The sequence below is a fragment of the Echeneis naucrates genome, chromosome 15, assembly GCF_900963305.1.
Source record: "Echeneis naucrates chromosome 15, fEcheNa1.1, whole genome shotgun sequence".
Taxonomy (NCBI): Eukaryota; Metazoa; Chordata; class Actinopteri; order Carangiformes; family Echeneidae; genus Echeneis; species Echeneis naucrates.
Window position 1 is genome coordinate 11,497,402 of NC_042525.1, and position 121,896 is coordinate 11,619,297.

A 121,896-nucleotide genomic window follows, 5' to 3' on the forward strand; every position below is an offset into this window, starting at 1 on the left:
TTTAAAAAGGGGGACCAGAGGACGTGTGCCAATTACCGGTTGGTTGTTGTTGTTATTGTGACTGTGTGCAGAGTAAACACAATAAAATCCAGAATGTATCCCTGGCATTTAAATACATGTAAAGTTTGATGACTTTGCACAGTAGATAATACTCTTTAAAACATAAGCTCACATCTATGGATACATTAAATCAGCCATGATGGGTTTGATGCAGTCACACACACAAACATTGCAATTGCCTCCTCCCACCGATATTGTGAGCCCACAGTTTTATCCTCTCATTGTCAGCATGCTTTACTGCCACTGCCAGCAATCTCTCAAACCATTTAACCCCTGAAAGCTGCAAGAGAAACCAGCGGGAAGGAGAGAGGAGCAGGAGCCATGAAAGCTGCGGTGCTCAAATTAATTTCAAGACCACTTACTAAGTCATCAGGCGCGGGGGGCACAAAGGGACAGTAAATTCACTTTCCAAGCAGAGAAGTGGATAAATTGGTAAGAGGGACTTGAAATCAGCACAGAATCTGTACAATGCAATTCTTCAAAGGAGGAATGGAGGAACCCATTGCAGTACTTTTGTTTGGAGCTGAGGTTCATCTTCCTGTTTTGTCCACTCTTTCAGTCACAAATCTCTCATCCTGCCATCCCTCACTTTTTTCTATTTTCTCTTCACTGTCTGGCACGATTTGTTTTCTTCAATCTCCCACATCCACATTGTCTGCAGGCAAAAGAATAGAGTCCAACTGGCAGCTGTACTGATGGGCAGAGAAGCACTCAGAGGGATGCTTTCTCTCTCTGCGCTCCGTCGAGTGTTAATTGCATTACAGTGTGATTACAGTGGCATGTGGCAGATATAACAAGATGACGAGTGAATACGTAATAATATCTGTGTATATGAAATTGCATTGAAATACAAAATACATATTCAGGTGAACAAAACAAATTTTCATATGTTTTAATGCCACTATGGACACCAACATTTTGTAAATGTTCAGGGAAAACAAGATTATTCAGTTTTAAAGCATGAGTAGCTTTCTTCCATTTTCTTAGTAGCTCTCTCTTAGGTACCGCAGAGCCTTTGGTTTTGCCATCAGATGTAGCAAGTTTGGAAAAATGCCTTATTTTTACTGGATTCAAGTACAAATACACTTTCTGTGCAGTTTGCATGTTCTCCTGGTGCCTGTGTGGGTTTCCTCCGGGTACTCCAGTTTCAAAGACATCATGTTTGGGTCAGATGGTGGCGCTAAGTTGTCTATAAGTCTCAGTGTGAGAGGTTGTTCGTCTCTGTGATAGACTGGCGACCTGTCCAGGGTGACCCTGCCCTCACCAAGTGTAAACTGGGATTGGCTCCACCACTCACCCATGACACGGAAACAGATAAGTGGTTGAAGATAAATGAATGAATGAATGAATGTACTTGATTCAAGATAATGCAACTATGTGCAGTTACTGTGGATTCAGGCAAGCTAATACAGCTAAGGTAATGGAATAAATGTTGCACCATCCAAGAGTCAAACATAAGCATAAGTGAGTCCAACAGTCCTGGTCCAAAGGAAATGTTGCCCTATTTCAGTGTTTCATTGTTCAATTGGACTGATTCAGTTGGAAGTAAATTTCCCTCAACACACATGTGTTTCCTTATAACCAGTCAATCTCAGAAGCTGGTATAATATTAGGTATACCTTTCATTTTGACAATGCTTTTGAGATTTAGAGCTTGACCTTTGCAGAATGTGCAGGAGCTTCGAAGTGGAGTAAAGTTTATGGGTTTTTTTCTGACAAAGCCGTTAAAAATCTCCTGGTGTGTGGGACTATGCTCTAATAACTATAATGAACCAAGTTTATCAGAGGACTTAATCATGTTGTATTTGTACATCATTACCTAAACATTATCAACATTGGATTGTTTCATAATTCAAGTGATCGATATCAATAATGTAACCATTACTGCAGTAACTGTGTAATGTGAACTCTGACATGGAGTAAGATCAAGCAACTGACCTTTCACCTATCCCCAGCCACGTTATTTCTTGGTGCTACACCTGTCAAAATGCTGTTCTCACATTGTACAGCACACAAAAACTGGTGTTAACACTGCATGTTCCAGGCACAAAATACACATGCTCACCAGCTGATGATCAATGTAGAACAAATGCTGCTCCTGTGGTTCTTGTATTGTGTGGGAATCCAGTTTTTTTATGAAGGGAAATTAAATTAATGCTGACATAACTAGATTTTGCTTCCTATCTTATATAGCAAACTTTTACACAAGAAAATAGGCTCTTAGGAGATCTAATTAATGTGCTGGAAAACCTAGTGTTATCCCAGGTAAAGGTGACTGCAGTTGCAAATCAAACAGGAGCATCTCTAGTGTTGTATATTATATATTGCATGAATAATATATACTTTTTAAATACTTTTTCTAAAATAATGTACTACTCCAGGCGAAGTCTCAATTAAATATTAAAAGGGTGTTGCATTATTGAAAAACCAATCATTAAGTTCTGATTATTTTCTTGTAAGGCTTTTAAATTGTTATTCTGCGTTTAGTATCTCACTGTATGAGATGAGAAAGCTCTAGCGTTAAAAAAAAAATGCAGCTGATTTATCAGACAGTAGGAATCTCTTCCTACTTGTCATACAGGACAAGTACGGAATCCCTCCTGCTGCCGGTCAGGCATCTAACATATGGGACCTGTCAGCAGAGAAAGGAAACAAAGACTAAACGTCTTGGATAAAGAACGCAGTCATTTTTGTAATTGTGGTTATGTGTCCATGTAATTGAAGTTTTCCACATTTCACCACACAAGGATGTACACACAGCAAAGGAGGCAGGAAATGGATGCACACACAGACGCACAACCCCAACGATTCCACATCCCTTTTTCGACATCTGCTTTCTGCAGCTCTTCACACAGACACAGCCAATCCTGGGCCATTAGTCTAACCTACTGGATGGGTCTCAGGGGGTGTGGCAGGTCCATCTGTATCTGCCTGTATAATAACAGAAGTGATGCTGGGACATCCCCTCTGAACTATACCCGTATTTCAACAGAACTGTCAGGCAGAGCAGACCTCAGGGCACTCTGCACGCACTCACTCACCATCGTCGCCATATTATACTTGGCCTTGCAGCTGCTTTAATGGCAGGAGGGTCCAGAATTGTTACTGATGAAAGCCTAAACGGTTTAATTTTGTGTTCAGTCTGATGCTTGACCGTGACCTGCAAGGTCAACAGCTCACCAGCCAATATTTTTTCAGTTCGTGGCATTGTGGTTTCTCAGTCTGCTTTTAATGAGTCAGTAACACATTGTTTATCACAGCTAAAGTGACTGATGAACGGTGAGAACGGTGGTTCAGTCATCATTCAAACAACCTCTGCATAATTAAACTGCAGATTTTAAGATGATATGATTTCTAAATTTGATGAATAAAATGAATACCTAGGGCTCTTAAATCAAAGTAACTTCCTGATAATTCAGGATGAGAACAACCCACATGCAGTTAGCACATTTTTGTTTGCATGCATCAGCAGCTGTCTCTCACGTTTCATCCACAATACTCCATGTTTTCTAATAACAATGAAAATGTAATTACTAAAATTGGAACCACAAGATTCAGTCACCAAATGAATGAAGAGTCAGAATGCAGGAACATAAGGCAGAACAGTAAAAGATGATGATCTGGAGCAAAATGTCTCTGCTGTTTAGATCTTTGACTGGCTTACACACAGGCAGTTAGGCAGACATTAGAGCAGCAGTCTGCTGATAGAGCTTAGACCTGGAGCATCAGGCCAGAGTGTCCAGAACTACCATATATTTTTAAATTTACCAACACTGATCAGTGGGGCTGGTGGCTTACAGAGGCAAGTGTACATACAGCACATATGTATGAAGCTGCTGGTGTTAACCTCTGAATGTCAGTGTGGAATGTTATTATTTACCTGCAACACCAAGGACAGTCGGGCTGTTCTCCAATGGCCCAGTGCTGCCTCAGTTCTGACAGTGGGGTTAGGGTTTGTAAGATTAAGAGGTTTCTGGGGTTCATTTTTAAAACGCATTTATTCATTTTAAGTCAACTCTTCACGCTTCTTAAATGGGATGCGATACGATTTGTGAACTAAACTCTGTGTAAGATGCCGCGTAGATATTATGTTACAGCAAAGTCTGCACTCTTCAGTGCCGCATTAAAATGTAAGGTTTCAGCCATCCATTTTCAATGCCTAAATCAGTCACAGCAGCAGCAGGCCAGGCAAGGTAGTCCAGACAATCCGTTCACAGCCCCTCCACTGGGATCCCTGTGGATTCCCAGGCCAGAGAAATATAATCCATCCAGAGTGTTGTGGCTCAGCCCTGAGGTCACCCACCATTGGATCAGCCCAAAAGACCTCCTCCACGAGGCACCATCTGATCCTAATCAGATGCTCCAACCACCTTAACTAGCTTCTCTCAACATGACACAGCAGGGGTTCTGCCCATAGCTCCTTGAATAGCTCAGTATAAAGCAAGCTGTCTGCTAATTGGTAGAAGCTTGATTCCAGAAGTTAAAAGTGGTAAAATTGGACAATGAGTGCTAAAAGTGCTGTCCATTTCAAGGCTGACCAAGCTACACGTCCTTGATTCACACCTCACTGCAAACGCAATACATCCAAGTGGGCTCGGTTTAGTTTATTTGCCAGTGTTGACAGGGAAAGACAGCCAACCTTTATGCAACAAATGCAGAGTTTATGTCCTGAACCAAACATTCACTGGTGCCCAAAAAACATCTTCTATAAAGAAAAACTCCAAAAATAAACAGATTATTATGTTTAAAGTAATTCTTTGTTGTTGAAGGGGCCAAGTTCTTTATGCATGCAGAAACCAGAAAAGCTCAAAATTATACATGAATGATGTCTAAAAGAAAAGCATACTCAGAGATGTTTTTAAGGCTGTATGGGTGCAAGACAAGGGACCAAATGTATAAATCATGTTAATAACACACAAATTGGAACTGTATGTACGCATGCCTTTATAAAATTTTCATCAGAATCATGTGTCTTTCTGGTTTTGTGCATGTACATGTGTCTAGTCATAAATTTTATTTATTTTATTCAGGGTTTTTTGCATCTTGCCCCTGGACCGTAACAAATGCCTCTGGACAGATCCTATAACGGCTGATAAGTGCATATTTAATAGTTGCCCTTGAATAAAGTCTGCCGTGCTAAAAGTATATGATTAATGCATCCAGAAGTCATGGTATACCATTGATTTTAATCCACTGTGTGAAAATGTTTCTTTTTCTGCGTGCTTCAAAAGTACTCCATCGGATGGCTGCTGGCTGTGATAAAGTAAACATCACACCAGAGTTTTGGCTGACTTTCAAAAAATGTACATAGCCTCTGTGGCGTGAACACAATATAGTGCTGAATTACAGTGAAGAAATTATTAGAGCAAAATATCTCTTCATGGCCTTGAAAGAAAATGTAATGAAAACACATTCAGGTTTATCTTTAATCTCACCTTGAGGGTGAATTTGATTGATAGAATTTGATTTGCCTACATTTGGAAATATTCTACACCTTCTTATTACATTGCACTCAGTGTTTTGAGCCTGATAAAATGTGAAGTCATCATTCCAAATTTACTGACACCGTTTTACATGAGAATCCACTACGACATCAACAGGTTTCGCTTTATTAGGTCTTAATGTGAGCAACTTCATGTTTAAGATTGGGGGTCCATTTTGGCTTTAAAACAAAATAAAATAGGTCAGAACAAGATTAAGAAGATTTGAGATCAAGGATGAAAGACGAATGTTACACGACTAATACAGCAGACGCTCAGTGCCTGCAGGTATCTTTTAATGATCAAGTTGAACCTTAGTTTGTCTTTAAAGAAACAACAGCCCTTAGCTGTTGGACAAATACTCTCACTGTTTTACTGACTCACTGACTCACTGTTTTGCCTACCAGCATCGCTCCCTGGGAGCCAGTTCTGACTACTTTGACATCAGCCCCCTGGAGAGGCACTGGACCAGAGAGTGTCCTGTGTCTCCAAACGGTCAAGCTCGCAAAGCTGCCAAACAGGTGACATTAATCACCACTAACAGCCAGTGAATGGGATCAACTAAAATCGCCCCAGAAGATTCAGGAGGTGTTGTGCATTGTTCAGTAAATATTGTAATAGAAATCCCATTTTCATAAGCAAACAACCAGCAGAATGAAGTCTATAATAGAAAATAAAGACAGCTGTACATACTAAATAATATAAATGTGTTTTCATTTGTAATTGGATCAGTTTCAGATGAGAATGCAGAACATGATTCTCATCTGAGAATTACTAACCTCAAATTCATGCATGGAAGGCGTGCAAGCTGATTCTTGCGCCTCATGCAGTCCAAAAGGACTCACATGAATTTATTCATACATTCATCGCTGACAGCAGGCTGTAAATAATCATTTGGCTTATACAAGTGGGGAAAGCATATTGTCTGAGGGCTTGATTGCTGTCTGAGTTTCCTCAGCTGCCTTGCTGTTTTAATTCCAAGTCAAATGAGACGTATGCAAGCTTTGACAGATTGTCTGTCATTCAGCATGTGATAGCTTTTAGTGCGTGTGCCTGTGTGTGCTTGTCGGAGCGTCCTCTTGTAAGTGTCTGTTTTGGTTTTTTTTTTTTGCTGGGTATTCAGGGAGAATGGTGTCACTTCACAATAAAATACTGGACGGGTTTTCCCTCAAAAACAAATCTGCAGTGTTTGAAAAATGTCAAGCAACAAATTGACCACTAGCATCCAGAAATATCACCTTCAATATGGCATAAATCCATTTAAACATGACAAGGAACATCAGTTATTCATCCTCATGGATTGTTATTCTGACAGAGCACAAAATAAATGTTTCATGGAAATGTTTTCCTCACGGTGTGCAAATGTGTGTATAGATTGTGTGAGTCAACAGTCCTGTCACAGCAGTGCCTCCTCGCTTCTTTTTACATATTGACTTTTGTCATTACTTTGCATGAGTGATGCCAAATGGAAACAAATGGTGCAGTGAAATGTATAAGAATGATGGGCTCCCTCAGGCCATGAACAACTCAGGGACCTTCACAGCCTGTGACTCCATCTACACTTCGCCCATGTCATGAAAAATCTGTGGAAGGTGTGTTAATAGTAGGTGTGTGTCTGAGAGATTTTTTTTTACGACTGTTTGGTCGTCCAACTTTTGCAAATTGATTTCCATGGATTTGGACCCAGACTCCTGCCCCAGCTCTTGTCCCTCACCAATTATCTGCCACCATGTTGGCTGCCACTCTCTGACATGTGGGCTGCAGATGGCCGTCCCAGTGCTGCCAGGGAAAGCGCAACTGTTGTCGTGATTGGCCACATGACACTTATTATTGTCGTCGTAGTGAATTTCATTCATAAAAGTGCTTGTCCTCCAAGGGAGTGCATGTATGTACAACTACATCTTTAGAAGGGTTTAAAGGGTTTAAGTGATAATGATTAGTGGATTCCCACCACAGCCACAATAAAAAAAAAATGTAGAAAAAAGTTTTTATATTCTCAAAGTGATAAAGGGGCGAGAGCCACAGCAGTTACCATGATGCTAGTCTGAACAGTGACATTTCAACCTCGAGAATCTCACTCAGGTCAAGCATCAATATTTTTGTTGCATGAATGTGGATGCTGTCAGTCTTAAAACACGAGTCAAAAGCTGGCCATGGTTTTGGATTGGGAGGAAAAGTTATCGGAGTATTATCTCTTTCTGACTGACCCTCACAGTTAGGATATGAAGGCGCTATGTAGGAATGAAGTCAAGAAATAAATCCTTTTGTTAAACAATTTTTCGTTTCATGTCAAATTAGGCTTCACAAAAGTCTTTTTTTTTTCATTCTTGAATTCAGTCTGACAAAGGAATAACTTAAGAATCCAGTTGTAACTTTATTTCACCATTACAGTACCCATTGCAATAAATAATAAAGTCTAATGTTATTTCTAAAGTGCCCAAGTTGTGATGAATAGGATGTGTACGGTAACCTCTGTGATCACCATAATTACACCAGGATAATGTACTGTATAATAAGATGGATTCACTGGCTTGATGGTTTATTTAGAGGTTCATCAGTCAAATCAGTTTCCAGTAGATTACATCTTCTCAGTGGGAGGAAGGTCTTATTAAGGCTGACAAACTGATTATGTGCTCTCCTGCCTCTCTTATACCTTCAGTGCAATTACTTCTGCCACTGAGATTATGTTTTCTGTTCCATTTGTTTGTCATTTCAGTGGTTCTCAGGGTACCAGAAATGTTGATGAAATGAGCCCCCCCCGGAGGCCCCAAGTGCAGCCTGGCTGGGTTTAAGAACTCTTTTGTTCCTTTTTCAATCAAAGCTTTAAACAGCATGACAGATGAGGGCTCATTTTATTCATTTCACATTCATCTTACACTTTTTAAGAAGTCATCATTTTGTACATCAAAGTCAAGTCAAATCGAAATGTCAACTTCTTTACCATATTTACTTCTCTATCCTGAACTGCCCTGGATCATTTACTCTGTATGAAATGATGTGGGAACAGTTACAATAGTTTAACAAACTGAAAGTGGCTTGTTTTCATGTGTGTATTCATTCATGGCAATTGAGCATGTCGTCTGCATGGTACTATTTCATTGTATTTCTTTTCTATGCAATGTATGACCAGGACAGTTATATTTTTTTCTAGGTTAATTGATTCCTTCATAATCCAAAACACATTCCTTTTTTCATCATGAACTTCCTGCACATTTTAGTTTATTGCAGCAATAAATATAAAAGAGTGGTTGCACTGCAAACCACTTATCCACCACTTTACAGTATTGAGATGATTTTGTAGGAGCTTCTGGCCCATCATGGACAGATGAGCACATATGAGAACAACGCTGTGTTTACAACTGTTCCTCTACCTGTTCACAGTTTGTTGGAGGGACACATGAGGAGGCTGTCTGTGTGTGACACCAACAGTGTTACTGCTATTGAGCAGGCAAGATAGCAGTAGCAAATCAGAGAACTGCAAGGGCTGAGTGTGTGTGTGTGTGTAGAGCTCTCCTCCCCACATCATCCTGCAGACATGACTGTCGCAGGTGAAGAGTGCAACAAGCAGCCACCGCAGAACCAATTCAAACACACTTATATGGCCTGTGATTAGAGTGGGCCTGACAGCCAGCGCTGTCAGACAATCATGTCACGCTTGTTATCAGTGTTAACAACAGCCGCTCCACCTAAGTGTGAATGTGAGGTGGTGTGCTATGTCTAATCTGCTCTGTTGAAGCAATTACTGTAGTTAATGAGCTGTTTGAATTTGATTGAAATATCAGATTCAATTAAAAACGGGGAGAAAAAAAACATTGTGTGGTTAAAAAAATCATTTTAATCAATATGGCGTCTGGAATATAACAGTATTGATTCTGGCTTTTTTTTATTATTGCATCAAAGCTCAGGAGGAATCAGATCACTACTGGCTTCTCTGAAGTTTAAAAGCTCACAAATGCATTTTTTAAACTGTCAAGTGTATTTTCCTTCATGTGTTTCCTTCCGTAAGAGTTCATAAGTTCATCTCTGCCAGAGTTGTCAGGTCGGTAACATCGACTGTACCTCCCTTACTGCCTGTCAGTCAAAGAAAAGAAATTCCTCCATGCTCTGCTCTGCACTCTGCCTGATGTTTTGATGCAGATGGAGAGCAAAGGAATGACATTTACACCAGGGCACACCAACACTAGGTTTATATCAAAGATGGAAAATAGCAGCAATGGATAAAACCTTCCTTATCTTCCTGATAGCAGTCATCTAAGTATTAATCTTGTAAATCATTCTCACATGTATTAGTTCTTTTGCAGCCAGCAATTGTGCCAGATTTCATTCCAACAGTGCTTCCACGCTTTGCATGATTTGGTTAAATCCTTGTTTTTAAAAAGTACTCAATTTCTGCAAACCCACATTATTAAATGAAAATAAGGACAGCTAAATGATTTGTGAAGCTCTACCAAAGCTGTTTCCAGTGAATGTTATTTGATATGTTTCTGTTTTCAGTCAGTTTAACAATGATGTGTACAATCTAAGCTGCCTGTAATTACAATGGGATGCAAATTATACTGCTTTTAAAGGTTTTGTAGCCAGCGGCATATGACACTTATCAAAACACATAGTTTTTCTTTAGATTCACAGTTATGCTCCAAAAAAGCCATAATTTTATGAAGTAGATCAACACATTACGACCACTTTAAGGTCTTTAAGGTGAGGCTCATTAAAAAATGCGACACACGCTGGCAGAGAGCAGCAGTTAAGGAAGTAAAAAAATTGAAAAGCTGCATAGATTTTAGTACACTGCAATTTCGAATCCAAAATTCACACCGAGAGACAGCACTTTCACAGGGGATTTAACGTAAACTGGACATTTTGAGCTGATGGAACAAGAGCTTCTGGATTAAGTCTGGCAGATGGATGAAGTCGTGACTGATGATACAGAGCAGGTAAGTTGAACAGGTACGTTGAAGCTGAGCAGGCGATGATGCTCGCGGCAAAATGGCACAGGCAGTGAAATGGTGATCCAAATGAGGAAGCAAGGACAGAGCTGCGGATGGCAGGTAATTGAAGCAGACAGGAGCACTCAACCTGAGGTAGAGGCAAACACAGAGGACGGATTTCACTGATAAACACAAGGAAATAAACTTGGCCGTAGCATTTGTACCATGTAGGTGACTGAACGGTCTGGTGGAAACTGTGGGGACGATTTAAATACCGCTGAAGCTTTTAGAGGTGATAAGATGCAGGTGTGGGTGCAGAGTGAATTGACAGAGCCATGCCCAGCCAGGCACAAACACACATGTATACACAGAGAGAGAAAAGCAAACCACCACAAACGTAATTTGGAATGGAAGCAAACAAAGCTTCAAACACAGCCGATGAATATGTGAATTAGTTTGGTCTGTACAATGTTGCCACACTTTATTTTACCAGTTGCTTACTGTAAAGCAAAGAAACGTTGTTGAAACACTTGAAGTTGAAGTTAAACTGTTGAAGTTATTATGAAGTCAGTTATACCTGAAAGAAATTGCTCCTCTCTGTTTCTCGTGTTTTAAAAAATGACTCCCAAATTGTACTCATGGCCCATTTAGGTCAGTGTCTTAAACTTATGCTTTGTCTTTCATTTCTAAGAAGCTGTGTATAAGTTTTCCTTTTGTTATTTAGCCAGTGGAAGCATTGCAAATTCAACATGAAACTTAATTCCCAAGCTGACTAAGCACTGTCCATCAGTGGAAAGCAGCTCCAGTTTCTGCTGATCAGATGTCCCTGATTTTTAGGGACAGCCTCGGTTCTTGTTGGTCTGTCCACAGGCTAGAGTTGGATCTGGAAATATTCTTGTTTTTAACTGTGATTTAAACACAGTCCAGAGACAAAGACAAGCAGAGATATGGTGTTCAGCTTGTTTTGGCTGACAGAGGGGACTTTATATACAACATCATTTGCATGTTGCTATCTTGATTTGCATAGTTTTAAACTGGTCGTCAGTCACCGGCGAGATTTGAGAAGTTCAAACCTCCTTCTGTGCTTTGGCCACCTTTTTTTTATCGAGTTACCTTGGCCAGTCCAGCCTGGTTCCTCTCTTTTTTTTATCACAGCCCATCACGTCACTTTCCCATACTGAGTCACTGTAGCTTCATACCTTCACCGAAGAACTCACTGTTCAGAGATAACGTAACTGTTTATCCATTAATGTTAATGTTTGTTACTTAAAAAGACTGTTAGATTTCACCAGTAATGTTTCAAAACAAATCCTGATCATGTAAACCCCAAGAATTTCATTTAATCCCGTCACATCTCAGGGCACCAAGATGGTGAATGAATTGTTGTTTAAAAAAGATGATTATTGATCCATTATTTTGTCATGCCTTCAGCCATACTACTGCAGCGATGCACTGAACGGTCTATCAATGGAGAGTTAGTAATAGTGACGGGACTCACAGGGTCAGCAGAAAGGAAAACATTATCTTGGGTAAATGAGTGTTGACCACTGTCATGGACATGCACTATGTGCACAAATACGCACACATACACTTCCTAAAATGTTGACAAATGGTAGGAGAGGGAGCAGGACAGAAACTGCAAACACTCAGTTGTTCCAATCAATATTTTGGGAGAGGGAGACATAGAGCCAAACAGTGTTGATTTTAAGAAGGCAACTGTTTCTCCATAAGGTCCCCAACTGTCACTCATCATCTGCTGCTGAAAATAATAAATCCACACACAGATGGCTGTTTAAAAGGCAATAGAGAATCATCTCAGGCTTTGTCATTTCAATACCCAATCCAGGCATACATGATGCTTCTCTGTTTTAAACTTGATAAAAAAAAAAACATCTGAACAGGTATACTAGATCAAAGGTGAACAAAAATCTAGTATCATGAAAAATATCATCAAAATAACAGTGTGCTTTCTAGTTTCAGATTTTTTTATAATGCTGAAAATGCTCAGCACCTTCTTGTCCTTAAATTACCTTTTACAGTCTGAATTCCAACATCATAGTACTGCAGAATTCCCTTGTTCCAATTTTAACTGCCAACCAATTGCATACTGACCGTAGTAATATCCCATTTCCAATGCATAGTCCTGCAATGGTAACCAGAACACGTGTATGTTGTTGACAATCTGTCACCGTGTATTTACGACCAAAGTAAGAGCAGGCCTATACAGTTGAATTTATGTTTTCTCTCTTGCTAGCAAATGGTGCAATGTAGCCTATTAATTAACATTCAGCTGTCACATTATTAAATTACCATTGCATCCAACTAAATACTCACATTTTGTGTGTGCCTGTCAAAGTTCAAAGTTCAGTAATCAGATTGAACCCCATTTTCTGGAAACTAGTAAAAGTTCGACCGAGATTTGAGACACGCAACCATAGAAGATCATAAACACCATAAAGAAATGAAGGGTTTGTATCTAAAAATGTTGTCCCCAGAGGTCTTTGGGAAAGCAGCAGAACACTATCTCCAGTTCTCAGGTCAATGCACTGGCTATGTGAGCGTCGATGGATTGATTTTAAAAATGTATTACTTGTTTACAGAGCACTCAGTGGTTTGGAATTGCATCTCTGATGAATGCTCCAGTCCTCTGATCACAGAGGACCTGCTACTGCCAGGGGAATAAAACCAGACGTAAAGCAAAAAGCATTTTTTTTTTTTTTTAATTGGTTCAAAAATCAATGGCTGTGAGAATCTTGGGGTTAACTGAACAAAAGCTGCTTCTCTAAAGTGGTACTGAAACATCAAAGTACGAAATCTTGCAAATATAGCACACTTAATGTAAGAATAATGCAAAGGCTTCCTCCATACAGCTGTCTTTGGACATAAGAGTGCGAACACCCAAGCTTCCTGATTCATTAAATGGATCTTATCTTGTGTGACACTGGTCACATATAAAAATCTGAGGGAACTAAATGAACTGAATTATCTCTTTCTTTCCCTGCAGTACAGTATATCTGATCGTATGCCTGCAACAGATCTTTTTCCAAGCCTGCAGTTGAAAAGAAAAGGATGCCAGTTCAAAGGCCCTTCTCTAATCATTAACGAAAAATCTTCTAATGTGGTTCAGAGCAGTTATAGATTCATATCTATAGTGCTAGGCCTTTTTTTCACATAATTCTAACACCTTTGGCACCTTAATTTGATGCAACTACTGAAGAGTTTCAACAAAGCTAATGCCTGCTGTTGCAAATTGACTGCCGTTTCCAAAGGAAACTGGGTTTGACTAAAACTTAAAGGGTGCAATTACTATGTCTTTCTTCTGTTAACAATTCAGCTTTCACATTTAGTTTTCTGCTTATCCAATTTGTCTTTCCGCTGTAAGCCAGAGGCAAAATAATATTCAACAAAAATATACAGCACATATTCCATACAGGCTATTCTTCATGTTCTCTTCATCGTGTATGAAACTGTCATTCAGGTAAACAGTGGACATGAGAGGAAATGGAGGTGGCAAAACAAATTATCTTGTTCAGTTGCTATTTTTGATGCCATTTTTGACTGTTGGGAGTTGATGTTTTAACTCTCAAAGCCTTTGGTTTTGTTTGTCAGAATTTTTTGTTGAAATTTTTAACCAACTATTTAGTTGCTTCCAGAAATTAGTTAACACAATTTAACGTCAATTAATGGGTCATTTTTCAGACATCAACTAAACAGATTTTATGTGATTAAAAAATTGGAGTTATAGAGCCAAAACATTTAATATATTCTTCATAAACACTGTCAGGGCAGCAGGCACTTACTCACATTGTGTTGATCAGAGCCTTCCATATGACACATAGTCATGTTACTCCATACCAATCTGCGGCTTCTCTATTTATTTTCGCTGTTGTCCCATAATTGCAAAATCAGGGAAACTATTGTGAAATCAAGTTTCAGCTCCAGCAATCAACCCTGAAGTGTCATTGAGATGCAGAAACGGCAGACTTGCTTATCCCATCTGTTGGTTTTGTTTTATTCAAAACTCTAGGAAGGATTCCCCTCCATGCACATTTTAACATGTGCAAAAAGACAGTGCTATATATAAATATTTTGTTTAGCTACAAGACAAAACTTTTTCAAAGCAAAAAGAAAAAAAAATGGAGCAGGAAGCATGTACTCTGACATCCTCTTTGACACACCTGGATCAGGCCTGAGGCCCTGCCTTCCAAAGATGGTGGCCACCAAAAGCTGTGTCCCAATTCATGGGCTGGATTTTGGAGGACATGAAGGCTATGAAGGCGAGGTTCTTGGTAGACACTGTAGAATCTAAAGGTCAATTTGAAATGAAATGATCTGGTGTACAAATGATTGTAACACTCCACCACTAGCTTTTCCATTCTTCCTGTTGTGTCAGTAAGGACAGCAACCAAATCTAATATTGTGCAGGTACTAAAAAGGTTTGTGAAAACTCTTTGTTGTTATTGTAAATTACATTAACATTGAGTTTTGTTATTTTTGTCCATGTACATCACCTGAACATGAGGGCATGCTTTAAGTGGGAAACAAAACTATAGCTTTTTTTCCAGCTACATGAAAAGATCAGAGGAACAAAAGTAGGCCACATCCCAGCTATCACAGACCAACCCTCTGTGATTGGACAAGTTTCTTTCATCTTATTATCCAGATCTGCATTATTGAAATTCTTCTAAGCAAAGTAGACTGGTGTGGAAAACACTATGTAACAGTACAGGAGGGAGCTTTAATACAGTTGAAGCATTGTGCTTCTGATGAACATATTAGCTGCAGAGCACACTGTTAATTGCAAAAAAAAAACACCTTGAAGCATGAAACATGGGAAATCAAATGAAAAGTGACATTGCTGGAAGAAGTGGGGTGAACATATGGCACAGTAATGGGACCTTTAATAGGATCAGCCTGGAATAGGCTCCCCTACACATATTTTCGGGCATGCTGAAAAAACCCTATTTCACACTGTTTCTGTGGTATATTTTCAGAGCTCTCAAACCAGAATATTTGAGTAGAACAGGAAATGTCTGTGTTTATTTCTAGGGGGTTTGTAGAATGTGTCCATCCGTAGCAAAATATCAGACAGGAATAATAAAAGGTTTGAACGTTGGAAGTGGAAGAGGCACAAGGATAGCCAGCTCGATGCAGCGATGCTGAACACACTTGTAACAACTGTCATAGTGTTTCCTCCAAAGAATAAACGGATTATGTTCATATTCATCAGCTACTGTAAGGTGATCAACCTTCCAGTTCTATTATTCTCCTAACTGGAGTTAACATGTGAACAAAAACCATTTAACCATTTCACAGATTTAATATATAATGTTAGGATTCATTGTTCATCCTTTGTATGAAGAGGAAAGCATCAACATGCTTGAGGTTCTAAAAACAATTGCATAATTGAAGAAAACTTGTTATTCTGGATAAATGATAAAATATAAAATATTCTGCTAACCCTAACCCTAACCCTATATTTACAACCACTTAATAGTGTAGCAGCGTATCACTCAGATTAATAGCTGCAGGTATAAGTCATGGATCTTCACTGTGCTCGATTCAGCATTCATATTAGCATAACCAGTCGGTCATGAGTGGTGACGAGAGTGAAATATAACTCAATGGTATTAATGTTTTAGGCCAGTAACCCAGTCATTTGTCATTGACAAAGATTAAACCTGCTGCACTCCGCTGTGATCTCTAATGTAAGCTTACTTTGGCTGGGTCTCATGAAGAAAGAATAGAAGGGATAATAAGTTGAATATTCAGCATTTTTAGAGCTGTGCCGCATCTAGACATTTATTTATAGTTTTTTTCTTTTGTCTACATCTAGGTCTGCATATTCTGATATAAGATGTATCTGGATTTTGGGAAAATGTCTTCAGAAAGTAATATATATATACCCTGCAGGGGCTGTGGTGTGTGTCTGGCTCCATTAATAACTTGTGCAGTGGAGACCTATAATGCAAGTCCTGAAACCTGAGAGCCAGTCACCTGTTCTGCTACCTGAGCTCAGGCCTTGGGGACAGAGGAAGGGAGAAGAGGGTTTGACAGCCCCGCTGAGCTGTCTGGCCAGGGCTGATCTGTTCATACGGACAAGGTTTGGGTCATACTGGAAACTCCAGAGCTCCCTGGTGAGTTAGATTTATTTAATTACTTATTAAATCATCTAGCATAACTAAACCAGAGTTGTGTGTAGAGAAGAATTTTGTTTTGAAATGAGAAATATCAAGATCCAGTGAAGTGTGTCAGCCAGCGTGCCGAAGTTAAAGGGCACCAACTTGCCCTCTGTTTCATTGTATGTGTATGTCAGTCTTTGCAAACTCAGCAAAGCTCACTCATTTGCATAAACATATTGACTGAGCTGTTGCGCTTTGATAGCCTGCCAGCTGAGAGGAGCTTCCCCTGGGGCTTAAGAAAAGATCCCAGAGTGCTCTCAGCTACGTGGAGACAGCGCAGACCCAGGCTGGGAGCAGGAGAGTTCACTCTCTGTTGGAAACTCTAAAGACAGGAGGAATAGTTGGTGTCTTGGGCTGGAAAACTTACTATGTTAGGTAAGAAGACTCCAAATATGAACAATAAAGATTGGATGGTAGCTGTCAGGATTATGCTCGGGCAAAAACTATATAGTTTTTACTATGATGTACAAAAATCCCAACAATTCAAGATTTAATGTTAAAATTATCCTCACAGTATTTATAAAAGAATTTTTGCAAATCTCTTCAATGTTCGGAGATTGTTCCCATAGTTTGGAATGGAAAAATATGTTGAATAACTATAAATGACTCTGAGACTGTTGATATGTTTTCGTACTATGAATTCATACATATTATGCCGCATGTGACCACATTCCAGTGCGCTGCAGTCCAGACCATTAGAGCATGCTTGAATCGGTCTGGTGGACGGCTCTAATACAGAGAGTAGTATAGATTTACTGAAGCTCATTACAAGCAGTAGGCTCTATGCAGCACGTACATCATCCTAATAATAATGAGCAACGACATATGTGCTTTCAGAAAGTAATTTAACCTTCATCAAGAGCACACAATGCAAATGAAAAAAAAAAGTTAATGCAAAGTCAAAAGGTGGCTTTTTCTTTTCACTGAAAAATAGTTGAATCGGGGAGAGGGGCAGTCAGCCCTGTGTGTACATAAATGACAGGCATTGTGTGCATAAAAGGCCAAAATAATAAGACCATTCCATGACAAAAATAACCTCTGCAAGCACCAGCATCTATATGGCTCCTCTGAATACCAGCATTTTGTCTGAGAGCTCCCACGGTGAGCCTCATTTCAAGACGAGCAGTGGTGATGGGTTTATCTCCTGTATACTTACATCTCTGCACCGCCTGTCTGCTTTCTGGCCATCTGTAGGCCCATGGCCCACTGATGGCTGTGTGCCCATGCCCTGGCACTATCAGGACTACAAAGGTTTGCTCACTCACTCGTTTCTATGCATGAAACAATAAGCATACAGTCACATATGCCAAGTACAAACCCTGTTCCCATGAGCTGTCACTCCGTGTGTCCCTCTCAGACAAACACTGTTTCTTTTTACACACTGCGTGCCTATTTTTTTCTCTATATCAGACCCGTTGGCTTGCAATTCCTGTGTTTTTAGTTTTTAAGGACAGGGCCGCACTACTTACAATATGACAGTTTTTAACCGCTTAGCCAGTCAGAGCCACAAGCACAATTGTTCCCACTTTAAATCTTTAAACAAACATCTACAAATCCACAAATTCATTTGAAAAAAGTTCCAAAAACACCTGGGCATAATATTTTTTGGCAAATGTGATGGTTGTAAATCAAATACTTCCCATGGACTGTTTTCATCAATGTGCACTGTATTTGCAGGTGTGCAAGCAGGCTAGCAGGTCTTTACAGCTGCAGAAAGATGCATGTGGGATCAGCAGTAGAAAATTCACCCAGTGCCCATTTAATGAGCATACAGGCACTCAAGTGAGTCTTTGGTTAAAGGCCTCTTGTCACCTTCTATTTTGGTGCTCATTCAAGTTCATTTATGTGTAGTTCCCAATTTTCAATCATGTATCCTTTGGGGTCTCCAGCTGCATTCCCCTTCTATCAGACAAACAAACTGTTTTATATAGTGCAGCATAATAAAAATGCCTTTGTTCCTCCAATTATAATTGGTGCCTGAGAAAAAATAAATCAAAATTAAAATGGGGTGAAACTGTGAATTTGTACATTTCTGTTTCAGTGTTGTGTCGGCCTGCATTCTTATCCCATGTGACTCACCTCAAAGTGGTACACACTGGGTAAGCATGATTACTTTCCTTGTATTATACGCACTGTACCGTTGAGGCAAACATCCTAACAGGCCAAAGGCATGATTTCAGGAACTCATTATGACATTGTGTAAAACACAGTGAATGTTCTGAATGCCTGACAAGTTTATTTAAATAGCAAATATACCATCATTTGTTATAATCTCAGTTTTATTGGCTGTAATAGCTACCAGGACCTTTAAAGCAGCTGAATGCATGACCCTACATTTGCTGAATCATGATTAGAATTGAATTGTACTGTGTGATGAGTAAAATAAATCGATAAGTCTGTTCCTCTGCCTTCTGAAACAGTAGGCAAGAACTTTTTTAAGCTATTGTTTGGTGTTAAGGAATTCAAGGAATCCAAAATGTGCTAAGAAAGCAACACCAATAACCACGTTAGAAGAGTCATCTGAGGAGCAGAAAGCGAGAAAGGAAGATTATTTATTTATTTATCTTTATGGGGGGATGGGGGCTAATAGGTAGGAACGAATATGGCTCTAAGCATGGAACAAATGATGGAATGATAAAGTGGAGTGAATAATGTGATAGCAAAGTGTGAGAAAGACTATTTTCACTGAAAAGATAGCTGTACTTTTGTGATGAGTAGGTAAGTTTGATAATTGTGTTTCAAGTTGAGGAGTGTGCCTTGAAAGTGGATTTTTCTTTTATGTAATTTATAGGGTATGTGCAGCAAAAAAGCAGAAGCTGCAGCGCTCTCTTCACATTTCATTTTTCAATGTGGATAGACGGATGAAAAAATAAAAGACAGCTGGTTAGCTTCACAGCCCTGTAGACAGGTAGCATTAAAGAAGTAAAAAGCTCTGGGCAGGCTTATCTGTTTACACTAAGTTGTATGACCTGGAAAGTTAGTTCTTGAACTGTGCTCAAAAATGTAAATGGTTTTGCCTGAGGGAGAAAGGTTATATAATGAAACAAAAACTGAATGTTTACTTTTATCACGCTCATTGAACAAAATACATTTTGAAATAATTGGTATGATGAGCCAGAAATATGTTTCTCTATCATCAGCAAAAAGAAAGATATATTTTGTAAAAATAACACTATGTCTGAATTTATAACTCATTATTGTTTTTTGCCATAATTATATGATATCAGCTCTGTGAACTAATTAGACAATATAGTGTCCTCAATAACATTTAAACAACAGACAACATTTCTCATTAAGATAAGTTACATTTGTGCACAACTCCCTCCCTATTAGGGCCACTGGAGCATAATGGAGAATTTGAGAATAATGTTTCATTGTTTACCTTTGAAACTGTGTACAAAAGCAGCTGAAAAGTAGATCTAATTCAGGTTTCTATTCTGTGTTCTCTATTTTGTTCTTTTTTTTTTTGTTAACTTCAGTTCCCACAGTACAGTAAGAGACAGTTTTTTGAAAAGATAAATCTGGATTGTTCATGTAAATGCCATGTATAATTTGTCACCAAGTGCTGCCCATCATGTTACGCATTGTCATGGCAATGCCCAAGGATGAAAAAAACAAGTGGAGCAAGAGAGCATCTACTACATTGATCCAGTCAGATCACAGTGGTTTATATCTGTGTATTTGTAATGGTTCTTGGTTTTATTTGAGCTACAGAGTCTTTCATTTAAATGAATCAGCAGCACTCTAATATGAAGACTTTTCTTTTCTCGCTTTCTGTTTTTTCCATAGGCTTCAAGTGAGCATATTTCTGCTTCACTGCACAGGAATGTCCTGCCATGGGCCAAGAGAAGGAGAATGTGTCTCTTAGTGCAATAACACAGTCCACCTACTCTCTGACTACAGATCCTGCAGTGCACTCAATTATTGCCGACTGTAAGCCTCTCAGATGTGGAAGGAAGTAGTCCAACGACTTTCTTGCGTCACCATTGCAGCCTGGAAGATTTTATCATCACTTTTCACACCCGAAGACACTGTGTATGTGTCAGCGCCACCTTGTAAACTTGATTGAAGCTACTAGAAGCTTTTGGCCTTACGAGCCACAAGCACAATGAGAGTCTCTCACGACCAACCGGATGTGTGTCCCACTATTTTGACATCAAACGAGTTCAGACAGGCTTCTTCACCAGCTGCTGCACTGGCAATGGGAGACTCAGGACAGAGCAAAGTGCAGCTTGTCCAATGCAGACTGAGCTGCACAGGGGGCAACAGAAAACGAGACGTGATCGGAGGCTCGTTAATGAACCTGTCCTCGCAACCTTCCTACCAGTCTTGTATCTACCGTGAGTTGCCTCTGAGGTCCATTACTTCTGTCGTGTTTTTGGACAAGTCACTTTCCATTTCCCTGATGGGACAAGAAGGAAGAACAGCAGGTCAACCCACTTTCTACAGGTCCACCTTGTCCATTCGTCTCAGAGTTGCATCCAGCTGCAGGTCCTACACAGATAACAAACCAGCCAAAACAAAAGAGGCTTACGGCAGACACAGAGCGACCACGTTGGGCAGAAAAATCCACGATTGGCAAGAGAGCGGTTTGGGTCACTGCAGAGGCTTACTATCAAAGCAGCAGGGCTGTGAGGTCGATCAAATAGCACCTGCTCGTGGTATTAACAACAAGGCAGATGATTTAGACTCGGCGCACTACGGCTCTACTTCAGCATTATTGTCACTAAGAGGGCCAGACCCCTTAAACACAAAGGCTGGCAGGCAGAAGGAGAATGCAGATGAGGCAGCCTTCTCTTTGGAGGGCAATTTCAGGCACAGGCAGCATTTCTTCAGTATTGGCCCAGGTATGAATTTCCTCACCTTGCTTCAGAAGTGAAAATCCAAACTAACCACACCGCACCATTGATGTGTATATTCCTTTCAGCAGCTCGTATTTTTTCAAGTTATTGAAGATAAGATCAGGTTCCCGAGGTCAGTTGAATGTGGTGCCATGGAGGTCTTAGTTGGTGACCTCTTTCTCACCTTTGGATTTATATTTTAGGGAAAGCTAAAAGACCCGGAGCCACCTAGCGCACTTCTACTGTACTTTCACAATGTGTAGACAAAATCCCTGGCACTTGCATGCACTCATTTTGGCTGAAAATTTAAATCGAGAACAAACATTTTCATTTGTCCTCTTCTGAACTTCAACACTTCTATATAAAATCTGAATTTAACAACAGCAGCTGAATATATTAACACTGGGTTGCGAATCTAAAGATAGACTGGATTTGCATGAATTTGAGGAATCTTTCTCAGGATCTCCTGATATGTAATATCAGAAATAGTATGTCTTTTTGTCAGAGGAGCAAAATTTTTTAATTGTTACTACTTCAGGGTCACAAATTGGGCCCAAAGCATTTGGCATTATTGCATGTTTCATCTTATAGAGGCAGCTACTGTATTCACTTGTGCCCTGCAGAGAGAATAGCTTTGCAATGTTTGCATTTATATCTTCTAGCTGTGTAGTAGATATCCTTACCACTTATGACTACCATAAATATCACTTAGCTTATCTTTGCTTATCTTAAAGACTGAAATACAGGAGAAGTGAGAATTGGGTGGAAAAAACTATCTGGGATTTTAAATAAATAAGAGTATCTGCCAATAATATCTGTACACCTCAGGTAATATTTCATTTCATTGTTGCTGCACACAGCCAGAAACTAGTCCAGCTTGACCTAATTCCCTCTTTTCTGGTTCTATGCTAACATTAACTAAGAGGAGTAAATGAGTATATCCCCCACATTTTGAGGTAACTTCTTTAGTTTTAAGGTTTGGTGGAAAGATGAATAAATGTATGTATATTATTGTGAGCCATACAACACCATAAATTATATACAGCATAGTTACTGTACTTAACATGCTGTGAGATTGCCTTTATAGTATTGTTGGAGCATGTCACAAAGCTCAAAAAATGTAATCTAAAATGTTTCAGCCTACAGCGAACTCAGTCTTACCTGCTTTCTTCACATGGCTCCCACAAGAAAACCGACACTTCAAATATGAAACTACTCTCTCCGCTTACGATTGCACTCTACTTGTTTCTTAAACTTCTTAATTGGTGAGTTCATTGACTCACCTTAAGGGTAACACATGCAGACCTGCAGTTGTATATTGCTATGTGTCTCTCATATCTGTGTGCCACATGGTCAAGGCATTGGCGTAGTTCATAAAAGGCAGAGGAATGGAGTCACAGGCGCAGCATGAGTGGACTGCCTATTACATTATTCATGGATGACGTTCATGTTCCATCTGTTTTTTTTTTTTTTTTCTATCTTTGAGTTGTGTGTTTGGGTAATGGTTAAATGTTGCTATCTTGTTATAGTACTATAAAAAAGAACAATAAGCACTCAAAAAACAACATAAATGTTTTCTTTGATAAATGTTGCTAGCTAAATTGAATTTCACACATTGATTTCTTTGTCTCTCTGTCTCTGAAGTGGACTCCAGAATATGGAGCAAGAAGACAGTGACTGACAACAACACACAAGAACAACAGGAATATGGCACAAAACCTCAAAAAGTCAATACTTTGGATAAGGCTTCTTACCATTATTGCCAAGTGAAGTTGGACTCTGGGGAAGACACATCCAATACTCTCAGTCTGAAGGTAGGACCAACTTTCCTGTCCCTTTTTTTTTTCTTTCAAAGATCTTTCTACATAATATGAACAAACACTAGCGTTCACTAAAACCATTCATGTAATCAGGTATTCTCTATGAAAATCCAAGCCACGGTGCACTTTTATTTTAGAGCTTTCATCATTGAAGAGAATGGGTTCATGGAAATGGTTGAGGTGTTATTGCGTGAAAAAATTGTAAAATTGGTTCACAAGGAAGGTTGTAAGTTTACCACATATTATCGTCATCATCATGACAGCTGTGCAAATTCCACACCGAGATGGACAGCAAAAGATTCAACTGAAACCTTTTGAATTATTATAAAAACATGATCATTTAACCATTTTATTTTACTATACAAAATCATACTAAGGAACTAAATGTTTAAAAAGCCACTGTTAATTTTTTTACGTTGATATCTTAATTTATATTTATTCTGCTACTTTTGATCAGTCAAAGTTTAGAAATACGAAAAAGATCAGTGCAGCTGCTGACAATGGTTACATAGAGGACAGAAGCAGGAATAATATCAGCCCACCACACAAGAAATATCAGGAGCAGCTGTTTGATACACAGTGCAACCACACATGGTCTAAGAGCTGGTGTGGGAAAGTGCAGCTTATGTGCCATATGGAACTTGAAAACCTTGGGGATGATAATTTTGATGATTTCAATTAAGATTTACTACATAGAGAAGTCTAATGCATTCACTGTTGATCACGACAGCAGTGTCATCGCAAGGATTTTTTTTCTCCCTTAGTTTGCATTTGACACCAACTCAAAAGAATTTAATAAAATCCTTAATAACTACAGCATTTCTCCCTTTTTTCTTTTTTCAAAGACTTCATCTCTCTTTTGCTCTTTGTCTTTTCGGGTAATTTAACTAAGTTTTGTATCAGTATCGTGAGGCGTAACGAACTAGTGAGTTTATCAGGGTTTTCAGAAGGATTCATATCCTCCTTGTGGGTAAAGATCTCTTACCTTTATCCTCACAAAAGCTGAGCATGGTATTACCATGTTGCCTACACCTCCCAGCTATTACAAGGATGTGAAAAGGATTCTCCAAGGTTATGGTTAATCTCTCACCCCTCCCCAGGAGGCGCTGGAGCTCTTCAAGCCAGACTTCATCAGCAGATCTCAGGGTCGGGTGAGGAGGCTGGAGCGGAGGGCGAGGAGAAGAAGAGCACTCCAGGATTCCAATCCAGACTGGGTGCAAGGCCTTGGGGAGGAACGTAGCAAACGAAAGGGGAATTGCACCACCCCAGACCCACTTAGTGGTAAGTTCAGCAACTCTGAAACCTGCAAAAATAGAAGAGATTACAGAATCTGTTACTGCTTTGCCAAAAAGTAAATGAATCAGAGGATATCAGTGTTGCTCTCAGACCACAATGATTATGGCAGCACAGCTCATGCTGTGTGTCATCAGCACTGGTAACAAGAGTACCCAAGTCACATTCTTGCATTTGAAGATGAAAAAGTCTCCCAGGCATCAATTCAAAGCAGGCCCTCATCTACCACATCAATCTTCGACCCGTCTGTCGTTACATCGACCCTGTAGAAAGCAGTGGGTGGAGCTGACTGCAGACAAATAGCCATCTACTAAATAAGAAACCTCTAAACTGTAAAATTCACCCTAGTGTCAGCAACCCCCACATGACTTGGTGGTTGGGGGTCGGGGGAGCGAGGGTGGGGGGGTGGTTGGATATTCCCTACAAAGCTTAATGGTTTTTATCCAACTTTGCTCTCTGCTGGTCATTATTGAGTACTACAAATCTGTCACAGCATGTTCATCTTTAATGCTCTTCATGGAGGGCCCTCTCTTTCTCTCTCTCTCTCTCACACACACACACACACAAGTTAAAATCAGCAAGTTAAGAACGTAATGAACTATCCTACTTTTCCCCTGCAAAGTGTGAAACATGCAACCAACAAACATTTATAAAGGATGTTGTAGCAGAAAAAAGAAAACAATAAATATGAATCCATTAGATTAGATAAGATCAAGCAAAAACCTAAGGCACACCAAAATGGAAAGAAGGTCCCAGAAATGATAGAGATGTTAGATCTAGCATACTGATCATGAAAAACATTTCATTTAAATGCTAAATGTCTCCTTTAAATGAGCATTTATCAAATGCTATAACCAGTAAGACGCAGAAATACCTTTAATTATCTGGTTTCCATTAAGAGGTAGTAATTGTATGCAACAGATTAACATAATAATACTCCACATTCTGGCTTATATCCTGGTGTATGAGACATTGTTATATTCAGTATTCAGAGTAGATTATGGTTGCTATGCAGGAGATGCTGCCAGATAATCTTTGTCTTACATTGAAGCTGTCAGTCTTACAACCACTGACAGTCTTGTTTAGCTGAAGGGAGAACACAGCATCCATCAATTCTCTCACCAGCTTTAATTCAAATGTTTGATTCTCTGTTGTGCACTTGAGGAAAAAATATAACATTTTGAAAAGTTGATATTCTCCATAGACAGGGTAACATGAAACTTCGTTCAATACATTCTGGTTATATGATGAGTTATTTTTTGTTTGTTTGTTTGTTTTTGTTTTTAGTGGTTTTTATTTTTATTTATTTATTTATTTATTGTTTTGTTTTTTTTATTCTTTCATCACAGCAGATAGTTTACAGCATTTTGTCCTCGCGGTCCAAGTCCAACTGGACTGGATACCCTACAGCCAAACTCTTGAGTGAAATATGAATAAAGAAGGGAGTAGTAATACATTGAGTAATCAGAGCTATAAGTAAACCTGAAAATCTCGCACTGATCTCTGTCCCAGGTCTGTCTGTCGTAACTGTCTGAAGAAGAGAGATCAGACCCAGGCCTCAGTGTTCATTTACATATTAATTCTTATTTGTTATTCCAATGTGTGCCTGTGTTTGTATGTGTGTGTGTGTGTGTCCTAGATAACCTTTTCAAGCCTAGAGAGAGGTCTATATCAGGCAGAGAGATGCAGCTAAGGTCCAGACGGTGAGTTCTACCACCCCAACCCACGTCAGATGATGTCACCGTCTCTCTCTCTCTTTTTTTTTTTTTTTTTTGGTTTTTGGTTATTCAACATATTCTGCTAAATCCATCATACTTGTCATATCTGCAATGAATGCATGCCTTGGGCACATGTATGACAGATATTCACATACAAACACATACTATATATACACAACAGATGTTTGATGACCAAATGTCTCAACAGGAGATTGGGGCTGCCTTTGGGATACCTTATCGTTTTTTTCCCCCTTTCCTTATCTGGAAAGGCACACCTGATCGGGCGATGGTTGCCCATTGTAATTTTTTTCAAAGCAACTCTATCTGACTTGGAGGATCTCTTAACAAATTGGCTGAAGTTGTGGGAGTGGAAAAGGAGCCTGTGTGAGACTTGTTTATCAGTGGATCCAGGTTTTTCAGGCTGCAGTCCCACCAGATAATTCCTTGTCTCGAGCATGGCAATCTGTTGCAATAGTCTGGCTACCCTCTGACTTCTGATACCATATCCCCCTGCCCCATATGAATTTGCCTTTTTGCTGTGTCTATAGGATTTACAACAAGCTGCCAGAGGTGACAAAGAAAAAAGAGGAGGAGAAAAGGAGAGCTGTATCACAAACCAACAGATTGCGAGTAGAGGTCTTCAAAAAGGTAGTTAGAATTTTCTTGCAATTCAAAACATTTTTTACTGAACATGAAAGTTGTCAACTTCAAATGTATTTCAGTGGAATATAGAATACAGACAAATGCACAGAACCCAAACCTAACTAAGCCTCAAAAGTTTCTTTATCCTAACTTTCCAATGTTGAAAAACAATATTACAGTTCAAATTTAAAAAATGTATAGACAGTAAGGCCAAATGCTGTTCAGTAAACTAGGCCGACTGGAGTCGTCTTATGTTCCCAATGGGTTTTTGCACAGTGTGCTTTATGGCAAAGCATTTGACCGTACTCATGAATATATATATATTTTATTTGAGGAACACTTATCTCCAGCATGGTCCCAAGAAGTTAAATGAGTATTATCCAGCAGAGGTCACTGTTATACTGCCAAAACTGCATCCGCTGTCATTTATAACCCTAGCCTGTCCCAACATTGCTGTGCTTTTGACATTTGGCTCTATTTACTTTTCATATATCCTACATGGAATGTTTTTGTTGAAAACCAGATCAAAAAAACGTAAACAAACCTTCTTATGATTCGTGCCAGATCTAAATCATCACTTCATCGCAACTGAGCCCATTTTTCTTGCCACAGTGTAATTTTGGCTTTCAGCACTTTAGAGACAAAATATCACATAGAAATAATGATGCACAGAACCTGTATAACAGGCATAATTCACATCCTCCAAAAATGAAAAATGAGTGATATATTAAGGGCATGCAGTGTCAGACAGATCCATTCAGCTTTGCTTGTGGGTGAGCCTTCAATCACTCTCCCATTATAACCAAACCACAACAATGAAATCGCTGTCAGTCAGTTGACATGTGACAAGCGTGGAGGGATAGTTCCAATCCCTGGCAGATAATTACACAATCCTGGGAGGTTCACTTGGTGCGCGTATGTGTGTGGTTTGTGGGTATGCATTTTTACCAAGACATTTTTCAAGATGTTCTAAATCTGACTGGCCTCTCTTTCAATTTCCAATGTTTAGGTAAACTGGGACATCATGATATATTTATTTCATATAAAATGCTTAGACTCTGTACATTAGAGCTGTGGGGTTTACTTACACAGCCAAACAAAGGGCTACGTATGATGTCAAATAGATTTGTAAGAGAATTTTTTCATTTCTTGGGAAAATGGGACAGGCAGTACTGTTGGGATGCCAGTATGACCTTGAGACCTCTCAAACGAAGCTATTAACCAAGCTTAACCACAGTGAGATTGGAAGAAAAGGAACATGTTGCTCCTAGATAAACACTGACTTGTGTGTGCCACAGTGGTCAGTATTTTTATTTTATTTTATTTTTTTTGTCAGAAACTATCCAGCATGCACACATCAGAGTAGCGGAGCCCAGAGCTGACTCAGTACAGTGTGATAGTGCAGCATTGAGGGTGATAGTTTTGAACGCTGGCTGAAATTAGATTCCAGCTGTTGGGCCTGTCAGAGAGAGGTGATAGGATAGTAGGGAGGGTGCGTGGTCAGATAACAGGTTAGAATAATTCTCCCTAGCTTGGCTTTGCCACATCAGGGATGAGGCTGGTGGAACTAAAAGCCAGTTTAGCAGCAGGAGTCACTACTCTGTGATGCCAATCTGCTCTTAAGAGACTGAAGGAAGGGAGGTTTGACTGCAGATAGATGTGTTTTCAATTAGACAAGTTAATGATACCATTGTTTCTCTTGTTTTTCAGAGACTTCTGGATCAGATCCTTCAAAGATAAATAAGAGCCACTAAAAGGACAATGGGTATCAGTCACTATTACTTCAACTATCCTTCCATCATTGACAGTACGACATATTAAAAGTGACATTTTACTTTATATGTAGTTATTGTCATTGTCTATGGAAATCTCTTCACTGAGTTTGTATATGCATTGGTTGAGGGAAAGAAAAACAAGATTAACCTGGACAAGCTTTTGAAAAGGACCATAAATTGCTACATTGTTAATAAGAATAAGAAATTACTGCTTTCTGATAAGTTACCTTCTATACTTATATAATATATATATATATATATATATATATATATTCGTTGTAATGGCTAAACTATGGATTTAATAACTTATTATATTTAAGATGCTGTTTAGCTTTAGTTTATCAGAAGAGTCCTCTAACCAACTGAAATTTTGGACCCATAGCCAATAATCTAACAAAATGTAACTGCAGACTTGTTACGGATTAAAATGACCAAAATTCATAACTGTATTATTAACAAGATGTTCTTTGCAAGCCATAAATCTAAACCTTGACTAATAAATAAGTCATCAGTACACAATTTGGTAACTACTAATAAAGCAATTAAATTCAAGTTATAAGTCCTTTAAAACTTATCTAATGAGTAATGAGAGCTTATAGAGCACCTTGACTCTATCATTGGTACAGTACTGTTAGAGAGAGAGGCAAGAAAACCATGTTTCGTCATTGGCCTCACATCCGCCTCGAGGTCTCTGGAACCTGCCATCCGTAGCTGTGGAATTCCAAGCTAATCGAACTCAGGAGACATGCAGCGCCTGTGAAAGGGGCCTTTGTCACAGAGCTCCAAACCAAAGAAGACATTGTAATAAGAGAGGAGACTTCTGAGCACAGCTTGGGACCACAGTCCACATATAACCCATAAAGGTGACTGATGTCTCTGAGGCATTTAAGTGGAGCCCACTGAGATGAGGAGAGAACAGAGGAGCTGCATGCGCTGCAGCTCTCGGCCTCACTCTGTAAATGCTGTTGTTGCATACATATGATCAGTTTGAATCAGTTTGCACTGGTTTGAAAATTAAGTGTAACGCCCCAAACAAGATGAACAGATGATGATTTTTTCTGCTGATGAGTTTCAATTCTTTCATATGACAAAGATGTACTACAGTCACTGTAATGGTCTGCTGAAAGCAACATATCTACTGAAAAGAATTATTGATATACTGCATACTGACTTCAATGATGTCTTTGTTACCAGAAAAGCCATTAAAATGAGGAATCCACATGGGAGCACTTCTCCTGTCTCCTGTTATGTAGGCTGGTTCCAGACACTGAGCACAGACTGACAGGTGGTTGAATTCGGGGAAAGGAGCACCTGTCAGTCAGGCTCCATCCCTCTGAGGCATCATGTGTCTGTATGTCGCACTGCTATCACCGTATAATGTGGACTATGTGCTCTGAGGCCCTTTCTCTGGCTTCCCAATGGCCTTGACTAAGACATATCCCCTGAGGGTGAGGCTGATATTTCTGTTTCAGGAGAACAGTGGCTGAGCTTATAAGGTTGATTGTGTACATTTAAACAGAGACACCATATATATATGTGTGTGTTTTCTAGTATCGTGATTGTAACCAAGTAGTTTAATCCAGTTTAGCTCTAACACATTTTCTGTGTGCATAATGAAGAATTTTGAACAACAGGTATATACACAATGACCCCATTTCAGCAGTTGCGGAAAAAAGGTTTTTTGAGGTTTATATTTTAGTCAAACCATTTACCAGATAAATTTGTCCAAGACTAGATTTAACAGATAATTCAAAAGTATACTATGACTACTGGGATTTCAAGGACTTAACTCACTCAAAGTCAGTTCAGGAAAAGCAAAGCTTTTTTACTGTAATTTGAAGCCTCAGTGGAGATATGGAGTGATCTGACGCCTGCGCAAAGACATCTGTGACTTTTGCCTGAAGCGTACACACACTAAAAAAGATTAGACTAAACCAGACCAGCTACCCAGTGCAATATACAGATGGGGCCTGCGTGATAAGAGTTTGTTGATGTATAGTTTATTTGTGTATGTGTGTGCTTGTGTCTGGAAAGAAATAGTTGACAGTTCATTATTTCAAGTGCTGAATAACCTTTTAGAAAAACTGTGGTATAATTGAATAATACAATGCTTTATTTAAAAATTACTTAAAACAAATGCATGTTGTGTTGATTTCAAATCTTAACTCACGCAGAAACTTCAAACAGGTCAAATGCTTAGTATGTTAGCTTCATATATTCCTCCATACTGTATCACAATAACACCAATCTTTATGTATTTCACCTGGTTGCGTCGCTAGGACACCATACACAATAGAGACAGGTGGACTTCAGTGTCTATCTACTGTTGAATGGATTGGAAACAAAACTAAATTTTAGCAGCAGTTGAGAAATGTTGGAGTGTTTCTTGGACAAATAAATGCAGCATGCCCCATGGCCAGAATTGAAAACGTTTTCCCTCCCATACTAAATGTCTATAATTGTTGCCTCACTGTTCTAAAGCCATGCAGACAGCCCCCCTGGTTGAAAATGTTTTTACTATTATTATTTTATTTATTTATTTATTTTTTACTGTATTGAGATCCATGTAAATGAAGGGTTTCTCTTTGTTGGCTGCAGTTTTTATAACCTGCACACAGTGCTCGAAAGCGGAAATGATTGTTTGACCTCAGCCATCTTCCAGGTGTACTTTTCTTAACGGACAAACTGGGAGCCATTTTTCAGACATGACATCCCGCAATAATAAGAGTATATCCATGAAACATCACCTTTTAGGCTTGGAGCCTTGTTCAGGGACTCCGTTAGTACCCCATATGAAAACACGGTAACGAATTTAAATGTTTTTATTTTTTTTAATCTGGACTCTGACTAAACTTTACTTCCGTGGAGGACTGTCGCCATTTTGTCCCGAGAGCAGAACCAGATATCCGTCCATCTATTTAATACCAACTAACAACTACAGGTCTTACAGGTAAATGTAATAAAAAATGTCTTCATCTGTAAAACAATATCAAAACTTTTTGGAATGTCTTGATTTCATTAGCCAGATTTGGTATGACGACAAAAAGAGGGACGTTGTGGGAGCTTAAATCCAGCGGAGGCTGGCTGACAGACAGCTGATTGGACGTAGCGGACTGGATATGGCCTTAGATCCGGCGCTAGGACCCGGAGCCCTCCGGAGCGCACATGGCAGAGCGGGGCAGCTCCAGTACTAGTGGGGATGGTGAGCCCGCTTCACTGCTCGCCTACAGCCCCTGATGCTACCTGCTCTCCGGCTCCGGCTCCATCTCCCAGACCGCCATACTTCTCACACAAGCAGCACGCGCACACAGACGTCCAGCCAGCACGTGCATCACTCCGCCGTCTCGCTCCCACACAGTGCCCGGCCAAATGTCTGCTGCTGTACGGAAAAGTTTCTGACAGCTTCTTCCTGGGAGTGACAGCCTGCCGTGTCTCGTTGGTCAGACTTGTGGCGAAGCCCCCACCACCGTGAACCGTTCTGCTGTTTTGACCTCCCGTCGGCATCCGTGAGGCGGACTGACCGGAGCGTTTCGCCCAGCCTGAGCCCCATCATGAAGACCTGGAGGCAGCGGAGGAACTTTGTCTTTGTGATCTTCGCTCTCCGCTTCTGGTGTCTGTCCACGGCGACAGATGATGCTGAAAACACGGTTCACAACGCACAAGACGGTGAGTAGGAGAACTGTTGAACATTTATTTCAACAGCCACTTGGCTTAATTTCACGTAACACTGCAGATGTCAAGCCACAATTTGGTTTAAATTGTTCAGGAATTTTAGAGGGGTTGGGTTGGATTTCATCCATGTTCCATCAGGACAAATGCTGTGTGAGCACCTCTATTCATTGCATGTGTGCTACATTGCGCAATATACCTACCTATATGTAAATAATTGAAGGACTAATATCACAATTCTTCATAGAAGTGCACATTTGACATTTCTCTCTTCTTAACGGTCTTTTCATTGTCATCCTGTGAATTTTTTATGTGAGGCAGCCAGAGGACAAGTTGTTTGCTTATTTAGATCCAGCCTTCTGCTCAGATGGAACAATAAAGGGAAGTCTGGCTGTTGTCGGGATGGACAGATGAGTTTAACATCCAACAGGATACAGCTTTATCTTTAGGTTGTTAACATGAAACCAAACAGGATGTTATTTTTGCTTGGTTGCTAAATTTAAAATGCTGAATGAATAAGTCAATGATCAGCAGGTTTTGTGTTTGTGGGACGGCGCACATGCCAATGTACAAATGTTTGTTTATGCATTATTGATTGGTTGGCTGTGCATGTAGTTTCAGGATTTATCTGCCAGTTCATCTGGCAGATAAATGCCTAAAACAAAAAATATCTTTACTAATTCACCCATGTTGGTATCAAACTAGCTCTAAATATTGCAAAGATTAAAAGGACAGCTAAATGATGTCATTCAATTACATGTCTCAGTGAAGCTTCAAGTCATTGTCACATCAAGGTGCGGAATGCTCATAAGTCCTGAGAAGAGCTGATTAAAAATGTCCACACCAAGGTAAAAACTGTACTAATGTCTAATCTTAACAATCTATATAAACTTCACCCATAAAAAGTTAAATGTAATGCAGGACCACACTTAGAAAATGTGCACATACTGTTAACTGTTACAGATTTGCTGCTATAAACCCTGAGGGTATGTCATTAATGGTCCCACTCATATTCTAGCAAATCTTTCCTTAAAAATACCTATGAAGGCAAAGTGATAGAAAGATGCAGTTCAGGAAGTGTTTGCAGCACAAATCATCTTAATGTGGGGTCTTTAGAGCCCCCACTCAGACAGTTAACTGATATATGAATGCAGGGAGTAAAAATAGTTCTAAGGTGTAGTGTGAGAATTGAAGTAGGGCAGTACTACCAGCTCTTTGATGTCAGCAGGATATTGACTTCATCTTCTCTCTGAAAGGTTTGCCTCTCTCCACAGTACAATCACTTTTTTTTTATTATGGTACTGTCTGTGAGCTAGTGTTGACCTTGAATTAAGGTAGCAAGATTGTCCCAAAATCTTAACTAGCCCCCAGTTCTAAAATAAAAACAAGCATTTTCATGAAATGTAATCTTTTGTTGTTTAATGACATTAAGGTGAAAAAAATGGGACTCAAGATGGGAAGATAAACTGGCACATTCACTTGGAACCACTATTCCCTTGCTGTTTCCAAGTGAAAATTGTTCATGAACAATAATTTCCTCCGTAATGAATTATTTTATTAAACTTAAAGCTGCTTTATACATAACTTAACCAAGTTTTTATTGTGTTTTAACCTAAGGAAAACCATAACCATAGTCATGTCAGAGGATGACACAGTGAAACAGGCACTGCCAAATGTTTGGCCCAGTTTTAAATCATACGCTCCAAATCATAGACATTATTTCTGAATAATACGCATACGCAGTGTAAAGGGTATCAGGTATTTTCTGGGACTAATAAGCAGCCAAGGGTGTATGTTGATGCAAAGGAGTAGGTATCCATTTGGGACAGAAAGCCTGGCTTAGCAGTGGCCTAAATCTGGCACCAGTGGTCTGACTTCAGCCTGATTTGGGGTGAATCCCCTGCCAGAATCAGCCAGACTTGAGGCAATGCCATGAGCTGATGCTGGCCCAGAGTTAGCATGAGTGCTGCTAACTGAAACCCATTCTGAGCCCAAATCAGCCCAAGACTGCACCCCCAAAAACTCAAAATCTGGCATCGTATGGACTGGAGCCGACTGACGGCCTCCTGTGCCAGCATTACTGAGTGTGCCAACACTCAGCTGCAATTGGTTACCTGGATAGAGTTCAAACTTTGTGTTGTGCTTGCAGTTAGTGAAGTAAGTAATGCATCAGATAGTGACTTTCTCTGGAGGCATTTTGGAAGTGTCTTATTGAGTGTATCATGGCCTTGAAGCCAGTAGTAGTGAGTACATTTCCAAGAGCAATTCAACAAGTGAAAGCACTGTAAAAGTTAACAGTCAGTTTTCATTGAGGGAATTAAATTCTCATCACAGGCTGTTAAATTCACCTCATCCTAAAAAGAATAGGGTCAAATCTTTTAGTGGCTCAGAGGTAAGCAAGGGTGTTAACTGAGTTATGCCATTGTAGAATCCAGTTGTGCCATAATGATTCAGTTATTCAAGATGTCGTAGTATTTTCTCCTAACTTGCTCACAATTCAAAAAGGATTAATCTACAAAGTTGAAGTCAGATAATCAGCAGCTTGCTTGGCTATCAAATCGTAGCATTCAAAAAAAGACAAGACTATCAAGTGAATTTGAGAAAAACATCTCTCAAATTATCACCCTTCAGGGCTCAATTGCCTTCTGAACTTTTACAGCAAAAATAACCACAGGGCAAGAATGAAGCAGGCCGAATTTACAAATCTTTGATAAATTTGCTTGACTCAGGCTCTCTGTCTGCCTGTCTCTCTGTGTCTTTCCTATACATATTAACTGCTTTTCTGTGGGTCTGAAAATTTACAAGGCAAAAGAAACACAATAAATAATTAGAGACAGAAGCAAATGACCTGGATGAGATTTCAGGATGTCGGCTGGTCAGACCGCAGCATCAGTAGGAATTAATTAGAGAGATTAGAATGTCTCTGCTGTCTAAACAACTGGAGAAGAGCAGAATAAAACCTGCCCTCAGCTCCCCTGGAAAACAAACACAGATGCAAACGTAGTCCCTTTGGTCTCAGAGGAGCATGACCCGCTTCTCGGTTCCGTTTTCTCAGATATTTCTCTGAACTATGGCAGAACAACATATCACTGGGTTAAAACAAACCTTTTCTTTTATCAGGGAACAGCCTCACTCTGCTCTGTCATTTAAACCTTTGGGGTGGTTGTCACTTGACATTTTGAGGACATACTGACATTGATTTTTTTGGCAACAAGGGGGTGCAGCAGAAACAGAAGTGTCTCCCTCTGTTGAGCATCATCAGTCATTATAGCCATCAGTGTGATTTAGCCTCACAACAGGCCATTCTGATGGAGGACGACAGGATCACATATGACAAATAAGTTGATGTTGTGAAAACGTGAAACACACTATACACAGCTGCATGAGCACAACTCAGAGACCCATATCATTGTGTCTAAGCAAGTTGAGATAAGGATGAGGATATGAGAATTGTAAGGTGTGTGGTAAGTGAAAGATGTGTTGTACAACTATAGAGAAATCTTTCTTCTAGACGACAAAAGAGCTGGAAATCACCACTTACTGAAAAGACAGCAGTTAGCCATGGGGATGATAGATGAGTGTGGGTAACCCCCCCCCAAATTTGCATCATCTAAACAGGATGATATTTTTACTCGGCTGCTAAATGTAATCTGCTTAATGATAAGCAGGTTTTGTGTATATGGGACAGCGCACGTGCCAGGGTACAAATGTTTGTTTGTGTATTAATAATTGTGTGACTGTGTGTGTAGTAGCAAGACAAACTGGCAGCTTAATCCAGAAAACAAAATATATCTTTACAAATTCACCAATTTCGGGATCCAGATAGCTCTAAATATCACAAAGATTAACAAAGACAGCTCAATGAGCCCATTCAATTACATGTCTCTGTGAAGCTGCATGCCCAGAGACAGGTGTAAAGGCAGTCAGCTACCTCTCTCATCCATTTACCACAGTGACTGAATATGTCATACTCTTGTGAAGCGCAGATATTTTTATGGGATAGACAATTTTGTCTGAAATGAAGGGAAAAATATTACTTTTTTGGGGCTCGAAGGGAGGAAGAATAGAAAGATGAATCGCTGTAGGATATGAAGGGAACAGAGAGTCTCTGCTGTCACAACTTATCTGTGTAACACGAACTGTTTATTTATGCTAGAATGCAGAATGAAGTCAGATATTTGATTTGCAAGAAGTGCACACATGCAGTTGTCACATTTTTTTTCCACATTTAAATTGAAAGAGTAGCTATGGAGGTGTAGTAGCAGAAATGGGGGAGGACTTTGTGGATTTGTGGTTGTTTGGTTTTCTTTGAGCATGTTCTCTTCTCAACTATTATTTGTTTAGACGAAAGAAGGGACATAAAGTGCACTGATGTTACATGAAATTAGATTGTGCAGCTGAACAAACAGGTCACCCTGCTTGATAGATTTGCAACGGAAAGATCATCACATATTTGTCAGGGTCAGTATTTGTTGTGAGATATTGTTGATTGAGGTCTAGCCTTGCTCTTAAACCATCAGTTTTGCTTTTACGGTTTGGGAAAACTTGATGGAAGAATAGAATATGTTTTGAAGGATGAAGTGAACACCAAGAAAAAACTTGTGATTCAGAGCTTTATTGTGCTTTGCCTTGAGCAATTTGGGGCCTGTCAGTGCTAGTGCTCGTTTCCTTGCACTGGAAAGAGGCATCTTTGTTGCTAGCAACAATGTACTGTTATTAGAGTTTAGAAAATCTATATCGCTATTTACTTTGTCATCTGCAACCACTGAAGTGATCTTAAATCAAACTGAAAGCCCCATCCAACAAAATGGTGCTTTGAGCTAAATGCAAATTTTAGTGCATTTACACGTTCACACTGACGGTGCTACTGATGTTGAACTATATTCATGCTGTGTAATGTTTGCCATCTTCAAAGATGATTAGCGAGTTAGCTAATGCACAAACTAGCGCTAAATAGAAAATGTATCATTTATATTATAATGGTGTTACTGTTTGTTTTTTTTGTTTTTTTAAGTTCAGAAAATAAAAAAGGAAATATGGACCAGATGGTGACACCAAAAAAAAAAAAAAAAGAGTCAGGATTTCCAAAGTTATTGCAGACATTATTTTAAAAATGCGATAGCAATGTATCAGATAGTATTTTAGACATTTTAATCCAAATCACAAATTCAAATTTCATAATGCCAGCAAATTAAACCTGAGGCTACATCCATTCATTAGGATTCATCCTCTGAAGCTTATAACTGCGCAAAATATCAGGGCAACCTTTCCAGAAGAATCCAAGTGCTTGACTAAATGACTGACATCGCCTTTCATAGAATCAGACTATTAGTATGGTTAAGAAATCCCATATTCCTTGAACCCTGTCTCCCACATGTATGGCTGTTTGGTGACCCAGAATGTGCGATAACTTCTTGTTAATCCCCAAATCCCCCAAGATGAAATCCCCATAGCTGTGAGACATAATGCCCAAATCTGCGCAGGACAAGATGGGAATTGGCTTTTCCACTCTACTCCCACAGGATAGGACACACAAGCAAATCTCACCACCCCTCCCCCGAAAGCCTCCTGTTACCATTATTTCACTGTTAGCCATTGACCATGTAGCTTATTCTCTCAGGCCAATAATGGTTAATACTAACGCTGTTTGTAATGTATCTGTTGGGGGTCCCACATTGAGAATCCAAACCTTCTCAAGTTCAGTGCTCATTACTTCAGTGCGTCAACACAGGAAAGAGTGAGCAATGAGGGGATTTATAAATGAAGAGGTTGTTGAAATTAGGGAATACTTAAATTCTCAACTCCTCCAAAAGGTATTTGTACTTGGGGGGTTGCTCAGCCCAACTTTTCAGTTTCACCATGGTCTCAAAACACTGTGAATGAGAAACACATGTTATTTTGCACCTCATTAGATGTCAGTTGTATTCTTCTTTTCTTTATTTTTCTATTTTTTTCTGCCTTTCCCAAAAAAAATGTTTCTTTTGGATCAAGCAGGCACTGGGAATGGTGACACAACACTGTTGTTCTGGTAGTTGGTTTGTTCACAGATTTAAAATCTGAAATAGTCAACTGTGATCACTCACAGTGTAATTTTTTTTTTATCTCCAAGTCCTTCCAAATTTGATATTTCAATAACTTTTTCTCTATCGCAAACATGACATTTCTGGTTGATATGGAAAATCTTGATGACAATTTGAATCATTTACATAAAGTTTGCAAGCTTTTAACCTAGATAAAGAGGTTACTTTTACCCAGAATATGGTGGTGTTGCTACAGAACACATTATCGCATTAATATGCTCAGTAATCATCGGTTGGGCCCCACCCATGTTCCAATTTTGATCCCAACTCAACATATATAAAGTTTTGTGATTGTATCCTCCAACATCTTGTGTTGTGGGTGTTTCTCATACCTTGGGTGTCTCCAGGGCTGCATTCCACCATGACACACAAACTCTTCACAGCCTTGGCCACCACAACAGCAGGGCTGATATTGTAAATGTTTCTGAAAAGGGAATTTGGAGATTGCCTTTGAACATTCAAGAACTTTGAAAATATCAGTCTTACCAATTATCTGAAAATATTGTAGAATATATTGTAATTTCCATCTTATTGCTGTAGAACATGAATAAATCAACATAGTGTGAGCTAGCTGGTTGATTATTCTGCTTAAGATGAAAGGCAGGGATGAAATAAAAAATACATTTGTAGATTTACTTTCTACAGAGAATGGAAAGCTATACGTTTGCTTCAGTTGATTATTTTCTGGTTTTGTCAGCTGAAAAAGCCCAAAGTTTGCTTTAGCATTTCATCTTTTGCAAGCAATTTTTGTTAGAAAAGGATACCCAGGCTTTAATTGTTGCATGGTTTCACACTGTGATGAGACTTCGTGTGACAACCTGCAGTACTGTAAACAGTCTGAAAGATTGTGTTGATGTCTCACGCTCTCTCTCACACGTTCTTCTAATCATTGTCAGAGCAACCTTCCAAGTGTCGCTATCTAATTGATGTTGCAGGAGTAGTTAGACACCATTTTTACTTCCAGGAACAGCTGTTAAGATACACAAGCTTTAAGAGTGCCTCATAGAACGTTCTCTTTGTTATGGGCTCTTTGTTTCTGAGGGCACAATGAAGGTGCAGCATCCATTGCAGTATATAGGTCAGTGGTGTTTTCATACAAAGTCAGTAATTGGATGTATATAGAAGTCTCCAATTAAGGTGTTTGCAGAGTGCCTTTCTTCAACCTGGACCTTAAGGATGAAAACCTTTTAGGTGAGATAAAGTGGGACGCAGGGCAACTGAGGCAGAAGTAACAAAACCCCACACAATAAGATTGCCACTGAATCAGAGCACTCAACCAGTACTCTTTTTGTGTCTCTTTGCATCATGACAATATCCAACCCTTACCACACAATCATGGTGGACTTTGTTGCATTAGGCCAGGCTGGGTGTTTTCTTATTTAGTCAGCCTTTATTCTAAACCACGCAGTTGCTGGCTTTATTTTTATCAGATAAAAGTGGCAGTGATGTCCTGGGTTGAAGCAAGTGTGTGAAGGTGTTGATTCCTTTTTTACCTTTGTGAACATTAAACATTGCTCTGAATACATGAGGGTAATTAGTAAGCATTTTTAAAATGACTAATTTTGAATGATTGCAGATTTTAATTAGAATCTGCAGTAACTGAATATCAGTCAATGTGGGGGAAAAAAAGTATAAAAGAGCACACCTGTCTGCAGTGATAACACTTATCTAGCATGCAATTGTGAAATAAATATGTATGAACTGCTTCAAACTGTTGAACTTACCTATACTGCTTTTGATAAAAATTATTTGTTTTGTTTTTTAACATTTGTGGTCATCTTCCTTTTGAATCGTGTTTTTCAGTGAGTCATCACTAGGGGTGCCACTTATGCAGCTATGTTTCTGTCTAATCTTGACCATTATGAAATTTATAATCAGCCTCTGATCTTATGAAAGGTCTTTTCTCAGTGTTGTGAATATAGACAGGTGAATGAAAGGAAAGCCTGTCTCAGTGAGAAGAGGCACTTAATGAATACAAATATAAACAGGTTGGACTGCATGGCACAGTGAAGGGAGTAACGTACAATCATACTGTGTGGCAGGTGTACGAATGCTGCATTTGATTCTGATTTCATGTCAATATATCGAGAGGAAGACATTGGTGACTTTGAAAGAGGGTTGATTGTTGTGCCACATGTGGTACAAGTTTCAGTCTCAGTGACTGCTCGGCTGACTAGTGTTTCCGTAGGAACCAGTGACATGTTCCTGTAGTGGTGTTGGAAAGGTGTAAGTAAATGGAGCTGGAAATTGCAGTTGACACATTTTATGACCAAGAAATATGTGCTTTAGTCTGGTAAAAGTGAAACTCTTCCTCAGGTCAATGGAGGACGTGATCAGACATGTCAGCAGGAACAAACTTGCAGTTACACAGTCGTGCTGCAGTGCATAAATGCTTAATTACAAAGAGGAATACATGTTTGTACACGTGGGCACAGATGCATTTCAGTGGACGCAGGTCTACAGGGGTGTGTGAATCTTGTGCTTTGGCCTTCCACAGCTCAGCTCAACTGAACACCTCATGTCATGTCTCTGTTGTAATATTATTACAATAGGGTCACTTGCGAAATTGCAAATTGCAGGTGCTGCAACTATTTTGATTAAGGTAAACATTGCTGTGTATTTTTTGCACTGTAAGTGCTAAGGTAATAAAGAGACACTCCAGCCTACAATTCATAATCTCCAGACATAGTGGAGCATGTTTGTCTGGTACAATACCAACAAAATTTGTATAGTCAATAAAACAAAACCTGTGAAATTAAAATGCAAAAAAGATCCTTCCAGCTGAAATGGTAGGAACCGTTTTTAATCTTACAGTGGATGATTGTGTGTAATCACTTGTGTAATCACATTAATCTCCATGAAATGAATGAGTTCTTCCACTTCCGAGTACCACTGTGAAGTTAACTCTCTTAGTATCTAAACACCTTTGCTTATAGATTTGTGTATTGTGTTCTTTTATCTGCTTGCTGTGACCTTGGTTACATTGTTTATTGTCTTGTCTGTTCCAACACTGCCGCTTGAGCAGACACCATATTGGGTGTGAATTCCAAGCAGGATGCCACATCAGTGCTTTTTTTTTTTTTTCCCCATTATGCATGTATAGATTTCTCACTTTAAACAGACCCACAGTCTGTACACATTTCCCCACCAAAAAGACAGATGAAATGTAAGAGTCATCAGCATATCTCTGATGCAGGTGGTAAGACGTTAAGTAGGCATAATAAAGCAGATATTTGTCTGCTTTCCAGCAGTGCCTTCTGTTTGAAGTAATTGTGCCTTGTTTGGTTTGTTTATGTTGTTGACTGTGTGACTTCCCTGCTGAGTAAAATGGACCTCAAGTCTTGTTTGAAATCACATTGCCTACTGGTTAATTAGTTAACTCGTGCTTGGGTGGAATGCTAAAACAGCTAAAAAAATATCACTCTTGTTCATGAAAGTGGAGTTGGCCTTGAAAGATATATGGTTTGTGTGGCTATTTAAGGAGAGGGAGAGGGGGGAAAAAAAAGATGTTTTTGGCTGTTTTTTAGAGGTATGACCCGCAGCCGAGTCTCTCTTGTGTCCAATATGGCGATGCAACTGTGGTTGGCTTAGTAATGAAGATACTCTCCAGAAAACATATGGGATTAACCCAGTTTTAGTTTCAATTTCAAAGGTTCCCAAAGTGGAGGGACCCCATGAGAATGATGAGGAATGTCATATTTCTTTGCTGTTTGAAGGCAGTGTGACAGATACAGCATACAAACTTTAATCTTTATCCAAGCTAATACTGAGGCCTGCTGCACACAAAAACCTTGAAAGGCACCCATGCACCATGTGGCACTTTTGCACATCATCACACAGCACACATTAAAAAGGGTCAATAAATTTCACACTGTGCTTGCCACATTGTTGAATTATATCTGAAACCTCTGATGTTTTTCCAGAATAAAAAAAAAACAAAAAAAAAACAGTAATCGAAAAAGCATTTTGTGCAGTAGTGAGAAAGTGATGAGAATCTTAACTCTGCTCTCTCGAAAAAGTGCAAGTAGATGAATGCCTTTGAGGAAAGACTCATAACGTTTGAAATTCAGTTTATCTTACTGCCTCCATGACAGCACTATTGCCCCCAGATGTGGTCGGACAATACCTCTTCTGTGCTGATTAGTTTTCAGGCATAGAGTCCACTCTGAAGTGGCATTATTTAATCAACATGATCAAATTTAGTATCTGAGAGATCTAAATGAATTACAAGGGGCACAAGTGGAGGTGTTGAAGTTTTTTACAAACAAGAAGTCTGCCTGACTTTCCTTTATAATTCCATTTTAATGGCACTCTAAGCCTGTGGTCTCAGTCATGCTGCTCCGTCTGTCTAACGTGGTTTTCATGCACCACTAAAAAACAAACTACCGTCGGCACATGCTCAAATACCCTATTAAATCTAGGAGGTCCTTTTTATACCCTTGTTAGCTTATTAGGCACTGTGGAAGAATGGAGAGTCTGGGCAATGCTGAGAGTATAGGGCAACTCCCGTCACAGGCTGTTTGAAGTTATAAGACATGCAGTTGTGGTGAACTTGGTCTTCAAACAAAAGATGCATCAGGCTTTATAAGACACGCAGCACTTTAAAAGGAAGACCTCTCCAAGAAGAAGAGTTAATAAAACACGTCTGACTGTAGTACCGCTCCTCAGTGTACTACTGAACTCTTGTCCCCTGCATTACGTTACACATCACATGCACATGCAGACAGATGCTTTGTGTGCTCGTCACTAGAGATTAGCGAACCGACCTGGACCTTAGGCGCAGAGCAAACAGAGTTGCGGCATACGGTCTCAGTTGCAGTTAGTGTGAACCCTGAAACATTCTCAATCGCCACAACCCCTTTCTGCGTTTTTAACATGGGCCTGTTGAGCCTGCTGTAATAAAGACATGTTTACTAAGACTATGTAAGTGCCAGGGACAGCCATAGTTTTCAGTGGGAGATGAGCCGGGACAGACACTGAGAGTGTACAGGGAATTGTGACGACTAATCCCACATCCTGCTGGGAGCCACTGTTCCAGTTTATTATATTTCATCTTATTTTATACATACATCCTCTTCTGTTTGCATCCCTAATGAACAGTCTTTTAAGAACTAATTAGCACAATTGGCTTCTAAATTTGTCAATTTCACTTCAGCAAGAGTTTAAATGAGCAGTAAAACTGTATACTAAGAGCTTGAAAGGAGAGGAAAAGAAGCAGAGCAGAATGTGAGCTTCCGACTAGTTATACACAATAAATGAAAGCGGGAAAGAGAGAAACAAATATAAGAAGTGGAAAGGACATTTTTATTCCTACCACTTGTTTTTTAAACTCAATTCCTGTCTGGTGTATCATAAAGGCTGAGTTCTGTATAAATTGTGTGAGAGCATCTATTATTGATGCTCCGTCTGTGGCTGTAGTCCTATTGCAGAGGCCCTCTGGGGGACAACACATCTCACAGGAATGAGAGTGCGCTATTACTTTCTCTGTAGCACTGTGCACGATTTTTAAGAGTGCTGTGCCATGTCTATAAGGCTTCTGTACTTTGTTGAGGAGTTTATTTGTTTCTGTAACATTATTGGCACACATGAATTATTAGAGATCTTATAAATTTTGGCCCATACTCGTGACCTTTTTGTCTGCATCCCAGTTGAACAAAATCTACTGTCCACATTTTTGAGAACTTTCTACTGTGATGTTTTATTATTCAAGTCAAGCTAATAAGTGCTGATGATCTTTTAACAGGAAGTAGTCCAAACAACACTAGACGACAACAACAGGAAGAAACCAAGCCAGAACGCCGTGGGACCACTGTACCTCTGCTGCTGAGGGGCAACGAGCACAGACCCCTCAGCCAGCTCACAGCTGGGGTAAATACACACAAGGTCACTTAGAGGTACCAGCTTAATTGTTAATAAGCTGGCGAAAATGGCAGCCTGGCTTATGCCAGTGTGCTTTTGAGAGCTCAGCCAAGCACATATGTCCGGCTTTCAGTTTGACACAACCAAAGTATGTGATTCCCTCCCCTGTTGCCTGCTTCCCAATTTGCTTGATTTTCTAAAGTAAACAGACTGTAGTGGACTGTAGACTGTGCAGAGACACCATACAGACTTGCAGTTAAATCTGCCCTATTTCAACTCTCTTGATTCGTCCTCTCAGTGCCATGGACCACAGCTGGAAAAGGAAATGTTGAAATTTGGCATCCCCCCACAACTGAAAAAACTTTTCCAGAGCAGGGAAATGCGTAGGTGTTGAAAACCCCCTGAGAAATCTAACATTTTTCCTGTTGCAGGGAAGTCACCATTTGATAGACTTTATTTTGCAGCCAAATGCTCATTTCTTAATATGCCATGAAGCCAAGAAGGAAGTTTTAATTGAATAGAGTTAATTATCCACACTGTTTCAACTCTGTTGGATGTGTTTATCCATCAGCTACTGCTGACATAAGGCATTTTGGTGAGGACATACAGAAGTTTTACAGTATGCCACATACTGATCCTTCCCAAGTCAAACTTGCTACAGGGGTAGCTGCTGATTGTCTCATCAGACACTGTGTTGAACAAGAGCTCCCTGGTTAACAGATTCATGTAGCTGCCCTTTGTGCCAATATAAGGTTATCAAGAGACATAAATCATTGCAATCATTACTTACAGTCTTCGCTCGATGTGACACAGATGTGACATCAACTCTCACACACATACTTGCAACCAAAAAAGTCACAGAGAAAAGGTTGTATAGTATGGTTGAAATATCAGCTGATGAGACATAGATTATTCACAGTGCATGTCTCTGTAGTGATCTACTGTCTAGGATACACCAATCCTTTTAAAATTTTCTGGCTGTCTTTGTCTATTTCTTGTGGGTTTGAGGATACAAGAATGAACTGATGATGATGTGGGCCCGAGGCATTAATACACTTTGATTGTGTCCTGCTGCAAGAGCACTCTTCTTCACTCTGATGACACTGTTGAAGTCACCTTAAAGCTATTACCTTGGAAATTGCTGTTTTGAAATTTGATTTAGGACCAAATCTCACATGACATTGGACACTGTGAATGAAATCTTCTGCATCACTTCCTTTTCTCAGTCTCTTGCTATTATAAATCAGTGGCACAACGTGATCACATTCATGTTCATCACTATTGTTCTTGCTAATACATTTTACTATCTTGGTTAAATATTAAGATGCCATAGAACTCATGTTCCAGGTTTTAAAAGTTGCTTTACATCCAATATTTAGCTTTAAGCAATTGTGTCTTGTTGTGCCCCTTGTAATTTATAGCAGAATTAAAAATTCTAATCCTTCATCTTTTTGCTGATTTGGCAACACCCTTGGTTTCTATAGTTACCGCAAGTCTAGTTTAATACTCAAAAAAAAAAAAAAAACTTGGGGAGCAGCTGTTTTGTCAGAAATAAAACAAAACTGGTCAATCTGTTCCTTTTCCAAACAAAAAACAACTGCATATTTATGACATGCTGCTCACAGTGCGTTCATGGGAACTGTTAATTTGAACACTTTGCTCAGGATTTGGAGGTGTGCAGCCCATCATCTCCATTAGATGGAGACAGCTAATGGCTTGGTTGGGATTCTCATTTTTGTCCCATCGCTTCATTACAATAATGGAAAATTAGTTTTCATGAAAATCTTAAGGATGGTTGCTTAGCTACATTGTTAACCTCGTCCAGTGAACCCACTTTTGTGTGATGCACAAACTTTAGGAAATGTAGAAGTGGAAGTTTTCTTCCTGTTCCTCTTACACTATTGTGCCTTGCTACATCCTGCATAATGGACATACGTGCCTAGGCAAAGTGAAGCGCGCACGCACACACACACACTGATTCAAAGGCAGGATGGGTGAGATCCAGGCATTACCTTAATACTCCTGTCATCTTTTTGTGTTTCAGAGTTATCCTGCGTCATTCAAGGTGTTGGTTCATGCAGAAGGTGAACAGCTGATTCTGTTGCTGGAGAAAAATGAGTGAGTTTTCCCTTTTAATTCACTTTCCATATCGTGAACACCGTGACAATGGAGATGAGATATTTATTATGTTAATTACATGGCGCCAAAAGAGAGACCCATCCCTCCTGTCTGGCTGGAGTTATAAATGCAAGTTTGGAGAAATTGTATGGGTCTGAGCATATGATGGTGTATTCAGGGAGGGAAAAAATAATATATCCCCCAATGATTGGACTTACTTTATGGTTCAGTCTCTCAAAAGGACCAACAGATGAAAGCTTATAAAGACTTAAGAGGAAGAGAGCTCTGAGAACATTTGTGTTCTCCTCTCCTTTGCATTTTTATCTCATCTCATCATTCTACTCCCTTCCAGACAGCAGAAAAAAAGCAGTCAATTGTGAAAGGAGGGGTGGGTGTCATATGGAGTATATATAAATGTGTAGATACACATACATTGGAATTGTTCACATAGAGATGAAAGATTGCTCTAAACCCAGTAGAAAGTGGGTGTAAAGGCCAAGTTACATGTCCAGGTAAATTTATGTCACAGGAATAATGGCATCCCTGATTCAGGTTTCCCTGATTCATCTTTGCCAATTTGTATTCAAGTCAAATGGAGCTGTACAGTTCTACCTTCTGCTTTGGAATGCAGATATTGACAATTATGGACATGGTTCGCAACTGGTGAGACCTGCATCAGTGGTATATCTGGAAGACCAAAATGGCCTATATTTTTACTTTCCAGATATTACACACAGCCACAACCCTCCATTCCCCATCCTCTATGTAACCTCTAGTTACCCCAGCATCAGCTGTTAGTCATCCATCACCAGCCTGAGGCCTGTTCCCTGTCTGGCCAGATGCGTCCTTTGATATCACTTCACAAGTTTGGAAAAGGTGGTCTCTGACCTCCCTGTATGTCTGTGTTATCCAACAATCAGCCATTCTGTCTGGAGGAGAAGTAAAGTTTAGAAGGCACAAAGTCAAGTGGAGATGCTTTTGATATTCTTCAGAATAATTTATTGAAATATCTCTTCTTCTTCTGTATGTATATTTTCCCAGATTCGCACTTTGTATCAAATACATCCACACTACTATACTATAATAAAATCAGTGTACTTGAGATATCTTGGTACTTCGTTAATGATTAGGTTGAAAAAATGCATTATTGTTAGGGATGTGTTGCAAAATGATTATATATATATATATATATATATATATATATATATATCTTTTTAATTCTGGGTTTTGTCCGGCCCTGACGTTGTCAGTCTATGAATCTTGGATTTTCTGTAAATTTCTTTTATAAAGTTACAAAATAGCATCTGTCTGAGTATTTCCCTCAGTGTTAACATGGTTTTGATTTGTATTAGTCTTGCAGATGACGAGTAGAGAAGTTAAACTTTGGAAGTGTTTTAACTTTAATGCTACATACAGAGAAAGGTGGAAAAATATTGTAGAGTAAAAAAAAAATGCTGAATCAAGGGTAACAAGAACAAACAGTCATTAAGTTGAGGTTGTGGAAGTGAATAGATCCAAACTCTTGAGCTTAATAAGTGGTGCATTTTTGTGCTGATTTATAGCAGGTTTTCAGCGACAGCTCATCCTTTATTTTATTTTATTTTATTTTTTTTGCTTGAATGTGCTGAGCCTATGCAGTTCGATTATTTGGCACTGCTGCAGGGCACACCTGTTCTGAGGCCAATGTGAAACTATATTGGTTGTCACCAATATCAACACATGACTATATCCAATTAATGAACTGCTGTTTCTGAGGCACTTGGCCCTGTTCCAGGGGAACCTGGCAACAGCAAGACAAGTGCAGATCTACTGAGTCAGTGTGGATTAACTATTGCTTGTTTACTGTGTGAAAATGTAAACAAAAAGTGAATTCAAATCCAGTTTTAGCAATTTGTGGATGTGTATAAGTGTGTCATCAGTTTCTTTTTGTGCACCTTGAAATTTTGCATTTTGTGCAAAAACAATTCCACTTAATTTCTCCTTCAGTGATGTAGGTCAGGTCACCTTTGTTGTGTCCTTGCTGGATTCATTTCAAAAGTCATGGTCCGCTTCCATATTTCACACACATTGTGCTACATTTAAAAGGTATAGCCACAAATGTCATCCTCATCATGTTAGCTTAGTAAGACATGACAGAGACCAGCTGCTCTCATGTGCCATCCAATTTTAATGACATTTTTCAAATTCAGTCAGAGTAGACATCTTTATATGGTTGAAATAGTGAAATTATTTACCCATCACTCTGCCATGTTTTCTTTTTCCATTAGAAAAATAGTAATGGCTTTGTCATATTTAATATTCAAAGCCTAACGGGTCCTACGGTGCAACGGGGCTGGATTGACATGCAGTCTTGGGCCAGCAGCTGCTTTGATGTGCAGCATTGATCAATGGCAGAGTTGGCCTGCTTCAAATGATTAATGGTGGTCGCATGGGACATTTCACATTAGTCTTGATTAAAGGTCTCAATAGCACTGTCTGGGTGAACAAGGTGCCTGTGTGAATGTGAAAAAAAGAAAGTGAGAGTGAGATGTAAAGATGTAAAGCTGGACTTAGTGAAGTTTTCTACATTTGCCGGAAGATTTCTGATTTCTTTAGCTCATTTTGACATCCTTCCTTTTGATTTAATGAGATACCACAGTTTTAAGCTTCAGATGCATAGCAATTACTGCGTCAGCAACCAACAAGTATCCAATCAAGGTAAGTACTTTAGTTTAACCAAGTAGAGGAGAGTCAGAAAACTGAATCACCCATGTCATTTATACAAAAATACACAATTTATACTACCCATCATAGGCGATTGGTTGTTACTTGTGTACTGAATTCAGAAACAATGCCTTTTTTATTGCAGAGCTATTTTTAAGTTTTCTCTGTCATTGAACGTTGTTTCTTGCTGGGGGTTGTACTTGTCATTAGACAAACTCTTGGTCATATTTTCCCTTACAACAAGAGTTTATAATTGATCGTTTGGGTGGTTCTACATCTTCGGGGCAATGTAAGTCTGCAAGTGACACAAAAGGCCGGGGACAACCAGTGAAAAGTTGTAATAGAGACATGAGTTGCGCTCCATCACTGGAGACAGCTTTTGGCAGGGACTGAAGTTTGATTCTGAATATTTAATATTTGTTCTAGACTGGTTAACAGCTGTTAATGCTTTGAAGCAAAAGCTAAATTTACAATTAGTTCCTTTTTGAGCATGTAATTATTCATATTGTCTGATTAGAGAAGATTCAAAGAAGAAAAAACAGGTTATGAAAATTGAATATGTCCTGGCATCCATTTTAAGCAGTTGGACACCCTGTTTTCAGTGTGTAGATATATTTTTGGTCTGTACGAAGTATGCATTGCAATGATATTACATTTTCTTTGCCATTAATTGTAGAGTTGAATCCTAGTATATTTTCAGTACTTACAAGTTGATAAATTTGGTTGCTAAGCCCTGGATGAAACATGAAGGTGTTTTATTTCATTAGGAGTAGTACTTTTGGGCATATAGTTTTGGTTTCAGGTCTTTTAATTTTTATGATGGCGTCCTGTACGTCTTTTTGGGCTGGGTATATTTTTTTCCACTAAGCAGGATGTAAGCAGACTCTGTACCATGTGTTTCCCAGTTAGAATATTTCCTTTCATTCTTCTGTGACGGAAAAGAAAAGAGGAAAAGAGTCCCTTTGAAACACCTCATCTAAACAACATCATTATGCTTTTGACAAGAGAAATCCCCATAGAAATGTCCTCAGTGTGTTTTTTATGGGACTGATGCACCCCTTTTCAGTAACACTGCTGACAATGCCAAGATCTCTATCAATGTGTGGTACCTTAGAGGTACACACATTGTTATTATTCAGTCTGTTCAATGAGATTATCAGCCAAACAGAGACCCAGGTTTCCTTCGCACTTTAATTGGATCTGTCAATAGCACAACATAAGTTGAACTGTTTGTGGCTTTGTCTTTGAGCTGCACTATTTACATGTATGTGAAAAAGAATTGCTTCCTTGTTTTTGGCAGACAGTTCAGATGCCTAATCAGGCTTGTTAAAAGGAATTTAATGTGCCATTAAAGACGAGCTGAATAAACCCATGCTGACCTAATGAACTGCACAAGGTCAGGAACTAGATGGATGCTGAATACCGAACAGCAGCAAACTTTGCAGCCAAATTTTATGTCTTCCTCCTCCTTCCTCTTCACATATTCTGCCTGTCACCTTATTACAAAACTAAACCTTAGTCACTTACAAGTAAGGGGCATAATTAGCTCTTTTGACGCACTCACTTTTCTTTGGTTTTGATACAGTGTAGCTTGTATGCAATAATTTACATTATTGCAGTGCAGGAAGAACATCTTACTAAAAAATATACAACCTATATCAAGTTCAGAATTGTCGCTTTATCGAACCTGTTAGTTGCTGGTCGTGTTCAATGGAATAATACATCAACAAGCAAGCACAAAAGAAACTAAACAGAAACAAGGCCAGCAAAAAAAGAAGGGAAACCTAATTCATATGCAATTGGCTGATCTTTCCAGTCTGATAATCCAGAAGATTTATGGATCTATGATTGAAATGAATCATCCTTCCTCAATCATTATTTGACTGACTCGGTGGGAGCTGAAGTAACCTTCCTACCATCCATGATTTTCATAGTGCGTAATTGCAATGGCTCTAAGTCCTTTACCTGCTGTTTGGGTTTTGATCTTTTAGATTGGAAATGCAATACTTTGGCAGCCAGTTCTACCCTGGTCTTCTTTCATACTGTGTACATGCAAAATGTCAGCTATCCCAAAACACACACTTTGTCTGTTTGAGTATTGGTCTGCATAAGAAATTCACCTGTTTTCCCTTGCTGACATTGTAGGTGTCGTGACCACATTTAGCTCCTCCTGCCCTCTTTAATTAGTTAGCCAAAGAGTTTGTGGATAATGGTGAGTGCCCTTGGGAAATGTTGGCCTGATCTTGAAGGACAATTAATAAAAAAAAAAAAAAAAAAAAAGGAGGGGGGGGCAATCTTAGGTGTTGCTCGGAGAAAAGATTTGACTAGTAGTTTTTTGACTTGTGGGATCAGAGCCAAGCATTGAAACTCACCCAGGGTCTCTTTCATGGTCTTGTTTTTTTTTTTTTCTCCCTCATTAGTTCCTTATCACTTTTTGTCTCCCTAGCTGTGCAAAACTGTGATTGATTTTATGGAGTTAGAGCTCTCCAGAAGATCATCGTCAAAACAGCAGTTCTTACCAAGCAACAATTTCCATTTAAATCAAGTCACATACATCTGACCCATAACAAAATGACTGCATGATGTTATTGGTATACTATAAGTTGTGTAGCAGGGGCCAAGTTGTTTATTGAAATGTCTTTATTACACTAGAAATACCTACCACTTAAGTTTGAATGTATTGGATAGACTCATATATTTTGAGAAATAATGTGCCCAAATGTGATTTGTTCCAGTTATTGCTGTAAATCTGCCCTAAAGGGAAATTAAGTTCATTAATACACTAATTCTGTGTGTCAGCATATAACATCATCTATTGGGTTCAGAGCTGTAAACCTATTTTTAGAGGTCTTCAGCAGCAGAGAGGATAGTGAGTTCTTGTCACAGCAATATGTTCAGGATGTGTTTTAGTGTTTTGTGCATCTCGCTGTTGCCACAGATATTAAACTCTCATCCACGGAAAGAGAACAGAGTAGAATCTCATATTATCAACAGCTTTTAACATGACACCTTTTGTATCTAGTGAGTCATCCATCAACAGTGCTTGCTAGCAGAACAATTATGATGCTGTAAGCATAAGCTGTTTTCTGTTTGGTTTCCGAGCACTTCCGTATGAGAACACAGAGGTGATGCAACCAGCTGATGCCTGAGGCATTATGTATTATGAAGGTGCGATCCTGGGAACACCTAAATGGATTTTTATGTATTTATTTTTAAATCTAGTACACATAGCACAGATGTCCACTTGGACTTAAGGATAGCCTGATTGCAATAGCTGTTCAAACGATCAAGGTAGTGTTAACTGGAAAAATCCAAAAAAAAAAAAACAAAACTTTGTCATGAATGAACACAATAACTTAACTGACAAAATTCACCCTAAAATTTGTATAGGATAAAATTACATTATATCAAGTAATGACATTTTATATCTCAGTGAACTTCTGAACCCAATATATACTTTTTCTGAAATTCCTCTAAATATATAAGAAATATTTTGAATGCATTTATTTATTAATAGATATTGTAAATATATTATGAGTCAGTACAGGCTTGGACTTAAACTGCAAGTTGATTGGTTGGTGAATGTAAATCAGACTGATGTACTCAGTAGGATGTCAGGGGAAAGAACTATTAAATAGATCTAGGTGAGTAGAAAATACATTATCTGCTGGAGTTTTTGGTGTGGTGGAATGGGCCTATAGATGTTGATGATGCATAATATCTGTATTCATCCTGGGCATCATTTGTCTGCATCGACAGAAAGCACATTCCTGTTCTGCAAGTTATTACATTACTTATACATTGATAGGTTTCTTAAGATAATGAAATTCATGTGTGAATTGTGCATTATAATGCACTTAATATCATTTGTCTATGACAAAAGATGACCATCAGTGTACAATTTGTCACAGAATTGGGATTCCTTCGAAAGGTATAGCCTACACTGTCTACTAATCAAGTTTCACACACAACCTTGTAAAGCTTTTTCTGACAAAAGCTTGCTATAAAAGCTTTAATGAGAAATCCTTTTCGAAGCATAAATTGCTTTGTGTTTGGTTCATATCCTGCTCTGTGTCTTGGTGCCAGAAATGTAGTGGGTCATTTGTAGGGGACCCATGACAACTAATGATTCTGCCTGAGAGTGCACAGCTCAGTAAGTAAGTTTCATTCTCTCTCTGGAGTTAATTTGATGTGGTTGATGCTAGCAATATCGCTCAGCATGCTGTCAGCCCGTACAGGTGATGTAAGAGACAGATAGGGAAATTGCTGTAGAAGCTCCTGAACGAAAGCCATTGGTTAACAGCATTTTAGATCTTATCATGTATTTTCCAGTTCCATTAAGATGAAGGCCTGCCTCTTTAAAAGCATCTTATTTGTTTCAACTGAAAATAATTGGTTAATATCTGTGCACATGTGTAAGATACTGTCTGCACAGGAGTCTTTTAGAGCTTTGCTGCCTCAGACAATATAACACAACAAAAGGCTTGGATGCATGCAGTTCAAAAGGTCAGGACTGTTTACATACACACAGACACATCAGGTATACACATTCAGAAGAGACAAAGCATTTGGTCATACTAAATCCAGATGTGCGTTGGCAAACAAGGTAGAGAGGAAGTGAATCATATGACATCACCGATGGAGGGGAAGTTTTGCAGTACTTGCACCATGTTGAATTTTAAACACAGAGGCAACAGCACAATTGATCCCCAGGGCTGTTTGTATAGACATTTTTTTCTATGGGAGCATGATATTGCTGTTTGTTTTTTGTTTAGTGTTTTTGAAAAATGTCTGCAAGTGAGGAGAATATATAGGGAAAGTGATTATTTATTTATTTATTTATTTATTTTGGGGGGGGTATAAAAGACCTGTCTATATTAGATTAATTTTCACAACTGTGCAATGTGATTGTGTGCAGTTGAACTGAATCTTGGAGGAATGCTAAGGGTAATGATCAGGAGATTTTGATCCATGCAGCTCTGTGCTCTGATTTACTTAAAAGTGCTTAGTTATTTTACCACCTCTAACCAGTCCAATAATTGATGCGTGCTCCTCACACACAGAAGCCACAATGACTTGCAATGCACTGCACCATCATCAGCGACAGATTGCTCACCCTGATCCTTATGTTAAAATGATACATCAGTCAAGTGAAAGTTTCCATCTCTCCCATGTTTGCAAGGTAATGGAGTGGAGAATGATGAATTGGATGCTATTATGTTATTGAGGAATCAACGCTGCATACATGAACGTGTGAAGAGTGGGTTTAATGATGTGAGACACTTTTTTTTTTTTTTTTTTTTTTAAGAGGGGAAGTGTGCTTCATGGGGCCTGGAACTGGAGAGATGATGGTCTGGCATGTGTGCAGTCAGTGGACCTGTGACGTGTGACCTGTTTTATGTTTTGAAAAAGCGTCATATAGCTAGGAAGTTTTAAGCTGTCTATCCGTCGACTTTCAGAATTTCAAAAAGGAACATAGATGAATGAATGGCATAGATGGGAATGAATGTGGAAGAGCAGGGGATGGGCCATATCAATATGAACCAGTTCCCATGTTTCATTTGTTTTTCTTTTTTCTTTTCTGAGAAGAAAGCAGAGAAGACAAGAATAAAAGGATGGGGAAGAAAAATGAAAGACAAAAATATCTTCTTTTTTTTTTTTGGTCACAATTCTTAATTGCATATTTCCCCTCAAGACAAAATAAATATGGCTGAACAATTAGACTGCCCAGGGGAGCCACCATAGATTAATTGGACAGATAGGAACCCTCTGACATTAACATTTATGCATTTGTTTACTCTTTTTCAATGAATAATAATAGACCACCTCCCTTGAAGATCCCTCGTCACTAATTAGTTCCGGTGTGCAATTTTTATGGATGGAAATATTGAAGCAACAAAGGGAAAAAAAAAACCCAAAACAAAAAACTGTTCATCTAAAACTTTTTTCCAGAAGTTTTTTCTTTTTGTTTGTTTTAGAATACTACACACAACCTTTTAACGCTTGTTATCCATACAACATCAATTTTTATGGTTTCAGTTTAAAAAAAACAACAAAAAAAAACAAAAAAAAAAACAAGGTCAGATATTTTTTTCCTCATATCACTCCACTGATTGATGTGTAATACTAACACAAAGCCATGGTGTGTGCTTCAGTATAAAAAATGATTTCGCTCAGCATTTTTAATGAATAATACTTCCTTGCCATAATTTTTTGAAGATAATGCAGAAGGCCCATTGTAGAGATGGATGATATTTAAATGACTTTAATTGTATTAAAAAATAATTTTTCCAAAAAAGTAGTAATGAATGTAATCTCTTTTCCCTCTAGGAATATAATATGGAAATAGATAGCTTCTGCTTTGGAAGCATTTATGACTTATGAATTATGAGTAACTCAATATACAGAATAGATTCCCAGAAGCGGAACCTCTTCCTGCACATTAGATTTTTTTCTATATGCAGAGAAAAGCCCAAGAGAGGGTTAGTTACCTTGTCAGTATAAGTTCATTAGCATAAGATGTCTGTAAACTAGTAACTGTTTCTATTTGACACCATACAAAATTCATCAGGCACGCATTTGCTACTTCACGATCATGAGCGCAATTTTCTATCGGCCTACCTTTGCTTTTTCATGATGGGTTATCACCTTTAGGCATTTTTGCATTTGTGCCACATTATCCAATGCCCAGAACTATTTTGCCCTGCTATGTCAGGGTAATAAAGAATTCACACATTCTTTGAGCCACATATTTTACAATCTGGTGTCAAATGTTTAGTTGTGAAAGCTTTGGAGCATTATTTACAATAAACAGCCTTGGTAATGTAAATGGGGCAAGGATACTAATGCCAACAGCTAATATTATACATGATGGACTAGTTTACAGTCTGCCTTACAGCATGTGACTGCACTCACAAAGAAGTTTGATGACTGGCCTAAACCCATGTTCACAGCTCAGTCTGACTATACTGTATATATGGAAATTTTTTCCTCTTATTGAGTTATTCCTTTTAATAGGTGCAGAGGGAATATGACATCATGCTCTTTGTGTAGTCACAAGGAAAAATATATTTACTGTGGGAATCGATGAATGGTGTTAAACGTTCTGGACGTTTAGGCCAACAGCTATGAAGCAATTCATTTTAAACAGTTCTGCTGTAACTCACTGCTGCTAGCTGTAGTGGTTGTAGGTCAGTTCACAACTGAGGGAAATAAAAACTGAGTAAATTGCAGTGTTTCACACCCAAACCGCTGTCTGCTTTCATTACAATCATAAAAAAGCTTTAGGACTTGACATCATAGTGGTCTTAATCTTTGGTTTGCACCTGCAGCTTTCCATTTTTAACTCATTTCCATTATTAATTCTGAAGACTTTTTAGTTCTCTATGCTAGTAAAAAGCAGCGCCAATAAAAAAACAAAGAATGGCAAAAAGAAGAGATATCTGTAAGCATAAAAGACAAGGTTAATATTATTGTGCAATAAAAGGAAGTGAAAAGCTTTGGAGACTTAAGAAGATAGAGGCAGAAGGTGTATCCAGAGAAAAACAATCTGCTTGTACTTGGCACTCACTTGCAAGACAAAAGTCCAGAGAGTCAATGCAGCATCCTGTGCAAGGAATGCATACATTTATGTCAAGGCACTTATCTTACATACTAATAAAATTACCTCTCATTCAAGTGCTCTAAAGGGATCAGGAGAGTGGTACAATCCAATTTGGGTGCCTGCAGTATATCAGTGGTATCAAAGCCTCTTCCTATTTGACCATCATCAGTCTCTACTCTCCAAGGGAGAAAAATCTCATGACCTGTCTGTCATTTAATATTATCATCTCTTAGATTCTACCAGTGCCCACTGTATATCATATTTCATGGTGCCCTAATCCTACATTAACAACAGGTCAAGCAGGCTTAACAGAAATCAGATGCCTAGTGATGGAGCTCACACGCCATTTGAGTACCATATATTATGTATTCCCCTATGAATGCCTGTGGGTAAGAGAGAGACAGTCTCTCCTGTATGACAATCGTATGACAATCCCATGACTCATCATTCACCTCTGCTTTCTGGAGCAGGGAGCCTTGTTTCTCTTGCTGCAGTTTGTTTTACTGTTGTGATGACTTCATTTGCCTTGGGCACCACATCACACACAAAGGCCTGAAGCCTGAGGTGACTGTCCTCTCCTAGTAAATGTGTGGCGAAAGGTTTTCACTTGAATCTACTGAATGTCAACAATACAGTGGTTGCAAGCCATAACATTTTCGCTGTAGCTCCTGTGTGATTTTGAATACTCACAGACTGAGTCATTGTAAATTACTATTTCCAGGGCCTTTGTGTTTCTTTAATCTCTAAAAACAACTTTGTATGACTTAAAATGACTTAATTGCTTCAGGAGTAGTTCTTTTTCTTTCATTTGCCTTCGATTTGAACATTATTTCATGGGAACTGGTGTCATCCGAATCTTTGTGAACTCACTGCAGAATGATTTCTAAGTAAACAAGTTTGTTTCTCTGTTCCTTAATGAGTCATGGTCTCACGCTGCTTCAATCTTTGCTTTGGTCAGTCAATATTTTAAATGGGCTTTGCCCATCAGCCTGCTTGTTTAACATTGGGTTAGTGCCTGCTGGAAAGTTCCTTTTGGAAAGTTTTACTCTGTGACTGTGAGACTTTTTAACCGTGTTAGTGGTACTACTCAGACATTTTGGTTGGCCAGTCTACCATTGTAGCACAGTTTGAATATTCAATACATTGTGGATTGCAATGAGACTTTCATGGGCCCCAGAACATATGGGTTAAGATAAATTTGCTGATCCCCAGATATCAGTAGCTGGCTTTTGAGTTTGTAGTTTGTTCCAATAAGGAAATTTTAGAATGCTAACATGCTAAATTAAGTAAAGCGCCAGCGGCTATTTGCATCATGGGTTTGTCATATTGATTGATGCTGAGCTGAATAGGATGCCATCAATTAATATATTGAAAAAAGCTAGATGTAATTTTTGAGACTGGGTTCATTATAAACTCGGGGTGTAAAAGTATGCCATGTACTTTGGTTTTTAAATCACAGTTGGGTACATTTTCGGTACAGAAAAATGAACAAGAAAATAAAACATAGAATGTGATCTTGTTTTTCATTTATTATCAAATTTAAAACATATCAATTCCCTGAACAAAAGATGTTTTGTTTTGTTTTTTAATAAAACATACCCATGTCTAAGTATGAAAATAAGAATAATGAATAAAATAAAAATCAATTAGTCCAGCATGTAGAAAATACTTAAGCATTTTCAACTTCACACTGAAACTGCTCAATTAAATAAAAAACCTCTTTGGCTTTACTATGCCAGTTGAAGTAAACTTGGAAAATCGGTTGGTCCTCAAGATTTGGCTTCTCACTCTCATTTGCCATGCAAGTTTTCAGATGGCTTGTCTGTACTAACGTTAGACTCGGTTGTTAGGTACATTAATTTACTCAAATTTGCCTCGATGGCTCAAGCTCAGTGAGGCTGGTCTGGATGGTGGGACACCAACATACGTGGCTTTGCGATAGCGTTCAATCAGCCGGAGGAACCCCTATTTAAATAGCTGATATTGTTTCAAAATTGATTATCAGTTATCAAAATAATTCTGGTTAATTGAGGAATCATTTCAGTTCTTTCACTTTGATGTGTTGGCATTTAGCTCAAAGTCGCTCCGCTCAATATTAGCGTGATTGCACCCCTATGCCAAAATACAGTTTCACAGATCTTATAGTTTGACTTGATATCTGAGTTGAAAACACAGTAGGCAATTTCCTCAACCTCTTTTTCTAAATTGATAATATAGTAGAATGGATAAAATAGAATATAAATAATATTTTGTGTGATGATGTGCTGTTCTTATGAGTAGTTACTTGTATTTAGCATCAGCTGGAGGAGCAGGGTAAACAGAGGCACTCTCTGCAGTTCAGGGGATTTTTCACTTTTGCTCCCTCTGCCCATCCCACCCACATCTCTGTCTCCCTGATTTTTCTCTGGCTTTGCTCGCTTTTGTACACACCAGCACACTCGCTACAGCCAAGCCTAAGCTGAAGGGACACTGAGCTGTATGTAAATCAATTTGGAATGCAGCCACATGTGGAAATAGAATTAGGCTTGTCAACCACACCTCTTTAGTTCCTCTTCTTCATTTATCTCTTCCACTGTAGTACTCGCTGTGCTTTTGCAAGTTAAGCATACAGTGCCATAAGTAGAAGCTATAGGAGGGCTTAGGGTAAGGCTTGTGGGGGATAGGGGATTAAAAGAAATCACTGAAGTTAGCAGTCTTCAAAGGAAGCAGAGAGACTGCAAGAGAAGCCACATTTCTCTCAAATGGTTTCATGCTCTAGGGCCTTTGTGTAATGGTGAATTATTACATGAGGCACGGAGTCACATATATGTAAATGAGGCTCAGCCCTATAAATTTACACTGAACATTATACTCCGAGGATGGCTGAGTAAAGGATATTAAAAACAGAGACTCATCAAGTCTCAACCATATCAGTTTTTCTCTTGTAGCAAGTCTGTGACTGATAGGGTCGACTTGTTCCATTTTACTAACATTTTATCAAAACATGTTGGTTCCCGCACTACCAGCCTAGTCTGTCCAAAATTTCAGAAATGACAGCCTATTACATCTGCTTGTAATGACATTGTTTGTGTTTTTTTTGTTGTGTCTTTGTCTGTTTAGTTACTGCGCTGTGCTAGTCTCATCTCAGGCTGACATTCATTGATTGTTGCCTAGCAATCCATTTGTGTAAACGGATAGAAAGGACACAAGAACACACTGTATGTTCACCTGAGACATATGTGATTGGAAATTCAGAAAGATCAGCTATTCCAACAGAATGAGAGGGCTGCTTCATTGTTCCTTGTAAACACTCAATCTCACTCCAACTTATGTAGGAATATAAAGGAAAGTGTAGAAAACTACTCCTCTGGCTTTTTTGAAACAATGTGTAATTCAGGCAGTAAATTAATTTTCAGAGAAATTAATTCTGAATAAGTTTTTGTGATGCTAAATTTAAGAGATGGTAAATTACCTTTTAAAACAAAACAACATTTCCTGCCTCACTGGGGTGCTATTTAAAAGCTTCGCATTCATTACAATTAACCTGTGTGACTATCAGTGAATTCTTGTTTAGATCTGTTGGTCTGCGTGTAATTAATCACAACACGCTTAGAAGCAGTGAAATCAATAGTTACTGAGTCAAACAATTCTAGGAGATTAATAGAATATACCTGATAAAGAAAAAAGGTTATCCATCAGAAAAGTAAATTAGCAAATACACACTTCAGAGGGCATGTCTGAAAACGCACCAACAATTCTACTTTTGGAATTATGTAATAAATTAAGAAACGAGTGCCTGTCTTGTGTGGCATGAAGACATTTGTTTACCTAGTGAATCATTTTCACCATCAATCATGAACTGTGTATTTCTGTTCTGTGCGTAAACAGAACATGTCTCCGATAACAATATTCTGGAAAACTCACATTGGGTTTCTGGGGAGAACTGTGGTGGTTTTTGGGCCAATTCTTATCCACTACTTTCCATCTGAAGTGCATTTCATCAGCAGCATGTTCCTCTTGGGAAAATTGCGTATGGAGGTTGGGTAAGATGAGGTGTAATCATATGAAAGTATACTGGTGTCCAAACAGAAACCACACCCTGGTGCGCCTTCATCGCAGCAGTTTAGTGGGAAAACAAAGCCATCACATCTTGGGTGCAACGAGGATGACATTCACTATCTGCACTATATCAAAATGTCATCTTGATATCTGTGAATACACGTGTGCTCAGGATAGTTCAATGGCTGTAGTGAGTCCAGCAGAGACCATATTTATTTCTCTGTATTCGACATCTGATCTTCAGCGTAAGACACTTACACCTCTGAGCTAGAAGTTAACCAGCGAGAGCAGAGTAAACTCTACTCAGATGCACAGTTAACATTTGTGGCCTCATAAACTCTGCGTACTGTTGCCAAGGAGTTGATTACAGCCAGACTCTGCCCTGTAAAACCTGCAGCTTTTATGCAGTGTGTTGTAGTATCAAGAGCCATGCTGCCCTAAGCTGGCTTTCCCCAAACATGCCACCAAAATGTAACACGGGAGCATTTGCTGGGAATTAACAACTGACGTGACACAAATCCCATCTTTCCTGCCAACACAACCTTTATCAGAGCTTTGAGAATTTGCTTCTGAATTCAACAGAAAATTTAATATTATGAAAGGCTGTTGTTTTTGCAAAGTGGTTGTCAATGCTTCTTTCAAACATTTCTTTTGGTATAAAGATAGTAATAGGATGTAATTTTTCGTAATTTTCCATTAACATAGATACTACCTTCTGATATGTCATCCTTTTTTTTTATGTGACATACCAGCCTCTTTAAAGTGAATACTAGATGCTAGCCTATCAGATTTGGTTTAGAGCATGATAACGGCATGATAAGGAACATTACGAAGATAAGTATTTAATGAAGTTAAATGTGGTCATGCCTGCGCTATGGAGGGTTGATCCTTTTTTTAAACAGGTCATAAAAATGAACTTTAAATGCCCAGATAGACGTATTAAAAGAAAAACTACATTATTGGCATAATCTGCTTTCCTCTAATTCTGGTATTTGGTGCATGCAAGTTGTGTGGGATACATTGTGGGAAATGATTCCCACTGTGATTTGGATAAACACTGTGTTCCATTTTGTAAATCTTGTCCACCTACTCTGAATCTTGTGTATTTTGCAGGAAAAAAAGTTTTTATTCTCTCCTAGTTGTTGTGCATTCAGCTTCCTGACACTGAGGATATTAGTTTACTGTGCATTCAAGTTTTAAAACAATCGACAGCCTCTCTGGTGCAGTTGGTTGTTGTATTTTCAACACAAATCTTCTTGTAATGTCACTGATCCGCTTTTCTTGCTTGCTTTTACCTTCTCATTTGGCTCACTTTCTGGCTTTCTATCTCTCTGGACTTCTCTCTCATACACACAACTGAAAACATACACACATCTTGAGATTGCTCTGCCTGATGTCAGTGCGATTATGCAGCTGCAAAGATGGGTGTTCCTGCTGCTCCTTTGCCAGTCCTTGGGCTGGGGCTCACTGTCCATCTGTTCATGGCTCAGGGACGAAAACACACATACACACCCACACAAACATACAGTTTAAAGGATTTCTTCAGATGCACATGCATTTGCAAAGTAAGCCATGTGCACAAAATAATTACCTCAGTAGGGATTCTACTCAGTTGTGCTGAATGCCAGGGGATTCAAAGACCTGTACAAATCACCTAATAAATTCACAAAAAGTATCTTTAAGCCTCAGAATACTAAACACCTCAACTATCATCAGCTGTTATTCTCCAAAACCTGAAGTCTGTTTCTATATAAAAAATGTCAGACTTTCCTAGCCACTTGAAATCAATTTTTTCGACGAATCTGATTCAGCTTTGAGGAAATGGCAGTGTGTTGAATGTGTGTGTAAATTTTTTTGTTCTTTTCTCAGGGGACTTTTTGCAAGACATTTTACAGAGACACATTACCAAGAGGATGGAAGTACAGTCACCGGTGCTCACAACTTCACGGTATGGTGGCACTAGAGTGCCTTTGACATTAATGATCTGCTGTCACACTGTAAAGACTAACCCTGGTCTCTTTTTTACAAATACAATCTCCACTGTATCTTGTGCTTCTGGTAATAATCAAATGTAGAATCTGAAATTAGATATAGCTCAATTGAAATAATTTTTTGACCACAAAACTGTGAGCCAGCGTACATGTGAAAGCCTCTGGCTGTTGCTGTGAACAACATCTATCCTGTGGCCTACTTGATGATAAGCCGTGTTTTATGCTGGCTGTTTTTAAGCCAACATTGCCATCAGGATTTCATTATGGAATCCCCTTTTAGCAGCTGGTCTACTCCTGACTTATTGTGGGTCTTCTTTTTTCTGCATGTTAGCAGAAGGCTGTAAAGTGAAGTACCTGCTACGCTTTTGAAAAATAAGAAAAGATTTATGTTCATACTGTTCTTGTACTTATTGAGACCATTCACTGCAGCACTGTAGTGATTGAATTTTGTTTTCTGGCTGATAAAAGAAAATAGATTTTTTTCATTCAAGGTAGAAACTAGGTTTTTACCACATGACAAGTGAGCATTTTTCAGAAGCCAGGTAGAGAAGGGATAACATCTCTGTGAAGTTGCAAACCTGAACGTATCCTGTCTCCTAGTAATGTTCAGTACAGCAGTGGAGGGCTTTTTGTAGTGTAAACTATAAGTCTCTTTCCTTTTTCAATTTTGAGTGGGAAGGCATTACATGCATGTTGTCAAGCTGTTAAACAGAAATACTGTACTGTCTCAAATTATCTTCACACAGTTACACACTTTCAGCAGCAGTTGTCATGGAACCAGGGAATCAGTGTGTTAATCAGATCGGCAGAAAGATGTGCACTCTAAATAACTCTCCTCTATCCTGAATCCACATGACAGTGTTCCTAAACCATCTTTGAGAAGCCCCATAGGCATATATGTGTCTGTTGACATATTTCTATCCATCCACCCTAATAAATTAGTATTTACCATATGTTTTGTAATGCTGGAGCCCAAATATAATGGCCAAATATACATTGGTCTAGTAAAGTTTACACTTTACTGCTAGTGTTGGTGCTGTATAATAAACCAGAATAAACATATCTCTGGCATACATATACACACAAACAAAAGCTGCAGATGTGAATAACGAGCGGGATTAAAACTGGGTGATCAGACCCACAGAACTATATTTCACTCAATTTAAACATACCTTCAATGAAAATTTGGAACAAGCTGACACACAACATAGAGCACACAATATTGTTACACAGTATAAAATATTGGTGATTTTTCCCAACTTGATGCTTAGCGAAAACTCAGTAGCCATGGGGTTCATTCCGTTGCTATTCTGTTTTTTGTAGCTTTAGGAAATCGTCTAAAAATGAGCTTTAGCTACTGTAAATGTCACAGACACACTGAGGCACACAGAGAAAGACAGGCACTGTTGCTGCCTGGTGTTTTCTTTTATGAAAGGTGAAATAATCTAGGTCAACCATAGCCTAAACTCAGAGCCTTTGTAGCTGCTCTGTTTTTACACTTAATTTTATGAATCCTGATTCCACCACCACCTGGCTCAGTAACTTCTTTTTATTCTTGTCAAACAGAAGTCTTGAAATGACTGCTACTTTTTTGTGTGTGTGTGTTTGTTTGTTTGTTGTTTTTTTTTTTTTTTTAAGTATTAAGTATAAGTATTTTCTGCTCCAGTTCAATACTGGGGATGAAAAATGAAAGCTGATTTAAGAGGACTGAAGTGCTGCTTGACAGTAAATGGAGATCTGTTTTCCCTTTTAACAAGAGTCATTTCCTCTGCTCTTCTTTGCTCAGGCTAAGCTGCTTTCACTGCGTCTGAGGAGCCTCAAATGTGCCCTCTCTCTGTAATAATGAAGGAGAAACAATTGCAATATTACTGTCACCCCCCTATTTGTGTCTGTTTCCCTGTTTCTCTCTTCAACTATGCAGGCTGCATTAAATTGAAAAGGCTTGTTTGAGGAGGTGATATTGTACCACAGAGCATGCTAATTTTAAATTGAAAGGAAAGGAAAGATTCAACATAGTTCCATTGTATTTTTTGCTGTTTTGCTCTTTTATCAATTAAGAAGTAGAAGAAATGTGACAAGAAACAACCTAATAAATTTTGATCGATTTTAATTTTACCCAGTTGGAAAAACTTCCTTTTTATGCATTGTTTTCATTTCCAGTTTGGTAAGGGATTTTTTTATATATATATATGAAAAAAAAATCTCTTTTAGAATAACTGCTACTACCATGGAGAAGTTCAGGCACATCCAAACTCTGATGTCACCCTCAGCGCCTGCTCTGGTCTTCGGTAAGAAATGCAACCATCACTTTGTATTCAAGCAGCATCTCAACGCTGCCCTTTAACTGCTATTTGCAACAGCAACGTTATATTTACCTAAGTCATTCTGGACCGCAGCCCATTGCTCTGAAGCCCCTTAAGCCTGCTGTCAGTAAGTTGGTGTATGACTTGTAGGAGTAGAAAATGCCAAACCTCATTGTCTGTGTCCTCAGAGGCATCCAGTAGATATTTGATAACAGACTGGGCACCAGGTTGCTGGTAATGCCCAATCACAACTGAAAGATCTAGGAAATGGGCATTGGTCAAGGATTAAAACACACAGTGCTCTCGTCTGCTTAATTAAACAGAATGGAAACACTTTTGGAAATTGAAAACATTAAGTGTACAGTGATGGCCTTTTATCACTGCAACAAAGAGCATTCAAGTTTGAAGGTTAAACATTCTCAATCTAAGACTGGAGATGTGGTCATCTGGGACAGTGAGCTTTTCTGAATTTTGACCTAACAAGACCTGCTTAAAAGGTTTTGGGTTTGGCCCCTTTGCCAAGATGAAGAAGAATTGTTCTCAACTTTCAGCTGGCTTCAGAAAAAATTGGACTGCCTCAGTTATCACATATCCCTTTAGAGAGAGACACATGCAGTGAAATTCTGCATCTGAGAGAGTGGTTATGCTTTGAATTTTGTTTTCAAATGTGCACCGCTGTCTCTGCAGAGGTTTCATTGCGCTTAAAAACAAGACGTTCATCATTGAGCCGGTACCTGGCCAAGACATCGGTTCCCACTTCATCTACCGAGGAGAAGAACTCAGACTGACCCCAGGAGCCTGTGGCCATGGCTTCAACATTTCTTCTGCTGTTCCTGGAAACCACATCAAAAGCCCCTTCCAATCCTTCCACACAAGGGTGAGATTAGTCTTTTGCTGTTTTTATGGCAAGCATCTACTAGAGCCTTTAGATACCTGTTATCATCCATTGAAGAATGTTTTTTTTTTTGTGTGTTAGTGATTCTTAAGGATAAGACTAACATTCATTTGGTGTATGAAAAATGGGCATTTGACCAAAGATCAGCAAACTGGCTGGCAGACCAGTTTGGACAAGCTCAATGAGGGCATTGACTTGGGCTTGACACTCATTTTATCTGCATTCAGAGCCCATTGTTGAGAGCCATACATAATCGGTTGCTGATTTGCACTGAGCAGGTGCAAGATCCATCTGCCCCTATTCCCAAGCATTAAAAACTCCATTAGAATCAGGAAGTGAAACTTGGCGAAATATAGTACTTAATGACCCCTGAGCAATATAAGAGCTTTGGGATTTTACAACATCAATTCTTCTTTAATGGAAGGGGCACTTTAATTAAAAGATCACCGGATATATTTGTGTAATTGGCTTTTGTGTGATGTTCTGTCTTTTCTGGATCATACAATGCTCCAAGTGGCTTACGTACAGCTTTCATTGGAAAAATGGTTTGGCATTTTGGGAAACTTTTTTATTTACTGTCTTGCTAAGAGTTCGTTGAGCAGACTGACAGCTATCATAACTCCTGCTTGCAGTTGATTAACTTCACAAATTTTTCCTTCCTTAAATGGGCATGTAGTGTTATGTGTCCCACCCACCTCTCAGCTATTCATTTGAATTTGTTCTGCTGTGTTTACGTAGATAGCAGATACTGGCAGACCACAGTATTACATCACTGTCAAACTATAGCACAGTTCAGATGTTCAAAATATTCAAGGTTGTGTCTTGGAGAATTTTTTAAATCCATTTTAATCTGGTAGTTCTTATTATATAAACTATTACTGTTGTGACAGTTAACAACCTTGATCTATGTTGAATTGTGCTGCATCCTTGAATTTTCATGAATAAGGCCCAGAAGGACTTTGAAAAGTCCTTGAATTTGATGTTGATGAAGATGATGTGGGAATGTGTTTGTTATATTTGCTTTTGTTTAGAATATAAATCAGACATATCTTTGGAACAGAAAGTGGAAAAAAGAAATTGAAAAGTATTGTTTTAGCAAATCACAGTACATTTCTAACATGCAGAACTTCTGTCTTTGCTTCAGCATAAAAGGCACGCTCAGAAGACAACCAAATACGTTGAGCTGATCATTGTTGCAGACAACAGAGAGGTAATTCATTTGCCTTGCTCCCATTCATAAATGCGACTTTTGAAATACAAAAGAAAAAGACACTGAAAACACAACAACTCTTCATAAAGCAAGAAAAAAGCAGGGTAAGCTGTAGTAACAGCAGACCAAATCCCAGTGGAGCTGGAGAATTAGGTCAGTGTGCAGTAACCAGTGTGGTCTGGTGGCAGCAGCCCCATTTGATAGGAAGTGCTGAACGATTCCCCAGCAGTGCAGACAGGAAACAGGAAAAGCCATGTGGATAGAGAGGAGTCTCCGGAAAGCACCGAAAAGCTCATTGTGGGGTTTCCTTCTGGTTGTTAATGCAACTGACCTGAATAGAAAGAAAGGATATTAAAACAAAAGAGAGAGTATATGGGTTCAAGCTTTGCCAGGTTAGGGTTAGTCAAAGGGTCAATACCAATATAGGTGGATCCACAGTAGGGTGGAAATAGATGGTTTGACTTTGCTGCAATTTAGCTCCAAAACATCACAGGCTGTCAGAATATACTTGCTCCCTGTGGCCGAGCCATACGTCTCTATCTCAATGCGATTTTTCTAGATCCACATGGTCACAGCTTGATGACCTGCTGAACACAGTAAAACGCAATGACTACAAATATTGTAAACATTTCTTTCATACATAATGCTGCCCTTGTGGGTGGTCTGTGTTGCTTCATGCTTCTCAGTTCTGAAAATGGCTGTAAACACAGCAACATTTACGCTTTCATGCAAAAATAAATACTCTCTAAATGTTCTAATTTCTACCACTGATTACATGTAATTTTGTCTGCAGTTTCAGAAACAGGGGAAGGACGTGGACAAGGTGAAACAGAGACTGGCAGAGATAGCCAATTATGTGGACAAGGTAAAACATTCTCCTCCCTCAGCACAGGAGGGGGATAAATCACATTTTTAAAATAGAAGTATTGCTGGCAGCAGAGATTAATGGGATGACTGTGTGATATATTAATGTCCCACTAAAACAGCTGCTTTCTGTCTGTCTAAAACCTCTGCCAGAGCTGTGGATCTGTATCTAGAAAATAGAGAAGGTGGATGGATTTACTTGAGGGAAGCAATAGGGAAGGGATGGAAAAGACATGCTCTGATCAAGTGAAAAAGTAGTGTAGTGACTGATGAACATGGAGCCTGCTTCAGGGCTGTCTTACTGAAATGTAATGCTATTCAATAAATTGACGAACCAAGACTTTAAAAGTGTCCTGTGCATCTGTTTGAAGGTCTTTTAATAATTCCTTAATAACCAAATCATGCTACCTTTTTTTTTTTTTTTTTTTTTTTTTTATAAACATGTGCTGCTAATCAAAATGCTCTCCCTCAGTTCTACAGAGCCCTGAACATCCGGGTGGCCCTGGTGGGTCTTGAGGTTTGGAGTGATTCTGATAAATGTCCCGTCACTCAAGATCCCTTCACCACATTGCACGAGTTCCTAGACTGGAGGAAAGTCAAGCTGTTGCCCCAGAAACCTCACGACAATGCTCAGCTCATAAGGTGGAAATCAAATTTTTCAACATAAAGGGAGCTCAAAAGTGAAAAATTAAATGTTTATATTGATATATTCTGTCTTACCCAATCACCTATTAAGTTGCTTGCACTTGACATCAGTGGCAGCCCCTCCTTTTTTTTTTTTTTTGTTTTTTCTTTTTTCCAAATCAGCCCACAGAGATTTTGTCATGTTGTTCTGGGGTTTAGCTTATTTAGGTTTTCCAAATGTTGACATTTACATTTCCTTTTTTTTTTTTTTTTTTTTTTTGGACCTCAGACAGTTTCGTTGACTGATTTGTATTTCCAAAGTCCATACACTATATCTAAACAAACACAAAGATTTGCCAGGTAATGGACCAAAGCAATACAGTATGACATTTATATCTCCTCGTGTTTTTCTGTGCTTTGTTTTTTGCAGCGGGGTTTACTTCCAGGGCACCACCATTGGCATGGCGCCCATTATGAGCATGTGCACAGTTGAGCAGTCTGGAGGCATTGTCATGGTGAGTACAAATCCCTCTAACAACTCCCACCATGCCACGGCCTTCCTCTTCCACCATTTAGCCCAATTGTATCAGTGTGGATATTGTTCATATTCAGCAGGCTAACACAATCCAGAAAAGATTTATGCAGAAATTGTGTTTGTTGTTTGCTGGAAGACAGGCCTGGCAGGTTGTCATGCTTTTAAACATAATGAAATTTGTACAGGAGCTCCCTCAGCAGCCGAGCCCTCATCATTGTTGCAAAAGGCAAAGTGCTCAAAGGAATATGTAAAATTGTACTTCAATGTGTAGGATTGCAGATACACACATCCCTGCAAGGATATTTGAATTTATTCCATCAGACCTCCTATGACCTCTGTAATGGGTTTGGTTGGTCAAAGGCCACACTATTTGGACAAAATTGACATTTTTATGAGATGTGATAAATTGTTGATGCTAGTTCTCACATAGCGCACATTTGAATCCAAATGCGTTTTTACACACAAGTGCGCACCACCCCCTTGGTACATTAAATTATTACACATACTAAATTAGCTGTCTGTTGCACTCCTCTGCCTGCTGTAGCACTTGGCATCCATGCCAAATTGCAAAGTGGTTATCTGCCTTGTGCTATTACATCCCAGCCCAGATGTGTAGCTCCAATCAATAGGTATGTTTTCTGCTGGCTGTGGTTGCATTGAGGCTTCTCCAGATGTTTACTAACAGATGGCAGAAGGTTCGGACCAAGATTAAAGGGACATTTAACCAGTAATAGTGCAGCAATATGAGATGAAGCATTTCTCAAATTCTTTCATTTGGCCTCCAAGTTCTTTGAGGTTACACATCAGATGTTATTTGATGTTATTTGTTTTTGTCAAGTCAACTATTGGACTTCCTATGTGAATGTTTTGATTTAAACTGTGACAGCTAACAATACACTATCCACTTCTCATATGATATATTTTTCTGGGCGTTATTTTCTCATATGGCTAGAAATCATATCAGGGAGACTGATCAGAGCATTTCTTGGAATAGACACTATCAAATTCTCCCCATCACAACAATGACTTATAGCTGCTTCAAAGTAATGACTGTGGCTTCTTAGAGTTACATCCATTTCTGCTGACTCTGGTATTACACATTTTGTGAGGAAGCACTCAACTGTGAATTACGAAAAGACATGGGTACACACAGAGACACATACTGATAACATATAACAGAAGCAGATGAAAGTTTTCCCATCCTTCTTTTTAAAAGGCGGATGCAGCTCCCCGTGATGCCCCTCTGTAATCAGAGGAAGAAATAGAATCAACTTGCTCCCAACTATAACATACGATGCAGCCTCAAGGGAAGCATGTGATTGTCTGATGTACATGTGCATTCAGAAACCTTGGTAAGATAAACAGCAGTCATCAGGAACCTTTTTCTCAGGGGTTGTGAGATTCAAAATGTTGGAACATGCACATTATCAAAGATTTTTGGTGCGTTTGTATCAGTCTGCCTCATTCAGTATCTAACCACAACTGCCATCATTCTGTGACATTTGTCTGCCTCGAGGTTGAAATATTATTTTCAGGGCATCTTTTGCAGAGGCTGTCTTTTTTTTTTTTTTTTTTTTTTTTTTTTTTTTTTTTTTTTAGTGTGTGTGATGTTTTTAATACTTCTGCAAATGCCCTTCTGCAATGAATGTGGAATCTTTGCATCTCTTTATAGACACTATCTACTTTTTAAATTGTATATTTCAGTTTGGTCAGGTTTTCACCCAAAGCTGCTTCAATTTCATAAGTTTGATTCAACTTACACCATACAGTATTAAAGTTGTTATATTCTTGGTCGCCCCCCTTTTTTCTACCGCCACTGTAGGATCACTCTGAGAACCCACTGGGTGCAGCTGTGACTTTGGCACACGAACTGGGACACAATTTTGGCATGAACCACGACACCCCAGAGCGTGGCTGTGGCTGCCGGATGACTGCCGATCGTGGAGGATGCATCATGACCCCTTCCACAGGGTAACAGACTTGTTCTCCTTCTCCCATTAATAGAATGTTGTAAAGCAAAAAGTCCAAAACATCACAACATAAGAATGTCACAACAATTATTTGGTTGATTTGATGACTAAAATTAAATCTTCTTGTTAGCCATAGTTTTTAGAAATGTATTTAGACCTTAGTGTTTGGCTGATTTGATCTGTGTTTTTCCATCATTACTGCTTTTATTCCAGGAAAATCTTTGAAAAGCATTTGTAAATCTTTGTCTGTTCAAAAGCTATTTTTACAATTGTGAGTTTAGGCCATTTCTGTTTGTTGTGGGTGTTGATTTGGAAACATTAAACAATTACCCATTAAAAGCCTTGATGTACATAGCTTCAGGATTTTCATCAGCTTAATTTCTTAGAATAAATTTGTGATTCTTTAGTACCTGAACAATCATGTCAACAGATAAATTAAGCTCCACTTGTGGCACAAGTTGGATCATTTTCAGCTGTACATAATGCTCCATTGTTTATGTGTTGACGGAGACAGGGCTGAAGCACATGCACAGACACACACACACACACACACAGTCACACATGTTGGCCTGCGAGTAAAGCAGCTGCTCTAGCATTCTACTTGTGTTGCCTGGGTCCCTGAGATAACAGTGCTGCTGCAAGTGATGGACTCTGTGACTGTTAGTAAACAGCAAGTAGATAAGGCGAACCCCGAACGCAATACCAGATTTCACCCTTGGTCTAGTGCCAGTCTTGGTTTGTCTGATGCTGAGCGTCGTGGACTTTATCCATGAAGAGGACAGACAAAAAAGACTTAAAGATACAGCAACTATTGTTGAATGTTCAAATACAAACAAGCATAGAAACAGCTCATACAGTCCCAGCCATCACACACAAACAAAAACCACATCTATCCTACATATCAATCTAAACAATCCATCTTCATGGAGATTTTCCCCATTTGACAATGTAGCAGGAGAGGTTGTCATGTCTTATAAAATCCTCTGCTTCCACCAATCTATGTTCGAGTTTCAGTTTCAAGCCTGTCTTAATAAGATGATGGTGGAGTCCCTCTCCATTTTAGAATCCATCATCAAACAGTGTAAATAAGGTATAACAAGTGTGGCTTAGTCAGCTGTTAGCTTTGCTCTGATAAGTTTATGAGCAGAAACTGTTCCTCACACATTTGAAAGTGTGTTAAAATCCCAAAAGGTACAGAAGACCTGGGTACCCCCAAAGAGACTTGAACCTTGAACCTCAATTATGTATCAAATTTGCAATTAAAAAGAAAAAGAAACAAATCTAAGATAGAACTGGATCTACATCTAACTGCTAAGATAAATTTTAGCCCAATTTGTCTTCCCAGTGTAAATTAATGTGAAGCAGCTACATGGGTGACAGACACAGAATTGAAACTGTGGCAATATGGAGACAAAGGTAAATGTAGCTGTTATCGAAATTAAAATTGCATTGACAATAGTGTGGTAATCTGAAGCTCTTGAAATTAAAACAGTGAGCAGACACCTGTGAAAAGATTATCAAGGCCCCAGTTAAGGCTATTGTCTTCAAAGACTGACATTAAGAAGATAAGACATTTTCACATATGCAAGGACACAGTGGAAGAAAACCACAGATGGTTTTGTGAGCACATCCCTCAAAATGCCACAGAAGCGGCTGGAAAAAACATGAATATATAACTTTGCTTTGCTCCAGAAGTGTCCCAGAAAAACTTGAATGACCTTTTACGATACAAATAGAAAAGAAGGAGAGTACTGTTGGGATGGGGGACAGAAACTGTGTTTGTTTGTTCAGCCACTGGCAACAGTGAACTCATCCTGCTGTTCTCATTCTGCAACATTTATTCCAGATGAAAAAAATGCATACAACCAAAGCACCACTCGACTAATTCAGTGTAGTTTTTTTTTTTTAAATATGCATGCCTTGTCCTGATCTGTCGACTCTGCTTCGGTGCATCAGGGCCAAAATAGACCGAAAAATTACTATCTGATTTAAATGGATTTGAATGAGTGACAGTGTTATCAAATTTTTCATAACAGAATAGGTTAATGAAACAGTGCCTCTCCTTCTCAGCACTGTGTGCTACATAATTATGAGATTTGATGTGTTGAGAGGGGTGAACAATAACCTTTCATTCTGACAATTACTCCTGTTTGTGGAATAAAGAATGCAGGATAAATCCATACACTATGTATGATGACATTTTGTTTGGCAATTTTTTCACTTCTAGTATCAATATTTCCCTATTATTGAAATTTCAACAACTTTATGTTTGTACGCTATGAAGATGAATAGGTTAGATGTAGGTTAGGTTACTTTACCAATTGACAAAAACACAACATTGAGATTTTAATAACTGCCTTAATTGATATTTCTTTTAGTATATTTTAATCTATTTATTTTTTTGTATCCAGTTGGACATTTTATTTCTAGTTTTAATACCACTCTCAGCAATACCCCTATTTTTTTTTTCGTTCAACACTGTAATGTGAGAAACTCACCAAGGCAAAAGTAAAGCAAGGTTACTTTCCAGCATATAGGATATTTCAATAACTTTTACATGAGGCTTAACGGACATCAAGACAGGACTCAATGAGGATTAAAGTTTTGTTATTATCACAAAAACGATCATCTAACCCTGTGTTGCATTTTAGTGTCTTCAAAGTAATTGCTTTGGTTTTATGGTCCACAGCTTCACAGATGAGTGTATTGCTATTGCTGTCATTCAGCCTGGTTTTCCAGATGCAGCAGAAACCAATGGAAAGCACAGTTAGCAACTAACTGTTTTCCTAAGAGCTAAAGAGATGGGTGATGGTTAACTCTGCTGAATGTGTGCATTAGTAACATTTTGCTCAGACATTAAGCATCATGGAACACTAACAGCTCATTTAGAGCTGCTCACAAGAGCCCACAAGAATTCAACAATACTAATTTAAACTAATAACGATGTTTGTATTTGCACTTCCTCTGTTTAGTCGGATTTTTTTAAATTAAGATTGAGAGATAATTTTCTAGACAATGTTGTTAAATAATATCAGCTGAGGTGTGTTAGATTTAAAGACATGAACCTCACGCTCTGAAATTTGTAATCAAAAACAGATTCTGATCCTGGCTGAAAGGGGAAATGACCAATTTACCCAAGATTTAATTATTTATTTTAATTTGCTCTTTCTGTTTTACAAACCTCTTTTGACCCTCAGCAGAGATGCTTTTAGAATGTCAAACACATAGCTGTTCAGCAGTGTGGCTCATTTTACTGGGATACTTGTAGCTTAGACTTCCTAATGGAAGAGAGGACAGGCTGCATCTAAATGATGTGATTATCAGTGACGCTACCAGCTGCAATCAGGGCCAGGGCACAAAGAGACATCCGTAGAGAGGTGCTTTATGCCTGAATAGATGGGCATAGTAAAGAAGCTGTAGTTTTATTTGCCTTTTATCTCCCTCTGTGGTAAAGCCGGGGGCAGGGGCACAAGAGAGATAGAAGTGAGAGTGAGAGATGAAGAAATTATTTAGGTACACATGGAAAACTATGACAAGCATATGACACCGGCCTCACGAGATTTGTGTCATAACAATGTGCGGAAAGTTGAGGGACATAGGAGAGGAACAGCGTTTACATGGGCAATTTGAAGTAGAGACATCTTTTTGAAGCCAAGCTAAGCGTTGCATCATAAGAACGTGGGGAGAAAGCTCAAAAGTGGTTTTCTGTGTCTGTATGTCTGACAGTAAAGAAAGGTGAAGCACAGCAGGGATATGTGGTTCAACTTTGAGGCCAAGGGATAAATACTTTGTCAAGACAATATGAACTAGTTTGCGTCAAGTAATAGAGTGCAAATGAGATGAGAAGTTACAAAATATCATTATCTGTTGTGAGAGGTGGGATGAAGCTCGAAAGATTGCAAGCCAGTAAATGGCAGAAAATTGGCTTTTGTTTTCCTTTTTCTCCTATTTAATCACCCAAGGCTCCTGGTAGCATTGCAGACTAACATTTGTAAAAAGGTCAGACGTGTCACTCTTGCTTTGCTTGCCTTAAATGCATGTCAGTCTTCAGTGCAACAGAGAGAGCGATAGAGAGTCGATGTCAGTCTGAGAGCTGGCAAAAGGATGAGCCCCTCGTGTGACCGCAGCCACCGTTGTTTACAGACCCATCTCACTGTCCATCCTTACTAACGTTTACTCCTCCTCTGATCCCACTGATTTCTTATGCTGAGATGATTAAAATGGCTGCACTCATCTTCAGTGCACATGTGACTTCAGGTCCAGGAAAAGCTTCTTGGTGCATAGGAATACTGTATCTCTGCATTTCTGCACAGTGTCAATAAGATGCCTGGCTGAATGCTGCAAGATCATTTTGAATTACTGAGAAAAGGCTGTGTCTTTTGCTCCCAATCCATTTCCCTTCCATAAGCTTTTTCTGTGGCTTACAGGTGGATTTCTCCAGCTTCACGCACACACGCGCACGCACACACACACACACACACACACACACACACACACACACACACACACACACACACAATCAATTCATTTAATCAAGGGATGACAATGGAGAATACTCAACCTATAAAAATCAAGGCTGAATCTCACCCTCCCCCACATCAAGTAATTTTTTTTTTATCGGTCCATTTGGTGTCCCGTAACATGGACACACAATACAATTCTACATTGCTGAAAATAACGACAGTATTAGATGAGTGGTGTAATGACTGTGTTTCAGATGATACGTCTGACAGTTGTGGAATCATTTACAGATGTTTTCAAGGTGAGGATCATCTGCTAAGTTAAAAATAGTGAAAACGTGTATCATTTGGTTCTTTCATTGAGTACATGTTAAGTGAGGCAAGGAAGAGTAAAATTTACGTGGGAGAAGTTGCTGTACTCGTGTTTGCACGTGTGCTTGGAGATAATTGCCATAATAAGAAATGATAGAAAAACATTTATTGAATAATCTGTATGATATTGCATATACTTTGGATGTTTTGTTTTAGCATTCCATATCTGAGCAGATGGTGCATTCAAACAGAGATGTTAAAAGTCAAGTTGCTGGTAGATTCTGAAGAGCATCTAACACAATAGTGGGAAAGATGGTGGAAACCTGCTGTGAGTTTTTCTTCTGTCTTTTATGTTGTTTTTTTTTTTCCTTTTTATATTTTTCCCATTAATTTTCTGCTCTATTCGGCTGCCTCCTTATGAAGTTCATATGTGAAAGAACATTTAGTGTTCATTGCATGAGAAAGCATGACTACAGTCATTGTGATGTATAGGCAGTTCAGAACCAGATGGTAAAGCCAATTGAACCATGTGCTGTTGACTTTCTCTCAACAGGGAGGGAAAATGTGTTTTCCTTAGCTCTTTTTGATGATATATCTCTTAAAAATAACAAAAAAAAATCTTAAAATTTCAAGATAACCACATTACCACAGATGTTTTTTTTTTTTTTTTACCTTTCACTGTTACATAGCAGCTGCAAAAACTGAGTGTAGTCTGTGAGATAGCATCACACACTTTCCTCTCTCAGTATCACAGATGAATGAGGATTTGAGACACTGATAACATTTAGATTTTGAACAGTATGTCATTCTCAGCATGAATCTCCCATTTTCTTGTCAACTGTTAGGACAGCCTGAAAGGGACTGACTAATTAGATTTTGTTTCTTTTGTGCACAGCCATAACAGTTTCACTCCAACTCACTATACCTAGAGAGGGTGCAGGACTTAAAGCTAATATTATCCAGGAAAACTTGCACTCTGCTCGGCTAATTTCCTGGACACCATAGCAGCCATGCGGTCACAGCTGTGATAATATGCACCCTCAACATGGGTCTATTGCAACCTGAGTTCCGGCACATTGGAGCTGTTTCTACATTATTTAATATTGATTTATGCTTTGCCATTTCTTATGGGTTAATTGAAAATTCCTGATTCTGCAAACATGTGTGAATTTAATTTAATTCTTTTCATTTCATATGACTGTCTGAATTACCGTAGAAAACTCCTCCACTGAAAATGTAGCAATGATTAGAATGGCTTTGCACCAATATTTAACTATATACATGGTTTGGTTGATTAAAAAGAGAGAGAGAGAGCCTAAAAAACATTCAATTAGCATCTTGTTACAAAGGACAATGTCCTAGACAAGCAATTGACAAATAAGATATTCTGCCGTGTCCCTGCACACCTTGGTATGGATGCAGTGTTACTAGGATAGAGAGAGCACCATCAGCCTAGAGGAATGTCAGCTACATATTAGCAATTGAGTTCAATTATCATTGCCCAGTTCATATACAATCACTTGCCCACTGGACTCTATTTAAATGTAATGCACTTGAAATGTTTTCTTTGTACCTAGCATGGCTGCTTGTGGTGTCCTCTCTTTGAAATTTTGAAGGGCACATACCACCTGGGCTTACCTGCCCTGAGAAGCAAGTCCCCAGTTTCATTCAATGTCCACTCCTCTCCATTTTGTGTTTTATGTCACTGTCCAATTTAAGCTGAAAGTATCCCAAAATTTTATATATAAAAAAACATCAATATGTCAATGAGAGCTTATCTTTATCTTTGTTTTGTTTTTGTTTGCCCATCATGGGCAAGGTTTTTTGTGGAATAAGCCTTTTAGGATGACAACCAGTGGAGTCATGAAATGTGAAATTAAGATTAACATCAATTCCAACACCTTATCAAATTTATTTAGGAAAAGAAAATTTTTAGTTGATAGTGTGGAATGATGTCACACAACTTAGAGATGGCAGGTGCATTGAATGGAAGCAGCACATAATGATACAGCATATAAAGTGGTTGACACTGACAGAAAAACAAAAACAACTCCCTGATGTGACAGATCTGACAACAATAATTATCTTAAAAATATTTACAATATCCGGAAATTATATTATATGAAACCCCAGAATAAATTGTATTAATGTTATTGGTCCAGCAAAAACAACACAATAGTGCAGAACCCAAATCCAACCAAATCCAAACTAGGATAGCCCTAATAAATCAGTCTGCAAAAAGAAATATTTGCAGCAGCTCAGACTTGATTTCATGTTGATTTAACATGCATATATCCACTGGATGCTTCTAATACTTTCCATGTGTGTCTAATTTTGTCCAAAGAAACCTGATTTTCTTCAAGAAAGAAATCTCCAAAAGACAGGCGTGCCTACATTTGCTATTAACGCTACTTTATTAAGACCAGACTCTGTTTTTACCGTACATGCACATTCCAGCCATTCATGCAGATCATGAAACATGTCTGTGCTCTGTTATAAGTGGCAGCCCATGTTATTTTCAAAGACCTCAGTCTGCTCCATGCTGTTGCCTAATCCAGGTCGTCTGTCTATCTATGATTTGGTTCTAGGTCTCCACACCCGGGCTAAAAAGACTATAACAAGTGGATTATGGCAGCAGACAGGGGTGGGCAGAGATAGTCCGATTGCCTTTTGGTCAGTGAGAGTTGAAAGCAGACAGTGCTCAAATGTGGACAGTTTGAGTGAAGTGGACGGAGCAGTTTAACCCAAGGGTTCCTGTTTGAAGAGGAAGTTTTTCAGTGTTGTGTTTTCTTGAGAAATCTCTCTCTTTTTTTTTGTTGTTGTTGTTGTTGTTAAAACTGATCTTTTCCCATTCAATGCCTTTACTGTTATCTCTAGTCCCCTCAGGAGGAGCTTCACTATAGCTGACTAACAGCAGTGAAATATCCATATAGTTGCAGCAGCCAAATCCCCTTTAGGCAAAGCCAAAGCATCACATCCACCACTAACCCCCTTTCCTCTGTCCAATGCCAGGTTCCATAAACATATTCTGTGTAATGTTGAATTTTCACAAATCTTTCCTGCCAAGCCACAAGCTTTGCAGACAGTCTCCATGGCCCGTTGCATTTGAAGACCCCAGTCGGTCTATCACTGCATAAGTATGTGTATGACATGTTTCTGTCTGAAGTTGAGCTTTTCAGGCTTCCGATGCCAGCTGCCTCCCTTTTTTGTCTGTATGCCACATCTGCCAATTCTCTCTGCTAGCCATTGCTCCTTGTTACCCCATATCCTCCACATCCTCTTTTTGAAGTTAAACTACATCTTACCATGACTGTATGAGATTCTCATTTTACACCCCAAAGCCTGCTTTTCTGTATCAATCCCTCTGTGATTCAGTTTTTGTTTGTTAGCTGGCTCACAGCACAAGGTCGAGGCTTGGTTATATTTTGACATATTCTGTGATTTTAGTTTTTCTGCGTGTCTCCTGGGTTGTGTTTTTATCCTGCCAGTGTGCTTAAAGAGATTGTAGCAGGACAGAGATATAGAAGCACAGAAATGGGTTTAAAAGCGTTTAAAGTGGAGGAGTCAGACTGCAGCACTCGTAGAGGGATGTGCATATTTTGTAAAATGACTAAACGTGTAAAGACTGATTTCATCAAGAGTTACTTTAGTTTATTCATTAGAATAAATTAATGGCAAATTACCAGCTTCAACTACAATAAAATGAATAAATAGCTGTAAGACACGCATCATTGATGAAATTTTGCATCAATTTGTGTGCTTGGATTTTTTTATTTTATTTTTTATTTTTTTGGCCTTTGCAACCCTCACTAGACATGCCCCTGATCTGTGTTTGTCTGTGTGGTCCCGATCCTCCCTTTCCATGTCTTTGTAGTCACTTTGCATCATTTGTGGCATTTTGCATGTCTTTGTAGTCATTTTGTGTCTGCTTCTAGTAATTTTGCTTGTCTTTGTGGTCGTTTTGTACTATTTTATAGTAATTTCGCGCTTCTTTGAGGTCATATTGGGGCCTTTGCCACTGCCCCTAGCCTTGCTTCTGGTTAAACAGCTTGATTTTTCTGTATGCCTTTATTCCTTCCTTTCTTTTATTATTTCTGTAAACTTAAACTCTATAAACTTTTCTTTTTTCTCTTGCCTAAAATTCTTTGTATTATTTTTGTTTTCCACTCTGCATGTCTTTTTTTTCCCCCCATCTTTCTATTTATTTCTGGTCCTTGGTTCTCGCCCACTCGAAAAGGACGACCATTCCCTTGGGCTTCACAGCTGTTATTGGCACATCTCTTTTTTTTTTTTTTTCTTGAACATTTCCTCCTTTTCTACACGAAACCCAATTTATTTCCTCACTAAATTAGACATTAGTCAGCACTTCAGGTAAGCGATCCCAAGGAGTGAAATTAATGCAGTCGAAATTATGTGGTTTGGGGCTTGCTAGTTTACAGAGGTTTCATGTACACACATGTTCACACACATCAAAGATACACCAGCTCATTCTCTTCCCTCTGGCCAGTTGCTTAAATTGTCCTGCTCTAGCCAGGATATACCTCTTGAAAATGTGGCTGCCAGAGAAAATGTTTCTCTGGATATTCAGTTGCCTGTTTATGTATTGAGTGGGGTTGAAAATCACTTAAACTAGAGCTCAGTAGACCAATAAATTTGTGTGAAAAGGCCTCTTGAATGAACAGATTGACGGGATGTCCCAGCGAAAGCTGGCACAGCAGGATGATTGAAGCCACTATTGTTGATTATAATTTTGGTTCCTGAACAGTAAAAGCACACGTAAAGCTGATCGTTTTTCCCCCACATCTCAGGAAACATATCTCCTTGTGCTTTCATTTCAGTCAACCTTGTTCTTCCATTCATTCCATAGGTATCCATTCCCTACAGTGTTCAGTACATGTAGCAAGAAGGACCTGGCTGCCAGTCTGGAGAAAGGTGTAGGCATGTGTTTGTACAACATGCCTGAGGTCAAGGTGCTCTATGGGGGACAGAAGTGTGGCAATGGCTATGTGGAGGAAGGAGAGGAGTGCGACTGTGGAGAGCCAGAGGTAAAAACAAGAGCAAAGATTTTTTGTAGTTAAGCTCTTTATCACAGTTTTTTGTGAATATAAAGCAGTGCATGAAAAAGAAAATGTTTGAGCTAGGAAACAAAAGCTGTTCAGAAAATAAATTTTAGGTCACTTTCAGTGAAATGTATCGTAGTAATCATCAGTAGCAACGGAAAATATCAGCAGGTAGTTCAGAATCTCCCCCCTTAATACATTAAACAGTTTTACTTTCTCTTGACACCAGTGTTGTAATCGCAGTTCAGAAGGACCAGGCCTTGGTGTGCTAAAAACAAGTTCAGCATACAACCCTTTTATACACCTCACCTTCTCTCAGTCTTCCACACGTGCTGAACGGTCTCCTGACAATCTGCTATGTCGATGTCATATACTTGTCAAAGAATATGACATTAATCAAAACAATGTCCAGCTTTGTGACAAAGGAAACAAAAGGGTAAAGCTGAAACAAGCTTTCTTTGGCTGTGTCACCCAAACAACTGGTCACGCTTTGATGCATGCGTCCAGACACACACTTCCCTGTGTTTCTCCCCCTCAGACACACACACACACACACACACACACACACACACACACACTGCAGGCTGCATCACAAAGTGAAGTGAGAATCACATGTGGGGAGCAGGTATCATTCAGTCGCAGCCAAGGCAGCTGTATGTCTTAAAATCAAATGAAAATTTGCTGGGGATTCCTGGAGAATATTAAGTGGTGATTGTTGTCTATATTGTGCGTTATTTGACCAATTGTTCCCACTCTGTCAGGTACTTGTTAATTTTACCTGTCAAAATTGTCTTTGTGTGTTGAATCTGAATCTTTTGGAAAGCCTTATCAAATACCATTATGTACTATAACTCATTTTCAGCATTGGTATGCAACTAAAATTGATTCAGATCAATATTTAGCTTCTGTTAACATAGCAATGGGAAACACTATAGCTTAATTAACATTCATAACCTACAGCTACAGCCTGTAAATGAGATCAGCACAAGATCTGAAATGTTAGTCAAATATGTAACGGATAGATTGAAACAACAATAGTAGCATAGTGACTTTATTATTCACAAGCTACTCATATTGACTAGCAGACCTCCTGATAAAACACTACAGACTGAGTGGAATTAACGTATAACAGAGTCTATTTTTCTTGTTCAGAAACTGATACCTCCAATTATGCGATTACATTTCTCTCAAGAAATGTTGAAAGTCCAAAAACATGTAGTTGTTACCCACTGATGTTTCTTTACTCCTCACAAATGGTCTTTGATGTGTTAATCGCACCGGCACACTAGATGACATTTTAGTCATCACCACATAACTATTAAAAAGCTACTGCTGATCTGACCCTACCACTGATGTTGTTTGGCATTTTAAACAGTAAAAAGCAGGTCAATGTCAACTAAAATGAGCCTGCAAACATTATTCATATGAACACGAAGAAAGGTAAGAGGTTCATTACCTTTCAGGCTTTCAAAAGCTTTCAAAATCTGTCCTTACACCCAGCTAACTGGAGCGTTAATTCTGGAAAAATACTTTGCCTTTTTTGTCTTGTTATTATGGTGAAGCAACTCTTTAAACCTGACTGACTTGGTTTGTTTTATTATTTAGTGATGTGCTTTTATAACTATGTACTCCATAATTTAGAGGCTATTCTAGGTAGTATTTTTGCCAGCCTGACCCTAATAACCTCCATAATGTCACCACAGGGGGTCTGCTTATTTGATCTAGCAGCTCACTTAGTCTCAGAGATAAAAGCAATATTCTCTCTCCTCTCCAAAAAATACACTTACGTCAGGTTAAATAGGTAAACGGCCAAACTGGCATCAATTGAAATTAGAATGAAGTAGACACCAAGCAATCCAGCGGCCTCCATTTCCCACCCTTCAGCACATGTTGCCATAACCTAAGAGTCCCACATGTGTAACAGCCATGTTGAAAGCATATAAATGATACTTGGAGTTATTATGTGATGTGCAATGCATGAAACTTGTTGGAGAACAAAGCTGAGCTGATGTGCTTTGGTATAAAATCAAGCATAAACATCTCAAAACCTCACTGATATCTTACAATATTACTCCCATTTCAGCTTCTCCTACATAGCCCCTCTGCTCTAGTAATTTTCAACCAGCAGTCAGCATTACCATTGCAGCAAAGTGGCTGCAATCTTTGTCTCTCAAGGGCTTTCAGTACTGACTACTGCTCCTTTCCATTGAGTCTTATTATTCAACACAGATAAACCCCTCAACATCAATTCTCAGTTGAAGATCTTAACTCAGATCCCTCCAACTGTTAAGCCTCATTCCTATCTTTTGCTTCCCCACTTTTTGACCCCACAAGTCAACACACTTTTTTACACAAATTCAGAGGTGGCTAGGATCTGGAAATCACATGAACTTTAGTTGAAATGTCTCCATCCAAAGGTCACCAGGTCAAAATGAGTAAGAGGGGAGTCCCCGGACAGGAAGTGTGCTCCCCCAACCTGGAATATCTTGTTCTGGCAATAGCAAACTGGGACTGTTAAGAGTGCTGATCAGGTCCACATGTTGCTAACATTTATGTCTTCTCTCCCTCCTCCTCAGGAATGTATGAACCCTTGCTGCAATGCCACCACATGCACCCTAAAAGGAGATGCTGTGTGCGCCCATGGACAGTGTTGTGAAGACTGCAGGGTAAGACGTATTACTCAGGCCTGCATTTATCACATGAAACTCTCTTTCCATTTTGGATCTCCTCTTCCGAGTCTAACTGTACTTATACCTTGCAATAGCTGAAATATCTTTGGAAACTGTATTTTAAAGTTGTATTTTCTAAGTTTAAGTAAGTAGAGATGGATGTTTTCCCATTTCTAAGCTCTAGTGCAAAGCCTGAAACATTCTGATCCCTCTATTTCTGTCTGCTAGGTATAATAATGTGCCTCTGTGTATTAATTAAATAGCTCTAGTCATTTCATTCCGGTTTTGTTTATCTTATCTCAATAGACTGATTTCAGTTGAAAGAAAGTTCTCAACTAGGATGCATGGTGATTGGTTCCAGCTAGTCTCTAGTCTTTTCTCCCATTTCAAATTCTTCGTGAATGTGGTTAAATACGATGAATCAGCTCATTGTGTTTATAGAAATGTTTCTGCTCAGACCTTATTTTAAATTAAACCCACTTTTCCTGTGCTATACAAAAGAAGCAACCTAGACCTTGTTGGCATGACCCATCAGCAAATACTGTACTTACTGTGCTTTTTTTTTACCAGTTGCAGCTCAAATGATAGCCTTCACATTGTTTTCCTTGTCATGTAAAAAGGAAAGAAAGAACACAATATAAAAATACTGTAGATGATGTTAATTTACATTTTCGAGATTTTTTTTTCATGTAAGATTAGACGTTTATAGCTTTATTTATCCACACAGTGATTACTGCTTGCTGTGCTGTACGATATGTGTTTACAGCTTAAGCCAGCTGGCACCCTGTGTCGTGAGTCCAGTAACTCCTGTGACCTGCCAGAGTTCTGCACTGGAGCCAACCCTCACTGCCCAGCCAATGTATATCTGCATGATGGGCATGCCTGTCACAGCGTTGACGGCTACTGCTACAATGGCATATGCCAAAATCATGAGCAACAATGCATCACCTTGTGGGGACCAGGTAAATGAACAGCCATGTGCAGTACCAGTCAAAAGTTTGGACATACTTTCCCATTAAATAGCATAGGAATGTGTGTCCAAACGTTTGCCTGGAATTGTATACAAACTTCAGTTTTAGTTTTTACACCATTTCATATTGATGATTAGATTTTGGATTTTCATTGATTATGTTTGTGTGCAGGAGCCAAGCCTGCCCCTGGGATCTGCTTTGAACGAGTAAATTCAGCAGGGGATCCTTACGGGAACTGTGGGAAGGACTCCAAAGGCTCCTTTGCTAAATGTGATGCAAGGTAAGACAAGCTGCGCTGATCCCGTACAGGTGTAGCAAAATGTCTGTGGAAAAAGCAACTGATTGGCTTAAGTGGTGTTATTATCAGTCATCTTTCCATTGTAGAATCTGATATGGGGTCTTCAAACTAAATTTTGCATGTTTGAAAAAAAGTAATTTGAGTATGATGGTAGCTAATTACGGTCTAAGAAAGTATTCATGGATCATTTCAAGCTATTCTTGTGAACTAATTGTTGTAAAGATCCCCCTTTGGGTGAATTCTGTAATCAAGCTCTTTGTTAATTGATGTAATTGCTTTAATGACCAGAGGGCCGAAGCGCGACAGCTGTCTTCAGTGGTCTTTCATCTTTCTCTGCAGTAACTTATCTTTGTCATTGACAGGGCTTTATATTCCAGCTTTTTCGGTAATCTTTTTTATCACAATGTTTCCGTCTTTGTGTTGTATTCAGGGATGCAAAATGTGGTAAAATTCAGTGCCAAGGAGGAGCCAACCGACCGGTTATCGGAACAAATGCTGTTTCCATTGAAACCAACATCCCGCTCCAAGAAGGAGGGCGTATTCTGTGTCGAGGAACACACGTTTACCTGGGTGATGACATGCCTGACCCTGGATTAGTTCTGGCTGGTACAAAGTGTGGAGATGGCATGGTAAGGGATATTTATGGTTATATGAAAATGTATTTGAGTGGAGTAGCTATTATTCAGGGCACAATATTGTTGCCTAACATAATCAAAACAATATTAAATATTAAATTAATATATACACCAAAACAGTATAATCCTCTGGCATCTTGAGGTCACTCCTGTTATGTTCATCTTATAGATTTTAAAGTAGCTGCTGGGTTTTTATTTATTTCCCTGCAGATGTGGTTTCTTCTCAAGAGACACTAAAAGTCTACCAACTGTATTAGCCTAGGATACTGCTCCTTTTGGCGGTGTGCAAACTGCACTGCAGTACAGAGCCAAGGCATACACAGGAAAGTAGTCCTTCCCAAACAAGAGCAGTAATGAAATTAACTCCCGAGTGAAACCAGTGATCCAGATGTGCATGGCACGTCAAGCTTATGGCTGGAAAGACCCCTATGGCGACCAGTTATTTTATTAGGTGTGTTTCTCAACTTTTTTCTTCCCTTGTGCCAGCTGGAAAAGCTCTCTTACCACACCACTCACATCAGGCCAGTTTTTCTGCCAAGCAGAAGGCCTCTAGTTTTCAGCTGGAGCACTTCCCTCCTCAATGGTCTCTTTGGGGTATAACATCACCCAAAGAGAGCTTGTACTCAGTCCTACTTTAATAGCAAACTGGTTGTGAGCGTATTGACATTGAAGTGCATATGTTCAGTTTCCCTAGCCACATCTGCAACTTAAAAGAGAAAATTGAGAAAACACTTTTTCAAGCAACACTCTCATACCAGTATACCTTTGGCTGCTTTCCTACACAGGATGTCTGTAATGCAAAAGATATAGCTGTAACAACAAGACTTCGCTTATGCACCAATTGTTTCTTTTCCACCATTCGCAGTGATTTATAGCATTTTACATAGTCCTTGACAGATAACAGTTGTGTGTCCTCTGCAGTTTGTCATATCTTTACTCTGCAGCTATGACTTAAACTTGTAAAAGGGCAGCTTTGGGTCCTAACAAAAATGTTAAGACCCTAAACTGGTGAGCCACTGTCCTATAAGTGTCTATGAGCTCTCATCAGTCACATCATGATACTTGCTGTCCATGATTAAAAGGCCTTTGAGCTTTGTGTGCAAAATGGCTCTCTGCCACATGAGCTTGCCTTCCTGCTACAGTCTCTCACATTATGAGTTAGGGCCTCACATTATCTGGAAATGTTGTTGGCCTGAAGGTGGGTTTTTTGTCACAGGCTTTTGTTCTTCTCAGATAGGATTTCTATTTTCCATGCCAATCAGGGCATTAAGTTGGCAGCCAACACAATAGTAGCAGTTTGAGGAAGATGAGAGCTAAAATTGCTCTCCCTAAAGCAGGCTCTATTTTCTACATAAAAGCAACAGCTGGCTTTTTCAAGTCTGATGTTGGTCTTTGATTTATGGGACACACCATACATTCTTCGCTTTGTGTCTTGACCTCCTAAACTGAATTAAGGTGTGGTATGTTAGGTGCAGCTACATGTGTGACACTTTGCTCTGTTCCCTGCCGCAGAAATCTGGATCCACCAATCATCACTTCAGGGGTTTTTTGGCTTTTCATTTTATATTAATCAGATCTTCTTTTTATTTTCATAGGTGTGCCTGAATCGGCAGTGCCAAAATGTCAGTGTCTTCGGTGTACATGAATGTTCTGGGAAATGCAATGGACGTGGGGTGAGTACAAAGTACCTATTAGCTCAGTTTCAGTGTTAACAAATACACTAAAGCTTGTGAAGCCTGTTAGAATTGTCTATTTATCTATTAAATTACTTTTTGACTGTCTGAGGAAAAAAAAAATTAAGATTTTTTTTTTTTTTTTTTTCCCCCCTGCCCCATAATTGAACACAATAGCAGAACTCCAGCATATTTACAGTGCAGCCTACGATTTCTGGCAGCTGTTCCTATGATGTGCAATCACTCTTCACTGCCCAGCTGAGGTTAAATCAATCCTGTTAACGTTATCATTTAATGTATACTTACTTTTTTATCCATCATCTTTTGGCAATACTGGCAGAGGAGATACAGTGTAACAGGGCAAGTGTGCAAGACAAGTCATAGCACCATTGCTATATAAACACAATACATCCTGCCAAGGAATGTTCACCTTTCTATGTTATTAATAATTCAACAAGTGCTGCTTTTATGTTTAATTTAGTTTGTTGTTTGGTTCTGTGAATCCAACACTCACTTGGGGCTACATTAGTGTATAGTAACCTCTGATCTTCAATGGCAATTATAGCTATTCATGGTCTAGAGATTATATACAATGAGAATGCCAAGCTCAGCAACTAAAATTGTGTAGACCCCATAAATAAAAAAAATAATTATAACTGTCTAGAAAAGTTGTATCTGCTAGTTAATTGGCTTGAATAATAAAAATCACTATGCAGGAGAAATTTAGTTGTAAGAGGCTGGTTTGCCATCGGGAGAATGAACCTGAGCTACATTCACTCTCCAACTGAATTATCTGCCAAATCAATTTGTCTGCCATTTTCTGAAACACCTTGCACAGTGTGAGGCCTGACTAGAAAAGAACGATTAATTAAATGTACTTGGGAAGTTAAAAGAACATTTTTTGCCTGCAAACTACCTGGCTTTCTCTATTTGAAGGCATGTGTTGGCTCTGTTCAGAAACATTGGTCTGTTGCCTATTCAAGAGGTGTTTACAGTTGTAACTTTTCTGATATATCTAGGTATTGGCACGAAAAGTGGAAGTTGTGTTAAATTATGTATTGTTTTGCTGTAAAGAAATAGGTGACATGTCACATTTCACATTTTGTGTAATGTATTCAGATTCTACTGGGGGGATAATGGCTCCCTTTCCCACTGATTAGATTAACAGATTGTGTTTTCACCAGTGTTTGTCCAGTTTGCGTTCTAGTGCAATTTCCCTTCATGCTTGGAAAACACCCCCAAATCATACCTCCCTCTGAGCCTTTCATGCCTCCTACCCTAGTCAAGATGGGTCCATGGCTTGAAGGCAGCAAAGGCACATGACTGTACGTCTGCGCTAAATGTAAATCCCCTACAGATGCTGTGCTCCCTTTAACTGACAGCTGGACCACATTAGAAGCTTTTACAGGATGGACTCTACCATACACATGTTTTATCTATTATAACACAGACGGGTCCTTGTACGCACACGCAGACATTCAGCTGCTGATATTTTATTTTGAAATTCACTTAGACAAACGAAACAAGTAGTTTGTTTTGACTTAAAAAAAATCACCAATTTCACTTTTGGGGCCAGAGACTTTGTGGAAGACAGAGAATTGCTATGTGTAGACTTTAGATATTTGGAATACAAATGCCTTTTCATACTATTTAATGCAAAACAAGATTATGTCATGAACCATAAAACATACTTGTTTGAAGGTGTGTAACAACAAGAAGAATTGCCACTGTGAAGCACACTGGGCCCCTCCATTCTGTGAGAAAAGCGGCTTTGGTGGCAGCATTGACAGTGGGCCAATGAGACTTGCAGGTAATCAGGAAGATTTAATTTCTGCTCTCTCTCTCATCTAATCAGAAAGACCACACCATTTCTTCACACCAAACTGCACTGATGCACTTTGTACATTGTACTCTTTATTATGTGGTCAGGATAGCTTTTTTTTTTTTTCCTTGAACATCACAACTCCTCTTCTTCCCAGCAATTACACTGAGCCCATACGTTACACTCTGTCTGTGTAAGAAAATAGATGTTAGTCCTGAAAGGTAGGACTCGAAATGAGCAGAGCAACCTGACTAAATCTGTGCTGTTGACCGTCGCCTAGCTGTAACGGCCCTTGCGTCATGTCCTGTCTGTGCTGTAGATGTGCGTGTGTGTGTATTAATGTGCGTGTTGTCATATATGGCATCAGCCGACAGCGTTGTCATTACTGTGACAATCCTGGTTACCTTGGTCAGCCTCCTCGTCACCACCATGATCATCTTTCTGAAGAGGAAGACTCTGCTGCGACTCCTGTTCACGAATAGGAAGAGCACTTTGGAGAAACTCAGGTGACGCATCATTCCATGAAACAAAGGACAACTAGTGAGCTTAACATATTGTGAGGCTTCTTCGAGTGTAGCAAAAAAATAAAAATAAACCTTCAGTGATATTACATCACAAGTAAAGTTCTTTCTGCTGTCTTGTTTTAAAGGATAATTGTTCATTTACATTTTAAAGCTGTAATTCATAAATTTGAAACAATTTGCGGTAATGCTTTACACTCATTTCATGCCATCATATTATACAGTCAAAACCTTGGACATATTTCCCATGCATATAAATAGGAAAATGTGTCCAAACTTTTCAATTGTGTGTGTGTGTGTGTGTGTGTGTGTATATATATATATATAAAAACAAACACACACACACACACACACGATGGCAATATAATGCAGAGTCTCCATTATTAGTTAGCTTTTTCATCACATTATATTTTATGCATTTTATGCATTTCTGGCTTTACTGCACCTTGTCTGCACAAGCTTGTTGTGCAAAGTTGTATTTATGTAAATGAAAGCATCAACACAACACAAAGCTGCTAACACTTTATTTTATAGGTGTATAATTTCCAGGAGAGAAAACTATGTAATGTGGCAGAGATGCTGGGGAAACGGAGACCACCAACCAGTGGTCAAAACATTTTGATTCAAATGTTCCTGATGAGTGGACAGAAATATGTCCAACTCATGAGAAAAGCAATGAGAAAAACCTAGATATATACATCTGCCATTTGTAGTAACTGGTACCCATACAGTGTTGGTTTGTGTCAGACCACATCTCAAGATTTATGTGGTTTAAGTAATTTTATTTTGCTTACAGATCTGTGCAGGCCAACAGGCCGAGCAGCCCCATTAGAGCTCAGTCCATGTACAGGCCCACACCTCAGCGTAAACCTCCACCCAAACCCTCTGGAGCCAGCATTTATAAGGTGTGTAATCCATATAGGTGAATGTCGTTACATTTCATATATTAACTGTATCTGTACATGTCAGTGTGTCGGTTTTTGGCTGCCACAGGCCATTTGATTAGATTTTTTCCTAATGATACTTCAGTTAGAGTTGTCATTCTTCCAGGCTTGTTTGACAAAGTATGATGACAGTAAGCTGAATGATTGATTCAGCATCATGGTATCTCCCGTGTAGAAATATTAATTACGGCGCTCTTGTTGACAGGGGGAAGAGAAACTTTAATTGAGAGATTGCTTTTTTAAATGAGACTCCGGATGCTGTCTTTTTTTAATCTCTTTAATATTTATGATGAAAGGATTTTTTTTCAGCAGGGAACAGAGTTGATTGATTCAACCAGAGGAAGAAAATAGTTTTTGATCTTTTATTGGGAATGATAAGCTCACAGAAAAATGAGAAACTTGAGAACTGCATTTGTATGACACGCAAAAGTCACATGCATATATACGTGTGTATATATGATCTACCGTGTGTTTGCACTAGCTTATATCTCTAGCAGTTGTGAATAAAAGTTATAACAAACATGATTTTTGAGATTTCCTTGTTTTTAGTAATGCACTGTCGATAGAACAGCCACTTCAGTCACTCACTGGTGTGCACATGCCAATCAGCTCTCTCTTAATACATCAATGTCCAGTGCGTGTGTATGTGTATGTATTGTCCAGCAGCCAAATTCTTTCTGGCAATTGTAGGTGTTACTGGTTTGTTTTGGATAGGAGGTGCAACAGCTGGCCAGGCCATGTGGTCAGACTCTGGCTTTTACAGTTTCAGCACATCATGTTAATAATAATGTTATTTTCCAGTTTTATGACTCTGACATCAGCTGTCTCACACCAAAGAGGGCTTTATGGCTAAACTGGAATTTTACTTTTTATGCCTGCATTACTCCACAGTGTCTCAGGAATAAGATTTTCAGTTATCACAAGACCAGGCCTCCAACTTCACATTGTTTTTACAAATATTTAATGTTTTTATTTTATAAAGTAATCTGCCCTAAATAAACTATTATTGACAAAAAATGGTCGACCATTAATTTTTAATTTATGTGCTGATCAAGGCTTTTTTTTGGGGGGGGGGCACATAATTATGTTAGAGTGAGAGTGGAAGAAAGGAGGTTTATAGTTTTAAATAATAAGATCAAAGATGGTGTTATTTTTCTCAAACCCTTGAAGAGAACACAGGCATCAATAACGCCTTCCCCTCTGTGACAACACCTGCTCGAAAAGAAATACCCACATCCCTGCCCTAACACATAACTGATGGATTAACTTCCTCTTTCTTCTTTACAGCCATCTCTCCTGAGTGCTGAGCCTCTTTTGCCTCAACACGACTTCCACTCTCACAGCCTGCGCAGACTCCCCCTCTACCAGCCTCTCCACATCAGCCAGCCCATGCCAGTGTCTCTGAGTGTGGGCCAGCCCACCCTGCCTCCTCTCCCAGCCAACCACAGGCTCCTGCCTACCCACACGTCCCTCTCACCACCTCGAGTGCCACCTTTTCTCAGTCTGCCACGCCAGCAGTCATCATACAGAGTGGATCAGGTTTGTCTGCACCAATGATGATGATTGATTGTTGTTTTGTTTTGTTTTGGTTTTTATACTTATCACAGACTCGAGAGTTCATCAGTTTGGTAAACTTTATTAGTTTTACAGTCATTAATTAAATGTATATGTTAAAAATTAACTTTTTTCCTGATGTCTAACTATTTCTCCTCCTTCATGTTGGCTCATTTTGCATCTTCAAAGCAAGGTCAAGGTGGTGTGTTGCTGGCAAATCAGACAGATAAAATAAACAAGAAGGAGCTGTGGTCTCTCCGCATTACATCACAGTAATGTAACTTCAACAATAAATAAAGCAGAAGTGCTGGATTACCTATATTGTCTGATTTTAAGTCAGTGATTTTCTTAGCCATATTGGAATCAAGAAAAACCAATGAGATGGAATGGATGGCGGGAAATTAACCTGAAAACCCAGCGGCTCTCTCAAAATGTTCAGCACTAATGGTCTGAATGGTTAATGGTCTAAGACTTGCACAACCACCTGTACAGTCATTTTTAAAGATTGTAGCAAAGTGCTGGACAACTTTTCTGCACTGCAGATGGCTTGCTTGCGTACATATTGACTGCAAAATTCAATCTGTCTACTTCCCTCCTTGTGGCCCAGCTTGTGAGTAAGGTACTGCATTCTGCTGAGCCAGCAGTATTGGATACAGCCGAGATAGTAAATCCATCTGTGTGCTCTGGTGGTGGATCCAAATCCTGATCCATTCGTGTACCAGCACAGCGAGAAGGGCTGCACTGGATGTCAGCTGAGTGCAGTGAAATGACACTTTGTCCTTTTTGGATAAAGAGCAAACATAATTCCAGGTGTGTGTAGGTTTTATACTGACAGCCTTAGTTGATTAGGTCAGCAGCAGCAGAGGTGAAAAGTACATTTACTCAAGTACTCCTCCAACCACAGTCACTACCTGTACAAATTAATATTTCACACACAAACTCAAGCTTATAAGATATATTATTAGCGACTGACCTGAGTTTCAGCTTCTGAGTCTGTGTGATGGTCATATCCAGTTTAACTCTCTTGGACTCACAAGTTGTGAAACAGTTTCATTTAAATGCAGTGTGAAGGCTGGTATAGTCCAGCAAAGATTAGCGTTCCCAGCCATACTGCAGCAGAGCATTTCTTTTCCAAAGAGCTCATAACCCCCCCGATTTATCTGGTGATCCTCAAAAAGGCCTGATCCTTTGAGAGAGGCTGAGAGCCACTGGACTGTACACTACCTTAATGTATCAATAGCACCTCAATCCTATTTGACTTTAGAATGCTACTTGTGCACTGATGAATATATATTAACAATTTTAAGCAGATTTTGAAATACAGGGCCACTTGTGTGAGTATTTGTTCTTTGCTGTGTTGGTATTTTGGCTCAAGTAAATGATCCGAATATTTGTTCAGCAGAAACAACTGGCAGCTTCCCCAGGTTAGGATGGTTTTATGGTGTCCAGCATATCGCCCTTGATTGTTGTGGACTTGTGCCAATTCAAGATGCACTTTAGCAGAAAGGCCATTGTTTGCTTTATAAATCGGCCAGTCACTGGCCTGCCAAAACAATGAAACCCTGCTACCAGCTAATATCTATTAGTTCATTTCACTGTAGTGGAACAGATGGAGCAAGTAGAGACACTGCATGTAGGTCAGAAACTGATTCTGAATGTAATAACAGGACAGCAAGGAGTTAGAGGACATCAATCCTGAAAGAGAAACAAGCTTATTGTAATACTTGACATAACCTCACCTTCTTTCAAGTGTTCTTCCGCAGTCATCTGCCTGCATGCTGGCAGCATCTCATTAATGTAGAGGGGTCTCTAGGAGAATTAAGCCCATCCTGGATTTATTACGATGAGGTGGTGAATGAAAAGAAACCAGTGTGAGGGCTGAGAATTTTCAGAAACAGACCTGCTTTGTGATTATCTTCATTGTCTGAAGGAAAAACACATGCCAAATGCCTTTAGAGTCAAATAAATGTGTGTAAATAAACCCAGTTCAGGTGCACTGCAAAAGCAGACTGCGGCATCACACTGCTGAGGAGTGAAAGTCGTGTCTTTCCAAAATGCCAATTTTTTAAGAACTTAGAAAAATAGCTTTGTTTCTTGGCTAGACGACTGTGCATTTTTCAGTTCCTCCTGAGGGTTTTGAAAGGTTCTTGTAAGCCCAAGGCTCATAGATCTTTCTCAAGCCAGGGTACAGTGCAATCCTTCATTTTGAATTAAGACATGTGAGCACCACCAAGACTCCAGTTTCACTGTGAAGTTTCCTGCCAAGAGCTGCATTAGAATACACATGGGTCTTGGATTATTCTTGCATTTGAGTGGATGCATCTGTCCATTTACATCTTTGTTTTCCACTACATTGGGGAAAAAAGGCAGATTTTGTATGTTTCTGGAGAGGGAGTTGTTCCCTGAGACTCAGTGGTATACAATTTACACATGTAGTGGTTTGTCAAGCGCGAATGTCTGCTTGTTGATTTCAGTGTGGGGTACACTGTTTAGAAGACCGCTTTAGCTCCAATCAATATTAACAAAGATTCCTCTAATGGGCTGTCCACACGGAACCAATGCAGATTTATACTAAAACAAACCTGCTGTTCCTTTTACAGTGCTCAGCCTGATGGAAACATCGTACCGTTTCAACCTCTGTGAGGCAACTTGTGTTTTTAACTGCCTCAGAACAGCTTTGGGGCAAATATTGTGTAAAATAATTTTTTCTTCTTATGAGAAAAAATGTTGTATGACATGAATTAATTGTTGCATTAGACATATGATGTATGGTTGTGTGATGTCTTCTTTCAGATATGGTTGAAATAGGCTGTGTGCAATTAATGCTTAATTTGTAACAGACAACTAATTTAAATATTCATATTGCTCTGCTCTGCAGAGCAACTGCTCAAATATGAATATTTAACGGTTTACTTTATAACTTAACTTTATATTATTGTGAATTTACATTTCTAACACTGGACAGTTGTTCAGAGAAAATCATGTTGGTAATTACGATTTAAAAGTCAGAGATAAAGAGCAAATTAATGGAAAATTCAACTTAAATATTTGTTGTACATTTAATATTCACATTTTCTTTACTTAATCTAACCTACACAATACTAACATGCACTACAAAAGCACACTCTCTTTACGGGTTATTTGGTTAGTTAAATTCAAATGTGTTTTTGTGTGTTGAGTCCTCTGGGTCACACAGGTTTACAACCGATGTTGCAAACTCACACACAACTTGGCTTTATTTGTCTGTGCTTTAAACCTTCCACCTCTCCAAGTCTTCGCCATGCATGAGGCGGAAACTTTTTTCCCCCTCTGTGTGCAGAGTACGCTCAGTCCGTGGATTCGTGTGTGTGTGTGGGGGAGGTTTTGTGCGTGTGTGTGTGACGGTAGCCAGATTCCTGGTAGCAGATGTTTATCACTGCCTCGCCTCCTCGTCGTAGATTAGTAACACATGATGGCACCTCATTCAGATAACCTTCTGCACACAGGCAGCTCTGCCACTGACATGCTGAAGACAAGGAGGTGGTGTCGGGTTCATCTCATGTTAGTGGCAGCAATTCAGAGAAGATGCTGATAACACAGTGCCCTCTAGTGAGAAGTGTGTGCTCCTGTCCACATCTAGTCTCTACATCCTATTTGTGTTCACGGGGACATACAAGGAAGCTATATTTAGGTTTCCATGATGAAGCTACTATGCTCTGTGGTGTTTTCTATTGTTTTTTTTTCTATTATTAATATCAGTCAGCAGGTATTGAGAATTCAGAGCTGATGGTCTTAACTTGACTTGTCTTGTTTTTCAGGACTTTGAGAAGCCCAGTCCCCCCCAGAAACCCCTTCCTGCAGACCCACTTGGGAGGACTTCTCAACAGAGTTCCACAACAGCAGGGGTCCACATGTCCGGCACGGGACCCCTCCCCATACCTATCCCCACTGTTCCCAGGCCTCCGCCCACCATCCCTCTACCCAGCAGGTCAGTGCACCACGACAGTGGTCATATCTCACACAGGAAATATTCAGCATTGTTGTCTTTGGCTCACTGTTGAAGTTACATACTTAAATGTTGGTTCTAGCTTTATTCAGACTTAAAGAACCAACCAAAGTGTTGCATGATGTTTGGAAACCCACTTTGGGTTAGTCGAGAAAGACAATAAGCATCTTTTGTTTTAATGTTTCCACAGATCAATTATTCATTAATGGCCATCATGAGCATGAGGGACTCTCACTCCCTTTTTTCTCCTAATAGATTTTCTCATAATTTTCATCACTTTCTTACACTCTTGTGACTCATTAAACTCCTATTTGCTCACATGCAAAGTGCTAACTGTTTGGCTGGGTGTTCATAGTATCATAGTTATATCCATCCATGCAGAAGTACTGTTCTAATTATTATTGTGATTTCACAAGTGTTTTTCAACCTTTGTCCGACCTCACCAAGGAGGTAGAAAACTTTTTGTTGCAGTGTTTATTTTGGCTGGGCCTAAAGAGGATAGAATTATCACACTGATCTTTATACAGCAAATAAGACATATTTAATATCGCTCTGTATTTGACTTTGTTCTGCTGAATATTTACATGAATCCAACTAAATCAAATCAGACTTTTGCTACTTTGGAAGTGTAACAAAAATACTACACTGAGTCAAATAATGATGTCTTTAATTGAATATGCCTCATGTTTATTCAGACACAGACATGTGAAATGAGATTAAAGTAACTAAGTCTCCAGGCGAAGTTTTTGCATAAGTGCACCTTGAATACACGCCTGAAAATAAGGCGTGTGGTGTGTCATTGATTGGTAGCAGTTATCCACCACATGAGTTTCTTTGCTGACGTGATGACATCATGTGCTCACGTTTCTGCTTCTTTTTCAGACCAGTGCCGATGTTGCCCTACAGACCACCAAAGACTCATAAGGACTGCTGAGCTCTTGATGTCATGGATGAGTAGATCTTCCATTAACCGAAAGAGACTTCTTTGATTTGCACTAAATACTGACACATCTGTAAGACAAGTGTCACAGAGTTTCTGATGAAAGGAGGCTAATGTTACACCTCCGTGTTACGCCTCTAAAAGGTGCTTTGTTGTCCTTGCTCAGGTACCAATGAACTATTTATCTATTTAACTATTTAACTTCAGTATTGCCAGTTTGTGCACAGATCTCTAATGAAGAGCGATTTCTCTTTGAGGAACCGAAAGAAATGTGGCATCATTTAGGAGATTTCTTTTGCATTTTTAGATGGTTTTTATATACTTTTTCTCAAATGAAATGCTGAAATATATGATGCCCCTTTTTTTTTTTCTTTTTTTTTTTTAATATAACCACTCAAGTTGCTTGAATAGTAAAAGTGCAAAAGGTTTGTTTTTTAGACTTAAATGTGAATAAAGGGAAGTGGGGTATAACTCAAGTTTGCTGAGAAGCTTGTGGGTCATAGAGCGGTGTTATTTATTCCGTTTGTCATATTTACATGATGTATCCAATACCAAATACATATTTTATGTCCATGCCTCCATGGTGCTAAAGAAATGGATATTAATCACATCTTTTGTTTGCTTAAATACAAAAAAAAAAAGAAGAAAAAACTGCTGTTCCAACAATTCTCTAGTCAGATCAGTTTAATTTATGGTCTCACACTCAGTCTTTATTTCCTTATAAGTTCACTCTGGCAGTGAAGTACAAACAGGAAAATCTCTTCTCACACGTTTTACACGGGCTCTGACACACTGTTTGTGGCATGTGCTCTCCTGATCCTGCCAGACGCTGCAGAGCCTCAACAGCTTACTGTGTTCCAGCAAATTACACCAACACAAAATAATTCAACTTTAAATCTGCTTTTTGTATGTCTTAACATTTACACTCACTTTGTGTTTGAGCCAAGTGGGATGATTTCATCGCTGAGAGTTCTCCAAGCTCCTCCTCAATGGACCAACACGATGCTTCACCATATCATTCCCATCTTTCTTTCTTCCTTCATCACATTACAGGGGTTGATTTTGTATGCCTGTGATATTCTTGAACTCTGATTATTCATGCGTCATTAACATGCCGTTGCACTTTGAATTTGGCACTTTCTTTGATGTAATTTGTTGTTGACTTGCTGGTTTGAGAAAAGGGATTCAGCTGTTGAGATTCTGTGAGTTCAAGTCTCTTTCCCTTGTCAGTGTCCTATTTGGATTATGCAGTATATGGTATATGCAGTGAATCCACTCGCAGGTTTTTTTTTTCCTCTCTCTCTCCTTACCACTCAAAAAATGATTTAAGTCAGTACAGCCCTGCAGATATGCATTCATGTAGAGAAGTGCAAGTAATGTTTTTTTCTTTGTTTGAAAAGTGTTCAGCGGTCAGGGCAGCTGCTCTCTGCTGAGAAATATTTGTTAGTGCTGTGTCAGTTAAATGTTAAATGTTTATGCCATTTGTAAATCCTAAATGTATTGTGTTTATTTGCATAACTGTAACACGTTTAAAAGCCATTGTAAGGTGTAAATATGGTATGTCAGTAACCATTTGTCTTCTTTTTATGTTGTTTTTTTACAGTAATATTAGAGCTTCTTGAAGGCATTCCCCAGTCACACTATGTGGTGAAAACATGATTTTCAACATTTTAAGCTCGAACTTTAGGCCAGAGACAAAGTTTCAGGGCGACATTCAAACTGAGAGGTTTGATTGATGAAATCAGAGCCAAATAAAACTGCCTTCATGACTGTTTTAACTAGTTGTTTTAATTTCATTCTCCCTTTTACTGAAACAGTTTAACACTAAGCCTGTTAAATAAGGGCTAAAGAGGAGAAACGTTTTCACCATTTGACAAGCGTGAATCATTAAAGGATACCATAATCATGTTGTTGCTTAAGATCAGTCTGCAAATTCCAGCCCATATCTTAAAAAAAAAAAAAAAACAGGTCACAGCAAGAGGTCACAATCTCCATATAAAAGGTGAAAACTCATAAAAACAGAAAAGGTGACAACAAAAAAAAAAAAACTAAATATAGTTACATAATAAAGCATCCAATAAGCAGTACATGTCCTCTTTGAATGTGTATGGGCCTGTTCTTGTTCAACACTGCCATCTGTCAAAGCACTCTGGTCATTACAACATTTGTTATATCTTCAAACAGTGATAGCAGGATATAAATGATGTTTAATTTAAATAGAAAAGAATTTTGCTGAAGGAAAGCTGAGAATGGGAGGTAATGCATTCAAGTCTTGTTGTACTTGATGCTTATTTGCTTCAGTGAAATTTGCAATGCCAAATTGTTAAAAAGCTAAAAATAAAACCCTGCCATCAAAATGTAAAATTAAAATGATAAAATGCACTAAAATTATTCAGAGTAAAAGAGCTCACTGCTGTAACTGATATGATATAATTAGTATATGTCATTAGATTATTATTATTATTGCTTGTCCATCAATGCGAGTTTTGCTCTCAGACCACTTATTGTTTTCTTTGTGGATTAAGCTGCTATTTTCTTCATGAATCAATTAATTGCTTTGTTTTTGGCTGAAAATGAAAAATTCATTCAGTTCTTCAGACCGATTCATCAAAATGCTTGTTCATCCAACATGATAAAAATTTTAAGCAAGATAAAGTGAATAGTTTATTAATAAATAGAAACAAAGACAAGACAAGACAGTTCATTTTTGAAAGAACATTTAAAACTTGTGATAAAGCTGTCAGATAATTTCTTGGGAGTGAAAAGGTGAAATATCTCCCTCTGAATCCCTTTGAGCTTAACTATGACTGCAAGTCTCCACTCCGGGATCTGCTGTCAACAGAGGGGCTAATTACTTCAATATTAATATTAATATTAATATTAATAAGGGTTTCAGGGTAGAGAAGCCATAAACTGTTCTATTAAATAATGTCTTTATAGTTAAAGTACATTTTTTATTGCTAAATAAACAGACATTTGTGCTAACCTCCATTGGTACTCATAATCTGGGATGATTCAATTTATGCCCCCCCCCCCTCACCCTTTTTGGATGAAGACATCAATTCATCAGTTTGATCCGATCATTAAATTCTAAATTACTAAATTAAACCAGTTGGTAAATAAATGTATTGCACATTATGTGCAGCTTGTGTCCTTTGCATATGAGCCAGTTCTTTTTGTAAACACTGGGCTCCTCTGAGGCCCTGCCCATCTATCTTTGTTCTCACACCATTGTGTGTGTGTGTGTGTGTGTGTGTGTGTGTGTCATCAGCTTCTGACCGCACTTCTATGGGATTAATGGCCACATGACAACACTGGGCTGGCCGCCTAGTGAGCCTTTCATTTGGCTTCACTTGGGAAAAAGGGGCTCTGTGTGCTGTCCAACAGCTTTCTGAGAGCTGGAGGCTTTTCCAAACTCCATTCCTGTGGATCTGTAAATGAAGTCTGAACTGCACAGACTGGGAGCCCAGGCATGATGGCGCAGGACATGAGCAGTTTAACTGGAGAACACTACTTTGAGGGGAAATCACACCTTTGTTCAGACACAGAAGCTTTGAGCCTCGGGGACAAAGAGTACAATGACATTTTGCAGCTAAATCAGTTTGATGGACTGCCTTATTCCTCCAGTTTTTATAAACTGCTGAAAGAAAGAAAAGAGCTTCCAGCGTGGAAAGCAAAATGTGAATTCATGGAGACTTTGGCCAAAGGACAGTTTGTTGTTGTCAGCGGGTCTGCTAAGACTGGAAGGAGTTCTCAAGTGAGTACTGTTGACATCTGACACCTCAGATTGAACCAAGATGGGGCAAAAAATGTGTGCATTTTAACTTAGTAAGAATGAAATATCCGAACCCTGGTCCTTCCAACTTTTTCCCCTGTTCTTCTGAAACAGATTCCTCAGTGGTGTGCTGAGTTCTGCCTGGCAGTCCAGTTCCAGCATGGAATGGTGGTCTGCACACAGATCCACCCCCAGCAGGCTGTGGATCTCGCCCTGAGAGTGGCTGATGAGATGGATGTCAACATTGGCCACGAGGTCGGGTACAGCGTCCCCTTGGACACATGCTGCACAAAGGACACCGTCCTCAGGTATGTCCAAACACCCTGTTAGATACTTTAAAATGACAGTGGATTCTGATTCTGCTCTCACTGAGTCTCTCCCCTCTTGCCGGGTAACAACAATGTGTAGTGAGGACAAAGTGCTCAATCCCAGCCCCCCCCCCCCCCCTTCTTACTCTCAGGAGAGCACTGAACAAAAGGCTGGAGGGCGCTCTGCTTGGGGGCTGCCCCACAGCTGCCTGGCTCCCTGCTGGCCCATATGTCACACTCCCTCATGTGGGTCCCTCATCAGTCAGCTGGGGGGGGTGAGCACATTGAGGGGAGGGGGACAAGATAAACAGGCAGCCGGCAAGTATGAAAGCTTCCACTCCCCAGACTAATTAACAGTGTAAATTACACTAATGGGGGCAAAGCTGAAGTGTAGACAAAGTAGCTTTCATTAAGATGCCATTCTGAGGTTTGCTGAATGGATTTCCTGAATATAATGGTTCAGATTCACAGCCAAGAGGCACAGAATTTAATAAACCTGCTAATTTATTTCAGGCTTTTATGAATTTCAATAGAATTGCATAATAATGTTTGTCAAATATCTGTTTTATCACTGGCCACAGGTACTGCACCGATGACATGCTGCTCAGAGAGATGATGTCGGACCCTCTGCTCGAACACTACAACGTGGTCGTGGTGGACCAGGCCCAGCAGAGGACGGTGGCCACCGACATCCTGCAGGGTCTGCTGAAGGACATGGCCCTCCAGAGGCCGGAGCTCCGCGTGGTCCTCCTCACCTCGGGCGAACCCGGACCAAAGCAGCTGGCCCATTTCACCGGGTCTGCTGCGCCTCTGATTCGCCTGCAGAGTCCTGTCGCAGGGGAGACGCTTTACAGCAGCACAGGAGACGGATACTTCTGCTCTGCTCTCCGTCTGGTGCTGGAGATCCACCACTCAGGGGAGGGAGGAGACGTGATTGTGTTTCTGGTGACCACACAGGTGAAGAGCAGCACAACATGGCCGGATAAGTTGGATATAAATTTGTCTTCTGACCTTCTTCTCTGCTCACATCAGGAGATAGATGTGGCCCATGACATTCTGTCTCGTGAAGCACACAGCCTGCCACCTGACCTGGGTGCCCTCCTGCCAGTCCCTGTGCATCCCGGGAGACCTGGGAGTCTACCGGCAGGGGCTGAGACGGACACAGGCCGGACACGCAGAGTTTTCCTCACATCCAGCCCCAATGAAGACTTCTTCTGGGCCGTCAGCTCAATAAGCTTTGTCATTGATGCTGGCCTCGAGAAAAGAAACGTGAGTTACATCTTACTAATAAAAATTAAACTTATATATCCAGAAAAAAAATTTTTACAAATATTTGTGTGATTTGTGTGTACAATCTTCTGCAGCTGTCGGATTAATGTAAAGGTAAATTCAGCCCCTGTCCACACACTGTGATACTGCTACAGGTTTACAACCCCAGGATTAGGACAAATTCAGCCATCATTCAGCCAGTCAGCAAAGCTCAGGCTGAGAGTCGCAAACAGCTGCTGACAGGTCCAACAGGTGAGGCAGCGTTTTTTATGAGAAGCTCCAGCTGCCAGTTCTCTGCTGCACATCTTGTCTAAAAAGTCTCTTTCCTCAACAGGCAAGTGTTTTCGTCTGTACCCAGAGGACAGGCAGCTTCCTGCGGAGCTGCGTCCACAGATCACTGACTCTGACATCACTTCCACTGTGCTCTTCCTGAAGAGGATGGAGATTGCTGGGCTGGGCCACTGCCACTTCATTGACAGGCCAGGTGAGATCCACATGGCATGACAAATTGAACATTGTTGTCAGTTTGCGCTGCCTAAAGCCCCCCGTTGTTCCTTAAACTTCATAAGCTCAGTGATGATAATTTGAATTTTGGTTTCAGCTTGTTCAGTCGTTCCCTTTTGTTCTAACAGACAGGAACTTTTTATTGGAGGTCATTGAGCCGTGGCTCAGCTGAACTGACAACTCCTCTTCTGACAGCGTCCTTTCAGAGCTGACCTTCTTCCCCGTGCTTTTGTTCCTCTGGACTTATTAATTCCTACTAACATAGACACACACACAGTGAGCCTCCCATTAGTTGATTAGAGTTTAGTGTAATACAGGGCATCTAAATTGGATTTCATTCTTTCCATGTCTACAATTTTTTTCACTGTGATCAAAAACATGCAGTATTGTGAACACTTCCTGCCCACAACAGAATGATCTGATTGTGTGTTGTGCTGCATGACAGAGATCAGTGAGGATTATAAACCCCAATCTGCTGCTATCTTTTCACTGCCCTCCATCATTCCAGCACAGTGTGTGGAGATTGTCTCAGTGGGTCACCACTCTGGATTATATTTCAGACAACATGTAAACAAAAATAGTCCACAACACTTTTTTTTACATGGTTTTTTCCCAACGGATTTGGTTCCTAATTTTCACCCAATTTATTTATTTATTTAGTTTATCTTTTTCGTTTGAAAAAAAAAAAAAAAGATTTTTGATATGTAATCCTAAAAATCTTTCCCACCCAGATCCTGGAGGACTGATGCAGGCTTTGGAGGAGCTGGACTACCTGGCGGCTCTGGATAATGACGGCAACCTGTCTGAGATGGGCATCATTATGTCTGAGTTCCCTTTGGAGCCGCAAATGGCCAAGACTCTCATTGCCTCCTGTGAGTTTGACTGTGTCAGTGAGGTGGTCATCATCGCTGCGATGCTAGCAGGTAACACACACACTCCCAGGCCACACTTTCTGTTGTCTCATCTGGTAAACAATTCAATCAGAAGTTCTTGTGGATTTTTCAGCACCAACTTGCTTCCTGGTTCCCTCAGTGGACCTGAAGCTGGAGGCCAGTCAATGCCACATGAAGTTCCAGCACCCGGAGGGAGACCACTTCACCCTTATCAACATCTACAAGGCCTTTAAACAGTGCCAACAGGATCCGTGTGAGTTTACAGAGTCCAACTAAACAAGTTTAAAATGGCACATTAACAAGAAAGCAATAGTCGTTCTTTGACTCTGCTCTCCTATTATGCTCTATGTGCCTCTGTGCGGTCGTCCCGTGTTATAGACTGTAATGTGGAGAAGTGGTGTCAGGATTTCTACCTGAACCACTCTTCTCTGCTGATGGCTGATGCTGTTTGCACCGACCTCACTGACACTCTGCAGAGGATCGAGCTGCCCATCTCAGCGCCGGCCTTCAGCTCCCGGACCAACACGGTCAACATTAAGAGAGCGCTGCTGGCAGGTTTCTTCATGCAGGTCAGATAACATCACTTTATTACTCCACCCGTCAAAACACACACAGTCCTCCATGAGAGTTGCAAAGGCTATGTAACTGGGGCAACGTGTGGAGTGTAATCGTGTGTATCCAATAAATATACACAGAAGTGAATTATTTTCCCTTCAGATGAACACCTCACTGCACTTCTAAATGTTTAACTGCAGAAATAAATTTTCTTCCAGGAATTCAGCCTTTGACTTAAAAAAACAAACAAAAAAAAAAAAAAAACTCTCCAAACCAAAATGTAAAATCTGACTTTACGGATGCCTCTTGTGTTTATGTGTGGCTGTCTGGAATCCATCTGACTGTGTGTGGTTCTGTTTTTGCTCAGGTGGCTCGGGATGTGGATGGATCAGGGAATTACTTCATTATGACCCATAGGCATGTGGCACAGATTCACCCTCTGTCCGTCTATGGAGCCAAGAGTCCTAAGCTGGGTCTGCCGGAGTGGGTGCTGTTCCATGAGCACTCCTTCTCTGAGGACAACTGTCTCTGCACCGTAACCCAAATAACCCCAGAGGAGTACGTCTCAGCCTTGTCAATATTTCATTCATTTTTATTTGTGCACTTGTTTGGCATCAACATAACTAAATAACTCCTGTGCTCCACTTGATTCATTGTCTTGTTATTATAAAAAAGCATGCGGACCACCCTCATACATTCATATTTGAAAAACTGAACAAAACATTTCCTTTTTCCTTTTGGACTACATGTAAAGCCCCAGTTTGGCATTGACTGGTTGTGGTGGAAGTGGAAGGGAAATACCATAATCCTGGTCTTTGGTATTTGCTGGTCACTGAAGGGATTAGGGATTGCACAGATCTGCAGCTTAATGGAGCAGGAGACAACCCTGCAGTCTTTTCTGTGATCTCTAAGGCTCCAGGTCCTGAAGCGCACAAACCAGTTCATTACAACTAAAATTACATGAGGCCCTGCTATAATGTCATGGAAGCCCCTCAAAACTAACTGGAACAAATCCAAAAATATAATCAGTTGCATTCAACAACATCATTTTTTCATTGAAATGACTCTAGATTATTTAACAATAGTTTTTTCATGTTCTCTCCTCATCCAGGTTCATTCAGATGGCACCACAGTATTTCTTCTACAACCTCCCACCGAGTGAGAGCAAAGACATTCTCCAAAACATCTTGAACCACAGAGCGCCTCATTGCCAGGAAGAGACACCTCCAACCTGTCAAGATGAACCCCAAGAAGACCTGACCAGCGAGCGCTGTGTCATACAATGACTGACTGACCTACTGGAGCTCATTGCCGGTAACCAACAACTTTTTGCACTATATTGCACAGCAGTACACTGTAGTTCATTTCCTATACAATTAGAAACAATGTTAAAGGAACAGGAAGTGAGGCACTCAGTGGAGAACTTTTGTAATTACTGAGGATAATCTGGATACACACTGATCAGCCATTGGACACCTGGACCCGACCTTTTCAGGTTTGTCTGTAATTAATCGACGAGTTGAGAAGATGCTTGCATTTTACTGAGCAGGATCACATTGTTGATATATCTTTGTCGTAAATATTCTTGATTTTTCTACCTCGGAACTTAATCCTTCTATTCAGCAGAGCAACATGGTCACTAAGTAAGAATAATGTTCCCATGTTGTTCTGCTGCTGGCTGCTTTGGTTTGCGTCTCGTCCTTTTCCCCCTCTTACCTGCAGTGTCTGTCCAACAGCAGCCGGTCCAGCCTGATTAACGAGGCACACGGACTGTTTGGGTTCCCCTGCAGCTCCATCTGCTGTGGATACAGCTCAGTAACAGTTGGGTGACCCAGTTCACCGACACTGAATTAAAAACATCATGTTGCCTCTTGAGTGACTGGGACTAAACAGCGCAACACGAGCTACAACAGAGCCATTAAAAATCTTCCACTCGGCATCTGTGCACAGTTCATCATCTCAGTGTGTGGAGGAATTAACTGTGTTTGATCGTACTTTCATATTTGTTTTCCAAAGAGCCAAAAAGGATGCATCTAATCTGTTCACCTGTTCGCTGCTTTAGGAGAAAAAAAGGGCGACGGAGCATCTATGGACACGGATAAAATTTAAAAAGGCTTTTATTGTCATGTCACAGCAAACCATGCTGATATAAACTCACATTTATACATACAGCAATATGGAGAAACCAGCCTCTATGAGTTTGCATTGAATGTTGCCAAACTATTGCACAATGTCATTTTGGAAAGGAAATAACGCGTTTGAGCTTATTTTAACTTTTCTTCAATCGCACTTCAATCCATTTTATTCACAGCATCACTGGCATTACTGAATATCAAAAATAACAATTATATTAAAAGCTGACATTTTCATGAGTCTGTGCTGAATGATTTCATTGTTCAAGCCCCAGTGAATAGAAGTTCTATGTGATTAGACCGTTTTTTTTAATGGTTTGTAGAAAAAAAAAAAAAAAAAGCCAAAACAACATCTTACCCTTGGTTGATGTTTGATACTCTCAACAAGAAATCCTACACAGAGGAGCATCACATATGACTCATAACAGCTTTAGCAATAGGAAAATTAAATATTTGAATTTACAACAAAAATGTACAATTCAAAATCTGTGATGCAAATGTTAGAAAAAGGTGCAGGAAGGGAAATTTGTAGTTCTGAGTGGGACAGTGTTGCCTGAGGATGTGCCCGTTAATAATGATGGTAAACAGGTTAAGTCTTCCCCAGAATGCCGCTTGCATGTCCGGCGAGGCGCAGAGAGCAGATTCAGACGGTTGTGGTTTAATATCATGAATGTATGTCCGTGCTGTCGCTTCCTGTTTGGGGGATCAGCTGCTGCAGGAGCTCAGTGTAAAACCCGACACGACTGAGGAGAGGCGCATTCTTCTCAGCTCGCAGCAGCTTGGAGTACACATTCTTCAAGGTTTTCAGCAGCTCCTCGTCCTTATTGCTGCAATTAACACAAATGTCAGGAAGTTTCAGGGATATTAGATATACATGCAGCTGGAAGCACAAAAAGTGTTTTCCACTCGTGCTCACCTTGGTTTCCGTTTCATTGTCGCCATCAGTTTGATGAGCTGCAACAGCAGGAAAGAGAAACTTGGCTCAAACACGGCAATTAACTTCATCACTTCCTGGAGGTTCAGTCCTGAGGTGGGACCAGAAGCCACATCGGCAGACTCAGCTGATCCAGCGCAGCCTGGTTCCCTCAACTGCAGCAAAAGAAGTGAAAGGGGAAAAAATCTTTTAGCTGACAGTGTGTGATCAGGAGCAAAGTGCTGTGAACCGACACACACAGGAGAGCATTTCCTGTGGGCTTCTCTGAAACCTACTGCTATCTGCTCCTGCAGCTCTTTGTGAATCAGCTGGAAAGCGTGGCGAGTTTCTGTCATGATTTCAAGAGCGCTGATCAGACTCTTCAGTTTCGCTGCACTGCTGCTCTGACCTGTGGAAACAAAGTAAGATACACTAATGCAAGAAGCTGAAGTCAGAAACACTCTCATGTTCTGGAGTTCACTCCTTTTGTTATGACGATTCCCAGCATCGTTCACTGCCCTCATTTTTCTGTGGGATTGGATGACAGTACAGTTTATTGATCTATTTTGTCGGGGGGGGGGTAAAAAGCTATTTTTAAAGCCGCTGCATTGGATTCCTCTTGTTTCAAAATATTTATCAAAGCCTACTTTATTCTCAGGTGATATGATGCAAACAGAAATGATGTGTGTTTAACTGGAGGAAGTTTGTGAGATGTCAATTTAATATATTTTCTCTCTGTAATTAAACTGTAACGATGGATTTTAATTTTTACATTGTAAAATTGTCCTCGTACTCATTTACATTGTGGGGCAGCCTGATGTATTGTCTGCTGTGTGAGTCTGTCTTTAATTTCTTCTGTTTCTGTTTGTTTTCTGTTAATTTTTGTAATGATGCATTTCTTCTTAATTAAAAGAGACAAGGGAGGAAAAAGAGAGACTATTTTCACACCTGCCATAGTAAACTCAGCAAACGCCACCCTCTCCAGCAGCGTGCGGAGCAGCTCACAGGGTGCATCTTTGAGGCTGAGGAATAAACAAACAGCTTTGCTGTAGTGAAGCTCTGCCAGGCTTCGATGCTGCTTCCTCAAGTGTTCATCCCCCACCTGTCACACAATTAGAAGCAGAAACACAGACACCCCTCAGTGTTTATTTTACTGCCTTAAATGAGTGAATTACCATGTTTGTAATGTCTGGCATTACGTCTCCAGTTAGTCTGTCATTGTAATACCTTATAGAACACAACAGTTCTATCAGCGTAAACTGTGTGACGATGTATATAAAAAGATGAATATCAAACAGATATTGAAATGAAGAAAATGATTCCCACCTGGTTGCGGAAGCAGCTGTGGTACATGGAGGCCAGCCGGTGGTGGATGGTGGCGGCCCTGTACTGGTACAGTGGCTGACGAGCTGACTCAGTCTGGAGGTCACAGTACTTCAGGGATTTCATCATTGCTTCAGTCACCTCCCTTTCAATCTGGGGAAACACACTAAGGTTTACTCATCAGTGCGCTTCAGGATATTAACATCTCCTGGCTGCAGGGTTATCAAAATATGTCGGAGAGTGAGGATCGCTTCATTTGATCACTTATGAAGAACAAAATGCTCCTGTGCACCTGCTCCTGGGCCTTCCTGGACAGTGGGGCGTAGTCCTGCAGAAGCGTAGCCAGGGTGAAATAGGTTGTAGACAGCTCCCAGTTCACACTGTCCCACACGGCTGGGTGGCTCTCGCGGCTCACCAGTGACTTCATAGCCCGCAAGTAGTAATCTATGGCCTGGAAAGATGGAAAGATCAGGATGTTAAAAAAAAAAAGATCTGTGTGAATGATTGAACTGAAGAAAAACAGTTTGACACGACACCTTGTTGTAGTACAGGGCCTCCTCTGGTGAGAACTCCCCTCTGCTCTGGTCAGCAGACATGGCACAGTGGGCCTGAGCACAGATCCTCATCAGCCTGCCCGTGTTACACAGCAGCAGGGCAGTGTTGGTGTTGTCCTCAATTGCTTCAAAGTCCCTCATGCCTTTCTCAAAAAAGGAAAAACTTTTTTTCCACAGCTCCTGTTCTGCTATGGACACTGACTTCTTTACTGGGAGGGAGCAGGAAACGCCAGGTTAGATGCAGCAACATTGACAAACGATAAACATAAAATCAATTTCTTGCCTATATATTTATTTTTTTAAACTAATCCAGGTACTGTGATTACTTTATGTCATTGGCATAAACTTTAAGTTATATTGATTGTGCAGTTGTTGTAGCCATTACCTTCTTTCTCAGTCTGCATAGCTGCAGCCTGGTTCATGTAGAACACTCCCATCTCGTTCCGGATGTTTCCCAGGCGTTTGAGCACCTGAGCCAGTTGGTCTGAGCCGTGATCGTTCAAAGCTTCAGAGTCGAGTAGCTCGAATGATGCCTCATAGCACTTGCTACTCACGAACAGCTGGTACTCCGGGTCCATCGCCAGGTCTGTTGCCATGTTAAAGGCTGAGTGGATAAAGCATAAACGGTTTGCGAAACTGAATGACTTAATCCAACTTGGAAAAACAAGAATTAGTTGGATTTTGGGGCAAATGTTGGTGAAACCGAATTGAATGAGAAAATACTGTGTACCATATATTGATCGGGTGAGTCAAGTGTTGGCTAACGCCACTGTTTCTCAAGTATCAGGCCATTGTGTGCCTGACGGTTGGCATGATTGTCTGTTTGTGTGACTGACCCTGGCAGCTGCTCTCTCTGTGCAGGCTGTGCAGGATCTCCTGGTCCTCTTTGGTCTGGTAGTTGTATTCCTCCAGGTAAGCAGCTCTGTTGTTGGCATTCTGGGCCAACATCAGCTGGATATCGCCACAGAGAGAAAGGCACTGACTGTGAAAGTGCAGCACCTGTGGGTGCAGTGTGCCACTCACTGAACAATAGGCATCTGGAGGAAAATATGGAAGAGGGGATGCAGGAAAAAGAGATCAATGTTCCGTCAGCATTTGGAAGAGCAATATAGTAGGTAAACAATTTGGAATGAGTATTAAGAATATGTTGGGACAAAGTTACCGTAGCATTGTAGGGACAGCTTGATGTAGCGCAAGGCTCGCCCATACTTGAGTAAGTTGGTGGCTGCGTCTGACAGGACGTAGTAGGCCTTGGAGGCTTTAAGGAAGAGCTGCAGCTTCATATGATGCTGCCACGAGCCAGGGATCATACCTGAACGTGTAGGGTGTTTCTGGTCTGCCTGCAAGGGCCCCGCTGTTGAAACACAGGGGAACATACACACAATAGCAAAATGAAAAAAATGTCACTGATCGACAGAGAAAGCAGGAAACCAATGTGACTGGCTTGTTTCCCCCTTTATTATGACATATTCAGTTGTCTTTTGAAATAATTACTGACCTCTTTCAAAAAGTAGAGCAATGCCTTTCTCAGCAGTGCAGGCTCCAATAGCGCTTCTGTCCTCATATTTCAGGGGGATGGGTGTGTTGGGGTCTGCAGCTGGGAGATCACTCTCCTTCTTAACGCTGCCATCAACCGCCTTCAGGCCCTGTGTTTTGTGTTAAAGCACTTATTGACACATTTCATGGGTCACACCAAACCATTTACCTTGTATGTGCACTACACATAAATATCATGCCAACACTCCCCTTAAGCACGTAGCACAGGACATGTCTGCATCGCTCCTCCTTGTCTTGAGAAACAGGGAAAGTGCAACTTGGCTGAGGAGGGTACAGAAAGATTATATTTTTAAAATGACTTTAAATATATTCATCCATACATGCACTCTCTCCCCTTAGGTGTGTGTAGAGAGGAGGGCACTCACTCTGATCTGGTGAGTGGATTTGTATTTCTCTGGGACAGACAGCTCCCCTACAGAGCGGATCACAGCCACAGCTTTACGATCATCCTGTGAGCTGGAGCTGTTGCTGTAGGAGCTGTTCTCATCGCTATCCTCCATCAACTCCTCCTCCTCCTCCTCGTCTTCATCTTCCACCCGGTCTTCATCGCTGTAGCTGTCCTCTGAGCCACCGGCACGGAGCGACTCCCTTCCATTTTCTTCAGGGGGCTCATCAAGCTGGAACAGCTCTGACAGCATGTAGTGGGCTGAGGCAATGATCTGAAGAGACGGGATAGAGCGGATCAGGAATGAAGTCAGGTTCAGTCAAATTTAATGTGGCATTGTAAGATTTAGAGGTTTTTTTAATGCAAATTAAAAATACTATTCTAATACATCATAATCAGACTGAAGTCAAAAGGACACAGAACAAATTGTTTTTAAAAGATTTTACATCTTTCATCTGACCTGGGGGCTCATTCAATGCAAGCTCTGGGTTTAAATCCAGTCCAGGACTTTATCTATCTGAAAAGTATTCATTTTAACCTGGGGATGTCTCTCCTGATCCAGAAGTTTGACGCAGTTTAAGAGCAGAGTCCTGATTGTGCCGTAGTGTTTTCTGTTCTGCCTTGCCTTCAGCATCAAGTTGCTGGCCACTCTGTGCCAAGAAAAAGAATAAATTGAAGCAAAATTTCGGCCTAAAATGGTATATTTTACCTTTTACTAGGGATGTAACAATACACTCATCTCACGATCCAATATGGTTTCTGACACTGGGTTAACAATCCAATTTTCTCACAACTGAAAAAGATTCCCTTAATTATTTCTCATAAAAAAAAAATTTAATGTTTTGGTGTAACTCCAAAAAACAAACAATGGAATAAATTCATAAATTTAAAAAAGTATGTTGTCGAACAACTGTAAAAGGTTGTGTCCCCCCAAAATTGAATGATGTCACTATACTTCTTCACAAATACAGGAACGCTGAGTTTGTCATAGATACTTACTTGTACAGTAATACGGCCACAGGAAGAGTGAAGGGATTCTGACATTTTTCTTCTTCAGCCTCCTCACACAGAGTAGTAAGATCATAAAGCTTGACGATGTCACTCCCACTAGCTGTGGGTTTAAGAATTAAGTTAGAAAAACTTCAGGACAGATGAACACAGTGTACAGCACAAAAAAATGCTGCTGACCTTTGAAAAGCCAGTAGGTGTGACCCTCTTTGGTGCAGTTCGACTTCAGGAAGGAAAGGATATTTTGGGCAATGTCTTTTACCACCCTTGTGGAGAAAGTGGAGTTCTCCAGATGAGGGATGTCCTCTGTCTTTATCATCTCATATTTCTTCAGGGAAAACCATAAATAGATAAAATGTATTCCTCCGTTGACAACAGAAATAATGAAAATCAGTGATATTACAACAGTTTACTGCCATTGAAAATGACAGTTTAATACTATAAAAATGTACTATGGCAATAGTGGACAAATGGACAGTAAAAATACTGGGAGAAAAAGTCAGAAGCCATTTACCTGAACAATGCCATTGACGTGAAAACACATGACCAACTCTGGGACATTGCACATCAGATTGTCAAGCCAGTAGTCGATACCTGTCAGAATATTGATTGGCTTATTGTTGTCCCTGAAAAACATGGACAGAATAAGAGAACAAAGTGATGAAATCATTGAATAATTCATCACAGACTGTAGACAAACTAGATGTTGCAAACATGTAAACATTTTCCTGTTCCATTATCTGGAGATTTGCAATGTGTTATTGACTAAGTGCAAAAAAAAATTCTGATTCCAACCTGAGTCTCAGACTGACAGCAGGATAGCGACCACCTCCAAAAATGGGCATGTTGGATCCGACCAACATGTGAATATCCTCGAACGTCCACATGATGTTTCGCACAAAGTCATTTCTTAAACCCTGCAGAGCAAGTAACATCCCATTATATATTAAGATTCAGGATGTCAACTGTTGTCATATACCATTAAGGAAGAGTAAAAGGTTGTATTACCTGACTGTTCTCCCCTTCGTTGAACAGTGTAGGGAGGTTCTGCTCTTTGGGTACAGACGCCACCTGGCCCAAAGCAAACTTGCTGTCCAAAGAAACACTTTCCTGCATATTTTATAGCAGCAGTACTGTAAGTTACTGCAAGCAGTGTAAACCAAAGCCCTCCCATATAAGCTTAGCAGTGTGCACCTAAGCCATATTTTAAAACTGAAAACACTAGTGATTTTTTTACTAAAAGACTTCATCTCATTAAATATAGAAGAGATGGCACAAACATTTCATTTTTAAATAAGATGAAATTCATTTATTTTTCATTATTGCTTCTGCACCTGCTTGGGAGCATCTGATTCTTCTGGGTCAGAGCATCTGTTGGTGAAGGCAGTGGGCCATGAAGAGCTGAACTCTTCGGCCCCATTCTCCTCCTCTCTCTCATGGTGGTTTTCCGGTACAGGCTCTGCAGCCCCATCACCATTTATACTGCAGCAAAAGAAAGGAGAAAAAGAAAAAAGACATGAGTCGAAATTGTAACAAATGTTAAACCATACTCTTACTTTTCCAGTCTTCAAGTAACACAAGTAAACTCACCTGTAGTAGAGAAACTTTGACAAAATTGCTTTCTGGTACCAATGCTCTTTGCTTTTCTTTTTCCTCTGCCATTTCTGATCTATTAGACGCTGGTAAAACTCCTTCAGCCAGGTCCAATCACCAGTCTACAACACGCATGTACCAGGGAGAACACAAAATCTGTTGACCAAATCACTCTCATTGAGATATTTTAAAAACATGCACAGCAATGCTAATAAGAGAATGAGTAGTACCTTTAATCTGTAAATGTAAAAAAAAAAAAAAAAAAAAAAAAAAAAAAAAAAAAAAATGCTGTACCTGTGAAGACCGCATGAAGAGCTCTTGAATGTCCAGCTCATCCAAAAGTAGTGTTCTCCCTACACGGTGTACAGCCATACTGACATGGGACTTGCTGTAGGGGATTTTCAAAAGCTTCTTGATGTTCTACATTAGGGAAAAAAAATACAAGTTAACATCAGCTTTGTACAGATTTTGGACACAAAGAAAGAAATGCTTTGCAAGGGCTCTGCATACCTCTGAGTCTGATACCACATCAACATCATCCCCAATGCAATCAATGAAGTCATAGGCCATCCCAAAACTATAACAGAAGAAAAGTAAATTAGTCACAACAGTGTCTCCAAATGGTGACATGATTAAAGATTTACCAGTAGCTTCAGCATTCATTTTTTTTACCAACCAACCACAATTCAAATCCAGCTGATAGCAGATAATTATAATGTTCAGTTATGCTTTGAAAAATGATCCAGCGCTTCTCATCATGTGATGTCTGTGATATCATGTGATGCTCTAATATTATATTTATTGTCCTCCAACCAAAAATAGAGGGCAGAAAAGGCAGAACACTTGTTCTGTGCAAAGGTAAGTTGATTTCATTTAGGTTACACAACATAGTGTCACAATACAGCAATGTACATCCATTCCTGCAATCATATTTGTCATGCTGCTGAACCTGGAAAAAGGCTTGCTCTTGCTGCTGGACCCCAAAATAGTAGTGCCTGCACTGCCCAGCTGAGGGTGTTCTCTCAACCAGTTGGCAGGAGGAAGTTTCAGATCTGTCTTCTCCTGCAGCAAGGCATAGCTGGTAGGTGGTGGGGCAGCGGAGTACTTGACCACAGCACGGCTCTTTATTTCATCGTTTCCTGAGCATGTTGCTGAGTCCTACACAATAACAAATGACATTATTATATCATCAGTCTGTGAGGATCACCAGAGAACACACAAGACATTGTTCAAGTTCTATATTAATATAGCAAGAACAGAAAATAGGACCTTTCCTCTTAAAAACATAACTTCAGCAAGTCTGATATTACAGTTGTTATCTAACTGTTGAATCATGTGGTCATTTCAGCTGTAGATGAAAGTGCGAGGCACCAATGTGGTCAAAGGTCCATTCAGCCCTGCTCCTGTTGTCAGGAATATTGTAGGCGACAATCATATGTATCATCATAAACTACTGTAGTCACTGGTGTACAGGAAGACAGTTTGTCTTTGTGTTTGAGAAACCTTGTTCTGACACTCACACGTTTGCTGTTTTCACCTGAGCAGGTGGGACCACTGATGTCTTCCTTTCCATCATCCAAGGGGGTCCCAGGCTCTCTGTCCCCAGCTGATGCGCTCATATTGGACACTGGACGGCCAATCCAGACGACATGGGCGACTTCTCAACGACTCGACAACTTATCCATGGCTCGGACAACTCACGCACAATGTGACAATCAGCTGGACAACAGAGAGATCGGCCAGCTCTGTCGGGAAAGTTAGTGATATCTATAGTTTGCTTGGCTAGCTTGGAAGGCTAGCTCGTCCAGAGAGAAACTCCAACTAGCGGGGCTGTAGAGAGAAAGTAGCAACCGAACACCAGGATTGGCCTAAAGCTAAACACACACGACAAAGCCTCAGTGTTGTCCAGTCCCCGTTTTACTCCTTAAATATGACGAAGGTTGTGTTTCCATCAGTTGTCGGAGCGCACGTTACTGCCAGCAATGAGCAAACAACCACTTCCTGTTCAGACTCCAAGCTCTCCTCCTTTCTGTGTCAGCCACGAGAATGACTCCTTATTTCAGAAAACAAATATAAACAACAGCTTCTGATAGTTCAAGCAGCATCCGTAACACAGAACACCCGCTTAAGTAACGGACGATGTTTCTGCAGCAGTGACTTCATAAGAAAACGTGTGAACCGGAAGTACTTTCAGAGACGTCACGAGTACTTTCCAGAAAACTTGAGTGAGTTCAACTCCGGTATATTTTATTTTGAAATTTACTTCAACGAGTAATGCAAAACGTGAAGCTTTGTGTTTGAAAACGTTTCAGCATTTAATCTTTACAAAATGTCAGTCATGTTGGAAGTAAAGCACACTGCAGTGGAAAGGTTGGGCAACATATCTCTGTGTGATTGATGCATGTAAGTGAATTTTCCTCGGGATAAATAAAGTACATATCGATCATACTTATTATATCAAAATAATATAACATTGCACCTGTATATGAACTGGGATGTAAATTAGGACAGATACAATAAGGTATTGGTTGATAAGTGTGAGTGATGGATGTGAACTACAGCGTGATACGGATAAGTAGGATGATACGATATGGATTATCTGAGGCTACAGCATATGTGTCAAACTCAAGGCCCGCGGGGCAGATATGGCCCGCCAGAGCTTAAAAGGTCTGATTGTCTGATTAAATAAGTCAAAACTGCATTTCCCACGATGCATGCAGATTATCTTACCTGCGAAGTAACGGCATCCCACTCTCCTTTCCTCCCCCCTTGCATGCGTTGATAAGAACCATCCTTCTTAAAAAAAAAACACAGTTTCACCCAGTTCTAAGCATTTATACTGCATTTACTAACCATGTTCTGCCAAAGTCTCTGTCTCTCCCAGTTCCTCTCCTCTCTCTCCCTGTCCTCATCCTGCAGGTGGTGACTCATCTCCATCCCATGTTCCTGCAACACCTGCTGGTCCCATATTTCATGAATTCTGTATTACAGCTCAACTCCATGAACTTCATACAACAACATGTTCCTGCCTACACCCCCTAACCCTAACCCCCTAACCCTAACCCCCCCCCCCCCTAACCCCCCCCCCCCCCCCCCCATGCCTATGTCACTGTCACTCTCTCTCTCTCTCTCTCTTTCTCTCTCTCTCTCTCTCTCCCACTCTCAACCCAACCGGTCGAAGCAGATGGCCGCCCCCACTGAGCCTGGTTCTGCTCGAGGTTTCTGGCTCTTAAAGGAAGTTTTTCCTTGCCACTGTTGCCAAGTGCTTGCTCATCGGGGGATCTGTTGGGTCTCTTTAAATAAATTTATAAAGAGTTTGGTCTAGACCTGCTCTATATGTAAAGTGCCTTGATGTAACTTTGTTATGATTTTGCCCTATACAAATAAATCTGATTTGATTTGATTTGATTTAGTTTGCGGTGTATCCAGATCAATGCGATTTTCAACAGTTGGAATTGAGAAATACAAATGATCCGAAAATGTCCAGGAAGAGAAAAATTTATGCAGATGGAAGGCTGTTTCTTGAAAGATGGGGAGGCGAATACATGTTTGTGCGTCCAGGAGAAAATGTCTTTTGTGCTATGAAGGCGGAGTACAATCTACCAAACACGGAACTAAGTATGCCAAAGTTAGCCTTCCAGCAACACAACAAACTGTCACTATTGCTTTTTGTACCATTATTCTGCCCCTCTCAACCATGACAAAAAGATTTGAACAAAGTCAATGTGTTACAGGCCTGATGCTGTGTGTGTGTGTGTGTGTGTGTGTGTGTGTGTGTGTGTGTGTGTGTGTGTGTGTGTGTGTGTGTGTGTGTGTGTGTGTGTGTGTGTGTACCTGTACCTGTACCTGTACCTGTACCTGTACCTGTACCTGTGACGTGAGAGGTGGGCGCTGTGTGTATGTGTGACGTCAGTACGTGCGCGCCAAGGAACAAAATCAATCATGGTAGCCCGAGATGGCGATGGAGCGCAAATGAGATACATTTGTTGTCCGGCGGAAAAAAAAGACATCTGCAGAGAAAACAACGACGCTCAGCAGCATCAGTAATCGATCGACGCGAGACAAGATGGCGACGGGCTCGGACTTCGACACTGTTAAGATAAAGATGAGCAAGAACCCGTTCTCGACGGACGTAAGAGACTATCGGGGCCGACGTGGTTAACATTACAAACGGCGACCGTGCCGACCACAGGCGCAGCAAAAATCCCTTCGCGGTTAGCATGGAGCTAACACGGGCGGCTAACGCCACCGCGGCTGGACGCGGGACGGCCGCTCACTCCACCACTATCGCAATATGCCACTAACACTTTCACTCAACTAACCCATTTGCCCGGATGAACAGTATTTTTTTTATTTTATTTTTTTTGCTACCAGCACCCTTGTATGCCCCAGCATGGAACACCAACTCGGGCCCCAAATTATGGCTGCATCCCCCCGATAGCGGGCACCACATCTTATCGCCCCCCACCACAATCAGCATGCCGAGAGTGCCCTGCAGACAGCAGCGAGGATCCGGCCATGTCAGTTTGATGGAACTGGTGCATGGAAAGACTTTCTCTGTCAGTTTGAAGGCTGTGCCAGAGCTAACCATTGGTCAGAGAAGACTATGGCTGTGCAGTTAAGGTTCAGTCTGACTGGGGCAGCAGGGGCTATCGTCCATAAAAACCCAAGATCTGCTAGGTGGGGTTACCAACGCATTGTGGAGGAGATTGAGGCCGCCTATGGTCCGTGTTCAGAGCATGCTGCAACCGTTGGCATTGAACTGAGACAGAGAATCAGAAAACCAGGTGAAAGCCTACACGCACTGAGAGATGAGATCTATGAAAGGGTTTCAATTGCGTATGCTGATCGGGGAGAGAGGGAGCAGGACGCCATCAGTGTAGAGATATTCACCAACGCCTTGGCCGACGGTGACAAAAAACAAAACCGACAGCCCAGAGAAAATGGACGTGTGGGAGGTTGTTTGCCACAACTGTTCAGGTGTTGGACATTTCCAGAGAAATTGCCCCTCCCCTCGTCTGCGTAAACAGCCTGCAGTAAATGTCACCTTAGCCTCGGCACAGGTCCCGGAGTGTGGTGGTGAGTGTTAGAAATGAAGAGGAGGAGGAAATGTGTGTTCAAGTGACAGTTTACGGGCTTGAGGTATGTGCTCTGCTAGACTCCAGGGCACGGAGAAATGTGTTATAATATTATAAGACATGTCCTTCTAAACCAGGCCCCCCATCCAGCCATCGAGAGCAGAGGTTCTGCAGGGTGTCGGACCAGAGGGCCTGGTGGTCTTGGGGGAAATCACTGTCCCGGTAGTCATTGGAGACCATGTTGACGATGTTAACCTCATCATAGCCGACACAGCAGAGAACACGGACATGCCTGGCACCGCCCACCTTCACTCTGCTGCTGCTGGAGAGCTCATGTTAAGCCCCACCAAGAGTTTTGTTAAAAGACACAAAGTCCTAGTGGCCCATGTTGTAGTGCAGGCACGACAGCTCAGCATCCCCATCAGACTCTACAACCCAGGTGCACAGCCTCTCACACTGAGAGACTGTTGCTGGCATCTTGCAGCCGGCAGAAGTGCTGGGAGAGTCTGAGCCCCAACCCCCCAAAGCCGCAGTAGCACCGTATCATGCCCACCCAACCTCTGTTTCTGTCCCCCACCACCTGCAGGCACTGTATGCTGAAAGCTGTGCGAAGCTCACTGAAGAGGACAGCAGGAGGCTGGCAGAACTTTTGAAGTGTTAGAGCGATGCTTCCTCCACCGGACCCACTGACCTGGGCTGCACCAGCCTCATCCAGCACGACATCCTCACTACACCAGGGCCGCCTGTCAAACACCAACCCCGCAAAATGTCTAAGGACAAGCAGGTTGCAGCAGACCAGCAGCTACAGCAGAGCGTAGAGGCAGGCATCGCACAGGCCAACAACAGCAGCTGGGCAGCACCAATTGTGCACCCTGTTGATTTGTTTATCATTTTTATGAGTAAATAAATACCACGCTTTGTTGCTGAATTTTTGTTGTGTATATGCTACAGTTTAACTGGTTGATCATCACAATGACAATTATGTACACCTATAGCCTATTTTATGGGCATGTCGTGCAAGAGATAGCCGATAATGTGCCGGCTTTCAGGAAAAAATTATTCTAAGTGTTCGGTGAATGGATCATTGACTTTCTATAAATCATGCACTTACTTGGAACTAACCTAGGGCATAATCCAATTCCCAACCCAGTTACGTGAATGTGTGTTCATTGTGGTAAAAGGGACAAACTTGTGTTCGACCAGTTCGTGAATTATGAAATATATGGACACTATCCGGTGGGTGTTTCCAATGAGCAGAAATATGGCGTTCGCAGGCGTTCCGCCCGTTTCCAAATAAATGGTAAGCAATAGTGACGTTACACGTCAAAAATAATGTCATCGATTGGTCAGTCGAGCATGCTAACCAGTTAGCCAGCAGCCCATTTTGAGCCCATGGTTGGCATCCGTTTACACAGAGATTGACAATGAATGGTCTGACAAATGCATTCTCAATGTATTGTTTTAATATAATACATAATATATCAGTAACCTACACGTTGGTTTGTTCCATTTAGCTTCCCAGGTAATAATACGACCAAGATGTATGATGTACAATGAGCCGATCGTTGTGGAGAAATCATCCAGGTAGGATGAGGATTAAACATCGTGGCCATGTCTGTACGTGTTCCAGTTAAGAATATGGCCACGATGTGTAATCCTCATCCTACCTGGATGATTTCTCCACAACGATCGGCTCATTCTGCATTATACATGGTGGCCGTATTATTACCTGGAACACGCATTAGCTTGTAGCCAGAGTTTGGATGTCTTCTGTGGACATCACTGACAACACGGTCCAACTCCTCATCACAGAATACAGGTAGGTCCGTCCGTCCGTACACACACACACACACACACACACACACACAACATTAATAACGAGTAATATCCCGGTCATTGTGTGTGTTGTTGTGTTTGAAGCGGTGGAGTACTTCTTCTAGATTTGCGGTCAATATCTTTGTGTTGAAATAAAGCCAACAAGTTAAATAAATTCCTCTGACCCCAGAGTGAGCTGGGATTGGCTCCAGCACCCCACGTGACCTCTTCGTCTTAGCTCCGAGTCCACGCCTGTTGATTTGTTTATCATTTTTAGGAGTAAATAAATACCACGCTTTGTTGCTGAATTTTTGTTGTGTATATGCTACAGTTTAACTGGTTGATCATCACAATGACAATTATGTAGACCTATAGCCTATTTTATGGGCATGTCACACACACACACACACACACAAAACATTAACAACGAGTAATATCCCGGTCCTTGTGTGTGTTGTTGTGTCTGAAGCGGTGGAGTACTTCTAGATTTGCGGTCAATATCTTTGTGTGGAAATAAAGCCAACAAGTTAAATTAATTCCTCTGCCTCCCATGTCACTTTATGTTACCTGACTGCAGCTCTCTGTCTCTTCCTTTCTGATGGAGCTACCAAACTCAGCTGTTTCTGTCAAAGATAACGTTTTGTGTCGGGCTTTAATACAAGCTAGGCTAATGGACGTTAGCATTAGAGCTGGCCAGTTAGCTTACATTACAAGCTAACTGCCCTGTTTCTTACCTTGCTCTACGTACGTTTCTCGTCCCAAATTCACCGTCACCACCCTTTAAAAAAAATATTTGTATAGAAAATTTCTTAACCCTTTATTTTCCTTTCTGATCACCAGAATGATGCTGACCGGACATTTTCCTACCGAACGTCAGACAACAGAGAACAGAGAATATCTATACAAGATTACAGGCTATCTATACAGACATTACAGTAACAGTAACCAAGGGGGGCGGGGCTTAGCTAAGGCTTGGTGGCCAAACCATTTGTTGGGGGTGGGGGGGAACAAGTACGAATCTTGTGTAACTTAAACATTACATAATCTTACACTAAAATAGTTGTTTATTTTTACGTGTCCTCCATAAACAAATCATCTCAGTGGGTGATTCGTTTGATCTTTTACTGTTCTAGTCTATGGAAGCGTCCTGTCTCCGGTCTAGCCTCGGTCCGTTCCTGGATGGGTGCCGT

The 121,896-nt window shown here is 40.0% G+C and overlaps 4 protein-coding genes across 6 annotated transcripts; 3 read left to right on the forward strand and 1 right to left on the reverse strand.

Annotated features, from left to right (window-relative positions):
* Positions 1-22,479: 22,479 nt before the first annotated feature.
* LOC115055797 ((E2-independent) E3 ubiquitin-conjugating enzyme FATS) lies at positions 22,480-28,772 on the forward strand. Its single transcript, XM_029521822.1, has 6 exons — positions 22,480-22,489; positions 23,135-23,304; positions 24,411-24,591; positions 26,243-26,306; positions 26,870-26,969; positions 28,674-28,772. Exons 1-6 carry the CDS (start codon positions 22,480-22,482, stop codon positions 28,701-28,703), a joined length of 555 nt encoding a protein of 184 aa, XP_029377682.1. The 3' UTR covers positions 28,704-28,772.
* A 3,240-nt stretch (positions 28,773-32,012) lies between these two features.
* Positions 32,013-97,296, forward strand: adam12b (ADAM metallopeptidase domain 12b). 2 transcript variants are annotated; one of them, XM_029520854.1, is made up of 23 exons: positions 32,013-32,404; positions 44,231-44,355; positions 46,391-46,464; positions 62,678-62,756; positions 65,011-65,087; positions 65,790-65,979; positions 67,142-67,207; positions 68,001-68,072; positions 68,544-68,713; positions 69,126-69,210; positions 71,053-71,201; positions 80,840-81,017; positions 83,609-83,698; positions 84,468-84,663; positions 84,844-84,952; positions 85,401-85,599; positions 87,201-87,278; positions 88,980-89,088; positions 89,420-89,606; positions 90,418-90,526; positions 91,853-92,104; positions 95,917-96,086; positions 96,987-97,296. In XM_029520854.1, exons 1-23 carry the CDS (start codon positions 32,290-32,292, stop codon positions 97,036-97,038), a joined length of 2,931 nt encoding a protein of 976 aa, XP_029376714.1. In that variant the 5' UTR covers positions 32,013-32,289; the 3' UTR covers positions 97,039-97,296. The 2 variants fall into 2 exon arrangements, with proteins under 2 accessions (XP_029376714.1, XP_029376715.1); XM_029520855.1 differs by having other exon boundaries at positions 89,468-89,606.
* A 3,223-nt stretch (positions 97,297-100,519) lies between these two features.
* On the forward strand, positions 100,520-105,736 carry dhx32b (DEAH (Asp-Glu-Ala-His) box polypeptide 32b). The gene is made up of 11 exons (XM_029520857.1): positions 100,520-100,801; positions 100,934-101,127; positions 101,709-102,084; positions 102,160-102,396; positions 102,552-102,648; positions 102,731-102,880; positions 103,632-103,823; positions 103,906-104,046; positions 104,172-104,362; positions 104,716-104,906; positions 105,460-105,736. The coding sequence occupies exons 1-11, from the start codon at positions 100,520-100,522 to the stop codon at positions 105,632-105,634; spliced, it is 2,226 nt and encodes a 741-aa protein (XP_029376717.1). The 3' UTR covers positions 105,635-105,736.
* A 711-nt stretch (positions 105,737-106,447) lies between these two features.
* On the reverse strand, positions 106,448-115,991 carry edrf1 (erythroid differentiation regulatory factor 1). 2 transcript variants are annotated; one of them, XM_029520852.1, is made up of 25 exons: positions 115,334-115,991; positions 114,763-114,971; positions 114,324-114,390; positions 114,108-114,233; positions 113,811-113,935; positions 113,555-113,702; positions 113,229-113,330; positions 113,016-113,137; positions 112,735-112,846; positions 112,401-112,548; positions 112,212-112,323; positions 111,751-111,862; positions 111,193-111,486; positions 111,017-111,088; positions 110,769-110,916; positions 110,433-110,624; positions 110,107-110,307; positions 109,656-109,874; positions 109,253-109,479; positions 109,009-109,167; positions 108,720-108,869; positions 108,342-108,495; positions 107,690-107,802; positions 107,397-107,569; positions 106,448-107,307 (listed from the first exon to the last, which is right to left on the reverse strand). In XM_029520852.1, the coding sequence occupies exons 1-25, from the start codon at positions 115,430-115,432 to the stop codon at positions 107,145-107,147; spliced, it is 3,747 nt and encodes a 1,248-aa protein (XP_029376712.1). In that variant the 5' UTR covers positions 115,433-115,991; the 3' UTR covers positions 106,448-107,144. The 2 variants fall into 2 exon arrangements, with proteins under 2 accessions (XP_029376712.1, XP_029376713.1); XM_029520853.1 differs by having other exon boundaries at positions 107,397-107,541; positions 107,686-107,802; positions 111,011-111,088.
* Positions 115,992-121,896: the final 5,905 nt, after the last annotated feature.

Bases quoted from the DNA above. Each gene is read 5' to 3' on its own strand.
- dhx32b (XM_029520857.1), top strand. From the start codon at position 100,520: ATGGCGCAGGACATGAGCAGTTTAACTGGAGAACACTACTTTGAGGGG. The intron at 102,085-102,159 runs GTGAAGAGCAGC...TGCTCACATCAG, and splicing joins TGTTTCTGGTGACCACACAG to GAGATAGATGTGGCCCATGA. The intron at 102,397-102,551 runs GTGAGTTACATC...ATACTGCTACAG, and splicing joins CTGGCCTCGAGAAAAGAAAC to GTTTACAACCCCAGGATTAG.
- adam12b (XM_029520854.1), top strand. From the start codon at position 32,290: ATGAAGACCTGGAGGCAGCGGAGGAACTTTGTCTTTGTGATCTTCGCT. The intron at 65,088-65,789 runs GTAAGAAATGCA...CTGTCTCTGCAG, and splicing joins AGCGCCTGCTCTGGTCTTCG to AGGTTTCATTGCGCTTAAAA. The intron at 85,600-87,200 runs GTAAGGGATATT...TTATTTTCATAG, and splicing joins CAAAGTGTGGAGATGGCATG to GTGTGCCTGAATCGGCAGTG.
- edrf1 (XM_029520852.1), bottom strand. From the start codon at position 115,432: ATGAGCGCATCAGCTGGGGACAGAGAGCCTGGGACCCCCTTGGATGAT. The intron at 113,138-113,228 runs GTAATACAACCT...CTTGCTCTGCAG, and splicing joins ACGAAGGGGAGAACAGTCAG to GGTTTAAGAAATGACTTTGT. The intron at 110,625-110,768 runs GTCAGTAATTAT...GTGTTTCAACAG, and splicing joins TGCTCTACTTTTTGAAAGAG to CGGGGCCCTTGCAGGCAGAC.
- LOC115055797 (XM_029521822.1), top strand. The intron at 23,305-24,410 runs GTAGGACCAACT...ACCCCTCCCCAG, and splicing joins CCAATACTCTCAGTCTGAAG to GAGGCGCTGGAGCTCTTCAA. The intron at 26,970-28,673 runs GTAGTTAGAATT...CTTGTTTTTCAG, and splicing joins GAGTAGAGGTCTTCAAAAAG to AGACTTCTGGATCAGATCCT.